Source organism: Mesoplodon densirostris, chromosome 7 (genome assembly GCF_025265405.1).
Source record: "Mesoplodon densirostris isolate mMesDen1 chromosome 7, mMesDen1 primary haplotype, whole genome shotgun sequence".
Lineage (NCBI taxonomy): Eukaryota > Metazoa > Chordata > Mammalia > Artiodactyla > Ziphiidae > Mesoplodon > Mesoplodon densirostris.
In genome coordinates, this window is record NC_082667.1 from 44,812,250 (window position 1) to 44,956,428 (window position 144,179).

At 36.8% G+C, this 144,179-nt stretch overlaps 1 protein-coding gene across 1 annotated transcript; it reads right to left on the minus strand.

Annotated features, from left to right (window-relative positions):
* Window positions 1-4,680: 4,680 nt before the first annotated feature.
* TYR (tyrosinase) lies at window positions 4,681-95,202 on the minus strand. The gene is made up of 5 exons (XM_060104217.1): window positions 94,384-95,202; window positions 82,633-82,849; window positions 44,201-44,348; window positions 13,670-13,851; window positions 4,681-4,907 (listed from the first exon to the last, which is right to left on the minus strand). Exons 1-5 carry the CDS (start codon window positions 95,200-95,202, stop codon window positions 4,681-4,683), a joined length of 1,593 nt encoding a protein of 530 aa, XP_059960200.1.
* Between the last annotated feature and the right edge of the window lie 48,977 nt (window positions 95,203-144,179).

Sequence of the window (144,179 nt, forward strand, 5' to 3'; positions counted from 1 at the left end):
ACCCATATCAGATTTCTGGTCTACTGAATTACAAGATAATGGTTTGTAGTGATTTAAACCACTGTGTTTGTAGTGATTTAAGCCACCGTGTTTATTGCAGTAGCAAGAGAAATTCTATATAGTCAGCAACAAAGTTCTCTCCAGTATCAGAGAGAAGAGAAAAAATTTCATTCTTTCTGTATTTTCTCACTGTCTCCCTTTCTCTCTCTCCACACACATACACACTCACACAGACACATCTACTGTTCATAATTCTTCTGGCAAGAGTATTTAAAAATGAGGTGGTCCAATAATGAAGACTGACCAAATCCCAGGCAGAATGCAGTACTTTCTCAAGAAGTACTAAAAATAAAGGGTGCAAACTTGTCTTGGGCTTGGTCTTCAGAGCCTTTCCAGCCTTCCCTACCCCTGTCTCATGATCTCCTGTCCATCCTAATAGCTGATACTGACTCTGCTTTGATTCAGACTATTTTGATGCCTTGTGCTTATTCTTCCAAGTGTGTATTTCTGGTTTTGCTGTTTTTATTCCTGTATGATTCTGAAAGCTACTCACACGCTTCTACCTAGACAAGATGTACACATATCTTATTTGAGAACCAAGTTACATGTGTGTTATTCCTTGTCTTTCTGAAACGGCTTCAGTCTGTATTTTCTTTTAATTTTAATGAGAGAAAATGCTCATTAAATAGATGTTATAATTTGAAAAAGATAGATTTATGAAAAGAAGCAATACGTGAAGTGGCAAGTAGGGTCTTCAGTTCCTCTCAAAGAGACTTGTAACTCCTCTTCCTTCTTCTAAATTCTTCACCTTTTCATTTTCTTCTTCATTCCTTTGATCTCTTATTGTTAGGCTCCATCTCTTTGCATTCTTTAATCTATGCAACCCTTTTCAAAAGCACCATGGCAGTTCATTACAAAAGCCATGAAATTCTTCATATGCTTTGACCAGAGATTCTACTCCTAGAAAATAATTTAAGTAAAGTCAGATGCCAAATGCACCAGGATTTTCATTACAGCATTAACCATAATTTAAAAAGTAGATGAAACCTGAATATTCAGTAACAGGAAATTGGTAAATTATGACATATCAACATAATTGAACAACAAACAATGAAATTTATAATCATGAAAAAGAACTGGATTCAAATCCCAGCTAAATTACCTAAACTACTGAACAGACATGTAAACAGGGAAGGTGCATCTTCTCTTTAAGCCACGGTCTCCTCATTTGAAAACATGAATAATACTTATTCTCATATTGATAACATGAAGATGAAATAAATTAACATATATGATGTGTTTAGCACAGTTCTTGGAACATCATAAGCATTCACTGCATTTAACATCTTTGTTATTTATTTTTAAATAAGAAATTAGAAATCACCATAATAATGCATACAAGACTTGGTAGATTAACATGAAGTTACAAGAATAATTTCTTACACTGCTATTAAGAAAAGAACTCATAAAACAATTAGATAAACATGGGCTATATAGAGTTTTAATAAGGCTGTTATTTAGAAGAACATACTTAAAACATTTCTATATGGTTTTAAATAGCTGAAGGATTTGAAAGCCCTTAAGGCCTCCAGTGGATGCCAAAGGCAATTTTATATTCATTATATTGTACAAACTGGCAAATGTTTTTGAAAATAAGCAACACAAAGTTAAAAAAAAAAAAAGCTCTTTTTACTTGCATTTTAGCAGCTTTCAGAAGGAGTCTAATCAGAAGGCGAGTGGACCTTTGTTCTATTGACATGCCCCCCAAATAACACAAGTTTACAATAGGTGACCCCAATGAGGTCTTTTTTTACGATGACAAAGAAAACTGTTCCTACAAATCAAAGCCCATATAAACAAGGAAACGCCTATTTAAAAACGTTCAAAATCAACGCCAGTTGTCAGCCTGCTAGAGACACTGGTTGAAATGACTTGTATCCATCATATTTATTTCTACAGATGGAGAATTATATATTTGACTTGTTGGAAAGGTTGGGTACTAAAAATACTCTTTTTTTTAAAAAAAAAGTAAAACACAGAAAGAGGAACAAAAAGAGTGGCAGCTGCTTATTTCTTTCTCTGTAACAAAACGTGACATATAAGGTAGCAATGGAAAAAGAGCAGAGCCCAAACGAAGCAATTCATAAAATGCACACTATAAAACAATGCCACAGAATATAATGTTGATTAGAATTTAATGAAACTTCTAGTATCTTGAAATATGTCATGTCATTTGGGTACCTTATTGAGAAAACCACAGAATGAATGCGGTGATGGTTTTATCACAGATGTTGCTGCTACTCAAGTAGATAACTTGAGCCTCTAGAGAAACAAAATGATATTCTATGTTGAAACTCGGTGATAAAGGAGGGAATTGCCTCATGATAAGGAAGAGAATGACTTTAAACAGATCCCTGTCAGTAACAATGAAAATTCCCTGGGCAGACTTTTATTCTAGATGCTTTGTAAAAAATGATTTAAATATCACCTGGTCTGAATTTTTGCCTTCAGATCAAACCTAGCTAAGTAATTATTTTGTGTTCTGAGGTCAGACTGAAGGCGACCACCATCACTATTACTGCTTCTCCAAATCTTCTTCAGGCCTTATCCAAATTTCTTTTCCTACTCCTTGCTCTCAGTTTTACTAGTTCCTATTCTCAACTAAATTGAATGCAGTTTTCAAATGTCATTGTTAATTTATTTTAAATCTTGTATTTCTGGTTATGTACCAAGTGGAGGATATAACCCCTAGTATTTGCTCTCTAATCCCACAGACCTCCTCTGTGTCAATAAATATGCTGCTCCCCATCCCTTGCCTGACTTTTCTCCTCTAGGCATCATAAATTAGATAAGCCATCAAATGTTGACTGACAACTAAAGAGAGTTAGAAAATGAAAGTTGCTCTATAACTGAATTTCTTACCTATTAGTAATCTCTGAGAGTTGATGGCATTACTTCAACAAGAATGGTAACTTTTTATTTGTTCTAGATGAAAATTATCCAAAATCATTTGACCAATGTTTATAAAAAGATGATTTTTGCTTTCCTCTTAATTTCTAAATGTATTCATAAACATTCTGAATCCTACACTGCAGGTCTTATACGAATTGTAAGATGTTTTAATAAAAAAGTACCATACAGGTCGGTGGGTCTCCTTTTAAATATCATCCCAGAGATGTAGAGGTTTAGGTGTCAGACCCAGGCAGGTTTCTGGGAGCTAGAATTGGACAAGTCTGTCTTAAAAGCATGGCCATCTTGAGAAAGTGAAAAGACAGTGTTTAGGGATGAGGCTGGGAATATAAGTCAAGTAGTCAAACTGAGATACATATTTGAAAATGTTGAGCAGATACATACAAACTAAACATAAGGGAACTAAAGAGACTGGGGATACCAGGACAGAGTGATAGAGTTTGGATGAGAGAGTGAAAGTTGTAATCTGGTGAAACATCCTGAAATACTGTGGCAGAATCACAGGAACTTTTCACAGAGCATGTTTGGCCTCGCTTCTGAATGGGGAGTTGTTATGAGACCTGAGCCAAGAATGACTATAGACTCAATACTTAAGTTCTCTTTATAGAATTCAAGTCAAATTAGCCATCCAACCTCTATGTGAAGAATTCTAGAGTCAAACACTTATTATTTTCCAAGAATGTCCAGTTTGGTTTTGGAAAGCTCTGAATATTGGACAGTTTTTCCTTTTATTACACCAAAATGGGTCCTCTATAAATTCCACCTACTGGTGCTAGTCTTTTATGCTCTACAGGGTGATACTACAAATGGAATATCAATTGCACTATTTTTAGAAATTCAACTGGACCTAAAATTTCAAGTAGCAAGATTATCTAGACTTTCTAATTTAAGGTCTTAATAGCCAGGAAAAATAGTAATAAGTTATTTTACTAGAACTGCAGACAGGCTGATATTCACATAATTGTTCTCTACCATGAAATGTTTTATAGCATTTTAAACATTCTCTAATAAGGTTCTTCTTAGAAGATAAAAAAAGCTCTATAATAAGATTATTATCATCTTCATCAACATAATTAATGAGCACATCTTGAGACAGGTACTTAGCCAGATTCTTTTCAGGCAAAGAGCCCTTGATTTCAGTGGCCTTAAAATGTACAGTCAGAACCAAGGCAAGAAAGAGTTGAAGACTGTTTCTACTTGAAGTCCATAACATATTTTGGAGCAGGAATGTAAAATATAAGGGAAACATTATGCTTTCTTAGGAAAATTAAAATGTATTTCTCGAGCTCAAAGGAGTCAATTAGTGTAAATTTGTTACTATTTTATTAAAATCAACGGGGATAATAAAAGAAACATGTCATTAAACAATCAGGAGGAAAATAATCACAATTGTTCTCATATTTTATAAGAGCACTTTCATTCAGATATGACTAGCAGACTAGTACCTCCATTACCAAATGGCATCTTTTCCTTGGAAATATGGGCTTGAGGAAAACTATTAAGGGAATGATCAAAATACAGCAAAGCAAGCACAGGAGGCTTCTACCTGAGTTGGAGGAGGGGTATACTTTGTATTAAGATAACAATTCTAATAATGATCTTCATAGACACATGCCAAGGATTTCTGCTAGGACCACCCCTAGGGACTTTAACATCATTTAATTTAGAGTGAGGTCAGGTTTTTTGGCCCAACTCTATTGCTTAAGCCTTTTATAAATGGCTCTGATACAACAAGCTGTGGTAGTCCTCCTTGTCCATAAGGAGTGGCTGCTGTTCTTCAGGAAGCTGCTTTCTCTTTTGATGACACAACAGGCTAATGAGTCCTCCCAGCACAGCAGTGAGTACAGACCCTACCAAGGCTGCCCCAATGAGCCATGGCCAGATCTGACTTGCTTGTTCTAAGTAGGGTTTAACGTAATCTTGAAAACTGTCTGGTCCTGAAATAGAAAGACATTCCAATGTTTTTACTATCATCATCATCATCATAATCATCATCATCATCATCATCATCATCCTTGCATAGTACTTTGGAGTCAGATGCTTGGGTTTGAATGCCAGCTCTGTTACTTACTAGCTATAAGATCTTGGGAAAGCTACACCTAATACTCCTAAGCTTCAGGTTCTTCATCAGGAAAATAGGAAAACAATACCACCTTGTTGGGATGTTTTAAACTTCATAGATATTATCTGATCTGTAAATTGTACAGTGCCTGCCCCCAAGTCAGCTACTGTTACTCTTTTAGTTATTTATTCTGTTATTTGACTCCATATTTCTAAATAATAGGCAAATATTACTACTTTTTAATTCATCAAGTTTATCTCTGGAGTTCCTCAGGTATAAACAATGATTTGAGCTCTTTTACAGTTTCCCTTTTCTTTCCTCCATATTTTCAGCATAATAATACCATGATCTGGGGTTAAATCCACATCTCGGATTTCCATTATTTTTAGTATTTAAATATTATTCACAATCGAATCAAATATTATTCTATGATTACATTTCCTTTCTTACATTATTTTCCACTTGGAGTTAATAATTTATTATATCTATTTGCTTGATTTTAAAGTTCCCATCACTATTTACAAGACACTCTAAAATACTTTATATCCATTTTGTGATACAAAGGAAAGAAGAGAGTGCATCTTGGGCTTACCTAGTAGCAAATTATGGCTTTGTGACTTAAGTCTTGAGCAAAAGTAATACATGTAACTTTGGGGCAGTTCCCTTAAAAGGAAAAGGTATGCCTTCTCCTTTTCCCTTTTCCCCTTTCAACTAATGCAGATAGTATGTTGGTGAGCCACCATAGATCATGTGATCAAGGGTAAACCCTAGGTCTTATAGAACTACAAGAAACAAGCAGCTCTGGTCCCTGAAATTATGCAGCTTGTATTTGACAACATACCAAGACTGCCATTTGAGCAATAAATAAATTAACTTATTTAGGCCATGGATATTTGAGCCTATATCTGCTCCCCATCCCTACCTTCCCCCTGTTGCTGATGTGGGAACTACAACATTTTTTTATGACTTATTTTCTTGGCTTCTGCTGATTAGTTCATAGTGAACCACTGACTCAAGTTGGGCCAGTCAGAATCATTACTCAGAATTCACTGTGCTGGAATTAAGAGCCAGATGACTCAGGAACTGATAACAGTCTTAGAGCTAGAGAGGGGGTAGGGAGGGGGGAAGAGAGAGAGGGGGAGAATGAATCTTTAGGGAGCTTAGTTTCCTGGTTCCTGCTGTTCCTCAGTCTCAGCTGCATTTTTGTCTTCCTTACATTTCAAATGTTCATTCCTTCCTTGGATTTTGTTAACCAATAAATTATCTTTTTATCTAATCTTGTTTATTTGGAGTTACTGCCTTTTGCTCTTCAAAAAGTCCTAATTATTTTTAAAGTTAGTTAGATTCCTACAACAATAAAAGATAAAGTACCTTAAGATATTCTGCAATTACAGTTATATGTAAGCTTCATATATCATAAAAATTAGATCAACAATATAAAAAGAAAATTAATATTTATTTAATAAAATATCTTGGAAAGAATGGGTAGCAACATGAAGTGAAATGTAAAGTGGGAGTCTCATTGATCACCATAAACTCAAGCATTCAAAATAGTTAAAGCAGGAGAATTTGTCAAAAATTAATTTTATATTAAATTACAATCTTCACTCAAAGAAGATAACAGTGGCGCTTCCCTGGCTTAAGTGGGGCTACAGGGCTCAAACCCCATTTCTCCTGTTACTTTCTCCTTTTTTGTCTTTGGTACCATCCTTTTGCCAGCTGTCACTAAGATACCTCTAAAATTCTTAGAATCCATTAAGCATCATTTGAAACAATAGAGCAGATTTGTGTTTCTCTTCATCAGGAAGGGACAATATGTTGCAAAGCACTAACATTATAAAATAAATTATAATAAAAAAGATTTAGAACTTTGGATTAATATTAATTTAAATCTAAGAAATGAAAGCTAACAAAGCTAAAATAAAGAAATTAAAATGTGAAAATTATTTTCATCAAACATAAAGGTTACCATTCTAACACATTTAAAAATTAATTTGAAAATGAAATTACAAATGCTTACTTTGCATTGCTATTAGTCACTTCAATATATAGTGCATTTTAAATGTCTCACAAAATGCAGATTACATAGAGGTTACATAATGTGTATGATTTCTTTATTGCTTAAGGCTCAGCTCAAATTCTTTCACAATTTTAAAACACTATTTCTTTGTCTGTCCTTCTGTTCTCCAGCTTCTCTTATTATTTCTCTACTTCAGTTCATTTCAAGTTGTCTTAAATTTTACTTTCACCAATGGACTGTCTTGTTTGAAACACTGTATTTCTCAATGGCTTCAACCTAAAATTTAGACTTGTCTTCCTCAGTTATTTGCTTTTGACCTTCAATAGTGTATCTTTAAATTATTTCTTAATATCAAAAGTTTTCTATTTTTTTACCTACTTAAAATTCCATTTTTCTTGTTACCCATTCTCTTCAGGATAATCATATAGTCTTCTATTTGTTTGGTGCTCTGTCATTTCCAAAGCACATTCATATGCCGATTTATCCACACAACAAACACACGAGGTAGTTAGGAATCATTATCCTAATTTAACCAATTCAAAATCTGTAACTTAGAAAGTTTGCCTGTAATATTTAAACTCTACAATGTATGTATAACCTTTGGAATGATGTCTTTCACATAAAAAGTAATTTATAACTGTTATCGACTCTTCTTACTCCATAGTAATTCCATCAATATTTCAACTGAACCAGCTTCCAGTAAGAGTTTTTCTCTCTCACACCTGCTTTGATCACTGAGTCTGCTCAGCTCTCTCTTCTGGATTCCCAGACTCTTTCTTTCATTGTTCCTTTGTGACACTTGGCACAATTGTCTACGTGTTGCAATTATTTATATGTATGTCTTACTTTTCAGGCTTCTTCATGAACCCTTGAGAGTAAGTAGTATGTCTTATTTATCTTTCATTCTTCTATTCATTCATTTATTCATTCATACAGCAATGTTTACTGAGACACAATAAATGTCAGGTGGTGGTCCAGGAACTGCATGTGAAAGGCTGAGTAAGCAGAGCTCCTGGCCTGAAGGAAATAATAACTGGAAGAGGAGACTGACAAGTAAACAAATTATTTTAAGAGCAATGCTGTACCAATGCAAATATATAAAAGCTAAAATGGGATAATGGGGAAAAGACCTCCTATAACTGCCTGGGGAGTCAGAGGAGGCATCCCAGGAGACTATCCCACTGAATAGAAGAATGAATTAGGACTTGAGTGTCGGACGCTGATGGCAAGCCATCCCAGGCAGAAGGAACAGTATGCAACTGTGTATACACATAGAAAAGCACTAGTGAACAAGTCCTCATCAAACACCATGTGCAGAATGAGACCCTCCAGTTACTGTGAACATGCCTCCTCCTCTCATTTTTAAAATCAAATGTCCAGGTCTTTTGGAATATATTGGAAGAAGGAAGCTCTTAACAAAGTAACACCAGACAGAAAGCAGGATTACATTTGCCAACAGCATCAAGGACTCAACCCTTCATTGCCAAAGGTTTTTGGTCTCACCTTTCAATCAGTTATGCATGCAACAAAATCACCTGCTACTCAATTTTGAAAAACATCACTAAATTCAATTATAAGAGAAAATGTTTGACTAAAGCAAGAAGACATCAGCTGCCTTTTACGGAAAATAATTAAGTAATTATAAACGTGAGTGCCTAAATGATGAATAATTAACTGCCTGAACTAAATTATATCAAGAAATTTTAAAGATTTTTTTAGTAAGCTTAAAGTTTAGCTTATTCTATTCTGGCATTGTGTCTCAGTATTATTGTGTCTCAGTAAACATTGCTGTATGAATGAATAAATGAATGAATAGAAGAACGAAAGATAAATTTTAAATTCCTTGAAAGTACAACAGAAGGAGCAAGAGATTAATTCATAAAATAGAAAATAAGCAATTGCTGTTGCTTATTTTAAAGCAAAACTTCTCTAAAATTAGTGGTGTAAGCTCACAGCTATATGAAAAGGACTCTAAATAGATAAAACATTTTGAATCAATTAAAAAAAATAACTATAAATAAATAATAAATACCTTTAATCCCCTAATGTGACTCTTTGAGCCTTCTTTTCCTTTTCTCCTCCAGGGGTTTTTGTTGCCTTTTCATTAAAAAGTACCCATTTGGGACACTAAGGAAGGGACAACGAGGTGGAACATATGTGTACAAGGCAAGTATAAAGAGAACCCTCTCTTCTGTGGAGTCATGGACAGAGAATTCATTTGGGATTCTATATTTGCCACTTACGAGCTTTGTGACTTAGAATTTGTCACTTTATCTTTCTGTTCTCAATCTACTTACCAATAAAACAGAATAAAATCACTACTACACAAGATCGTAAAGATTGGCAAAGATAACAATTTATATGCTGATGTCTCTTACATTAGTATCTGCAGGCAGAATCTTTTCTGAGGCTGAAGGCTATCCAACTGCCTCAGAGATATATTTACCCTGGTGTGCCATTCACCCCATTTCACTGTGTAACAGATACCACCATGAGATTCAGTCCATGTCTGGCCCTGCTCCTATTGTTTCTATCTCAGTGAATTCAATCACCATTCATCATTTGCACAGGCCAGAAAGCTTAAGGGCAACTCTAATATCTCCTTTCTCACCTATTACATGTAATCATTTTCCAAGTTCCATAAATTTTGTTTTCAAAATAATATCAAAATTTTTTGTCCTTTCGGCCTTGTCTCTTACCACCACTGCAATTCCAACTTCCTTCGCCTCTCCCCTGGATACTCGTAACAGCATTTTCACTGGCTTCCCCGAATGTGCTTTGCAACTGACACAAAACTTGCATCTTTCTGGATTTTATATGAATATAATCATCAGTATATATTCTATGATGTCTGATTTCTTTGGCTCAACATTATGTCTTTAACATAGAGGACAGACTTGTGGTTGCCAAGGGGGAAGGGGGGGAGGTGGGGGAGGGATGGATTGGGAGTTTGGGATAAGCAGACGCAAACTATTATATATAGAATGGATAAACAAGGTCCTGCTGTATAGCACAGGATATATTCAATATCCTGTGATAAACCATAATGGAAAAGAATATGAAAAAAATGTATATATATGTATAACTGAATCACTTTGCTGTACAGCAGAAATTAACACAATATTGTAAATCAACTATACTTCAATAAAATTAAATTAAAAAAAGAAACTTCCTACAAGCTGCAGCAACCGTAATCTTATGAAAACTCAAATTTGATCCTGATTTGTTTAAAATTCATTAATGGCTCTGTTATCCTAGCAATATGGCCAAAATTCATAATCAAGACCTCCTTTTCAACTAATTAATTCTTCCTGTTACTGATATTCTCTGAAATGTCACTTCATTGACCCCTAGAGTTATGCACATCTCTAAACAAACGAGTCATTAGGTAAGTAGTGGCTTAAGGTCTTTCTCTTTCACTAGGATGTAAGCACTGTGAAGGAGACTACATTGTTTACCACCGTATCCATAGTATCTAAAAGAATGACTTGAACAAGGTAGTTACTAAACATATGTATGCAGAAAGAATAAATAAACCAATAAAATCACCTAGAAAATATCTAGTGCAATAGAAGACTTGAAATACATTAAAAATATCTAAAAATGCAAATCAAAACTACAATGGGGTATCACCTCACACCAGTCACAATGGCCATCATCAAAAAATCTACAAACAATAAATGCTGGAGAGGGTATGGAGAAAAGGGAACCCTCTAGCACTGTTGGTGGGAATGTAAATTGATACAGCCACTATGGAGAACAATATGGAGGTTGCTTAAAAACCTAAAAATATAACTACCACATGACCCAGCAATCCCACTACTGGGCATATACCCTGAGAAAACCACAATTCAAAAAGAGTCATGTACCACACTGTTCATTGCAGCACTATTTACAATAACCAGGACATGGAAGCAACCTAAGTGTCCATTGACAGATGAAGGGATAAAGATGTGGCACATATATACAATGGAATATTACTCAGCCATAAAAAGAAACGAAATTGAGTTATTTGTAGTGAGGTGGATGGACCGAAAGACTGTCATACAGAGTGAAGTAAGTCAGAAAGAGAAAAATAAATACTGTATGATAACACATATATATGGAATCTTAAAAAAAAAAAAGGTTCTGAAGAACCTAGGGGCAGGACAAGAATAAAGACGCAGACATAGAGAATGGACTTGAGGACATGGGGTGGGGGAAGGGTAGGCTGGGATGAAGTTAGACAGTGGCATGGACTTATATATACTACCAAATGTAAAATAGATAGCTGGTGGGAAGCAGCCGCATAGCACAGGGAGGTCAGCTCCATGCTTTGTCACCACCCAGAGGGGTGGGATAGGGAGGGTGGGAGGGAGATGCAAGAGGGAGGAGATATGAGGATATATGTATATGTATAGCTGATTCACTTTGTTATAAAGCAGAAACTAACACACCATTGTAAAGCAATTATACTCCAATAAAGATGTTAAAATATTTTTTAAGAAAAAAATTTTTTTTAAAACCTGAGTATTAAGAAGTGTGACATTTTTCTAGCAAGCTTTACTTATATGTATTGGTTAAGAGACACCATCCTTCATGATAAATATCACTGGCATTCAAGTGAATTCATTGGTTTAGCCCCATACCAGATACCATTTGGAGAAGACTGGAGAAGCTTGCAAAGTATCAGTTTTGATTTTGTAGGGCTCACAGCCAAGGTAGAGAGGGGAAAGATTCATATGTAGAAAAATTATCATGTAACTCTAATAAAGGAGTGATTAAACATGACTATGTATATGTATACAATGATTTCATATCTGAGAGTGTGACAAATGGATATGGATCAGAATTTAGCCAGAGAGAATAGTGTAATAAAAGCATGAACCCGGGGCTTCCCTGGTGGCACAGTGGTTGAGAGCCCGCCTGCCGATGCAGGGGACACGGGTTCATGCCCTAGTCCCAAAGGGCAGGAAGAGGTTGATAAAATACAGTTTCTCCTGTTGGCCTTAAAATGTGGTTCTGCTATGCCACATACTAGCTAGATGGCCCAAGACAAGTTATTTATATTCTTTAAGCCTCTGTTTTCTCATCTATGATCAGGAAAAAGAAATAATAGTGCTTACTTCACAGGGTAATTATGAAAATTAAAGGAAATAATGCACACAGCATGCCCCGAAGAGTTCCTGGAACATGAAAAGATCCATAATATATTAGCTATTATGAAATAACTCAATTTATCTCCTCAGTATAATTTTTCATTTCTCATACTACTCAAATAGGAGAATTTAGCATCTCAGAAATACATGGTACACTTTACACCTCTATTTTTGTTATTCTATTAGTTTAGAATATTCCCTATCCTTTTCTATCTGCTACCTGCCTGCTCATCCTTCAAGGCCTTGTCATGTCTTTTTAGGTTGAACTACTCTGAAGTCATTGCTTTCTCCTCTGTGCTCTTATAAGATTCCGTTTATGACTCCTTTATTGCACTTAACACAGCTTGATGTTTCATACTTTTTTGCACAACTGTCTGACTTCCATACTGGATTTAACACTCCTTGAAGTCTGAAGGTATGTCATTCATTTATGTGTCACTAAAGTTTAACAAGAGGTAGGAAATTGGTAAATGTCATTCACTTGTTCATTTTATTTTACTAATCTGTTTGTTTCCATGAATTATCAATGAATATAATGAAACATCAGTGCTTGTCTAATACCTCGTATCCACAAACTCTGTGTTGTTTAACCGTTTTTTTAGCTGTTGACCATCTTGTGTTGCAGTGGAGAGGACCCTGTAGTGTTGAAATCTGGCTCTTCCACATACTGGTGTTTGCTATTGGGAAATTCATGTAAGTTATTTTAGCATCAGTGTCCTTACCTCATTCTAGAGATAATAATACTTCCCCTAATATATGGTTGATTAACAATGCATGTATGGTACGTAGCAGGCTCACAGGTAGGGGGAGACATTACTACCTGTCCCGTATTTATCAAAAAGATACTGACATACTACTACTAAGGAAGAGAATTTAAAGCCTAGATCTAATTACAATCCTAGACTTAATCATAGTCAGAGCAATTATTATTATAATAGCTATTATCATTATTATTATTAACTGTGTTTAACATCAAAATGTTCACAAATTTTCTTGGTAACCCTAGCATGATGTTCCCAAAGATGATTTCAAAACTGCTAGATGTTTAACTTGTGCTGACTGTCCTAGGATCTTAATGCATTTAATTATCAAATATCTCTTTGAGGTATTCTATTCTCAATATTTTAGGTTAAGAAACTGAGATTCAGGGAACTGAAGTCAAATTTCCCAAGGTCACACAAAAGTCAGTTTATAGTGTCACGTCTCACACCCATTTTTTGTTCTGATTTTAATTTTAGTGCTCTTCCCATGGTTGCCATATGCAAAATGCTCTATATTAAGCAGAAAGGACAGAAATTTAAAGATTCTTGCAACTTGGTCTATGTAATAATAAATCAGTGATGAGTTAAGGATCGTAATGCATTTTCCCAATTTAAATAATTTGGGGATAACATTGTAAAAACATAAGGTTTTGCACTCTCTCAAAAGAAATTGGTCACACCAGACTCAGCAATTCACATGAAAGAAACTGAGCTTTACCTGAATCTTGTAGGTAGCTATAGTCATAACCCAGATCTCTGGATGAAATAAAGAAATCACCATTTCTGTAGAGAGGTATAAAAGGAACCATGTAGGATTCCCGGTTGTGCCCAATGGGTGCATTGGCTTCTGGATAAACTTCTTGAAGAGGACGGTGCCTTCGAAGCCACTGTTCAAAAATACTGCAGAGGAAAGGATTATTCAATGTCAGAAACATATTGTTAGTAAAAGAAATATTTGGAATTCTTAAAGTAAAATAACAAGGCATATCTTAAAAACCTAAAGCTGTGGAAAGATGCCACATATAGTTTTCACGCTTTGAAAATATTTTGTAAGTCACCAGTTCATGCTGTCAGGTTCTGATGAAACTCATTCATTTGAGAGAAATATTAGAGGATAACTTTGAAAGAGAAATTTCTTAGAAGATAAATGAAAGTTACTTGACAAGTTTAGACCCTTCAGAATGCTGCAGAGCAAGTGTAATTATTGGTTGAGTGACAATTGAGACATAGTTGTAAATTAAATGTCTCTTATCTCAAAGAAAGTTCACCTAAAGAAAGAACATACAAAACTAAATTGGAATGAGGACTAGAATTTGGCCATTTTTTGGTCATGGTAGGGGACTTTCAATTATTTCAACCTCCTTGTTATGTCTGGTGCAGTGTATGCTTAATGAATCTTGGTGGGAGAAAGAGCTCACCTTCCATGATAGAGGCTAAAAATACTTACTTGGAAACTTGTGGTTTCCAAACTTCCCTGGAAGCTAGAGTATGACCACATGATCAATACTCAGCCAATCAGACATGCCCATCCAAGACTTTGAAACAGGAGACACTGACACAAAGAAGCAAGGACAATGGAAAACCAACATCCTGTTTTTAAGGGCAACGAGGCCAGAGGTATTAGTAAAGGTGTCCAGGGGTACCCTGTGTTCTAGAGCAGTGGTCCCCAAACTTTTTAGTACCGGGGATCGGTTTCATGAAAGACAATTTTTCTGTGGATGGGGTGGGGGGGAGAGGGGGGGAGGATGGATGGTTCAAGCAGTAATGTGAGCCATGGGGAGAAATGCAGAGCCCCGGATGAAGCTTCACTCGCTTGTCCACCTCTCACCTCCTGCTGTGTGGCCCAGTTCCAACTGGGGGTTGGGGACCCCTGTTCTAGAGCATGGTTTTGGCTGATGATTGACTGCTGCCCTCCTCCCTTGTTCCCATCTGTTTCTCAACCTGTTTCTCCATGATCTCCTCACCTATCCAATATCCTTTCAGCAAATTTGTTTCCTGTTGAATCAGCCAGAGTGAGTTTCTGCTGCATGTAATTAAAAACTCTAACTGGAACAAACGCTAAAAAACTATGGGATCAAAAAGGTCTAGTAAGAATGGAAGCAAAACTAAGCTACAGCAGAATTTATAGTGGATCATTAAAGGTGCGATAAAGAGAATGGCTTTGTGTTATCAGACCATATAACATAGAGGGAAGAACACTATATTTGGAGTCAGAACACTCCCCTTGAGTCCTAGATCTGTGGTTTAAGAGCTGTATAAGTTGTATAAGCTCGAAAGCAAATCACTGAATCACTTGAAGACTTAGCCTTCTCATCCTTAAAACGAAAGCAATAATATCTGTCCTATCTGTTTCCAAATTATCCAATGTGATAATTTTTACGAAAGTGCTAGATATATAAGCTACTGTTGTTTAGCTCTAGAATTGAAGCTCAGAGATAAAAGTTTAGTGTATGGTCAAGAGGATGGGTCTAAAAAAGAAAGTGATAATACTTCAAGCAAACAAATAATTTTTTTGAGAAAATGTTTTGAAGTACAATAAAGAAGAGAACAAGGAAGCCAGATGGCAGCAGTGGTGATCGCTTTTTCTGTGATGAAAAGCAATTGTATTTGCTTAGAGAATCTGGACTTCAAATACTAGTTGTGGCCAAAGTTGTTTTTAATTGTGAATTAACTGAGAGATCAGCAGGCTGCTGATAAACACTGCAAATCTGGTCCATGAATACCAAATGGTCCCTAAATAGCTCAATTATTAAATGTGTTTACGGAGTACTTACTATATGTTAAGTTTTGGAGAAACTTGAACCTGTGCAAAAACCTGAATTCTGTGGGTTGTGACAAAGGAAACTTGTAAAAGGACTTAACCTGAACCTGTTTAATTTTCCTTTTATTCATCTGCAAAATGGGAGTAGTATTTATGTCTTAAAGGTATTGTAAGGATTAATTAAGCAACCTGAATGTCCTTTGACAGATGAATAAAGAAGATATTGTATGTATATACAATGGAATATTATTTAGCCATAAAAGAACAAAATAATGCCATTTTCAGCAACATGGATGGACCTAGAGATTATCATATTAAGTGAAGTAACTCAGACAACAAATATAATATCACTTACATGTGGAATCTAAAATACAACACAAATGAACTTATTTATAAAACAGAAATAGACGCAGAGACATAGAAAAAACTTGTGGTTACAAAAGGGAAAGGGAGGGGAGGGATAAAATAGGAATTTGGGATTAACAGATATACACTACTATATATAAAAGAGATAAACAACAAGGACCTACTGTATAGCACAGGGGACTATATTTAATGTCTTGTAATAACCTATAATAGAAAAAATCTGAAAAAGAATATGTATATATGTATGTATATATGTATATATGTATAAGTGAATTGATTTACACTGGAAACATTGTAAGTAAAAAAATTAAAAACTGATTAATTAAAATAACATAAGTAAGATATATGGTTAAGTGTTGGACAGATGGTAAGCAGAAGCCATCCTCATCCCCATAGCATTTCTTCCTCTTCTTCCTTCTACTCATGATTCATGTTATACTGGAAGAACTCTACAACTGGTGAGAGACATGAGACATGCATAGGAATGCCAAAACCACGTATATTTGAGCTGGTTCTTTAAAAATGGTTATTATTCTTTAAGTAGAAATGGGGAAACAGAGGATTCAAGAAGATTGTTTTTTTCTGTGTGTACCTCTATTTTCTCAACTGAAGAAATTAGGAATTGGCTTAAGTCTATTCAAGTCCTATAATTTTATGAATTATTCTTTTTATTTTAACATCTACAGTTTTCTTCTTTTCATGAAAGCATTACTGGTTCATTATATACAATTCAGAAAATATAAACAAGCAAAAAGGAGAAAAGAAAAAAATCATATGTACTTGCTCCATATTTTTGTTGCAGTTTTTAAAATATACAAGTATAACATTAAATACATATTTTAATAAAAGAGAATTTTATTATAGACAATATTTTATAAGACATTTTATTTGTACTAAACAATGTTTAAATGATATTTAAACATGTTTAAACAATGTTCACCAGTTTTCAAGTGGTAAACCTATTTTGCGGTACGCGGGCCTCTCACTGTTGTGGCCTCTCCCATTGCAGAGAAGGAGACCCTCTGATAATTAATCTCTTCCCCATCCCTATTAAACTTTGACTGACTTAGAAATAGCCCAATATACAATGAGCTACTAGATAAGAGCTTGATGCAAACATTGTGCATTTTGTTAATTGAGAAAAATTACCCCTGTAGTTCAATTTATAAATAATCTTATTTCTGCTAAGAAGAAAAAATTCTTTATCTAGATAGGACAAGGACATCAATTCTCAGCACCAAAAGATGTAATGGATGAAACAATTAATGTGCTTACCCACCTTACCAACCTTTTAAAATGAAGGTATTAATCTTGCTTAAATTCTGCATCAGTGGGTCTCATCTTCAGTTAATTTCATCAAACCATGTCTAGAATGGCTCACATAGGAATACTAATGTTTAACTTGGATAATCACACTGACATTTTGGGAAGAAAGTTATCTTCTTACCAAAGATTCATTTAAACTGTATTTAGATGGTTTTCTAGAAGTCTGAGCAACAATGAAATGTACAACAGAGGATTTAGGAAAAAGTTAAGATAATCACAGATGGAAACAAGAAGGGATGTGTTTTATGTATGAAAGTAACATGGACGTCTGGTCACACCCATCCTTACAACAAGACAAAGCTGGACAAGTAGAAAATCAACAACTTTTCTTGGACCCGTGAGAGAACTGGGCAAACTGCTTCCCCCAAAACTGTAGAGATAAATGCAACCAGAGGAATTCAACTGAAATTTGCTAACCAAGAAGAGAAACAGCTGGATCCATAAACTTAAACACTTTGATGAATGGCTGGAGGTTGAGTACAGACAACTTGTAATGTGAGAAGTTCCTGGGAGCCATGGTCTTAGGGGGATATTCCCACACATTTGGGGGTTTTACCTCCAAGAATTCTGCCAGATTTTCATAATGAAGACCTGAGAAAGATCCTCTCCTGGCTCTGTAGGGGGAGGGAGAAAATGACCATTGTGAAATATGTCCAGAGTCTTCTCCACACCAAAGCCCTTTAATCCAGAGGAAGTAACTACCAGAGACTTATCCCGGTAGGAGAAAGGGAATTACTCTCAGCCCAGTCCCTTTCAGCCTTCCTCTCTCACCTAAGGGGAAATAAAACATAGGCCATGGGTCAGGGCTTCAAGGAAATAGATTGGGACAACTGAAAAAAGGAGTAGAGGACAGACAGGGAAAAGAAACCAAAAAGCTATACCATTGGAGAAACACTTATGAAGGTCACAGCCCCAAGACACTGGCCAACTAAAAGACTGAAATTTAATCAGAATATTGTAGAACACTTTCTTCCCCTATACTTTACCATGATACCAACAGAGCTCTAGTATAATTAGGTACACACACTGAGTACATAAAACAGCAATACACAACTCCCTACTCCTTTTGTGTCGGCTGTGCATAGTAACGCTCCTCCAAAGAGCACAATATGGATGGGTGGTAGACTCATTTAGGAGTTTGAGAAACCTGAGAAATATGACAACTGCCTAGGTTAACATCAACAATGGTAAGCCATGTTGATAGCACGTTCCCTTGATATTATGTGAAGAGAATAGTGCTTTACCTCTCTCGTCTTCCTCCCAAAAACATGTAATTTCAGTCTGCAAGAGAAAAACATCAGACAAATTCGAATAGAGGGGCATTCTATTAAATACCTGAGCAGCACTCCTCAAAACTGTCAAGGTCATCAAAAACAAGGAAAGTTTGAAAAATTGCCACAGCCAAGAAGGAGCTTAAGGAGACATGATAGCTAAATGTAATATGACATCCTGGATGGGATCTTGAAACACAAAAAGATATTAGATAGCAATGAAGTAATCTTAAAGTATAGATTGTGGTTAATAATAATGTATCAATATAGTTTCATTAATTGTGACAAACCTTCCATACTGAAGTAAATTGTTAAGAATAGGGGAAACGGCTTCCCTGGTGGCGCAGTGGTTGAGAGTCCGCCTGCCGATGCAGGGGACGCGGGTTCATGCCCTGGTCTGGGAAGATGCCACATGCCGCGGAGCAGCTGGGCCCGTGAGCCATGGCCACTGGGCCTGTGCGTCCGGAGCCTGTGCTCTGCAATGGGAGAGGCCACAGCAGTGAGAGGCCTGTGTACCGCAAAAAAAAAAAAAAAAAAGAATAGGGGAAACTGGATGTGGGGTGTATGCAAACTCTGAAACATTTATGTAAATAAAAAATTATTCTTAAAATTTCTTTTTAAAAACAGAACAACTAACAAAGAAGCCTAATGTAGTTGGATATTAGGGAACTGATTTGATTTAGTACATTCACTGCTACAGTAAAATATGCACAAATACTATAGAATTATTTTTCATTCATTTATTCAACCATGTCATAAATAGTTAAATACACATATTATGAGCACCTATAACAAACTGGTTCTCTGCCAGGTATTGATGTATTTCTCTGTCCTTGTGGTACTTAGATCTATTGATGGAGATAGATACTAACCAGTAATTTCAGAAATGCATCTGTAATTACAGACTGGCAAATACTATAGAAGGAAGCAACATGGTAATACAATTTAGTGAGGAGGGCTCATTGATTCTGCAGCCTTTGGGAAAGTCTTTGATGGTGTTGAAGGAGTATTTAGAGAAGTGGTATAACAGTGTTTCTGAAAAAAATAATAGAATTTGCAAGGGTCTTTGATGGGAGGTCAGATTCTCTCATCTGTCTCGCTACTCCCATAGCTTTACTTATTACCTACAGGCTGATGGCTTCTCAACTTATAGTTACAGAGTAAATCTTGCTCTGAAATCTCAGTCCAAATACCCAGCTGCCTAAGTGGCATCCCCATTGAAATGCCTCAAAAGAATCTTCAAGCACAGCACACAATATCTTCAAAAATCATGATATTAACATCCCTTCCTCATGCTACACTTCTCCACTGATCTATGTCTTTGGAATAAAAATATCTGTCCAGCCAGAAAATGTAAAAAAATGATGGATGTATCTATGGAGAGAACAGTTTGAGATGAAGCTAGAGAGGAAATGGGGGCCAAATCAAGAAGGGCAGGTGAGAACATGTGAGAAATATTTTTAATTTTTCCTAAGAGCAATAGGAAGTCACTGTTTATATCTGTGATCGCAAGAGATAACACGAACAGATAACTTTTTTAAAGAGTACACACATTGCACTATGGAGAAGGGACTGAGGACAGTCAGAATTGATGTGCAGGGAACAAGGGATGAAGACATCAGTGAGAAAATTGTATCCAGGTAAAAAGATGATGTGTGGCTATCCAAGTAGTACAGCTCAGTGGTGAGATGTCACAGAAGACTCCACATTTTCTGGTTAAAGTGGAATAATAATAATAATAACAGAAAAAAGGAAACAGTGAAAAAGTTGGTAAGATGCTTAAGGTAGATGAGGACCCAGATCTTCTGGCTGATGTACCTGGGCTTCTTCCTCTGACACTGCAGTTGTCCCTGCCTGTGATTCTGTTTTCTCCTTCCTTATTCTCCCTGAGTGGGTCCTGAATACTTCTGGTACTCTCTGACTAAGCCTTGTATCTGAGGGCAGCATTTGTCAACAGGGCTGGAAAGGTACAGAAAAATAGATGCTAGAATATCAATTAAACACTTCACTTACTTCAGAAATTATCTCACATCATCCTGTTTTCTTTCACTGTGGGAGGAACAAACCCAAACTGAGGCAGAGACATTGTTCACAAGTACATTGGAGAATATCAGTGCTACCAACTAGCTAAGAAACCACACCTTTTTTATCTTCCTTTTCTCTGTGCATAGCACATAGCTGCAATATTTACATGATAATTGGTGCTGCTCTTTTGAGTTAATAATCTAACCCAGGAGAATGTGTTCATAATAAAGCAATTTCTGTAACGCAACCTCTTGATATATCTTGCTTATTGATTTAAGTCTCAGCAAATCAAGGAGGTAACTATTTTATTGATCCCATTTTACAGAAGAGAATACTGAGTCAAAGAGCTGAAAGTTTGCCAATGCTCACTCAACTAGAATGCAGTAGAAAATCTGGCATTTCATGTCAGATTTCTGTGAGTTTTACCATTATACCCAGCTTGCAGAGCTAGGGCCAGAGCCCAGGTGTTCTATTCCAAGTTAAATACTCTTCCACTAATAAGCAAAACGTTAGCAATTAGTACTTAAAGCAAAAAGATGGACAAAGCATTAGTGTTTTTCTCCAAGCGTTTTAGAGCCATGCACATAAGTGGGAACTAGGCATCCTTTGTCATTTTACTTTACCTGAGAAATGAACATTTGATTATAAAGTCTCTCAAGTGCAGAGAAGAGGTAAATACAGAGTTGTGAAATATTAACATCGCTAGTCTAAAGACTTGTGATTTTTCTTTCTGGAACTGAAACCCTTTTTACTTCCCTCCAGAGGCTGTGAGGACCCACAGACCAGCACAAGCTTAGTAGGTAACAAGTGGCAACAGAGAAGGGGGCCAAACAGAATGCCCTCTACATGGGGTTCTGGGTCTAGGCCTTGACCTACACATGAGGACCAGCTTAGGATTCCTCCTGAGGGAGGCCAGTGAGCACCCATGAAGTGACTCTGAAAGTGCTGAGTCTTATCTAGGCAGCTGACATTCACAGCAGGCACGTGGGAGAGAGGAGCTGAGGGAAGAGGTACAGTACATGCTGTGAACATAGGACAGTCCTGCAGGATATGCAGACAAAAGGGCAAAATCCACCTTCAACCTGTTATAAGCAAAGGTTTAATAACGAGTCCTAATTTTTGCCCTGGGATTTGAGGGCACAGAAAGGATCCAGAAACATAAAACTTCTTCTTGAGAAACCTGGATAAATTTCTGGTATTGGTTTGTGAGGGGTGAGAGGATAATCCGTGTGAGCCTCAGTTTATTCATCTGCAAAATGTGGATAATAACAAACTTCAAAGTGCCATGAGATACAACTGAGATTAAGTGTACAATACACCCAGGATGATGCCAACACACAGAAAGCACCCAACAGTGGTGAACTGTTGCTGTTATTCTTGTACACATCAGAAACCATCATTTCTGCAGTTTAATACGAGGGGCCCACTTTAATTCCCTTAGAGCAGAGGTTTTAGATTTCTGCTCCTTGGGAATTCTGGTGTACCACAAGCAGGATGGAGTTGTCTTAACAAACAAATATGTCAATGAATTTTATTTCTCATTTTTTTAAGAAATTCTATAAACAGAGATTGAATAAATTGTAGAGGTTAGCTTCATAGATTCTGAAGTTAGATTGCTTGGATTCGAATTTTGGTTGTGATACTCAGTAGCTGTGCAAACTTGGGCAAACTACTTAACCTTTTTGTGCTTCAGTTTCCTTATCAGTAAAATGGCAATTATAATCTGGGTTGAATTATGTCCCCCCACCCCGCAAAGTTCATATGTTGAAGTTCTCAGAAATTGGTTTTGTATTCAGAGATAGGGTCTTTAAAGAGTTAATTAAGTTAAAATGAGATCCTTGAGGGTGAGTTCTAATCCAATATGACTGGTGTCCTTATAAGAAGAAGAAATTTGGACACAGGCTGGTACAGAGGGAAGACCCTGTAAAGACTTTTTACAGGGAGAAGAAGGTCATGAAGGAATCGTGGAGAGAGGCCTCAAAAGGCACCAACTCTGCCACACCCACCTTGATCTTGAATTTCGAGCCTTCAGGATTGCAAGAAAATTTCTATTGTTTAAGCCTCCGAGTCTCTGGTACTATGTCATGGTAGCCCTAGAAGACTAATACATAATAGTACTTATCTGAAGGGATTCTTGTAAGTATTAAGTGAATTAATTAAGTGAATTAATATATGTAAAACCATTTAGAATAATGTATAGAATAAATAATGTATAGAATAAAATACAGAATACTGTTATTAATATTGATATTAAAATGACACTTCCTTTGTTTTTGAGTTTTTCTCCCTTAGGATTTCCTTAAATTTTATTCTCTACTACATCTTTTTTGCTTCTTCAAGGCTTAGTTCAAATGCTACCTCCATGAAAACATCAATCAGATTTACTGTTTCTCTCCTTTGATCATTACATTTGTCATACTATATTGTAATTATTTGATTATGTGTCATTCTCCAACAGTATATGGGTTTAGCCACATGTAGCCACATATATTCTTCCTTCCAGCCCTTCTGAACCACTTGCAAGACCCCCAAAGCATACCTCTGTTTCTTCATGCTTCCTAGAACATTCCTGTTTTTTTCCTTCTATCACTTTGCCCATACTTCTGCTATTCGTTTTTTCAAAACTTAGGTTCAAGTGTCCCTTAAGGTGAAGGGCCTTACCTGATACCACCTGTGATGGTTAATTTTAACGTGTCGACTTGACTAGGTCATTGTACCCAGCCATTTGATCAAACATTATTCTAGATGTTTCCATGAAGGTACTTTTTAGATGATATTAACATTTAAATTGGTAGATTTTGAGTAAAGTAGATTATTCTCCATAATGTGGGTAGGATATAATATATATTATACGTATTCAATGAATAGTTATTGAGTATCTCCCTGTGCAGGCAAGTACAGGCAGTATATACGGTAAAATGGGAGATAAAAGGTTGCAAAAGGCAGAGCCCTTCCTATAGGCAATGTTTAGGGAGGAGTTATACCACTTATATATATTTTTTGTATCTTTACTTTAGCCAAGGCACTAGGACCTGTATCTGAAGTAGAAAGGCATTTTTAGGTACTTTAGAGTAAAAGTCATCATTCATGGTAATAACAGTAAGTTCAAGGTGGGCATAATTAGTATAAATACAACTTCACTGACCCAACAGTCCTATCATGAGCATCAGACAATACTCTGTGGTTTTCAACATCCTCTGTAAATTATGCTTTTAATACCATATCTTTTTGCCATAAGCATCACCTTTCAGTATGATGTTAGCAGCTTTACTGCTTTCCCCCAACCATGATAGGATTCCCCTGATTCTGACGGTTACAGTGGAAAGTCCTTCATACTTCTATTACCTGTACAGACGGAGAACTCCTTTATTTGGAATGATAACTCTTTCCTCTAGACAAAAGGATATTACTGCCATTTTGGCATATTGCCCTTCAGACACAGCTCCTACATTTTCAGCCTCTCAAGGAATTGGTATTGGTTCGATGGGAACTCAGAGAAGTTATGGAATTATTCCTTCACCTAACAGCTTACATCACAACCTAGAGATACCTGCATTCACAGTTACACAAAGGCTATAATTCCATTAATCAACTTTATTTCCCTTGCTGGCTCTAAGAGTCCCTGTTAATAGAAATCACTAAGAACCTCATTCTTCATCTTGGATCACTAATAGGACATTTGTCAATTTATCAATACCCATACCTGGCCTGCATATCTCCTGGTCTCTATCTCTTCTCCAGAACATATGATGAGAAAAATGAATAGGTTACTTTGGTACATATGGATTAAAAAAATGAGTAGTGAGGACAGTGAGCACACGGGAACAAAATAGCAAAAATCGATGGGTGTCAGCCTAAGGTGTTTGCATTTATTCCATATGTAATGAGAGTCTCTGTTGCCATTTGAGAAGGTGAATGGCAGGAAAAAAACCTTGTGCATAGAAGGACTTATATGAAAGTGTTGCACTTTTTTTAGTCGGAGAAATTAGAGGATTTTTTGTTGGAGAGTTTGGAGGCAAATGACTAACACATACTTATGGGTAGTTAAGTACCTAGAGCCTCTACTAAAAAGGTAAGAAAAATCAAAGGTAATGTCTGTAAGTGAAATAAGAGAGCAAAAAGGTCACAGATGTTTGAACGCCAGGGGTGCCATCTGGCAGAAGGAAAATTCAGTATGAGCTTAAATGCTTCTTTTCAATGAACAGCAAATATCCCATGCATGCCTAAGAATATTTATGATGTACAATTATAGAAACATATGGAACACCAATACATAAATAATTTATGAAGTAATAATACTAATATCATTAGACATTTAGATGAGAAAAAAATATAATGTGTTCAAGTCTAGCCTAATGAACAGAGAAGATAATGTAAAACATCCTTCAGAAAGCAAATTCATCTGGAGCTGACAACCTGACATCTTAATCACGCCAAATGATTCTGACTGTTGGAAGGAAAGAGCCCAGGAAAAGATGGTTCAAGGACTGAAAAAGAGATTATTTTCTGCATTACTTTCTCTAAAACAGTAGTCAAAGCCCAGGTGGTGAATGAAGACAGAGAGAGAAGCTGGAAGAGAATTTCAAGGAAGAGATAACAGTTTACACAAAGGTCCCCTGGAGTAGGGCACTACTATGTGATAGGGCACTACTATGTGATTATTCCACATAGGGATATCTTGATTCTCCATAATTGAGAGGTAGGTGCTTATACTTTGCCTTCAACTCTCAGTGCCTTGAGTTAAGGTATCTACTTTTCACTCTGTCCTCAAAGGTTGTATACTGCCCTTCTCTGCATTTAGAGGCCTGTAGGCAAATAAAAAAGAGCATCATGATTCATCATGACATACCAAAATCTCTGGGGTCTGTCAGTCTAAGAGGGAGTGAAAGACACTTTGAGAAATATTTTAATTGCCTCTCTCCATAGAAATAATTCTCAAGGGAGGAGTCTCTGAGGGAATTTATATTTGGGGGTGGAAACAATGCTATAGAATAATGGAATTTTATATTTAGAACCTGTGATTGTTATTAAGCTATTGCTTTACGGACCCAAATACAACCTACCATTATCAGTAATAAGGTGGACAAATCGATACATTCTATTGATATCATTCAGCCTCTTTCCCAAGCTGCAACAATGTTTGCTCAATAAATCCATGTACAAAGTAGCCATAGTGACAGAGATGGAGGCCTGGCATGGGCTCAACAATATAGCTTCTCTTTTCCCTAAGGCTGGCCTAGCTACCACCACTGAGTGCCAAATCTGCTAATACCAGAGATCAGCTATGAGGTTCTGATAAAGTAACATCCCTTTGAAGAAGAGGATAATTCACTCACCTGGTACATTGGTTACATTGTACTCCTATCATCATAAAGCATGGCACAATTGCTTTCACCAGAATAGATGAAAATCTGCATATGGATTTGCTTTCTGTGTACTTCTTCTGCCAGTACCACCATGCATGGACTCATGAAATGTTGCTTTATTGTCACATTCTCCACTCAACATTGCTTCTGACTACAGAACTCATCTCACAGCAAAAGCAGTGCAACACAGCTATTTCCTATGGAATTCACTAGTTTTACCATGCACTCCTACCTAACAGCAACTAGCCTAATAAAATAATGAATTGGCCACTGAAGATTCAGTTAGGATACCGATTAGGAGAAAATATCCTAAAGAGTTGAGGTCTTGCCTTACAAAGACAGTATATAGTTTGAAATACTGACCAATATTTCTCCCGTGTACATTCTCTACAGGTGTTAGAAATAAGAGTGGAAATGGGAATAGTTCTTTTCACAATAACATCTTATAACCCAAGTACAAAGTTTTTTCCTGTCACAATAGTTTTGAAATTGTCTGGTTTTTAGGTATTAACTTCCAAATAGAAGGACTGCTTTGAGATGGGTATACAGATATATTGCATTGAATTGGATATTTAATTGAAGAATATTTTAGATGCTTCATGCCACTGAGCATATATATATATGAAAGAGGGATACTCTCTTGGTTAATGATTCGGTGCTGAATGATACTGATTATCAAGGTGTATTTGGGTTTCTGCCACACTGTAGTGCAGGAAATACTATGTAAGAAATTCAGGGAATTCTCTGGAGAGTTTTTAGTGTTTCTATATTCAATAGTAAAATTTAATGGAAGACCTTAGCAACCAAAGAAAAGCAAAATAACTTAAAATTCAGATCCTCTAGGAATAAAAGTTTGATGCTAAATAGCCAATGGGTGGACTCTGCTAGTTACTAGTTGGTGTTTCTCAGTCCCAAAGATGTCTTACTCCACTTTGTGATACTCAGGCTGAGACTCTGTAAGCTGCACATCTCCTTTGCTAGCTGGATCTCTGACAGACACTAGCAGTAGACTGGAAGTAGACAAAGGGACTTGCTCCCTCTTGTTTATTTCAGCAACCTCTCATTACTTTCAGAAGGGCAGTAGAGTTCAGCCTCCAGCTTTCTGTATATAAATTCCCAGAATCATCATCATTCCCTCTAAGAAGTTGCAACATAGTTGGGCTATAACCACCCCCACGGAAGTCTGTCTGATACCCAGTTTTGTAAAATGCTGCTGAACATTGGAAGTTATCAGGATCAGCTGACTAGAGCCCCCCACTCAGAGGTTTGAATTCCTGCTCTATGAGGCCCCTCTTCCAATGTCAAAATACCATGAGGTACTTATACTAATGGAACATTATCTTCCCATCAGAAGTCTGAACCTGCTTCTGTGAAGGCCCTCCAAATGCCACTCATTTCTAACCATTCCTTATCTCTCCCCAGCCTTGGAGGGAGTACGGCTTCCTCCAGTTCCATCCCTGTATATATTCTTTCAGTTTATTTTTTCACTTTTTAATTTTCTAATCTATTTAGCCTATTATTTGCATTAAATTACTTCTGTTAAGATAACTGGCATTGTTTCCAATTTCTGTCACTGAATCTTGACAGCTGATGTGAAACACACATACACACACACAAATCCCTATCATTTTTGATAATAAAATACAGAAGGTAAAGTTCTTCTTGGCTAATTGGTTATAGATTAATTTTTTTTGTACAAAGTTAAGAAAAATCCAGTCAGTTATTATAGAGTATATTTTGAGGGCATAAGACATAGGACAGTACCAGAAACACTTGAGATGTATTAAGATATCATATATTTTACAGATGAAAACATATATTCACATACTCAAATTGTTCCAGACATACAAGTTTTTCAATAACCAATGCACACATCCATTTTTAAATTTAAATTAAAAATTACAACCCGAGTTGCACAAGCAAAATTTCGAGTGCTCAATAGCCACATATGCAGACTAGATCATTAGCTTTCTTACTCATATTAAACTATGATGATATAACAACCTATGAATATAAAATTGGAGCCCTGTGTGGCAGTTGCATGACGCTAAGGATCAGAATACAAATTCAATCTCACTATTCAATGATATTTCCATTTTTCATCTTTGTTCTGATTTTTCATGTGTCCACGAGACAGACTGAGGAGGGAAGCACAGCTCTCCCACGTCAATCCCACAGTAATAACAGTGCTCCACGAGAATTATTCTGGATTGAAAATGGGACCACAGCAGTACTTGAGGCTTTTTTTCTTTATTTATTTCTGAGCTCTGATACTTAACTCATGAACTTTGATTCCTAGCTTTACAGCACTCAGCTTCAGCAGTTCCTCTGACATCAATTCTGTCTCAGCATCTGAACAAACTTTTATGTCTTAGCTATTATTTGCTGCTCTCTCAGCATCCATTCCTCACTCCTTATTCTTTGCCCCAAGGTTTTTGCTTGATTACTTCCATCTTGACACTTAACATTGACACTAGTATTGCTTTCACTTTGTGACTGGGAAGAGAGGAGAAAATTAATACTTGTCAGCAATCAGTTCTGTTTCTGCTTAAGAGGTAAAAATGTTGCAAGAGAATGTCATTCCTAATTTAACAATAAGAAAAAGTCATAATTTTTAAAAAAGATATTTTTACCTCATCCAAGAGCTAGAGTCACAATGAAACCAGGCAAACTGATTCCAATGGGTGACAAAACATGTTGAGGAGGGACAGGATACGTGAACTCTTTCAACTTTGGCAAAATATGAGAGGAAAAGGTAAAAGCCATAAAACTGGGTAAGAAGGAAACCACTGAAATTGTAACAAATTGATTAAGCCACATGTGGGTTATGGAACAGTTTAGGATTCCTGAGAATCCAAGACACAGAGGAATATACAACCACTTCCCAGCTCTTTTCCCCAGACCTCTACTGGACACCCATGGAAAGACTGGGAGTCTTGCCTCAGTCTGAAGATGAAGGAGGTGTACCTGGAGAGGCCCATTGTTCTGAGCATAGGGTGTTAATTGGTTGCTGGTGAGAGAAAACCTGCTCAGACCGCAGGCGCAGATCTTTCTTTCACATGAAGAAAAGATGTCAGCTACTGGGAAATGGAAACTGTTGGTTCACAAACCACCATGGGAACTTCCCAGCTGTAATCTGAAACCAGCCCCCTTAGTAGAGAGCAGGGGGAGAGACAGAAGAAAGAGGCAGACCACTTCTGATTGGTAAGTGGCAAGTTTAATAAGCAAGGGAACTTACATTGGAGGCTTGTCTTGGGTGGCTGCAAGATGAGTAGATCTCTGCATCTGCCCACCAGTATCTTAAAATTTTATAGAGAGGCTTTTAAAAAACAATTTTTTTTATTACTGGGCTGGCCAAAAAGTTCCTTCTGTTTTTAAGTAAAAATAAAAGACACATTTTTCATTTTCACCAAGATCTTTATTGAACAATGTATTCACCATTTTTTCCCAGTACTTTTTGCCATTTTTCAGGCAACTTCATAATTCCTTCTTCCCAAAACTTTTTGTCTTTTTGAGCAAAGAACTGTTCCAGGTGCCTTTTACAGTCTTCCAGGGAATTGAAGTTTTTTTCCATTAAGAGAATTTTGTAAATGGAAATCCAAAGGTTCAATGTCTGGTGAATATGGTGGATGAATCAGAACTTCCCAGCCAAGCAGTAACAGTTTTTGCCTGGTCATCAAACATGAGGTCTTGCCTTATCCTGATGGAAGGTTGTGTGTTGTCTATTGACTAATTCTGCATGCTTTTCATCGAGTGCTGCTTTCAGTTGGTCTAACTGGGAGCAGTACTTGTTGGAATTAATTGTTTCTTTTTCTGGAAGGAGCTCATAATAGAGGACTCCCTTCCAATCCCACCATATGCACATCACCTTCTTTAGATGAAGACAGGCCTCTGGTGTTGTTGGTGGTGGTTCATTTCACTTGCCCCACAATCTCTTCTGTTCCACATGATTGTACAGTATCCACTTTTCATCATCTGTCACAATTTGTTTTAAAAACGGAACTTTTTTTTTACGTTTAAGTAGAGAATTGCAATCGGAAATACGGTCAAGAAGGTTTTTTTTCTCTTAACTTATGTGGAACCCAAACTTCAAAGCAATTAATATAATCAAGCTGGTGCAAATAATTTTCAGTGCTTGGTTTGGTTATTTTGAGTATGTCGGCTACCCCCAGCGTGGTATAATGTTGATTGTTCTCAATTAATGTCTCAATTTGATCTCTATCCACTTCAACTGGTCTACCTGACTGTGGAGCATCATCCAGCAAGAAATCTCCAGCACAAAACTTCACAAACCTCTTTTGATACATTTGATCAGTCACAGCACCTTCTCCGTACACTGCACAAATCTTTTTTGTTTGTTTGTTTCTGTTGTATTTCTTCCTTTCTTGAAATAATAAAGCGTAATAGGCCAAAAGTGTTGCTTTTTTTCTTCCATCTTCAGTATTAAAATGGTTACACAAAAATTCACCAATTTTGATGTTTTTTGTAAAATGCATGCTTATATGTCAGCTGTCACAATACAATCTAACAAAATTGGTTCGAATGACGTTAAAGACAACTAAGCTCTTCTAGAGCTATCTTATGGAAAAAACTGAACGAACATTTTGGACAACCCAATATTTTTATTGGAGTGCAGTTGATTTACAATGTTGTGTTACTTTCAGGTGTAGAGCAAAGTGAATCAGTTATTCATATACATACATCCACTTTTTTTTAGATTCCTTTCCCATATAGGCTATTGCAGTGTACTGAGTAGAGTTCCCTGTGCTATACAGTTGGTCCTTAGTAGTTATCTATTTTATATATAGTGTATATATATATATATATATATATATATATATATATATATATATATATAGTGTAACTGGATTCAGTCACATATGTTGTCCAGATGGTCTCAGTAGCACCTCACTCTCTCAAGGTTAGAGCTTTGGAATAATTCCCACTGTGGGAATGAATGGTAGGCAGACTGTAAGTTCCTAAGACAGGGGAGTAGGTTAGGAGCCTCTGATTGCCCGGGTTCAGCTCAAAGGTCAAACCACAGCAGTCATATCTTCTCGATGACCTTCATCAGGGGGAAACACTTCACCTCCACTGCCCCATCTCATCTCTGCCTTGTTGCTAGACAAAAATTAGCTGTCTCTGGGAGAGAGCGAAGAATTCTGCCACAAAACTCCATGCTGTACTGACACTAGCACAGCCCCACAATATGAATCTGGAAGCTTGTTCTGTTATCTTTTTTATCCCTGAAATTAAAGGGGCTTTGCTGCTTCTGCTCCTTTTTCTGAGGGAAAAGAACTTTTCTTAAAAAACTGTTTTTCTTTTGGTAACTATTTATCTTTCTTCTGATAGTTTGCTTTGTATAAAGACACAGCTACAGAAAACTATTTTCATTACGGTCCTTTGATGTCGTGAATATAGTAATGTGTCTTTCCTGAGATTCCAACAGATTCACATCCCCGTTGTTATTTCTAGATTATTGTGACATTTTGTACTTGACAATAGCTATCTTGGGCCTTGTTGATTCCAGGATGGAAATAGCATTTGTATTGTACACCCTTGGTTTTCTCTGTTCTCTGCTTTGCCAATCCTATATGCAGAAATTTTGTTTTGATATTTTCAGAAACCTTCATATTATCTAAATTACCTTAATAAAACAAAATCATATGATAAAAAGATATTTTATGAATGTTTTGACAAATGAGGTTCTGAATATAGCATTTCCTATGGATATTTTGTACATCAGTTATCATTCTTTAATTTTTCCTCTGGGGAAAATATGGGATAATTTCCCCTAGATAATGATCTTGTAGAATTGAAGCCATATATCTTTTTTCTTAGTTTACTTTTTAGAGCATTTCAATGTTCTTCACTTTTAATGCTTTTTTTTTCTCATTTCCTTAGCAATAATTCCCTTAAGTTATAAATTCAGGCATGTATCTCTTATTGTGAAAGGGGAAAAAAAGCCTCTCCACAAAGCTCTTTTTCTTAATTCTTCTCCTCAAACAATTTGCTGTCTTTTCTATTTTAGTTTGTCATCACATTTCTAAAACTTTGGTCTAATTTGACATTTTCAATTCCTATTCTGTTTTCATTCTACTACAGTTTGACTTTCATCCTCACCACTTGTTATAAGTTGAGTTATGCTCCTCCTACCCCAAATTCATATGCTGAAGTTCTAATCCACAAAACTTTAGAATGTAACTATTTGGAGACAGGGTCTTTGAAGAAGTAATTAAGTTAAAATAAGGTCATGAGAGTGGTCCTTTATCCAGTTTGACTGGTGTCTTTATAAAAAGAGGGAATTAGGACATGGACATGTACAGAGGGAAGACCACGTGAAAATACTGGGAGAAGAGAGCCGTATGCAAGCCAAGTAGAGAGAAGCTAATTCTACCGATATTGTGATCTCAAACTTCTAGCTTCCAGAAATGTGAGAAAATTAGAAAGTAAGTATCTTTTTTTTTTTTTTTTTTTTTTTTTTTTTTGCCTTACACGGGCCTCTCACTGTTGTGGCCTCTCCCGTTGCGGAGCACAGGCTCCGGACGTGAAGGCTCAGCGGCCACGGCTCACGGGCCCAGCCGCTCTGCGGCATGTGGAATCTTCCTGGACCGGGGCACGAGCCCATATCCCCTGCATCGGCAGGTGGACTCTCAACCACTGCGCCACCAGGGAAGCCCTGAAAGTAAGTATCTTAATGGCAAGGACATTTTCTGTTGTGTAACTGTGTGCTAAGAACTTTAATACATATTTATAAAAATATCATATTAATTATTAGAGCTACAACTTCAGGTAGGTACTAGTATTAGCAGAATTTTATGGCTGAGAAAAGGAAGGCTTAGGGGAGAATAAGCAGCTTGCCAGAGATCATTTAGCTAGATGCGGCAGCCTTGAGGTTCAAAATGAAGCATGCTAAAATCTGTGATTTTAATCACATGATTTACTGCCTCCTAGTCTCCCAATTTCTGGCCTTTTGATTAATTTTAAAATCCTGTTCATCCCTTGAATCTGATATTTGGTGCTATTTCAGCAGATCTGAACTCTGGATCTCTAAATGATGATGGTAAGGACTTTCCTACAGTCACACTGCTTCTGCCTTCCTTAGTTAAATATCCTCTGTCATGTTAAATATTCCAATCTGTCTCTGAAAGCTCCCACCTGTCCCACAAGGTCTTGAAACACTCTTCTCTCTACTTTGCAGAAAACTGTGTCCTTGGGTAGGTCACCCTTTCTGGGCCTCAATTTCCTTATTTGTTAAATGAGGGGTTAGATTATGATCTTAAAATTTTCTTTCAGATTTAAAGTTTCAGCAAAAATAATGACAACTCATGTTTCTTTATCCTCTTTCTTTTGGGATTTTTAAGTTATCAAGATTTTAATTTAAGCAATTTAATTTCCCTCGTACTAAGACATATTAATCCCACAAAAAGTTGGGAGATTCCCCACATTGTAGGAGGACTATTCTTTAGGTTATTAGTTATAGTACATGGCCTCTTCATCAATTAATCAAGTGCAGCAACACTTTAATCTAATAAGTGTTTAATGATGTCTCCTATGTGCCAGGGTCTTTGTTAGGTGCTTGGATCTGTGTTTAGGTGCTACAGACGATCAATACACAAACACAACCTTAAGGGAGCTCAAGATTGAGTGAGAGAGGCAGTCAAACCTACAAATACATCTAGCCAAAGCAGACTGGCATCAGAGCTAAATCCACTGATGACAACAACAAAATCAGCGGTGGATATATGGATAAGTACAACTCTAATGGTATAACTGCTACTTGTTCTAGGGAGTTAAGTCTAGGGAGCATTTTTAAAGCTGGTCAGAATCCAACAGTATGAAAAGAAACCAAGAAACAAAGGGGTCCTCCTCTGCCATCCTGTCTGATTCCCAGAGCAGACTTTAACACATTTCTCTGGTTTCTGAGTTCACCTCCTTCCCTAACCCTGGGACTTCTCTCTTTCTGAGCATGCCTCAGCCTTGCTATCACCAGCAGGCAGGCAATCTGCTGTTCATTCTTGAAGCTCCAGGGAGCTGCCTTCTGCCTGGACTATTTCTGAGCTGCCTAGTTAACAAGGCATTTAGTTTGCAGGCATGTGGGTCGGGGCAACCTTCTTAGCAGGATGGCCCAGGGGAGGCTTGGGGAATAGAATGGAAAGGAAGCCTCATCAGCAATGACAGCCAAGAAGTCACTCCAGGGCTTCCCTGGTGGCGCAGTGGTTGAGAGTCCGCCTGCCGATGCAGGGGATGCAGGTTCGTGCCCCAGTCCGGGAATATCCCACATGCCGTGGAGCGGCTGGGCCTGTGAGCCATGGCCACTGAGCCTGCGCGTCTGGAGCCAAAAAAAAGAGAAGTCACTCCAAAAGATGTAATTAACCTGTAGCTGAGGAGTGAGGCAGACCTGCCATCCATGGAATGTTTTGCTTCAGGTTTATACCTAGCTGGGATTCCCATGCACTCAAGAGACAGGTTACAGGGGAACCAAGGAAGTGTTGTTGATCCTGGAGGGCATTTGCAAATAGTGAGTACAGAACAAAAGTATCGCATATGCTTTATAAAAGCCTCTTATACTCTACTCTCTTTACAAGAAGCAGTTGTCATGTTATGAGTTATAAACTGAAAAGTCACATTCCTATGAGAAAAGTAGTAATATTACCTCCATTTTGTCAGTGAGGAAACTGAGGCTGGGAGGAATTCAGCAACCTTCCCAGGGTCATATAAGTATCTCAAAACAGAGCCAGGACGTGCTCACAGGCATTCTGCCCCCAGGTCTCATGGTTCTTCCACCAGAGGACTTCTTATTCACACTTGGAATCTAGGAACTAGACTATGAGCTTCTAGAGGTGTCCCTTCCTGCCTTCTCTACCTCAGCCTCACTTAGTTCCTGAGTCAGTGCCTGCTCAGCCAAGGTGAGCCCAGCCCACAGCAGAAGAGGGTTTAACATGAATGGATAAAGAAGATGTGAAATATATACAAATAATATATATATGTGTGTGTATATTCATGCAAATGACATCTTAGACGCATGGAATGCATAGAAACCTAGCATCAAAATATATTACATAGGACTTCCCTGGTGGCGCAGTGGTTGGGAGTCCGCCTGCCGATGCAGGGGAAGCGGGATCGTGCCCCGGTCTGGGAGGATCCCACATGCCACGGAGCAGCTGGGCCTGTGAGCCATGGCCACTGAGCCTGCACTTTCGGAGCCTGTGGTCTGCGACGGGAGAGGCCACAGTAGTGAGAGGCCCGCGTATCGCAAAAAAAAAAAAAAAAAAAAAAAAAAAAAAAATATATATATATATATATATATATATATATATATATATATATATATATATATATATTACATAATGATATGCCACAGGATATGTCCAAAGGATGTTTGAAGAATTTGGAAACGACATTGGAAACCTTTGCAAAGTTAAGGATCAGTTGTTCTATTTGGGGCAAGAACTAATGTGGTTGCAAACTTCTGTGTGTATATATATACACACACACAATGGGATATTACTCAGCCATAAAAGAATGAGATAATGCCATTTGCAGCATCATGGATGCAACTAGAGATTTTCATACTAAGTGAAGTAAGTCAGACAGAGAAAGATAAATATCATATGATATAGCTCATACGTGGAATCTAAAAAAAATTGATACAAATGAACTTATTGACAAAACAGAAATAAACTCACAGACAGAGAAACCCTATGGTTACCAAAGGGGAAAGGAGGGGAGGGATAAATTAGGAGTTTGGGATTAAAATATACACACTATAGGGCTTCCCTGGTGGCGCAGTGGTTGAGAGTCCGCCTGCCGATGCAGGGGACACGGGTTCATGCCCCGGTCTGGGAAGATCCCACATGCTGCGGAGCGGCTGGGCCCGTGAGCCATGGCCGTTGAGCCTGCGCATCCGGAGCCTGTGCTCCGCAACGTGAGAGGCCACAACAGTGAGAGGCCTGTGCACCACAAAAAAAAAAAAAAAAAAAAAAGTGTATATATATATATTTTACACACTATATAAAATAGATAAACAACAATGACCTACTCTAGAGTACAGGGAACTACACCTGTTTGCTTCCACTTGAAACTAACACAGTACTGTAAATCAACTATATTTCAATAAAAATTTAAAAATCAGTTAAAACTGCAGGCTTAAGCTTCTGGGCACTCTAAACTGTAACACTTACTCCAAATATTGGCCGAGTTTTTGTTCCCCTTCACATTCCCCACCCCTCACTGCCTAGCCCCTGCTTGCCCCCTGCACTCCTCCTCTCCTCTCCACATACCCCATCCAATTTGAGCTTGCTAAATTTTTCACCAACCTGTTCTGCTTGGTCAACTGGCCTCCTGTTGCAGTAACCATGCTGGTGACTACTGTTCAAAATAACCACCTTCCCTGTTAGCTCTTGTTCTTGTGTTGGGGTAAGAGTATATTCTCTGTATATATAGACATGCATTTCTTCTGCTCTCCAAACACTTATGAAGCAGCATATAGTACAGGTTAAAAGCATGGGTTCATATCCTGACAGGTTATTTAACCTCTCTGTGCTTTAGTCTATTTGTCCCTAAGATGGGGATGATAATGCCACTTAACTGGTCGGGTTGTTGTTAACTATTAAGTGGGTCAGTCCACTGATGCCCCTAGCTTTTGGTGCACAGTAAGCACTCAAACATTAGCTGTGCTTTCAGTATTTTAGTTGGGTTTTAATTATGGCCTATTTCCTGAAGTTTCTATTAACCTCACACATCTGAGGTTTTCTTGTTTTGTTCCACATGAACTGAATGTTGTTACTACCAAACTTCACGAGTCAATATCCTACTCATTCTTCATAAAGCCACTGGTCATAAGAGAATTCGAACACTGGAATCTAACAGCTATTCATTGAATATTCACTCTGTGCCAGGCAGGCTGCTAGGTGCTACAGATCCAGGGGATGAGGAGGACCATTCTTATGGTCCCTACTTCCTTGATGCTCTTTTCTTCACTCCCACATACTCTGACCTATTAAACCACTACTATTGCAGAAGTTACATTTTGTTTTATATTACTTTGTTTTTTACATATCTGGATCAGGAAGCTTTAGGTGGGGAGGAATAGTATTAGTGACTGCTGAATCCCCATGGCCTACTATAGCACACAAAGCATAGAGGGGACTTAATGTTTGTTGAATTAACAGCTGAATGAATGCATGCATGCAGAGATGTGCTTGCTTTTGTCCACGTGAGCCCTCCTTGAGCAATGAAGTATTAAGGAAAGGAAGTATTTCTAAAGCCCTCTTTCTGTTACTCCGACATTTATCCATAGTGTACCATCCAGCACCAATGCTCATCTTCCTTCCTAAGGAATTTATAAGCATAAAAGTTCCTGATTCCATGGCTAAAACATCAGCTTTGCTTGATGGGTGTTGTAGTGTTAAGTTGGTTTAAAGTTTCAAATGTCTCTGTCTTTAGCATGCCCCAAATCTGATCTTCTTGGAGAAAAAGAATAAACATTCCAACATATTCATTCTTTTAGGGTGCCTACTCTTCAATCCTCTCTTCTTGCCAGAAACTTTTTTACAAATCTGAGAAAAGCTTAGAGTCCTGTCAGACCTTAATCTGAATAGCAGAGAAAAATAATTTATACTATGAATTGGATTTATCTATATGTCAGTTACCTATTAATCATAACTAAAAGCATGATTAAGCTGTCACTAAGAAACCTGCTAAAGCCCTGTAATTGTACTAATGCATTCTACTGTCATTTCTTCAAAAACACATTATCCAGAGGATTGTAATGTCCAGAAGGAACCATGGAGCTTTAGATCAATCCACTCTTTTTACAGATGAGAATACTGAGGAACAAAGAGTTAAAGACTCTGAAGCTGTGAATAGAGATTGAATATAAAATATTACATAAAAGATCATATATTAATTTCTGAATACCAAGAAACATAACATAATATTTAAATGATGATTAATACTGCAGAAAATATTTGTAATGTTTATGACAAAAAAGGTCAACTAAAAATTTATGAGGAGCCTATACAATTCAATAATAAAAAAGACCAATTAACCTAATATAAAATAGCAAAGAATGTAAATAGACATTTTAGAAAAAAGTATAATTAATCTATAACATGCCTAGGAAACAGAAAAATACAAATAAATATTTTTCTACTTTTCAGAGTTAAAAAGATTAATAAATTTGATGTCATCTAGTGCAAATGAGGGTACAGGGTGGCAACACACTTTCATTCTCTATTTCTGGAAATGTAGCAAGCACAATCATTTTTGGAAGGCAGTTTGGAAATATCAACAAATTTTAAATGTATTTAACCTCTCACCTTTCAATTCCAATGTGAAAAATCTATTCTTTAGTTATACTCACATATGTTCACAATTATATATATATACATAATATAACACACACAAACATACGCATATATATATAGTTTAAAAAAGAAAAGATAGAAAAAAAAGAAACAATCAAAATGCCTGTTAATAAGTGACTAAGTGATTACTAAAGAATGGTGCATTCATACAATGGAATTCTTTTTCAAAAAAATATTAATTGACTCATTTAAAGATAAACAATGACTATCTTTATTAACCCTACATGTTAATAATATCTTAATGTTATAATGAAATTAGTGCTCATCTGGTGGAGCCCCTAAAATCTGTCTTAAAGTGCCAGTATGTTCCAGGATATGAAGGAGCCAATGAAGGATGAAATTTGGAAAGTGAATTTTATGTGACCTGGTTTATAATACCTAAGTTTGAAAAATAAGTTATAAATTTTGTTAAAAACCTTAAAATATTCTCAATTTTGATGGCCTTACTAACTTGGCTTACTTACTTACTGACTTTTTATTTATTTACTTACTTACTTACTGACTTATTGACTGATATATTGCTTATGGCCCTTGCCTACAATATAAAAGATATTTTTTTTTTACTTTTTAGATAGCAGATGTTTTCTGTCTAACTAGAATAATTTCCTGAGCTTTTTGTTGCCTGTATTATACTCTTGACTGTTTAAGAAAGAAAAAAAGAGCAAAGGTTTCTTTTTCCTCACTTATAAAAGAACTAAGGTTCTTTACAATCCTGTTACCTTCTTTTAACTTTAAAATGTTTTATTGACACTTTCATTACAAATATAATGAAATATTATTTCTCAGGCACTCATAATCCTACTTAATCGTGTCCAAGTTTCCTCTGACAACTTCTTTGATTTTGCCTTGCCCAAATCAGATCCTAAATATAAAAAAAGTGACATAAATCTTGTAGAATATCTTTGAAATTACCTTTGTGATTTCTGGGAAATTACAAAGGTTTGTTATTTCACCTTACAAAGACAGAGATGCTAGAAATACTTAGGTTCATTTATTAGTTACTATTGATAAGTAACATGGGAAGAGTACTCAAATAAGAAAAGCTACTCAGCCTTCCCTAGTTTAAATTTGTATAAGTAAATGTCGTTAATTTTTTTCTAAATTGTATGCTTTATGACAAGTTCTTAGAGATTCATCAATGCCCTCACTGTCCATATCACATTTCTACTTATCTGAGTCCTGATGGTGCACTATCTGATATTAGGCAACAACAGTATAGTGTTACCAGTCATAATTTCAATTATTTAAAAATGTTGAGTAGGGCCTCCCTGGTGGCGCAGTGGTTGAGAGTCCGCCTGCCGATGCAGGGGATACGGGTTCGTGCCCCGGTCTGGGAGGATCCCATATGCCGCGGAGCGGCTGGGCCCGTGAGCCATGGCCGCTGAGCCTGCGCATCCGGAGCCTGTGCTCCACAACGGGAGAGGCCACAACAGTGAGAGGCCCACGTACGGCAAAAAAAAAAAAAAAAAAATGTTGAGTAGGTCACAACCATACTTATTCTCTTTTTAAGACTTTTTAAAAAGAGATGTTTTAGGATTACAACAAAATTAAAGGAATATCCCCTTCCCCCCCCCCACATGCATAACCTCCCCCTTATCATCATCCCCCAGCAGAATGGTGCATTTGTTATAACTGATGAACCTACAATGTCATATCATAGTCACCTAAAATCCATAGGTTACCTTAGGGTTCACTGCCGGTGTTATACATTCTATGCGTTTGGACAAATGTATAATGACATATCCATCATTATGCTATCATACAGTTTTTTCACTGCCCTAAAAATTCTTTGTGTTCTGCCTATTCATTCCTCATGCCCTCAACCCTGACAACTGATCATTTTATAATCTCCACAGTTTTGCTTTTACCAGAATGTTATATAGTTGGAATCATGCAATATATAACATTTTCAGATTGGCTTCTCCTACTTAGTAATATATATTTAAGTTTTTTCCATGTTTTTTCATGGCTTGATAGCTCATTTCTTTTTAGTACTGAATAATATCCCATAAATAGATGTACCACCATTTATTTATCCATTTACATACTGAAGGACGTTTTGCTTGCCTCCAAGTTTTGGAAATTATAAAGTTGTTATATACATCCATGTGCAGGGTTTTGTGTGGACATAGGTTTTCAACTCCTTTGTGTAAATACCAAGGAGTGTGATTACTGGATCGTATGGTAAAAATATGTTTAGTTTTATAAGAAGCTGCCAAACTGTCTTCCAAATTGGTTGCACCATTTTGCATTTCCACCTGCAATGAATGAGAGTTCTTGTAGCTCCACATCTTCACCAGCATTTGATGTTGTCAGATGCTTCCAGTTTTGGCCATTCTTATATAATTTAAGCTCTTCCTTCTCTGGATTCGTATACCTCTTACACTTCTTTTATAGACAGTGCTACATTGCTATGTTGGTTTTTTTTTTCTTTTCTGTCTTTTTTGAAGGACTATAAGCATCTGCAGGTCATTCATACCAATAAATTAAAAAGGTATGGTACCTGACATGGGATGGAGAATATAGAAGAAACTTAAAATGTTTGATGAATGAATGAATTTTTAATGAAAATGATTTATCCTCAGTCTAAGAGCAGTCAGAAGGAAAACTCATCTTTGCATTTTCCAAGGAATTCTCCACAGTGGTTAAGAACATGACTCTGTAGTAAGACTGCATTGTTTAACTCTCAATTCCACCCTTTACTAGCTGTGTAATCTTGGGACAGTCACTGAACTTCTCCATCTCTCTTTTTTAATCTAGAACATTACAGACTTGTTGGTGTGGATTAAATGAAATAAAACTTGTAAAGAGTTTACAACAGTGCCTAGCACATTTAGTAAAAACTAAATACATATTATCTTTTAAAATCATTGTATTAGATCCATTCTCTGATTTTTCCTTTTTTTTACTTAAAAGTGGTAGAGATCATTGAAATTACTTTATGTCTTTATTTGCCCAACAATGGCACATTTTGGTGGTGAGCTAAATGGCCACTGGAATCATCACTTTCTCTGCATATGAGACTTGAGACATATTTCCTTATTTTGGACCCTAAGCTTCATTTTCTTCTTCAGTTCATATTTTGAGCTTGTGCTTGGTTTCAATGAGGTAAGAGATGTTCCCAATCCTTGAATATCCATTCTGTCTTGTAGGCCTGCTGCTCTTCAGGACTCAGTTCATATATCATCCTTTTTATGTAGCTTTCCAAGAATGTCTCCTATGACTATGTGTGAATTATAATGTACTATAGTTGTTTACTTGTTTGTATTTCCCACTAGACTAAGCTTTTTCAAGCCAGTGATCTCGTCTCATTATTCTGTTTAATCAGTGCCTAAAACAAGGTCTAATGGTCTAGACCTTGCTAAATCTAAAACATGCTAAATCTTAAAAAATGTTTATAGCATTGAATGATTTCTGTTTTACAAGACTTGAAAAAAGTTTTTTTTAGTTAAAATGATTTCTCTGCAGTTTCCTTTGTAGCTATGATAAATGTAATTTGCTAAGGTTGTTTTCAATCATTTATTCATTTGATAGAAATGTATTACACATCTACTAATTACAAGCTAAAGAAAACATTGTGAGAAAAGCAAATAGAATTCAAGGCGTGGGTCCCACCATTAAGTAGCTCAGAGATTAGTCATAGAGACAAAGCACAAATAATCAGTAAGGAAAGCACATAATCAATAAGAATGATATAAATGATGTGTCCAAAATAAGAAGCAGAGAGAGAAAGTGATGTGAGTTAACAGATGGGAACAGCGGTATGCCGGCCATTATTTTAACAACGAGCTGCCTCAGAGTGAAAGCCCTGATTTGTGGCACTTGCCAGTTTCCTGATGTAAACACTCCTACCAATACTGGTTTCAAGCTACAGCCTGAGGTCACTGAATGCAAAGTTGGGAAAACATGTACATAATTCAATCTTGCTAGCCAATTTGGGCTGGCTCCAACACACCCTTGGATGAGAGAAATGATTTTAGATAGGTATGGTCATTCTTCATGGAAGAGCTAAAATTGAAACTAGTCTTGAAGATTGTATGCAAATTAGATAAGTCACGGAAAATATGTTCCAGATTTGGAGACTGGTAAATGCAATGCATAGAAGCAACAATGAATGTGAAATATTCAGGCAAATGTACTCAGCACATAGTAGGTTCTCAATAAATATATATGTGAATAACTGAACAGCAGTGAAAAGATCATCTGATTGAAGAAATTCATCTCTATAAGAAGAGACTTGAGAGGAAAGCTCAGATGCCACAGTACTTTGGCAATCCGCAGGTCTCTATCCTTCTTTATAATGATGCTTTTTCCTCCCTCTCCATCCTCAGAATCTTTATCAGCTTGCCTACAAGGGCTGAATGAGAAACTACTTTGACATTTGATTATTATTTTTGAGTTACTCTAATAATCATGCAGGTATCTAATAGTAAGATAGGATTAACAGAGAATTGTAAGGAAGAGAAAATTTTAATTTTTAAAGGTGGGAGATTGGCTTCTAAAAGCTGTATATCTTCATAATAGCTTTATCTCTATTTAAAAAAATGCCTCCAGACATTGAATTAAATTATAGCATTTTCTATAAATATAGACATAGGTGGGCTAGATAAAGATCAACCTTTTTCTCTTACCTGGCATATAAATATGGAATTCTCTGGTTTGGCAGGGGTCAGGAAACTTTCTCTGTAAAGGGCCAGGAACGAAATATTTTCTATTTTGTGCACTATATGGTCTTGGTTCAACTTGGCCATTGTAGCATGAAAGCAGCCATAGACAATATGTAGATGAATGATTGTGGTTGTGTTCTAATAAAACTTTATTTACAAATAAGGTAGGAGACAGATTTGGCCTATAAGCCATAGTTTGCATATTCCTTGTCTGGGACATCAAGGTAACTAGGAAATCTAGCTTCTTTAAAGTTCATGGGATGGCACTAAAGATCAAAAAATGCCAAAAATTCACAAAGACAATATGATATAAAAATGACTCAGTAAACAGAGTTCAGCCTATCTGTTCTGGTATGATGTTTTCCCCCACAATCTTCCTCCCTCCTTGATGTATAGTTTTGGTGGTTTTGATGTTATATTGTTATCATAATTTTGGTGCTTATATACTTTCTTAAAAACTAATTTCTAAATAAAACTTGACGGGATATTATTTAATTCTTATAATATTAGTTTCCAAGAAGGCAATAAAAACCTGCCTAATAATCTTTCAGGCTAATAGTCACTTAGTTATTTGATATTATGTCCATGTTCCTGAAACATGAGTGAGGTGGAGATGGTGATAACTTCTTCAGCCATTCATCCATTGATGGACCCTTATGTTGTTTCCATATCTTGGTTATTGTAGATAATGCTCCTATGAAAATGGGGGTGTCCTTTACAACTTAGCAGTTTTGTTTCCTTTGGATATATTAGCAGAATTGGAATTGCCAGATCATTTGGCAGTTTTATTTTTAATTTTTTGAGAATCCTCCATGTTATTTTCCATAGTGGCTATACCAGTTTACAATTTCACCAATAGCGCACAAGGATTCCCTTTTCTGCACATCCAGGACAGCATTTATCTCTTGTTTTTTTGATGATGGCCATTCTAACAAGCATGAGGTGCTATCTCATTTTGGTTTTAATTTGTGCTTCCCTAATGACTAGTGATGGGTGTGCATATCTTTATGTGCCTGTTGGCTTTTTGTATATCTTCGTGCCATTCACTACATTTAAAACAAATAAGCATATAACTTATGAAGAAGTACCAACCAACCTGTCAACAAATGTATGATGAAGAAGGAAAATGGGATCGTTTGCAGATCCCGGTACTTGGGACATCGTTCCATTCATGTAGATGTGCAAGGCATTGTGCATACTGCTTTGTGAGGCATCTGCTATCCCAGTAAGTGGACTAGCAAATCCTGTTGGCAAAAAGAAAGTTGAAAAAAAATTAGTTTGTCTTAATGATTGAAAATCTAAATGATTTTCTCATTTGGTTTACAACTACAATTGAAAGCCTGATTCAAAGTAATAAAATCAACCATAAAATTCATTCTGTATTGGGATTCTGTACATTCTAGATGCCCAGTGAGTATTTAATAAATCTTTGTAGAGTTGAATGGTGTCAATCTGGTCACAACGGACTGACTAACCAATGGAATAGGCTGAGCCAGTCTGTGTTCCATTCTATTGCTTCTGCCTATTATTCCTCCTTTAGATCCTGAAAACTAGTAAAACCTTTTTATAATAATCAACACAGTCACTCTCACTTCAGTCTGTAACAGCACGTAGAAACAGATCTTTCTAGCCTTTATGTGTTCCCTTGCTTTCCAGTTCTGGTGGTTACTTTTAATTTTTTTTCTGGTTCCAGAGAAAACATGAAATTTGTGACTTTTGACATTACAATTCATCTTCAACTGTCTAGAAGACATCAGGTAATGTGTTTTATTTTGCAAAATATTTATTTCAAAGTTAAGCAGGACTCCATTAAATGGCTCCATTCATTGCAAAAGGAATAGTAATTATAATAAGAATTATTATTTTCTGAATGTTAATTGAGCTATTGCTTTTTGTGACATAAGTCCTTCAGCCTTTATAGCAACTCTGTTGATTAGAAACTACCCCCATTGAAAAAAAGAGAAAACTGAGGCTCAGACAAGTTCTGAGTTTCCCAAGCCTACACAGGTCGTGGTTGAGTTGGGATTTTAACCCGTATCAATTAGACTTCAACACCTGAGCTCTTGATATTTTGTGTTCTCCCCACATAATCCCAGGGAAGAGGTAGAGTATGATATCATTTCAGAGTCCATTCAGGGAAAACACAAAACATAAGTAGAACTCAGAGCCAGACAAAGAAGTAGGAGTAACAGAGTTAAACTGTAAGTAGGAGCCAAGTTGAGGGACTATGGCCAAGGACATGCTGAATTTCAAAATTCAGAAATATAAGAAAACAGAAACTATAAGATTTTAATTTTTTTAAAAAAGGTAGGATAGAAACAGTGCAGGCATTAGGGCTTGGGCAGAGGAAATCTAGCTTCATTTCATACAATTAGGATTATTTTGTTGTCAACTTCATTTGCAGCTCTTCACTTTTGCATTTGAAGCTTTGTGCTCTCCCACCATTGTGGCTCATAGTATTTCTGCCACCTCATCTGACGATTTTTTTTCCCTCCTTTTGAGTTTTATGTACTCATTCTCTGAAACCATACCAAGCCCCATTCCTTCTGGAACCATAGTCCAAGAACATACACTTATCTACCCTCTGAAATCTCTTGTCTATGAAAACTTTTATGATTGTATATACATGGCACTTACTATGTTCAGGAATTTTTCTAAAAGCTTAACATGATTAATTTCATGTAATCTTTGCAATGATTCTACAGCTTATCTTCATAATCTCCATTATACAGATTTGGATAAAGCAGTTTAGAGAGCTTAAGTAACTTGTCTAAGATTAAAAAGATTAAGATTAAAAATAAGAGAAGGCTGGAACACCAGTGTGTTTTATTCCAGAGCTTAAGTTCTTGAATGAACTGGTGTACTGTCTTTCTTATTAGCAATAAGTCATATCATGGAGGGAAAAGGTCTGTAGAACAATGGTCTTTAAGATTTTATTCTTGAGTAGCACCAAATGAAAGTTTTAAAACCAAGTTTTATGTATGCTCTCACATATTTTTAAGTAGATTCTAAGTTGCTTTAATCATAGTTGTATATAGTTTCAGAGGATAAAAGTTCAGGGATAGATGTTGCAAATAGTATAGGTTTTAAAATAAAAATTTATTATCACTTTATAAAAATATATGCACATTAAATTATTTGATATTTACCATCATCCATATCAAAAGTACCTAAACAAACTCTTCTATTATAGTCTAAAATTTTATAGGATTTCCTTTTTCACTTGATCTCATGTTTTTATTCTATTTTCTTACAAATTATACCTAAATATTATATGTTATTCTTGAAATGTTTTTTTAAAAAGCTCATCAACCTATCATACTTTTCTACAACAAAATAGGCATAAAAATTTTAATTACTTTTTAAAAATTTCATGGGACCAATATAATCTGGATTGTTATCATTATGTTTTTTAGTAATACACAATTTATTAGAATGACATAAACATTAAATATTTTACAAAATAAGCTATTAAATATAAAAGTAAAATTTTATTAAAAATTTATTTCTTAATAATATTTGTGAAAGATTGTTAATTAAAAATTATTGCATGTATCCATGGATGAATATTACTCATTGATAGAAAAGATAAGGCTCAGCATATTTTCTATTTCAAATTTTAAAAACTAAATCACAGTCCTGAGAAACTTTTTTCTCATAAAAAAACTAGATGGTAATGAAAAGATTTTTGTAGGAATTTCACTTAATTACTTGAACTCCTTTTTTAGTTATATATGCCAAAAATGACATAACTGATTCAGCATCAAAATAACCTGATCCATCAGTGACAACACAATCAAGAATTCTTTGATGAAAGCAATCTTATAATTTATGGATCTATTTACAAAGGACCCAAATTTCAAGACATTTGCTACCTAGTCATTAAAGTCATTCACTTCAGCGACAATGGCACCAATATTTTGAGTTCTCCACTGCTTTGGTACCTTGTAAGTTTTTACTCCTTCTGTGAGTGCATGGTGATGAGAACGGATCCAGTTCAGGTGAGAGGTATGACTTTCTTCTGAAAAGTCGAAGGGAGATTGTGAAAGGGGAGGTGGTAAAGAAGAACATTCAGGAGGCTTCTCATTCAGATTCATTTTAGAAAACAATAGATGGGAGGAAGATCTGGAAATAAATTTCTTTAAAACTCTTTGTGCCATGTACCCTTTAGAGAGTCTTAGTGAACCTATAGTAGTGTCTAACCCAATTTGAAGATACTGCTGTACAGAAAAGATTTTTAGAGCTAAGCAACCTGGGTTTAAATTCTGTGTTACTCAGTGAAAGTATTACCTTTGTCAAGTTATATTTTGTGAGCCTCAGTTTCTTCATTGGTAAGAGAGGGAATAATTAATGCCCATCTCTCATATTCTGATGAGGATTTTTTCATAACAGGTGTGATGCATCTAGTATAGAGTCTGGCACAAAATGAGTGCTTCCTGAGTAATAGCTATCATTTCTCTAAGCCTGTTGCATTTGATAAATAGGTGCCTATCATGAGAGCTGCTGCCAAGAAGATGGGACACTCCCACTGCAGAAAAGCCTCTTTTGCCACAAATCTCCACCACCAGGGTCCATCCTAGTACCAGACACTTCTCTCCTCCTGAACTCCATTTCTCTGCAGAAACCTGCCTGCTGCTTGCCCTCAGCCAACAATAGATGGTTGGGAGTGATTCTGGAAACTAGAATTGTTATTCTAAGAGTGTTTTCATCAGGGCTAGTGTTTCTTTACTCACTTCTTTTGCTAACTTTCCAGATGTTGCACCTAGGAAAGTTTCCAATGTTATTATGAAGGATATGTGAATAAGAAGCACATGGGGGAGAGACCTTCAGGATCACAGAGGATTGAGATGTGGAGATCGCCTTCCTCCCCACAGATACATAAGAAATACATCTACATGTGAAACAACACCTACAGAACACCTACTGAACGCTGGCAGAAGACCTCAGACCTCCCAAAAGGCAAGAAACTCCCCACGTACCTGGGTAGGGCAAAAGAAAAAGAAAAAACAGAGACAAAAAGATAAGGATGGGACCTGCACTAGTGGGAGGGAGCTGTGAAGGAGGAAAGGTTTCCACACACTAGGAAGCCCCCCTGGGTGGAGACTGCGGGTGGCGGAGGGGGGAAGCTTCGGAGCTGCAGAGGAGAGCATAGCAACAGGGGTGCAGAGGGCAAAGTGGAGAGATTCCCTCACAGAGGATCAGTGCTGACCCACACTCACCAGCCCGAGAGGCTTGTCTGCTCACTTGCCAGGGCGAGTCTGGTCTGGGAGCTGAGGCTCAGGCTTCGGAGGTCAGATTTCAGGGAGAGGACTGGAGTTGGCTGCATAAACACAGCCAGAAGGGAGCTAGTGTGTCACAACTAACCAGAAGGGAGTCCGGGAAAAAGTCTGGAGCTGCTGAAGAGGCAAGAGACCATCATTTTGGGGTGTGTGAGGAGAGGGGATTAAGGGTGCCACCTAAATGAGCTCCAGAGAAGGGCATGAGATGCTAAGGCTACCGCTGCAGCCACCAAGAAGCCTGTGTGCAAGCAGAGGTCACTATGCAAACCACCCCTCCTGGGATCCTGTGCAGCCTGCCACTGCCAGGGTCCTGTGACCCAGGGACAACTTCCCCGGGAGAACACACGGCATGCCTCAGGCTGGTACAATATCACGCCAGCCTCTAATGCTTCAGGCTCGCCCCACATTCTGTACCCCTCCCTCCCCCCAGCCTGAGTGAGCCAGAGCACCCTAATCTGCTGCTCCTTTAACCCGGTCCTGTCTGGGTGAAGAACAGACTCCCTCAGGCGACCTACACACAGAGGCAGGGTCAAATCCAAAGCTGAACTCCGGGAGCTGTGCGAACAAAGAAGAGAAATGGGAATCTCTCCCATCAGCCCCAGGAGTATCAGAATAAATCTTCACAATCAACTTGATGTACACTGCATCTGTGGAATACCCGAATAGACAACAAATCATCCCAAATTGAGGCAGTGGACTTTGGGAGCAACAATATACACTTTTTTATCCTTTTTCTCTTGTTGTGAGTGTGTATGTGTATGCTATGGATGATTTTGTCTGTATAGCTTTGGTTTTACCATATTTCCTACAGTTCTGTCTGTCCATTTTATTTTTATTTTTTAGGTATCGTTTTTAATGCTTATTATCATTCATGGATTTGTGTTTTGGATTGGTTGCTCTTTTCTTTCTTTCCTTCTTTTTTTTTCCTCTTTTTTAATTTTTTATTTTTAATAATTATTTTTTATTTTAATAACTTTATTTTATTTTATTTTTGCCTTTCTTTCTTTCTTTCTTTCTTTCTTTCTTTCTTTCTTTATTTATTTATTTCCTTCATTTTTCTCTCTTTTCTCCTGAGCCATGTGGCTGACAGGGCCGTGGTGCTTCAGCCGGGTGTCAGGCCTATGCCTCTGAGGTGGAAGAGCTGAGTTTAGGACATTGGTCAACCAGAGACCTCCCAACTCCACATAATATTAAACAGCCAAAGATTTCCCAGAGATCTCCATCTCAACGCTAAGACCCAGCTCCACCCAATGACAAGCAAGCTACAGTGCTAGACATCCTATGCCAAACAACTAGGAAGACAGGAACACAACCTCACCTATTAGCAGAGAGGCTGCCTAAAATCATAATAAGGTCACAGACACCCCAAAACACACCACAGGACGTGGTCCTGCCCACCAGAAAGACAAGATCCAGTGTCATCCTCCAGAACACAGGCACTAGTCCCCTCCACCAGGAAGCCTACACAACCCACTGAACAAACCTTATCCACTGGGGGTAGACACCAAAAACAATGGGAGCTACAAACCTGCAGCTTGCGTAAAGGAGAACCCAAATACAGTATGTTAAGTAAAATGAGAAGACAGAGAAATACACAGCAGATGAAAGAGCAAGGTAAAAACCCACCAGACCAAACAAATGAAGAGGAAATAGGCAATCTACCTGAAAAAGAATTCAGAGTAATGATAGTAAAGATGATCCAAAATCTTGAAAATAGAATGGAGAAAATACAAGGAATGTTTAACAAGGACTTAGAAGAAATAAAGAGCAAACAAGCAATGATGAACAACACAATAAATGAAATTTAAAATTCTCTAGAAGGAATCAATAGCAGAATAAATGACAGAGAAGAACAGATAAGTGACCCAGAAGATAAATTAGTGGAAATCACTACTGCAGAGCAGAATAAAGAAAAAAGAATGAAAAGAATTGAAGACAGTCTCAGACACCTCAGGGACAATATTAAATGCACCAACATTCAAATTATTGGGGTCCCAGGAGTAGAAGAGAAAAAGAAAGGGACTGAGAAAATATTTGAAGAGATTATAGATGAAAACTTCCCTAATATGGGAAAGGAAATAGTTAATCAAGTCCAGGAAGTGCAGAGAGTCCCATACAGGGTAAACTCAAGGAGAAACACACCAAAACACATATTAATCAAACTATCAGAAATTAAATACAAAGAAAAAATATTAAAAACAGTAAAGGAGAAACAACAAATAACATACAAGGGAATCCCCCTTAGATTAACAGCTGATCTTTCAGCAGAAACTCTGCAAGCCAGAAGGGACTGGCAGGACATATTTAAAGTGATGAAAGGGAAAAACCTACAACCAAGATTCCTCTACCCAGCATGGTTCTCATTCAGATTCGATGGAGAAATTGAAACATTTACAGACAAGCAAAAGCTAAGAGAATTCAGCAGCACCAAACCAGCTTTACAACAAATGTTAAAGGAACATCTCTAGGCAGGAAACACAGGAGAAGGAAAAGACCTACAATAACAGACTCAAAACAATTAAGAAACTGGTAATAGGAACATACATATCAATAATTACCTTAAATGTAAATGGATTAAATGCTCCAACCAAAAGAATAGACTGGCTAAATGGATACAAAAACAAGAGCCATATATATGCTGTCTAAAAGAGACCCACTTCAGACCTAGGGACACATACAGACTGAAAGTGAGGGGATGGAAAAAGATACTCCATGCAAATAGAAATCAAAAGAATGCTGCAGTAGCAATTCTCAGGCAAAATAGACTTCAAATTGACACTACAACAAGAGACAAATAAGGACACTACATAATATCAAGGGAGCAATCCAAGAAGAAGATATAACAATTGTAAATATTTATGCTCCCAACATAGGGACACCTCAATACATAAGGTAAATGCTAACAGCCATAAAAGGGGAAAATGACAATAACATAATCATAGTAGGGGACTTTAACACCCACTTTCACCAACGGACAGACCAACCAAATTGAAAATAATAAGGAAACACAAGCTTTAAATGATACATTAAACAAGATGGACTTAATTGATATTTATAGGACATTCCATCCAAAAACAACAGAATACACTTTCTTCTCAAGTGCTCATGGAACATTCTCCAGGATAGATTGTACCTTGGGTAACAAAACAAACCTTGGTAAATTTAAGAAAATTGAAATCATAACAAGTATCTTTCCTGACCACAATGCTATGAGACTAGATATCAATTACAGGAAAAAATGTGTAAAAAATACAGATACATGGAGGCCAAACAATACAATACTTAATAACCAAGATATCACTGAAGAAATCAAAGAGCTAACCAAAAAATACCTAAAAACAAATGACAATGAAAACACAATGACCCAAAACCTATGGGATACAGCAAAAGCCATTCTAAGAGGGAAGTTTATAGCAATACAATCCTACCTCAAGAAAGAAGAAATAAGAAACATCTCAAATAAAGAACCTAAACTTATGCCTAAAGCAATTAGAGAAAGAAGAACAAAAATACCCCAACGTTAGCAGAAGGAAAGAAAACATAATGATTAGATCAGAAATAAATGAAAAAGAAATGAAGGGAACAATAACAAAGATCAGTAAAACTAAAACCTGGTTCTTTGAGAAGATAAACAAAATTGATAAACCATTAGCCAGTCTCATCAAGAAAAAAAGGGAGGGCTTGCCTGGTGGCGCAGTGGTTGGGAGTCTGCCTGCCGATGCAGGGGACGCGGGTTCATGCCCCGGTCCGGGAGGATCTCGTGTGCCGCCTGTGCTCCGCAATGGGAGAGGCCTCGGTGGTGAGTGGCCCACGTACCGCAAAATTTAAAAAAAAAGAAAAAAAGGGAGAAGACTCAAATCAATAGAATTAGAAATGAAAAGGGAGAAGTAACAACTGACACTGCAGAAATACAAAGGATCATGAGAGATTACTACAAGCAACTATATGCCAATAAAGTGGACAACCTGGAAGAAATGGACAAATTCTTAGAAAAGCACAACCTTCCAACACTGAACCAGGAAGAAATAGAAAATATAAGCGGAGCAATCACAAGCCCTGAAATTAAGACTGTGATTAAATATCTTCCAACAAACAAAAGTGCAGGACCAGATGGCTTCACAGGTGAATCCTATCAAACATTTAGAGAAGCGCTAACACCTATCTTTCTCAAACTCTTCCAAAATATAGCAGATGGAGGAACATTCCCAAACTCTGCGAGGCCACCATCAGCCTGATACCAAAACCAGACAAAGGTGTCACAAAGAAAGAAAAATACAGGCCAATATCACTGATGAACATAGACGCAAAAATCCTGAACAAAATAATATCAAACAGGATCCAACAGCACATTAAAAGGATCATGCACCGTGATCAAGTGGGGTTTTTCCCAGGAATGCAAGGATTCTTCAATATATGCAAATCAATCAGTGTGATACACCATATTAACAAATTGAAGGATTAAAAACCATATGCTCATCTCAATAGATGCAGAAAAACTTTTGACAAAATTCAACATCCATTAATGATAAAAACCCTCTAGAAAGTAGGCATAGAGGGAACTTACCTCAACATAAAAAAGGCCATGTATGACAAACCCACAGCCAACATCATTTTCAATTGTGGAAAACTGAAACCATTTCCACTAAGATCAGGACAAGGCAAGGTTGCCCACTCTCACCACTATTATTTAACATAGTTTTGTAAATTTTAGCCACAGCAATCAGAGAAGAAAAAAAAATAAAAAGAATCCAAACCAGAAAAGAAGATGTAAAGATGTCACTGTTTGCAGATGACATGATACTATATAGAGAGAATCCTAAAGATGTTACCAGAAAAGTACTAGAGCTAATCAATGAATTTGGTAAAGTAGCAGGATACAAAATTAATGCACAGAAATCTCTTGCATTCCTATACACTAATGATGAAAAATCTGAAAGAGAAATTAAGGAAATGCTCCCATTTACCATTGCAACAAAAAGAATAAAATACCTAGGAATAAACCTACCTAAGGATACAAAAGACCTGTATGCAGAAAACTGTAAGGTACTAATGAAAGAAATTAAAGATGATTGGAACAGATGGAGAGATATACCATGTTCCTGTATTGGAAGAATCAACATTGTGAAAATGACTATACAACCCAAAGCAATCTACAGATTCAATGCAATCCCTATCAATCTACCAATGGCATTTTTCACAAAACTAGAATAAAAAATTTCACAATTTGTATGGAAACACAAAAGACCCTGAATAGCTAAAGCAATCTTGAGAAAAAAAACGGAGCTGGAGGAATCCAGCTCCTGGACTTCGGACTATATACTACAAACCTACAGGAATCAAGACAGTATGATACTGGCACAGAAACAGAAATATAGATCAACGGAACAGGATAGAAAGCCCAGAGAAAAACCCACACACATATGGTCACCTTGTTTTTGATAAAGGAGGCAAAGATATACAATGGAGAAAAGACAGCCTCTTCAATAAGTGGTGCTGGGAAAACTAGACAGTTACATGTAAAAGAATGAAATTAGAACACTGCCTAACATCATACACAAAAATAAACTCAAAATGGATTGAAGACCTAAATGTAAAGCCAGACACTATAAAACTCTTAGAGGAAAACATAGGCAGAACACTCTATGACATAAATCACAGCAAGATCCCTTTTGACCCATCTCCTAAAGAAATGGAAATAAAAACAAAAATAAACAAATGGGACTTAACAAAACTTAAAAGCTTTTGCACAGCACAGGAAACCATAAACAAGACAAAAAGACAACCCTCAGAATGGGAGGAAATATTTCCAAATGAAGCAACTGACAAAGGATTAATCTCCAAAATATATAAGAAGCGCATGCAGCTCAATATCAAAATAACAAACAACCCAATCCAAAAATGGGCAGAAGACCTAAATAGACATTTCTCCAAGGAAGATATACAGACTGCCAACAAACACGTGAAAGGATGCTCAACATCATTAATCATTAGAGAAATGCAAATCATAACCACAATGAGATATCACCTCACACCAGTCAGAATGGCCATCATTAAAATATCTACACACAATAAATGTTGGAGAGGGTATGGAGAAAAGGGAACCCTCTTGCACTGTTGGTGGGAATGTAAATTGATATAGCCACTATGGAGAACAGTATGGAGGTTCCTCAAAAAACTAAAAAGAGGGGCCTCCCTGGTGGCGCAAGTGGTTGAGAGTCCGCCTTCCGATGCAGGGGATACGGGTTCGTGCCCCGGTCTGGGAGGATCCCATATGCCGCGGAGCGGCTGGGCCCGTGAGCCATGGCCGCTGAGCCTGCGCGTCCGGAGCCTGCGCGTCCGGAGCCTGTGCTCCGCCACGGGGGAGGCCACAACAGTGAGAGGCCCGCATACCGCAAAAAAAAAAAAAAAAAAAAACTAAAAAGAGAACTACCATATGACCCAGCAATCCCACTACTGGGCATATACCCTGAGAAAACCACAATTCAAAAGGAGTCATGTACCAAAATGTTCATTGCAGCTCTATTTACAATAGCCAGGACATGGAAGCAACCTAAGTGTCCATTGACAGATGAATGCATAAAGAAGATGTGGCACATATATGTAATGGAATATTACTCATCCATAAAAAGAAACGAAATTGAGTTATTTGTAGTGAGGTGGATGGACCTAGAGTCTGTCATACAGAGTGATTAAGTCAGAAAGAGAAAAACAAATACCATATGCTAACAGATACATATGGAATCTTTAAAAAAATTTGGTTATGAAGAACCTAGGGGCAGGATAGGAATAAAGACGCAGATGTAGAGAATGGACTTGAGGACACGGAGAGGGCGTAGGGTAACCTTGGACGAAGTGAGAGAGTGGCATGGTAGTGTTGTGGTATATACACTACCAAATGTAGAATAGCTAGCTAGTGGGAAGCAGCCGCACAGCACAGGGAGATCAGCTCGGTGCTTTGGGACCACCTAGAGGGTGGGATATGGAGGGTGGGAGGGAGGGAGATGCAAGAGGGAGGAGATATGGAGATATATGTATATGTATAGCTGATTCACTTTGTTATAAAGCAGAAACTAACATACCATTGTAAAGCAATTATACTCCAATAAAGATGTTAAAAAAAAAAAGTGCATGGGGTTTGTCAGAACACATTGTGTTATGTGCTCAGAAATAGTTCAAAGGTACACATTAGACCAGTAGCTGACCTCTTTGTGATGTACCAGATTGTTAATATAGACAATCTGAGTATATTAACAATTTTTCATGAACTATGTATATCTTGTCTCTTAAAATAGACTGGAAATGCCTCAGAAGCAGAGACCAAAGACTTTGCTTTGATTTTCCATAGTCAAAAACAGAGCCTTGCATATCTTTGTAATCGAAAAGTAAATATAAAATACTTCTCGATGTGATATATATATATATATATATATATATATATATATATACACACACACACACACACATACATATAATGGAATACTATCCAGCCATAAAAAAGGAACGAAATTTTGCCATTTGCAACAACATGGATGTACTTGGAGGGCATAATGCTAAGTGAAATAAGTCAGACAGAGAAAGCCAAATACTGTATGATATCACTTATATGTGGAATCTAAAAAAAATACAAGCTAGTGAATATAACAAGGAAGAAGCAGACACAGATACAGAGAATAAACTAATGGTTACTAGTGGGGAGAGGGGAGGAGGGAGGGGCAACGTAGGGGTAGTGGAATAAGTGGTACAAACTATTAGGTATAAAATAAGCAACAAGGATATATTTTACAACATGGGGAATAAAGCCAATATTTTATAATAACTACAAATGGATGATTACCTTTAAAAGTTGTGAATCACTATATTGTACACTTGTAACTTATAAAATATGGTACAGAAAATATACTTCAATTTTTAAAAAAGGATTGAAAAAAATACTTCTTAATTCTTTACTAATACCATGCTATAAAGCTTGCGAGTAGGAAAGATAACATTTCTTTCTATAAAATCTACAAGGGACCTTTAAAGAGCTCTACTCTGCTGCTTGTTAAGTGACAAACTAAAGAAAATGTCATGGATGTGAATAATATAAAAATGTGAATAAATTATTTTCTATTTTACTTCTTCACACAATTCATTTTTTGGCTGGTAAATCACCTTGAAAAAATAGGAATGATTACACCAACATCAGTAGTTTCTTTTGCTGAGATTTTATTCCCTTTTGGAAGCACACATCAAAAAGGAAATTCTAGGCACAAATAATAATAATTTATACATCAAACTTTTCAAATGTCTTTCATGTACGTGATCTCGTTTGAATTCCAGGGCTACTTGTGATATGAATATTATCATTGTCCTAATTTTACAGTGAGAAGACTTAAGTTTATAGAAGTTAAAAAACACACCTAAATTCAAGATAGAAACTGAGGCAATCAAGGAGTTGACCATGGCTCTGATCGATTTCAAATCCCATACTCTTTTCTGTACACTAGAGTGGGGTAGTGTTTATACTAACTTGCTGACACATCTTGGAAACCTCCTTTTATTGTGCACTATGAAATGAATTTAGTGACTTGCTATTTTCATCCATTGAATATCAGCAAGGCACAGAATGCATTATTGGGTCTCTCTTGTCCAAGGATTCCCCACAGATGGAAAGTCTAATAAGCCAGCAGGGACCTTGTTAGCAGTCACAGATGCCAAAATGGCTCAGAGTTCTTTGTGAAGGGCAGTGACAGTTGCTCAAATTACCCTGTGTTATGCCTTCAAGTCTGTGTGCTACATTCCTATGGGAAATTAATAAACATAGTTTCAGGCTGATGATAAAAATAGGAAACTTCAACTTGTCTGTCCATTTCTTTTTCTCTTTCATTTCTTACCAATAGCACTTTGGAGACCTTTTGTATTTGTTTGTTTGTTTGTTTGTTTTTAATATTGATGCCTATCTCTGACCCCTGGAGATTCAGATTTAATTGGTAGAGAGTGGGGCTCAGGCACTTGGAATTTTAAAAACACCTCAGGTGATTCTAATGTGCAACCAGGGTTGAAATTCACTGATGTAGGCAAAACTGCTATCTCTAAACTTGAACTTGCACTTTAAAAACTTTACCTCTGAATATATTATTTCCTTCACCTGAAATGTTCTCCTCCTATATTGTGAGTCTAAAAATGCTTCTTTCTTTAAAATTCCACATCATGAACTTCTGCCTTGAAATATTTTCCTATTGATAACTGCTCCAGCGTGTACCCTTGAAAATGATGTTTAAAATTATTGAGCAACTACTACATGGCAGGCACTGGGTAGGCATTTTCACATATATCATCTTTTTAAATTCAGAATGCTCCTTTCTAGGAAACTGGGCTATATAGTTGTTGCACTTTATCATGCCTGTTGGAGTTTGAAATGTGAGAAAGTACATGGTTAAATCTTCAGAACAGAGTACATTTAATTTATTTGATTTAATTTTAAGTGCAACTCTAACTTATTTTAACATTTCATAGAGTTTCAGAGACATAATTGGAGAAAAGAAACCTAAAAGAAGATCGAAAAATGTACATTGATGCATCTAAAGATTGAAGAGAAGGGACTATTAGGCCCCCTGGCTATATTCCCTCTAATTCACTCTCTTAATGTGCAACTTTATTCTGGAACTATGAAGTGCATATCCTCACAAGGTTACACACAATGATTTTATGAGGTTGTATTTAATGGCTGAATACTTTTTAAAAGCCTGTAATTTAAGCTACTTGCAGCAAAAATATAATATTGCAGATCAAAAAAGATCCTTGGATCTAAGCAAGTCCCTAGGTGTAATGGAAGCCTTAACTTTCACTCCACCTTCAAGGTCTCTCAAATAAAGTGCTAGCTCTACAGCCACAGATGTAATTAATTAGCATTTATGTTTATTAGAAAATACTTTTAATTTGACTCAGGAAATTCCTTCAACTACTGGGAACAAAGCAATGACGAAAATACTGTGGTGGGTGAACATTTCTTATCATATAATTATTAGATGACATATAATCACAAATGCTCCACAAATTACATGGTTTTCAAAAGTGCAGTCCCAGGGCCTGTAAATTTGTTAGAAATGCAAATACTCTAACCCTACCAAAACCTACTGAATCAGAAAGTCACTGAGATTCATCATTTGTGTTAACAAGTCTTCCAGGTGATTCTAATGCACACTAAAGTGTGCATTAGAGAATCACTGCTCTAACTATTTTCATTGTTCGCCCAAAGACAATGGTGAATTAGTCAAAATTATAGTCATCTCCATAAACTCAATGAAAAAGAACAGAATTATTTCATGTGTTATCACTTGAAATTGTTTATTATTTTAAACTTCAGACTAATTTCTCCTCTTGGTAACATCAATATTTGTGTGTGTGTGTTTGTGTGTATAAAGAACATGATGTGTAATTACATGTTAAATACACAGTATATACCTGATTTACACCATCCAGTGATTTTTTCAACATTTCTTAAATCTAATTTCCAGTTTATAAATACATCTGTAAAGTGATCTTACACATTCAGAATAATGGTCCATGCTTCATTTAAAATTTGTCTGAGACTTGTTTTAAGGTAAAACTTTATAATGGCTTTCTATATTCTAAGATTAGATTTGTGCATTGGGGAAGAGTCAGGAGTCAAAGCAGAGTCATTTAGTTCACTAAATTGCACAGACTGAACCAAGCAAAGATCTTTAAAGACAAAATGTTATTCAAGCTATATTTACTTCCCTGCTCTTACTTATGACTGAATTGATAGTACTTGCTACAGTTGGTATATTTCACTAGGTGTGCTAAATCTTTGATAATATATTAATATTAATGCTAACTATTTTTGAAGCAAAAGTAGGGTCACCAACCATCTGAGTCCCTGTTTGCCCCAGACTGTTCTGATTTTAGCACTGAAAGCCATGGGTTCTAGGTAGAGCCAGCTTCATAAGCATGCAACTGAGTGTTCCCCACCCAGACCTGCCCATATGTGGTTTAGTGCTTTGCTGTTGTTATCTTGAAATTTTTAATAATTTTTGAACAAGCTGTTTCATGTTTTCATTTTGTGCTAGACGCTGAAAATTATATAGTTCATCCTAGTTCTGGGAAACTCCATAGTCCTGGGCAAACAATGTCTTAGTCAACCTGCAAAAATTCTATATAACATCCCTTCATTGGCTTGATCTGATAGGGCATTGCTATCATACACGTCTATTAAATCATTTAAATGTGTCCTACAAGCTCATTCATGTCTTTGCTTTTTAATTAGACAAGATCATTTAATGATATTTTCATATGCAAGTCACAGATTGTCTCTATATCCATACTTTTCCATAATAAATATTATAACATATTTGCATTACATGTTATATTTCACAAAGCACTTTCTGGCACATGTTTTCATTTGACATTCCCAGTAGTGTGCTAGCAAAATATTAACCAGATCTCAGAGGGAAAATGGGGTTGGTGGTGGAGAATATGTTGATTTGTAGCAACTGTCAATTTCCATAGTGTAAATATTCCCATGATTATTAATTTCAAAGTGCCAAGTCGTTGTCATTGAGTAAAGGGTTGGGAAAAGACACTGTCAACTCTCAGAGCAGATATGAGTCAGCACACCTTTGGATGTTCCTCACATAAAGGAGATAGAGTAAATATCAACATGCTTACACTACAAATAAAGATACTGAAATTGGGAATCCAGATGACATTAAAAGTCACATGTCTTCTGAGTGGCTAATTCCAAAACTGTATCAATCATCTCATTCCAAATCCCATGTCTTTCCCCTTTTGCCATTCTGTTTTTCTTATCTCTCATGTCTATAAATTTGTATATAGTGGTTATCGCAGTGAATGTATAAGAGTGCACATATGCATGGATTAAAAAAATTAACTCAAATAAAGTTAGCTACAGGGAAGCATAATTAATACAGATTCTACTTATATTAAATTAAGGGTAATTATTTTTTAAATGCTTGATTAAAATCACTTGAAAATATGTTTGAATTTTTCACAGGTGTGTTTGCATTCATCAATCTTCAATTTCAAATATGGTATTCCCTATGCTGACAGATTACAAAGCTTCAACTTCACAGTTTAATTATAAATGGAAATATGATTCATACGTTTCCTAATTTCGCTTTGTTACAACTTAATTATCACTTGGCAACAAAGATTACTGCTATTACTACACTCTCAACTCCTGCATAGTAGGCATTAGGCTGTTTTATTACATCCTTACAGAACTTAATCCTCATAGTAACTCTGTAAAGAGGATACAATTAAAGCAATTCTCAGCTGGTGAAACTAATGTTCAGAAAGGCTAGACGGTTTATCCAAGGTCATTCAACTGGTAGGTAGTGAAGCCAAGATTTGGGCTAATTATCTACCAATTTCTGCTCTCAATCATTCTGTTACACTCTCTTAGCTGGTGTAGAGCTATTAATTGTACTAAAATATAAAATCATTAAGATGAAAACAGATCTTCTTTTCTAACTACAACACCTTTGTTTCCCTTAATTGTTTTTATGAAAAGAGATGAAAAAATACTGAGGCATCTTATCCAGCCCAGCTTTCTATAATATATTCTTTCAGGGTAGAGAAGGCCCTTAATATTATGGACGTTCTCACTCTCCATCTTCTTTTGGATGAATACCTTATAAGCTTCTTATCACAGGACTTCAAATGCATGAAGTCAGCAGTATCAATCAGATTCCTGTCATAAAACACAGAGAAGGTTGAAATTCTTTGGTAATGCCACCAATATATAAGGTCAGAGGTTTACCCAATGTTTGTCTCTGTCAAATCCCCTTACTGAATGTCAAAAGTTTGTAGAATATAGATAGAACTGCATTTCAAAGTTTACTTTTATGAGTCTTCGAAGTAGAAAATACTATCCTTTTGTTACACTTTGGATATCAGCTCAATTTAGGACTAAGCCTTTTCTGAAATATTTTTATCCACTGGAGGTCTCAAATACTGGTCTACTCCATTATTTAGAATTTGGTTTCTATATGGAGCTAGAAAATTAGACTATACATTGATATGCAAGACAGTGACTTTATTATTTAATGAAAATTTTCCATTACAAAGATTGTTCTAAGTCATTTACAGATATCTGTAAAGATCATGTAATCTTTATAACAACACATGAGGTAGGTATTATGATTATGCTCACTTTGTAAATGAAGGATTTCAAGATAGGTTAAAGTGACCAAAAGTCATCCAGTTAGTAAGTGATAGTATCAGGATTTTAACCCAGGTAATCTGACTGTTAACCACTACTCTTTGTTTCCTCTGAAACTTTCTCTATTTGGAAGACTTGAGGACATGACGGACCCTGGTGATCTAATTTTTCTACCTATTAGCTGTGTGACCTTGTCAAGTTATTTAAATTCTCTGAATCTTAGTTCCTTCATCCATGGGTATAAGAATAAATATGTTATAAGATATTTGAAAGGAATAATTGTTTTAACATCTTTATTGGAGTATAAATGCTTTACTATGGTGTGTTAGTTTCTGCTGTGTAACAAAGTGAATCAGCTATACATATACATATATCCCCATATCCCCTCCCTCTTGCTTCTCCTTCCCACTCTCCCTATCCCACCCGTCTAGGTGGTCGCAAAGCACTGAGCTGATCTCCCTGTGCTATGCAGCTGCTTTCCACTAGCTAGCTATTTCACATTTAGTAATGTATATATGTCCATGCCACTCTCTCACTTCATCCCGGTTTACCCTTCCTCCTCCCCGTGTCCTCAAGTCCATTCTCTACATCTGTGTCTTTATTCCTGTCCTGTCCCTAGGTTCTTCAGAACCTGTTTTTTTTTTCTTAGATTCCATATATATCTGTTAGCATATGGTATTTGTTTTTCTCTTTCTGACTTACTTCACTCTGTATGACAGGCTCTAGGTCCATTCACCTCACTACAAATAACTCAATTTCCTTTCTTTTTATGGCTGAGTAATATTCCATTGTATATATGTGCCACATCTTCTTTATCCATTCATCTTGCGATGGACTCTTAGGTTGCTTCCACGTCCTGGCTATTGTAAATAGAACTACAATGAACATTGTGGTACATGACTCTTTTTGAATGGTGGTTTTCTCAGGGAATATGCCCAGGAGTGGTACTGCTGGGTCATATGGTAGTTCTCTTTTTAATTTTTTAAGGAACCACCATACTGCTCTCCATAGTGGCTATATCAATTTACATTCCCACCAACAGTGCAAGAGGGTTCCCTTTTCTCCATACCCTCTCCATTATTTATTGTTTGTAGATATTTTGATGATGGCCATTCTGACCGGTGTGAGGTAATACCACATTGTGGTTTTGATTTGCATTTCCCTAATGATTAGTGATGTTGAGCATCCTTTCACGTGTTTGTTGGCAGTCTGTATATCTTCTTTGGAGAAATGTCTATTTAGGTTTTCTGCCCATTTTTGGATTGGGATATATGACAAACCTACAGCCAACATCATGCTCAATGGTGAAAAACTGAAACCATTTCCTTTAAGAGCAGGAACAAGACAAGGTTGCGCACTCTCATCACTATTACTTAACATAGTTTTGGAAGTTTTAGCCACAGCAATCAGAGAAGAAAAAGAAATAAAAGCAATCCAAATCGGAAAAGAAGAAGTAAAACTGTCACTGTTTGCAGGTGACATGATACCATACATAGAGAATCCTGAAGATGCCACCAGAAAACTAGCTAGAGCTAATCAATGAATTTGGTAAAGTAGCAGGATACAACATTAATGCACAGAAATCTCTTGCATTCCTATACACTAATGATGAAAAATCTGAAAGAGAAATTAAGGAAACACTCCCATTTACCATGGCAACAAAAAGAATAAAATACCTAGGGATAAACCTACCTAAGGAGACAAAAGACCTGTATGCAGAAAACTATAAGACACTGATGAAAGAAATTAAAGTCAATATAAACAGATGGAGAGATATACCATGTTCTTGGATTGGAAGAATCAACATTGTGAAATGACTCTACTACCCAAAGCAATCTACATATTCAGTGCAATCCCTATCAATCTACCAATGGCATTTTTCACAGAACTAGAAAAAATTTCACAATTTGTTTGGAAACACAAAAGACCCCAAATAGCCAAAGCAATCTTGAGAAAGAAAAACAGAGCTGGAGGAATCAGGCTCCCAGGCTTCAGACTATACTACAAAGCTACAGGAATCAAGACAGTATGGTACTGGCACAAAAACAGAAATATAGATCAATGGAACAGGATAGAAATCCCAGAGATAAACCCACACACATATGGTCACCTTACTTTTGATAAAGGAGGCAAGAATATACAATGTAGAAAAGACAGCCTCTTCAATAAGTGTTGCTGGGAAAACTGGACAGCTACATGTAAAAGAATGAAATTAGAACACTCCCAACACCATACACAAAATAAACTCAAAATGGATTAAAGACCTAAATGTTAGGCCAGACACTATCAAACTCTTAGAGGAAAACATAGGCAGAACACTCTATAATATACAAGCAGCTCATGCAGCTCTATAACAAAAAGAGGAGTAATTAAGATTATAGATGTGGCAAGTTTTTAGGAACTGAAAAAGTAGGGCTATATTGATGTCAGCAGTTGTTTTTAATTACAGGGACTCTCTGGGAATTTGCAAGACTCTTTTATTCAGAAATTGGAAAGAATTTGTGCTTTTCCCCTTTTTCTTCTTTTGACTTTGCCTGACCTATTCCAACTAATTCATGCAGACATCAGATCCTCAGAGTTTCTCTGACAATAAACACTCGGTTAGGTCCCTTTATTTAATAACACTTATAATTCCCTCTTTTTAATCATTTATTTCCTTTAGATATTAATTACTTGTTCATGGTCCAGTTCTTAATTAGACTGTAAATTCCAAGAGATAAAGATCTGCATCATATTCACTAGTTATTCCTAGTATATTGCAAAGTGCCTGCACATGGTAGATGCTTTATAAAAGTTTGTTCAATAAATAATTATGGAATATTTATTTCTCTTTCTAAGACATGTAACTCCAGTTGCTAGCATAACTTTAAAATCAATTAAACAAAAAATTTTTGGAACATGTCCTTAATGTTCCAAGGTTTATGACCGAGTAAAATGGATCATGGCCCTGAATCTGGTTCTTGTGTTTTTATTTAATAGGTGATTCTCTCAATATTCTCCTGATGGAGTAATTAATTACATATAGAGAAAGCCCTGAACAGCTTGTATGAAAAATAGTTATGGTGTTGCTCAGAATAAATGAGATGATAATAGATGTTAGGAAAGAAGAGATAGGCAATTCTTCATTCAAACAAAGCATGTTAATGGAAATAATTATTCACACATAAATCAATATATTTTGGGAGGTGTCATTAGAAAGAAGAATATGGAATGGCTAAGGAAAACAGAATTTCTTTGCTTTTTTATACTTGGTAGAAAATGAGATAAACAGGGAAAATATTATAGGAAAGAAAACAATGGCAAGTGAGAGAAAATCAATAATTTTTCTTAGCCAAGATTAGAGGTTTCAATGTAAGTGAAGCAGCCTAGTCAAAAACTAAAACTCCCAGCAATCACTGGATCCTAGAGGGGAAAAAAAATTGAAAAGGCTCAAACAGAAAGACCTAACATACTTCCATTTAATATGTTCACAGAACCCATTTCCTCAAACTCCTTTATGCATAACCAAACTCATATTTAGATGTGGCCCTGTTAATGAATCGTAGACAGTGGAATGTGGGCAGAGGTAGATGGACCACCTCCAGGCTTGACCTGTATATTCCTCCTTAGGACCCTCCAAACACTCTCTTCTCTTGTCTCCCAGAAGATGCAGAAGATCCATCAGAGAGCAGGGGATAGTGGAGCCACTAAAACTACCATGTGAGAGGCCACTCACCAACAGTTAACATCCAAACTGGACTTGGTGTGAGCAAGAAATCAACCAATTTTTATTAGGTTAGGCCACTAGATTTGGGGGTTTGCTTATTACAGCATCTATATCTTGTCAGTATGGACTACTATAAAAAAGCACCATAGATTGAGTGGCTTATATACAACAGAAATCTACTTCTCACAGTTCTCAGGCTGGAAGTCTGAGAAAAGGGTGCTAACATGGTCAGATTCCAGTGAGGGTCTTCTTGCAGGTTGCAAACTGCTGAATTCTGGTTGTATCCTCACATGGTAGAGATCAGAGAAGGGGAGCGAGCTCTGTTGTAACTCTTACAATAGCACTAGTCCAATTCATGAGGGCTCCACCCTCGTGACCTCATCTAATCCTACCATCACATTGGGGAAGAGGTAGGTTTCAACATATGAATTTGGAGGGAACAGAAACATTTAGTCTATAACATCCTAGCATGTTACTCTGATACATTAATTTCTTGTTATGAAAAAAGTACTCATAAGTTTAATAACTTGAGAGGTCTGGAGTAAAAGAATATTTTGACACTTCATTTACCACTACAGAATTAATGTTATTTTATATGAAACATAGTAGACATAATACTGTGGTAAAGGTATATGATTTTAATTTTACACATTTCAATGAACACTAGGAAAAGGGATTGTGACAGAAACTGCTACTTTTCCCACCAATATTAATTCTCCTCTTTTTCCAAACAATGAATATACTAAATGTAGGGCACATGGCCACTAGATGGAGACCACATTTTCCAGTTTCCCTTTAGAGCTAAATGTGGCCATGTCTGTGTGACCATAGGAATAAAATAGAATTGATGAGAGACAAGTCCAACTTAGGTCTTTAAAGAGAAATGGGCATGTACTCCTTTCTCCATTTTGTGGTCTTCTTACTGATTAGGATGAAGGCATTAGAATGAAAATCTACAGATGGAAGTTGGGAGTTGAGGACCATAGAATTGTACCATCAGTTCTGGGTCATCTGCCTCTTCATTGTTTCATGAGAGCAAAATAAATATCTACTTTTTAAAAACCCCATTATTTGGGTTTTCTTTCTTACAATATTTTAACAGAAGGAGAAATAGACTAATTCAACAATGTCCTGTGAAACTAATGGCATGTGGAATCTCGGAAGGAATACTTAGAACCACAGTTTCTTTTGGTGTATATACAAGTGATGCTTCTTATCCTGATTAATTACCATATTTCAAGTATTTATTAAAACTGATCCCTTTTATTAATACACTCTCTTCTACTTATTAAGCACTAAAGTTATAATTCCAAGTTCGCAAGCTTTCAAAGTTTTCATTGTCAAGTCACCTACTGTGAGGTCACCGTCACAAGATTCTGAACTTACTCTAGGATGAAAAAGAAAAATAAATACAGTTTGGGGTAAAATTATTGACAAAAGATAACAAAATTCTAATACTTTGACTAAATCCTAAGAACTACTTTCTTCATTGTAATATAACAGCAGTTTCCCACTTTTAACAAACATTATCTTATTTGATACTCACATGAACACTAAGAGATAGTACAGAAATATTATCTCCATTTTATAGATGAAAAAGATGTGCTATGTGAAGTTAAATGACATACACAGGGTCTCAAGTCTTGAGTTCAAGAGAGCAGAGAGCGTGTAATAGGGGCAGGGTGGCCACCTGTGAGGTAGCTACCTTGGCTTGTAAAATCTCCCAGACAGCAGTGCCCTCAGTGACAGCTGGTGGGCAGCTCCGATGGGGAACAGTGGCCTGTGGGCTACTGTGAGGAGAGATGACGATGGCGGAGGTGACCTCAGGCCTCACCCCACACCAGCCATCCAGCAGGTGTGACATGAGCCTGGTCTAACATCCAAGGGATGCTCTGTGAGCCCCTTCTCTGGCTGTTAACTTTTATGAGCATTACACTTTTAGATAAAAATTTGCAGAACAGAGAATAATATTTGTTTTGTTGGAGGTTTACAGGAAGATCATACCCTGACCGTGACCTGACCTACGTGGACAGCTGCAAGAATAAAGGATCCAACACCAAGAAGTTTTCAACAACTAACAATGGTCCCCCCCTCACCTTGCCTTTAAAAGGGCTTTCCTGAAAGCCTTTGGGGAGTTCGGGGTTATTTTAAGGCATGAGCCACCCATCTCCTGCAATAAACCTCTCTCTGCTCCAAAGTCCGACGTTTCGGTATCGTTTGGCTTCACTGTGCATCGGGCATATGGACTTGGCAGTTGGTAACAGTCGCTCTTCAAGAATCTAAGTACCCTTATCATATTTCTAAGCATTTCCTGATGAGATTATGAGCTCAGAATTTGGTATTGATTTTGGATTCCAGCTTTTATGACCTATGTTTGGATTTCAGCTCTTATGATCTATGTGCTGTAAGCAGCTGACTTTGCCTTTTGACATATTTTTTTCATCTATAAAATGGGGGTAATAAATAGAACTCACCACATAGGGTAAGGTTGATACAAGGTAGATAAATTGGATACTGAAATAACTAACATTTAGTAATCTCTCAATAAATGTTAGCTATTAGGGTTTTTTTGTTGTTGTTTTTTGTTTTAAGAAGATGTTGGGGGTAGGAGTTTATTAATTAATTAATTTATTTTTTTGCTGTGTTGGGTCTTTGTTTCTGTGCGAGGGCTTCCCCTAGTTGTGGCAAGCGGGGACCACTCTTCATCGTGGTGTGCGGGCCCCTCACTATCGCGGCCTCTCTTGTTGCGGAGCACAGGATCCAGACGCACAGGCTCAGTAGTTGTGGCTCATGGGCCTAGTTGCTCCGTGGCATGTGGGATCTTCCCAGATGAGGGCTTGAACCCGTGTCCCCTGCATTGGCAGGCAGATTCTCAACCACTACGCCACCAGAGAAGCCCAGGTTTTTTTAAGTTTTAATTTTTTTTTTTTTTTTTTTTTTTTTTTTTTTTTGCGGTATGCGGGCCTCTCACTGTTGTGGCCTCCCCCGTCGCGGAGCACAGGCTCCGGACGCGCAGGCTCCGGACGCGCAGGCTCAGCGGCCATGGCTCACGGGCCCAGCCGCTCCGCGGCATATGGGATCCTCCCAGACCGGGGCACGAACCCGTATCCCCTGCATCGGCAGGCGGACTCTCAACCACTTGCGCCACCAGGGAGGCCCTAAGTTTTAATTTTTAAGAGAGAATAGATTTATAGTACAGTAAAAAACACACCCCTAGGGAGTACCATTTACATTATATTTTATAACTTCATTCCCTAGAGCACAATACAATAAAATTTGGATGGTGTCCCTAGAGTTGTACATTGCAGTAAACTTAATGATTTTTTTTAACAATGGAATGGCTTTTATCTTGAAGAAAGTGGTATCTCAACACATACTCAAGCTTCTATTTCACATGTATTCCCTTGGATCCAGCTAAAGCTGTAACAGAAATTTCTGCTGAAACTGATACCTACATAAATAAAGAATCACTTTGATCCTCCTAAATTTAACTGTAAAGAAGGAAAGGATAATTATTCATAGTCTCTGGCATGAAATTGATTGGCTCTAAAAAGATGGAGACTAGAGTTAACCGCTGGTATTTGCAACTGTGATCTTTTAAGAGCAGATTTTCCTAAGTAAGTTTCTTGAGATTTATAAATCAAAAGTTTATTTTATTTTTTAAAATTCATTGAGTTAATATTGGTTTATAATGTTATATAACTTTCATATGAACAACATTATATTGAACTTCTGTAGACACTATAGCAAAAGTTTAGTACCATCCATCACCATAAGTTGACCCCATTTACCCATTCTGCCCTCCTCCAACCCCTTCCCCTCTGGTAACCAATACTCTGTTCTATCTACCTGTTTGTTTTCCTTTGGTTTTGTTTGTTCATTTATTTTGTTTTTTGTTTGTTTTTTTTAGTATAAAATCATAGAGTATTTGTCTTTCTCTGTCTGACTTATTTCATTTAGCATAATATCCTCAAGGTCCTTCCATGTTTTTGTAGATGGCAAAATTTTATATTTTTTATGGCTGAGTAGTATACCATTTTGTGTGTATGTGTGTGTGTGCATGTGTGTGTATGTGTGTTTATCTCATCTTTATTCCTCAACCACTGATGGACACTTAGGTTGTTTCCATATCTTGCAAATAATGCTACAATGAACATATGAACATAGGGGTGCATATATCTTTTCAATTTAATGTTTTCATATTCTTCAGATAAATACACAGAAATGGAATAGCTGGTTCATACAGTAGTTCTATCCTTAATTTTTGAGGAATTTCCATACTGTTTTCCATAGTGGCTGCACCAATTTACATTCTCACCAGCAGCTGTAGAGGGTTCTCTTTTCTCCCCATCTTCTCCAATGCTTTTATTTTTTTGCTTTTTTGATAACAGCCATTATAACGGGTGTGAGGTGATATCTCACTGTGGTTTTGATTTGTATTTTACTAATAATTACTGATGTTGAACATCTTTTCATGTGCTGTAGATCATCTTTGAAAAAGTGTCTATTCAGCTCCTCTGTCCATTTTAAAATTAGATTCTCTGTTTTTTGGTGTTTTTTAGTTGTATGAGTTTTTGTATATTTTGGACATTAACCCCTTATCAGATATATGATTTGCAAATATCTTCTCCCATTCAGTAGGTTCTCTTTTCATTTTGTTGACTGTTTATTTTTTTGCTGTGCAGAAGCTTTTTAGCTTGAGATAGTCTCATTTTTTATTTTTGCTTTTGTTTCCTTTAAGTGAAGCAACATTATCCAGAAAGATCTTGCTAAGACTGATGCCAAAAAGCAGAGAGGAATAAGGAAAAGTATATCTAACCTACTTTCCAAGAAGTGGAAAACTGTGTACATTTATTAGTATATTGACTATGATTCTTCTGCTTTTGGGACATCTAAAACATCCATTGTTTTCACACAAATATTACTTCTAAGATTCCCACATAGAGTGATTAGTGCTGGGCATTATAACAGATGCAGGATTGGAAGTGTATCAGAGACCTAAGTTCTGCTCTGCCAACCGAAGGAAGCCAGAATGGGACACAAAAACATAATATTTCTGCTGCATTTTGAAGTATGATGGTTACTTAAAGAAAAATCACTTGTGTTTGTGTTGAGAGCTGAAATAACCATACTTTTCTTGGAATGCCATTTTTACCTGAATGCACAATTGAGAGGTAAACTATTGTTATTCAGATTTAAGCATTTGGCAGACAATTTCTTGAAAGTAAGTATGTCACTTAAAATAAAACAACTGATGATATTTTCGCCTATAGAAAATTTGAGCTTTCAAGCAAAAATTAGAATTCTGGAAAATTTTATTCAATCACTGTAAGTTTGCCAGGTTCTCAGTGTTTAAAGACATTTCTGATGAGATTGTTGGTGATATGATATTAATAAATGTGACTTTTTAATATTGTATAATGAGATATTACAGCATTTGAAGGATCTGCATATCTCAGTGAACCAGTATTTTGTAAATGATCCATGCTTGGTATTACAAAATTATAGGAAAAAAAATATTCATAATGTAGATAGATCAGTGAAATTTAATGTAACAAATACAAAAAGTTAATTGATATGCTTGCAGCTTTGACAGTTCAACTAAACATTTAAGAAATTACCACTAGGTTGTTTGGCCTGAGGTGACCCAGGAGTGGAGCCTACAGATTCTTTGGTGGAGCTAATGGTGGACTCCGGGAAGGCTCACGCAAAGTAGTACTTCTGAGAACTTCTGCTGCCAGTGTCCTTGTCTCCATGGTGAGACAAAGCCACCCCCCACCTCTGCAGGAGACCCTCCAACACTAGCAGGTATTTGAAAAGAGGATGTATCTTCTCTTGAAGGACACAAACTAGACTCATTACTGATGCATATTAAGAAGATATTTCAAATAAAATATTAAAGTTAGAGAGGTCAGACAGCAGAAGCAAGAAGAACTACAATCCTGCAGCCTGTGGAAAAGAACCACATTCACAGAGAGATAGACAAGAAGAAAAGGCAGAGGGCTATGTACCAGATGAAGGAACAAGATAAAACCCCAGAAAAACAACTAAATGAACTGGAAACAGGCAACCTTCCAGAAAATGAATTCAGAATAATGATAGTGAAGATGATCCAGGACCTCAGAAAAAGAATGGAGACAAAGATCGAGAAGATGCAAGAAATGTTTAACAAAGACCTAGAAGAATTAAATAACAAGTAAACAGAGGTGAACAATACAATAGCTGAAATGAAACTACACTAGAAGGAATTAATAGCAGAATAACTGAGGCAGAAGAATGGATAAGTGACCTGGAAGACAGAATGGTGGAGTTCACTGCTATGGAACAGAATAAAGAAAAAAGAATGAAAAGAAATGAAGACAGACTAAGGGATCTCTGGGACAACATTAAAGACACCCACATTCACATTATAGGGGTCCCAGAAGGAGAAGAGAGAGAGAAAGGACCGGAGAAAATATTTGAAGAGATTATAGTCGAAAACTTCCCTAATATCGGAAAGGAAATAGCCAGCCAATCCAGGAAGTGCAGAGTTCCAGGCAGGATAAACACAAGGAGAAACACGCCAAGACACATAGTAATCAAATTGACAAAAATTAAAGACAAAGAAAAATTATTGAAATCAACAAGGGGAAAATGCCACCTTCCAATTTTCTTAATCTCAGACTCTGAAAATTCCTCTCATGCTGCTTATGAAACAGTTACTATCCTGAATGAAAGTGTTTTGCAAATCTTGTAAAGTATAAGCTGTCTTAATGCACAATTTACTTGGATTAGTAGTAACTTGCCCACATGCTTGTCTGTGTTTTGGATGCATATATTTATAAACTGCCTGATATAGAATAAGTCATGGTATTTGCTGTTTTGTGTGCTATTGCCAAGACACGACTTGTAAACACTAGCAGAATTTCTGATGCAAATGACAGTGTCATTTGGAAAGACTTCCCAGTTGATATCTTTGCAGTTTTATAGATAAAGTTATATATACATATTGTATATGTAATATGTTTAATATATAGACATATGTATACATATATATAACATGTATATGTTTAATATATGTATACCTTATTTTAAATTATTTAATTATTACTTTAAATTAATTGCACATATATACATGCATATACATGCAATTAAAAACTTTTGCTCTGTGAAGGACTCTGTTAGGAGAATGAAAAGACAAGCTACAGACTGGAAGAAAATATTTATAAATCATATATCTGACCAAAGAATTTGTATCTAAAATATGTAAAGAACTCTCAAAACTCAACAGTAAAAAAAACTAAATCCAATTAGAAAATGGGCAAAAGATATGAAGAGGCATTTCATCAAATAAGATATACAGATAGCATCGCAACTAAGCAAATGAAAAGATGTTTAACATCACTAGCTATTAGGGAAAATCAGATTAAGTCCATCGTGAGATATCACTGTATACCTATTAGAATAGCTAAAATACAAAGTAGTGAGAATACCAAATGCTGCTGAAGATGCTGAGGAACTGGGTTTCTCGTACATTGTTGATAGGAATGTAAGATTGTACAGCCACTCTGGGAAATAGTTTAGCAGTTTCTTAAAAAACTAAATATATACTTACCATACAAGCCAGCCATCACTCTTCTGGACTCTTCTGGATAAAAACTTGTGTCCACACAAAAATCTGTACATGATTGTTTGTAGCTGCTTTATTTGTAATAGCCCCAAACTGGAAACAACCATAAAGTCCTTCAATAGCTGATAGTTAAACAAACTGTGGTATATCAAATATGGAATACTACTAGGCAATAGAAAGGAGTAGACTGTTGACACAGGCAACAACTGGGATAGGTCTCAAGGGCATTATGTCCCTGAAAAAAGCCAGTCTCCTAAGGTCCTATACTCTATGATTCTGTTTAACATTTTCAAAATGATAGAATTATAGAGATAGATAATAGTGCTTGCTAGGGGTTAGGGATGGTAGGAGAATGGGGGCAGATGTGACTCTAAAGAAGTAGCACAAGGGAAATCTTCCTGGTGATGGAATAGTTCTGTGTCATGATTGTCGTGATGGTTACCTGAATCTACAGATGTGATAAAATGACATAGAATTTGGAACTTCCCTGGCAGTCTGGTGAGTAAGAGTCCACGCTCCCAATGCAGGAGGCCCAGGTTCAATCCCTGGTGGGGGAACTAGATCCCTCATGCTGCAATTAAGAGTCTGCATGCCATAACTAAAGATCCTGTGTACTGCAACTGAGACCCGGTGCAGCCAAAAATAAATAAATAAATGAAAGAAAGGGGGAGAAAGCAAAACAAACAAACAAAAAAACTCACAAGTTAAAAAAAACAATGACATAGAATTTCCAGACATATGTATCAATAGTAACTTCCTGGTTTTGATATTGTACTATAATCATGTAAAATGTACCCATTGGAGGAAACTGGGTGAAGGGTACCTAGGAAGTTTTTGTACTTCTGCAACTACCTGTATAATTATTTTAACACAAAAAGTATTTTTAAAATCCTCCCAGAGTTATGTAGAATCTATAGATTATATACTAGCTATTATTAACCAGGTGAAAAACATTGTTTTAATGAACTTATACCCTAAAATGCATGTTAAGAGCCTGGGTTCTGGTGTCAAGTAGCCTTGAAACTCAGCTCTTTATTTAGCAGCCATAGGTCATGAAAAATAACTTATTGTCTCCAAGTCTCAAATTCCTTTCCTGTTAAAATATAATCATGGCAATAATAATAATACTACCTTGTGGCATCTTTACAAAGATTAGAATGAATAATATATGTATTGCTCTTAGCACAGTGTCTGACATCTAAATATACCTCGATAAATGGGAGTTGAAATTAAAAAAAAAAAAGAAACTACCACTAGTTAAGTTTTGGTAGAGAAAGAAAAAGAAGATCCAGAATTATCAGAAGATATTTTTAAAACTACTGCTCCTATTCCAATTTTATATGTGTGAAGATGTATTTTCTTCAAGTTCTTCAATCAAACACCATATCATAATATGTTGAGTATAGAAGCGGACATAGAATCCAGATCTCTTCTTTTTGCAAATATACAAATCAGTGCCATGCCATTTACTATTTTTTGAAAATATATTGTAATTATGTTATCTATACTAGCATGTAATGATTAATATTTATAATTTTAACGAATCAATAAATATTTTCAAATCTTCTCAGATTTAGTTTTAAAAATGCTAAGTAGCCATCAATATAACTCACATAAACAAAAGCTTTGTAGAGTTCTCCATATATTCTAAGAGTTGTAAATAGATACTGAAACCAAAATATCTTATTGAACAGATCAATTGCTGTAGAAGATTATAAAGCAGTCCTACGTATACATGAGACATAGCCAATTTGTCTTTGGTTCCTGAAGTCTCTCAACTCATATTTGTTAAGTGAATAAATGCATAAAATAGAATTCTGCTTTTCCTTTGCAGTGTTTATTGCTAATGAGTGGTGGCATTTTCACCAAGATTTGTCCCAACGAAGTGAAATCTCCAAAGACTAAATGCCTGACTCTATATTTAGAAGAGGTACATTATTAATTTGCTCCTTAAAGATCTTCTAGGACCTTAAGTTGAATTATTGGAAAATGATATTATCCTTTAGCAAACAGCCATTTTCCACATCAGTGAATTCAAATGATGAAAAAGTGAATGAAAGCTGTCTATTATGAGTAAATACATATCATGAAGACTAGTAATCTATGTATGCCAAATTATAAGGGAAGTTGGGATGACTATTGAAGATTGCAGAGAAGACAGGAGTGGGGAAAAGGGAAACATATTTTGCATATATAGTAGGAGCTAGGTATGCATACATCCTCACAATAGCCTAGATGTGTAATTATTAAATACATTTTTTAAATGAGGGAGAAGATACTCATAATGTTAGAATTGATGCTCAAATATATTGCTATATGCCTTCAAAATTACTATTTCAATCCACTTTAAAGGGCCCTGTCCCAATATGGGATGTTTTTCCTCTCTCTTTCTCTAGTGTTGCTTTCTAAAGTGGTGTTTGCCCGTACATAATACCAGCACCTTTTAATTCATAATGCAGCTGACATGTGTCTTAAATAAATTACTTTACTTTCTCAACATTCACATTTGGCAAGAACAATTTGCATGTCAGTACAACTGGTAGAAGCGGGAAGAATTGGAAGAGTCGTTTAAAATGTATAAATACATGGGGACTGACCTTTTTTTTTTTTTTTTACAGAGAGAGCTCCAGGGTATATTACTAACACATTTGTTGCTAAAAGTTTACTGAGTATCAAGCAATAATATCCTCAAACTTTAAACTACTTATTCTGTTTTTAAGGGTTTTTTTTTCTGAAAAAAATATACAACTGTGAGTTTCTACCACACAGATGTCTGAACAATGTCAATGGGTCTAAAAAAATTGTTTCTGCAAAAAATTAAAATGCTCCCTAATGCTCAAACAGTCATAGCTTCTAGCAGGCTCTCACTGCACCCTGACTAGAGAGCTTCTAATGGACAGATAAAATGAATATATTCTGGTCTTGCCACCCTTCAGCTTTGGGAAGCAAAGTACTGATTAAGAATTTAAAAAGCATTTGTGTATATAGGAATTAAGCTTGACTTGTGTTTTGTGAACCTAAAACATAAATATTAACTCATCCCTGAGAGCAGCTTCTTCCCTAGAAATCTTAAAAACATGCTTGAATATCCACAAAGCCTTCTCCATAATATAGCACTCCATATTATTTTAGGCTTTTAAAAAATGTAACATTATCTCCTAATAAAAGAATCACAATTCAAAGCAAGCCCAATTGGAAAATAATATGCAGGACACTTGTTCGAATTTCCTACATGCAATAGGAAGGGTCCTATTTGCCCTAAGAACTTGGAGTAAAGAGAAAAAAATGTTATTCTTCAAGTCAAATGAGTTGAATCAGTTCATTCAACTAGAAGAAGACAGGTTGTCTCCTAAATTCATTAGAATAACTACTTCACTGAAGATGGTACATCAGCTTAATCAGTGAATATTAAATATCTCAAGACTGTTGTGAGGATTAAGTAATAAAACACGTGGGAAATGAGAATGTCTAGCACATAGAGGGTTTTATTGTTATTATTATGATCAGGATCATTGCCTGTTCAGAATATCAACAAGGTTGGCAAGGTGATCATTCTGGGGAGTTAAGTAATCCAGGCTCAGAAAGGTTCTCCTGATCTGGATAAACTCTTTCTCAAAACCCTCCACCTCATTCTGAGTCAGTGTACACCAAACTATACCAAGCTACGCAGCTTTCTGATTCTCTTAGAATTGGTCAAGAAGGTGTGTAGGGGAGGGCTTGAGCCTTCCCATCACTAGAATGTCTCACCTCATGTAAACTATCTCCTTAGCATTCTGGTTTATACAACAGTTGTCAATGTAATTTATCTTTGAGTTTGCGTGACCATTTCTGGATATGCTAAGAAAGTCCATTTCTTAGGCAGGAAGACTGGAGACTAGATCATCCTTTGAGACGTCATTGTGTCTGGCCACTGGCCTTTCTCTTCAAGTCTGCATACTGTTACCTTAAGATTTCATTCAAAATTTCAAAAACCCAATTAACTTTCATGAAAGCCCAGAGTTTATTTACCCATTTCCTGGACTGCTCCTCAAGAAATTCCAGCAAATGAAGAGGTAAGATACTTCCCAGGTAGTCACAATAAAATAGAAAGGGTGAAAGGGCTGCATGAAAACACGTTCTAGAGAATCATAATAGACGGATTTTTTTAGAAGAGCTGTTACATAAACTAGATTTTTTTACTGGTGTATACTTAAAAGGACAAAACAAGGACCAATTATTAGAAGTCAGTGGCAGACATTTCATAATCCTCCTCAATGTGATGCTTACATTTCTACCTCCTATTTAGTCATCAAGAGTTTCTGATACTCCATACCTTAGAGTTTAGAAGAGTTTCTATACTCTAACCAACTCATCTTCCTCTCATTCTCCCTGCCTTGGATAAAGCCTTCACCATTCATCATCCTCCCACAGCTCATTAATTAGTCTTTCTGCATTCTGCTAAGGGCACTAGATTCACATCTTTCTGAAACATAGATAGAATCATATCAAGTTCCTGCTTAAAAACCCCTCTTGACTCCCATTGTCTATAGCAGTGTTTCACACAAGGTATTTAGACATGTTCTTGAAGATATGAACATTATATCATGACTTTTAAACTTTGGGTTTTCAAACATATCTCTTCTACAGGGAAGATATGAATGGTATTTACAAAGAATAAATGTTAGTTTCTTAATTCCCTAGGGATCTGTGGACATATTCTTAGGAGCCTATTTTTTTCCCTCTCTGGAGAAGATTTAGAAACATGGGTATTCACGGCATATTCTAAACTTTCTATACCTCTTTGTTATTTCCCACTACAAACTTAATATTCTAGCCATATACATTTTCTCATTTTGTTGTATCTAATCTTATGCTTTCAATACTTCTATTCTACTGCATATGTTGTTCCCACAGCTAGAAGTGCCTTTCCTTCTCTGCTCTTCTTGGTGAGAAATTATTGATATTTCAAGATCCGGTTCCAATTTCTCCAGGTTGGGAGATGTTTCTGGTTTAGTTCTGGGTTCCTACCTCATTTTATATTGAGCATCATATTGTGTTTTCCTTATGGGTTTGTGTGATGTTTTCTCACTAGCTGGTGAGCTCCTCAAGGTCAGAAACTGTGTAATAGTCATCTTTTCATGTCTTTGGACTTTTATAATTTCACAGAGTACCAGGTTCATGGAGGACTCTTTAAGTTGAATGCAATTAGATTTTGTCTTAACCTAAAGAACATCCTGTTCTTCCTTATGAGGTAGGTTGATCTCTGTTCTTGAAAGACCACATAGAGATACTATTATAGTGGGCATCTCAGCAAAATGAGAGATGTTGAACTGAATACATTGAGAAATGTCTTCCAACTATATGTTCCATGGTTCTAAGTTGCACTGTGCTTGGGCCTGAGAACATACTATTAAATTAGAGTTGTTCCTTGTTCCTGCACCTTCTTCTATTTTAGGTAACAGGAGCTGCCTTTGCTCTTGACTCCTTGCTTCTGGGAATTCACTCTGAAAAGCAGTAGCTTTTACCTTCAGAAATGTTCCCTCCCTGGATCTGTCTCAAGAAAGTTTCTCTTCTATCTTTCCTCTTCCCTATTTTTTTCTCTGCACCTAGCACATCATGATTTATTTTCTCAGGATACAGTCTATACTTAGTTTGTAAGCTAATTGTCAGAAAAATTAATGATTGATAACTGAGTTGTCAAAAACTAATTCCAGTTTAACATAATAATAGCTGCCATTTTTTGAAGAAATGTTATATGTTCTTTACATATATTATATTATTTAATCTTTACATGAACCCTCTAAGTTATTATTCTTATCTACATTTTCCAGGTGATGAAATTAAGGCCCTGAGAGTTAAATAGCTTACTGAAGGTAACAGATCTAGGAAGTGGTAGAGTTTAGAGCAAATCCCAGTCAGTTTGATTGCCTTTAACCACTTTCCTAAACTGCCATCCCACCCCACTCCCCAATACCCACAGCAGTACAATTTTTGCATTATCATTATTATAAAGTGTGAAATACAGGACACCATGGGTAGTCAGAGATTTGCACATGAGAAGATTCTTCTTTGAATTGAATAGCCCATACTCCACAGGGACCACCTAATCAGAAGACTACCTTTTATAATGCATATTAATTCTTCTTTGCTTTATGTGTTTATTTTATACAATTCATAAATCACACATTTTCAATCTTCACTTCAGCATTTAAATCCAAGAGGACAGCTGAGGTTACATAAATAACTTCAGTAGACAAAAATGCAACAGTTCCTCCATCCCAGGACTGGCTGTGGGAATTTGTTGTATGGGAAATACATCACATACTTCTCATGAGACCCAAAAGAAAAAAGGGCAGCAATAACTGTGAGGTTCAATTAAAACTGACAGTTCAATTCCACCTGCATTTATTGAGAGAGAAGAGTGCAGTGTTTGCCAGTGCTCCTGCTTCTCCAGAGTCCTGCTTTCGTGGCAGCTGTACTCACTTGAGCCCTCCTCGTAGACCAGACATCCCACATCCCCACCTCCCATCCTGGTTTTGAGATCAAATGTGTCTCTCAAGTGAGCAAAATATTCTCTCGATCTTTGTCTTTGTCCTTCCCCACTGAAAGGAACGAATGTTTCTTGGATATATGGCTGATTCCAGGCTTTGGGCAGTGTAGGTACAAGGTGACTCTAGAATATTTTGTTGTACCAGAAAAAAAGAAAGAGCTAAAAAGATGATAGGGTCATGAAACAGAGACATAAGAATTGGCTTGAAGGTGTGCCCAATGGTGAGATCTGGCACCATTTTTGTACAGTGGGGAATCTGGTCCACACATAAAACAGGTGATCAAATTAGCATCACCAAAGTGAGACAGAGGGTCATCGTGTGCCTTCAGATGTTATATGCTCTTAGAAAGACACGAAACCACTTCTGTAAAATTCTGGCTAAGAATACATTACTTGGATCCATTCTACTAAAAATTCTATTAAAAACAGGAGCATTCTGTTAAAAATGGGGGGACTGTATTCTCCAAAAATGTGAATCTCATCAGAAAAAAAAAAAAGGCTGTGGAAATATTTCACATTAAAAGAAGGCTAAAGAGAAATGGCAACTAAATGCCATCTGACCCTAGACTGGACTCTTTTACAGAGAAAAATGTTGTAAAGGATATTATTAGTATATTGAAAAAAATGCAATATATACAGTAAATTAGATTAAAGAATTACACCTATATAGAATTTACTGAAGTTGATAACTGTTCTGTGGTTATGTAAGAGAATATTCTTGTTCTTGGGAAAAAAACACTGAAATATCCAAGGGTAAAGCATTCTGATCTATGCAATTTACCCTCAGATGGTTCAGAATGAGAGAGAGAGAAAGAAAAAAAAACAAGTGTAAATGGTAAGTGAATCTCGGTAGAAGGTATATGTGTAGTTTTGTACAGTTTTTATTGTTGTAATTTTTCTGTAAACTTAAAATTATTTCTAAAGAAGAGAGTAAATAAATGTGTCACTGAACAGGAAAAGCTCTTGTTGGTGGCTCAGATCAATGTTTTCTAACATTTTGCTACCAGTAAATAGGCTTCATACAACAGGTATAGACAAACTAAGTGATGGGTTAGGTGCAACTGGAAGAGCCCTAGATATTATTTATGTTTTCATGTATCAAACACATATTGAACACCTATTATGTGCCAGATAATGTGCTATAATGTCTTTTCTCTCTTTCTCAAGAAAGCATACTAGACTATGAGTAAATAAGAATAGCTTATTGGAAAAAAAAATAATTCACAGATATAACTTATTAGTATTCACAAATTATTGACAATAAATGTGATGTCCTCTACTGACTCTGCGCATTAGAAACTCATTTGAAAGCCACTGGCTGAGCTGACATGGCTCAAGCCAGTTTTATTCTTTAACTTGAGGCCCAGAGAAGTGAGGCTCCCCTACCTTCTTTCTATGATAAGCCCATGTTCCTTAATAACAGAGATTATGCTTTCTCACTGTTAGAAAATCTGCCTGAATAACCTATAATGTACTATAATTCCCTTAAGGAGGGAGCCCCACTTTATAATGTCATTAAGTCAACATCTGGAATCCTGCTATTAACCCCTGCACAGTCCAATAGGACGCCCAATGCACCCATGTGGTGAACACCAAATTGTCTGTGTGCCTTCGTCTTAGTCTGTAGGCTCAGAGACTCCTGGGCACCAGGCATTGCCTTCTCGTGTTATATTATTGAAGGACTAGCTTGATATTTTCAACTTTCAAGAAACGCTCAACTCACTCAGGGTCATCAGAGTACAATGGAAAGGACTCTTGGATTTTGGCACTTGCCAAATCTAGGAACAGATTTAGCTCTGCCACTTACTTAATGGGTGGTGGCCAAATTACTGATATCTCTGATCCTGTTTCCTCTCTTTAAATTGGAAATAATGATGCTATCTTCCTCAGAGGATGGTTGTAAGAATTAAGTGAGATGGTACTATACAGAATCTTTGGCACGGTGCCTTGCACATAGAGATTACTTGGAAAACGTTAATTACTAATATTATTTAAGGAAAATAAACACAATTTTTATTCTAATAGCTGTGCCAAGGTTCCTCTTTAGAGTGACACTCTCCTTGTTTAAATTGCTTCTGAGGTAGAGCAAGGCCCTAAGACCTTCTGGATTAGAAAAATATAAGGAAATGAAAGAGACAGAGACACTATCCTGCACAGCTGAGCAACAGAAATTAGAGGACAAAGCAACAATCACAATGACAAGAAACAAACAAAAAACATTAAGGAGGAAGAAATAGGGAAAGAGAAATTTTTGTCTCCATGGTCAGGTGCCAAAGAGTTTTTAGGAGGTGGAATGTCTAGTGTTAAATTTTGAGTTATCTGCCTTGCCAGAATTGGTCCCCTATGTCCCCCCAGAACTCAGATTAAATCTGTAACTTGAGTGAATATTCCTATTTTTTGTTTGTTTGTAGGTTTGTTTCCATAATGAAAATTGAGATGGCAGAGATGGGTTTCATGACTCGGTCAGCACTGAGCAGAGAAGCATGAACAGATGCTGAAGGGAAGATGCAAGCAAAGTTGAGAGCTTTTCAGGAGAAGTAGGTAGGCCTTAGAAGAGACTATGATAAGGAATCTCTGATGAAACACAGAAATCTTGAGGGATAACGGGATGGGGCCTTAACCTTACATGGGGATTTTACCCTTATTATAGTTAAAAGAACAGACTTGTCTCAAACAGGCTAGCATTCAGAATATTTTATTTTTTCTTTTATTTATGTTTTTTTTTTTACTAGCTCACCTGTTTACTGTAAAAGGATATAACTCAGGAACAGCCAGATGGAAGAGATGCAGAGGGCAAGGTGCAAGCTACAGAATATTTTAAACTAGATAAAAATACTAAAAGTTAGAAAAATATTATAGGTCCACAGTCCTATATCTATAATTCCAAAATACAAAAAGGTCAAAAAATGTATTATTTTGTTTGGCACCAATAGTTTTTTAGCGTAAAACCTGAGTTTATTCTCCATTAGGCTGCCTCTTGTCTCAATTTGACCTGGTGCGTACCTTCATACATTCTGCTGAAGAGTTATTCAGTTTCAGATTATGTGTGCCCCTCATACTCTCCTAGGGTTATTGGCCATATATGTACACATGCCACATGCCCTTACTCAACTCAGAAAATTCTGAATTCTCAAACACTTCTGGACCCAGGATTTTGAATAAGAGATTATAAATATGAATTCAGAAAAAAAAAATTTAAATGAGTGGAGAAAAGGGGATTACCTTCCAGTGTATTTCTAAAGCTGAAGTTGGCAGCTTTATCCATGGAACCCGATTCATACTGGGTCAAACTCAGGCAAAATTCCACATCAGCAGAGGAGGGGAGCCTTGGGGTCCTGGCTTTGTCGTGGTTTCCAGGATTGCGCAGTATTGGTCCTTCGGACGTCCCGTTGCATAAAGCGTGACGGCTGTTGTACTCTTCCAATTGGCTGCAGACGACCTGCACAAAACGCCTTTATGTTAAAGGGGTGTTGTATCCACCTCTAAGTCAAAGGGGAAAGGTAGGGTGGTTGAGGTACCTGATTATCATATTTGGATTTCTAATTATCAGGAGATTAATGTTTTAAAGTAAATTGTTGAAGGAAACAGCTTTCTGAGGGTGGCAGAATAACCCATGAATGTTAAAATTCAGAACAGAGTTCTAGTCTTGAATCTACCACTTGAGAAAATAAATTAAATACCATAGGTCTCCCCTGTGTCGGACGGCAGGGAAGATGGCGGAAGAGTAAGACGTGGAGATCACCTTCCTCCCCACAGATACATCAGAAATACATTTACACATGGAACAACTCCTACAGAACACCTACTGAACGTTGGCAGAAGACTTCAGACCTCCCAAAAGGCAAGAAATTCCCCACGTACCTGGGTAGGGCAAAAGAAAAAAGAATAAAGAGAGAAAAAGAACAGAGACGGGGGGCTTCCCTGGTGACGCAGTGGTTGGGAGTCCGCCTTCCGATGCAGGGCATGCGGGTTTGTGCCCCCCCCGCCCCAGTCCGGGAGGATCCCACGTGCCGCGGAGCAGCTGGGCCCGTGAGCCATGGCCGCTGAGCCTGCGCATCCGGAGCCTGCGCTCCGCGGCACGGGAGGCCACAGCGGAGAGAGGCCCGTGTACCGCAAAGAAAAAAATAATAATAATAAGGACGGGACCTGCACCAGTGGGAGGGAGCTGGGAAGGAGGAAAGGTTTCCACACACTAGAAGCCCCTTCATGGGCAGAGACTGCGGGGGGTGGAGGGGGGAAGCTTCGGAGCCACGGAAGAGAGCACAGCAACAGGGGTGCGGAGGGCAAAGCAGAGAGATTCCCGCACAGAAGATCAGTGCCGACCAGCACTCACCAGCTCGAGAGGCTTGTCTGCTCGCCTGCCAGGGCAGGCGGGGCTGGGAGCTGAGGCTCTGGCTTCGGTCAGAACGCAGGGAGGACTGGCAGCGTGAACACAGCCTGAGGGGGGCTAGAAGCCGGGAGGGAGTCCGGAGAAATGTCTGGACCTGCCGAAGAGGCAAGAGACTTTTTCTTCCCTCTTTGTTTCCTGGTGCACGAGGAGAGGGGATTAAGAGCGCTGCTTAAAGGAGCTCCACAGACGGGCGAGAGCCGCGGCTAAAAAAGCGTGAACCCCAGAGACGGGCATGAGATGCTAAGGCTGCTGCTGCCGCCACCAAGAAGCCTGTGTGTGAGCACAGGTCACTCTCCACACCTCCCTTCTGGGGAGCCTGTGTAGCCCGCCATTGCCAGGGTCCCGGATCCAGGGACAACTTACCAGGGAGAACTCACGTCTCGCCTCCGGCTGGTGCAACATCACACCAGCCTCTGCCGCCACAGGCTTGCCCCGCATTGTGCCCCTCCCTCCCCCGGGGCTGAGTGAGCCAGAGCCCCCGAATCAGCGGCTCCTTAAACCCGGTCCTGTCTGAGTGAGGAACAGATGCCCACCGGCGACCTACACGCAGAGGCGGGGCCAAATTCAAAGCTGAGCCCCGGGAGCTGTGCAAACAAAGAAGAGAAAGGGAAATCCCTCCCAGCAGCCTCGGGAGCAGCGGATTAAATCTCCACAATCAACTTGATGTACCCTGCATCTGTGGAATACATGAATAGACAACGAATCATCCCAAATTGAGGAGGTGGGCTTTGAGAGCAAGATTTATGATTTTTCCCCTTTTCCTCTTTTTGTGAGTCTGTATGTGTATGCTTCTGTGGGAGATTTTGTCTGTATAGCTCTGCTTTCACCATTTGTCCTAGGGTTCTATCCATTCGTTTTTTGTTGTTTGTTTGTTTTTTACTTAAAAATTTTTTTCTTAATAATTATTTTTAATAACTTTATTTTATTTTATCTTACTTTATTTTATTTTCTTTTATCTTCTTTCTTTCTTTCTTTCTACTTTTTATCCCTTTTATTCTGAGCCGGGTAGATGAAAGGCTCTTGGTGCTACAGCCAGGAGTCAGTGCTGTGCCTCTGAGGTGGGAGGGCCAACTTCAGGACACTGGTCCACAAGAGACCTCCCAGCTCCACATAATATCAAATGGCAAAAATATCCCAGGGATCTCCATCTCAACACCAATACCCAGCTTCACTCACCGAACAGCAAGCTACACTGCTGGACACCCTATGCCAAATAACTAGCAAGACAGGAACACAACCCCACCCATTAGCAGAGAGGTGGCCTAAAATCATAATAAGTCCACAGACACCACAAAACACACCACCAGACGTGGACCTGCCCACCAGAAAGACAAGATCCAGCCTCACACACCAGAACAGGCACTAGTCCTCTCCACCAAGAAGCCTACACAACCCACTGAACCATCTTTAGCCACTGGGGACAGACACTAAAAACAACGTGAACTATGAACGTGCAGCCTGCAAAAAGGAGACCCCAAACACAGTAAGATAAGCAAAATGAGAATACAGAAAAACAAACAGCAGATGAAGGAGCAAGATAAAAATCCACCAGACCTAACAAATGAAGAGGAAGTAGGTAGTCTACCTGAAAAAAATTCAGAATAATGATAGTAAAGATGATCCAAAATCTTGGAAACAGAATAGAGAAAATGCAAGAAACATTTAACAAGGACCTAGAAGAACTAAAGATGAAACAAGCAATGATGAACAACACAATAAATGAAATTAAAAATACTCTAGAAGGGATCAATAGCAGAATAACTGAGGCAGAAGAATGGATAAGTGACCTGGAAGATAAAATAGTGGAAATAACTGCTGCAGAGCAGAATAAAGAAAAAAGAATGAAAAGAACTGAGGACAGTCTCAGAGACCTCTGGGACAACATTAAACTGACCAACATTCGAATCATAGGGGTTCCAGAAGAAGAGGAGAAAAAGAAAGGGACTGAGAAAATATTTGAAGAGATTATAGTTGAAAACTTCCCTAATATGGGAAAGGAAATAGTTAATCAAGTCTAGGAAGCACAGAGAGTCCCATACAGGGTAAATCCAAGGAGAAACATGCCAAGACACATATTAATCAAACTGTCAAAAATTAAATACAAGGAAAACATATTAAAAGCAGCAAGGGAAAAACAACAAATAACACACAAAGGAATCCCCATAAGGTTAACAGCTGATCTTTCAGCAGAAACTCTGCAAGCCAGAAGGGACTGGCAGGACATATTTAAAGTGATGAAGGAGAAAAATCTACAACTAAGATTACTCTACCCAGCAAGGATCTCATCCAGATTTGATGGAGAAATTAAAACCTTTACAGGCAAGCAAAAGCTGAGAGAGATCAGCACCACCAAACCAGCTTTACAACAAATGCTAAAGGAACTTCTCCAGGCAAGAAACACAACAGAAGGAAAAGACCTACAATAACAAACCCAAAACAATTAAGAAATTGGGAATACGAACATACATATCGATAATTACCTTAAATGTAAATGGATTAAATGCTCCCACCAAAAGACACAGACTGGCTGAATGCATACAAAAACAAGACCCATATATATGCTGTCTACAAGAGACCCACTTCAGACCTAGAGACACATACAGACTGAAAGTGAGGGGATGGAAAAAGATATTCCATGCAAATGGAAACCAAAAGAAAGCTGGAGTAGCAATTCTCATATCAGACAAAATAGACTTTAAAATACAGACTACTAGAAGAGACAAAGAAGGACACTACATAATGATCAAGGGATCGATCCAAGGAGAACATATAACAATTGTAAATATTTATGCACCCAACATAGGAGCACCTCAATACATAAGGGAAATACTAACAGCTATAAAAGGGGAAATCGACAGTAACACATTCATAGTAAGGGACTTTAACACCCCACTTTCACCAATGGACAGATCATCCAAAATGAAAATAAATAAGGAAACACAAGCTTTAAATGATACATTAAACAAGATGGACTTAACTGATATTTATAGGACATTCCATCCAAAAAGAATAGAATACACATTTTTCTCAAGTGCTCATGGAACATTCTCCAGGATAGATCATATCTTGGGTCACAAATCAAGCCTTGGTAAATTTAAGAAAATTGAAATCATATCAAGTATCTTTTCCGACCACAATGCTATGAGCCTAGATATCAATTACAGGAAAAGATCTGTAAAAAATACAAACACATGGAAGCTAAACAATGCACTACTTAATAACGAAGTGATCACTGAAGAAATCAAAGAGGAAATAAAAAAATACCTAGAAACAAATGACAATGGAGACACGACGACCCAAAACCTATGGGATGCAGCAAAAGCAGGTCTAAGAGAGAAGTTTATAACAATACAATCCTACCTTAAGAAACAGGAAACATCTCGAATAAACAACCTAACCTTGCACCTAAAACAATGAGAGAAAGAACAAAAGAACCCCAACGTTAGCAGAAAGAAAGAAATCATAAAGATCAGATCAGAAATAAATGAAAAAGAAATGAAGGAAACGATAGCAAAGATCAATAAAACTAAAAGCTGGTTCTTTGAGAAGATAAACAAAATTGATAAACCATTAACCAGACTCATAAAGAAAAAAAGGGAGAAGACTCAAATCAATAGAGTTAGAAATGAAAAAGGAGAAGTAACAACTGACACTGCAAAAATACAAAAGATCATGAGAGATTACTACAAGCAACTCTATGCCAATAAAAGGGACAATCTGGAAGAAATGGACTCATTCTTAAAAAAGCACAACCTGCCAAGACTGAATCAGGAAGGAATAGAAAATATGAACAGACCAATCACAAGCACTGAAATTAAAACTGTGATTAAAAATCTTCCAACAAAAAAAAGCCCAGGACTAGATGGCTTCACAGGAGAATTCTATCAAACATTTAGAGAAGAGCTAACACCTATCCTTCTCAAACTCTTCCAAAATATAGCAGAGGGAGGAACACTCCCAAACTCATTCTATGAGGCCACCATCACACTGATACCAAAACCAGACAAGGATGTCACAAAGAAAGAAAACAACAGGCCAATATCACTGATGAACATAGACCTATTTTAATGATGAGGAAACTGAGTGTGGAAGAGTATAAAAGGCTAGTAGGATCTAAAACCCTGTATTATGATTAATAATTTTATGGGCTACAGTCAAGGCACATGGAACAATATTTTAAAAGTGAAGTCTTCTTGGTCAGCTGCTTGCACCACAGTTAGGAATAATCAAAACAATCCTATCAGTCTCCAGCTCCAGTGAGTTGGCAATCTATAAGAATGTAAAAGCAATTTAAATTACCATCAGATGGAACTGAATGAGGCTTGCTCCCCCGGGAATGGCTGCTACTGTGTTATACAACAGACACTTAGAGAAGCTTTTAACTTCTGGACACTAAGATATCATTTATGAATTGAAGGATTGTGTGTTGGAAAAGAACTAGTTTCCAAATTCATGTTGGTATGGGCTTCAACTCTGGCTCAGCTACTTACTAGCAATGGGGCAATGAGTATGTTATTTAGGCTTGCTGAGTCTCAATTTCTTCAACTGTAATATGAAATAATAAATATTACATATTAATGTATAATTTATTATATTTATTATTATTATATTAATAAAATAGTAAAATGCAGTTTCTGGCTCAACAGATGTCAGTTTCTAGTTTTCTTCATACTTCATGACATTCCTCAATCCTTTTTTTTTTTTTTTTGTGGTTTGCGGGCCTCTCACAATTGTGGCCTCTCCCGATGTGGAGCACAGGCTCCGGACGCGCAGGCTCAGCGGCCACGGCTCATGGGCCCAGCCGCTCTGCGGCATGTGGGGTCTTCCCAGACCAGGGCACGAACCCGCATCCCCTGCATCGGCAGGTGGACTCTCAACCACTGCGCCACCAGGGAAGCCCTCCTCAATCCTTTTATCCATGCATAATTGAGAACTTGAATTGTTGGGTGACTTGTCTAAGGTCATATGATGTTCAGAGCCAGGACTAGAACATTAATCCACAGTCCTCCTGATTCCAAATCTATATCCAATAGATTTATGACTGCCTGTAAATGGCTTAGGGATGGTTCAATAAAGCTAACTTAACTTTTGCATTGAGTGTAATATATTGGATTCCTTTAAAATATCGATTAACTAGACATCACAGCGGGTATACAGATGAAATCATTTTCATTCTTGTTTGAATAATAAACCATATCATGATATTTTCAAAAGATCCTACTGCCTAAAAGACTCCTACAGCAGACTCAGTTAAATTAGAGAGGTTTGAATGAAACTATTTTTGCTGAAATGCCAACAGCCAAGTGGCTAAATGTTCAGATGACAATGTATAAGGAAAAAGGAAGAAATCTACTCCATTTCCTGAAATAATTTGAAAAACTTAATCTCAAATTATTGTTTTTATACTTGATACAGAAGGAGAGGCAGGGTAGGAGAAAGTGTTATCACTATCGTTATCATCATGCAGATTGCAGTCAGACATGGTTTCCAAATTGAGTAAATTACTTAAGCTCTCTGAATATCAAGGTTTTTCATCTGTAAATGGGGACTATAACAACTTTTTATGAAGGATCAAATAATTTATCTAAGTAAAGCATTTAGTATATAGTGCCAAGTACAGAGTGTTTAATAATGGCAGCTATTATATTATTATTGAATACAAGACCATTAGGCAGGCCACCAAATTGTTAACCCTGACTCTGTAACACTGGATGAATAGTCATTATTATAATAACTATCATCAATATATCATATAATGATATATTATGATAATTTCCATACATTGGAACTCAAAGAATATGTCAGATACTAAACTAGTCATTTTACATTAACAGATTTCATTGAATCCCTTTACTATAATGCTTTAAGATATGTTATTCTAATTTTAAAGAAAACAAGGTCTCAGAATAATTAAATAACTTGTTCAGGATTTTGTAGCTAAGTAAGTTACAAAAGTCATGTTTTTATGACTCAAAAGACTATACCCTTTCCACTGCATTATTCTACTTTCCATTCCATTTAGTATTTTCATCAACAACAGAAAACACACATATATGATAATAGCACCCCATTTTTTTCTGTTGAGAAAAAAAAAAAAACAAAGGTCAAAGATTCCAAATAACTTGTCCAATAACGTCTGGTAAGTAGCAGAGGTAGAATCTGGTAAATGGCAGAAGTCTTCTGATGAGGAATTTGTTCTTTTTCTGTTTCAACACAGGTGACTTATAACATATGATTTGGGGGAAACACATCAAGCTGTCCCAAGTCAAATGAAAAAAGGGAGATACAGAAAGAAGAAACAGGTGTATTAATGGAGAAAGTGAACTTAGCGTTCTCTTAAACATAAAGAAATAGCAACAAACAACCAGTTATTAAAAGCTTTAGGAGCAAAAATTCTATCATGACATTAGAGGTTTATCTAAATAAAAATGTAAACCCTATGACATTCCACAGAATCTTTTTCATAAAGAAAAAAGAGAAGCTGTTAATTCACTGAGCTGTTGCCATGGTTACCTAAACCCATGACTCTCTGCTGAAATGTAACTATTTTTTTCTTCCTACTATTTGCTTCCATGTGATATGCTTTTCACCTGATGAGTGAATTCCCTGGTCACACTTCACTCATGTCTATCATCTTGGAAAAGTTTTTTCTCTTCATTTTGATCCATCACGACAGCTACCCTTTCCTTCTTACGGCTAGCTTATCTGCTGCTTGCATAACATTAGATCTAACTGTGTTGATCATAGGTATTTGTACTTTAATGTTCACCCCCCACCTCCAAAAATAATGGACTGCTTTAATTGACGACAAACATGCTTCTAGTTTAAAAGCTCTTGGCATTAAACAAACCAAAAAATAAGGAAAAAATACACAAAAAAGCATGTGAATTCTGAATATAGGCTTTCTATGAAAACTAACATTAAGTTCATAATTTTTAATATATTATGTTATTGAATTAAAAACCTTATCAGTAAATATTATTAATCTCACTTAAGTAACACTCGGGTTGTAACTTGCCTGATCTTCTCTATGTGTGCTTTCATTTTTTGCATACACACACACACACACACTCACACACACACACACATAAGCCTAGAGAGAGCTACACAAAATGTTTTATTCCAGACAATAAGTTACTGCTTATTTTGGTATAATTGTGTCCTTGGCCTTGGGGATCCAGTGCTATAAATTATGGCTTAATGTTCTAGAAATCTAGCTATGTCTATGCAGAGTTTAATTTTTTATGTGTGTTAGCACTGGAGCTAACATTTCTATTATTTTCAATTTTGTTCAATTCAACATATATTGACAAAGCCCATTCCATATATATATTATTTTCCTGACTCTGTGGACATAAAGATAAATTAGAAATGGTTTCTACATTGGAGCAGATGGCAATCTGTTAGACAAAGATAGGTTTGAAAACAATTACATGTATTGAAGAATTATAGGTACTATGATACAAATCTGTACAAAATATAATGATAGTGCAAAAGGGTGAAGGTCAATTCTACCTGAGTAAGGGATGTGGATAAATAAACGTCTAATGGAATAATTTCACTCTAACATGAATGAAAAGGACTACATCAGAATATCTGCCCCAGTTGTCTGTGCAACTGAATTTTAAGGGAGTTAAAGTGACTACAAGTCAAAATTTACATCCATAAATTAGTGGCTTGTTTTATCCCTTCCAAGCCTAAATGGCTCCTTAAAAATCGGAAACAACATGGTTAACTTGAAATAGCATTGGAGTCAAAGGCACTGGGTTTTAGTCCTCAGCTGTGTGACCTTAGACAAATCATCCTAGCTTTCGAGGTCTCACTATCTTCTTTTACAAAATGTAGGCAGTACACTACACACCACTGAAGGTCTCTTAGCTCAGAGTTAATAAATCCTATGAGTTAATAAATCTAAAAACTCTATTTTTGTGTGTGTCAAGTAAAAGATATCTGAAACCAAGAAAAAACAGGAGGCTTTGTACCAAAGGGTCTGAGTCTAAATAATTAAGAAGATATTAATGAACTCACCAAGTCTGGAAGATATTTGGTCTCATCATCTCACACAAAACAGTCTAGTTCTTGATTTGAGTGTTCAATTCAGGCAAAAGCATTTAAACTAGTGGTGTGTTTATTATAGAACCTGAGTTTGTAAAGTGGAAGAGATACCAAAACAATTTCCATATTAATTAAATCAGTGATTCTTAGTGCTGGCTGTGCATTAGAATTACAGTAGAAGTTTTTAAAAATACAGATGCTTGGACTTCACAGTGGACACCCTGACTATGATTTTCTGGCAGAAGGTAGATGGGTGGAGCACATGCAATTTTTTAAGCTCCGAAGTGATTTAGAAGACACTGAGAACTGCTGAATTAAGTCAATATAAATAACTGATCTTCATCTTTAAAGGACTATAACCAGAGATGCTCTGCAAAGGAATGGAAACAGCCAACTAGAATTGGGTTTGACTGTCATCTCACACAATGACACCACTCACGGTAGGTGAACGTAAGTATTCACTCATTTCACCTTCCTTATTTAAATCGTCATTTGCTCATTTTTCTTCAATGGTCTTTGTCCTCTGTATTTCCTAATCTTATTTTTAACACCAGTTACTACACAGTAGTTTAATCATAGAACAATATCGAATCCAATGTTGTAACAATTTCAACTTAGTGTTTACCTACTAGACCCAAAAAGTTTTATTTAGAAGTAAAACTGGACACAATTGTAAAGGAGAAAAAAACAGAAAAAATTTCCACTCAATAATCAACAAATGAATAGAAAAAATTAGAAACATAATTTAGGTACTTCCAAGAAGCCTACATCTAATGTAATTAATATCAATTAGTATTTGCCTATTAAGCTTTAGTGTGGATGTTGTAACTTTTTGGTAATTTAGATAATCCTCCAGTTTTTCTGGGTCAAGAAAAGCAGTTAAGGAAAGCACTATAACTGACTGAAAATCCCACATCCAAGCTTAACCGTATTTTAAGCAGTAACGGAGGATGTGAGAGTTAGATGAGAGTTTTGCACTTTATAGATTAAGGTAGGAGGTCTGAATCCTTATTGAAATAGATTTTTTTTTTTGAAGCACAATTTTTGCAGCCTTTCCTGCACAAATACACTCCTTTCCCTTGGTAAATAGCTGACATTAGTGACACAAGACATTACAGTGATCATTTTCAATGAGCTTCAATAGGCTCCATTTGGAAGGTGTGTGAACTTAGTGCAGGGGGGCGGATGGGAAGCCATCCACATTTCAAAATTGCAGAGCACCGGGTAAGAATGCAAGATTCTTCCCATCTCATTTAAATATTGGGGTTTAGTTCCATAAAGCACTGCTAGTCAAAAGTGCTGTATTAGAAATGTTTGGAATACAGGCAGAAAAACATTCCTTCCACCTATGGTTTTAAAATGATAAATAATTAAAAGCATATTTCTTTGACTAACTTTTGCACCTAATCCAGAGTGAAAAAAATCAGAATAGGAGAAACAGAAATTAAACTTCAAAATAACAATCCCTTATCTTGCACCTCAAAAGTTTGCACTTATTTTGGAAAAAATTATAATTTCTTCTGCATCTTATTGAAAAAAGTGAGGTAGGATGGCCAGATCCATTAGACATCATAGCAGACATGTCCTTGGAAATATTGGGTTGGCAAAAAAGTTTGTTCAGGTTGTTCCATAAGATGTTACAGAAAAACCCGAATGAACTTTTTGACCAACCCAATATTATAGGGTTGTCATGCAGCCAGGCTATCTGAGAACAAATCTTGTCTCTGCTACTTACTAGTTCTGCGATCTTGTACAAGTTACCTAATATCTTTATACCTCAGGTTGATTTTTTAAAATCTTTGAGATGGGGAATGATTAGTAAGGATATTAAATGAATTAAGGCACATAAACACAACAGGGGCTCTCATACATGCTAGTTGATCAATGAATATTAGCTATTTTCATTATTTACCTGTTTGAGCCTCAGGGTCTTCATATATTTTTTTAAAAGAAAATTTAATCTAAGTAATATTCTCCAAATTTTGCTGATGGTGATAATCACCGTAGACATTTAGTAAATGAGGTCTTCCCAGGACCCTCCTTTGAAGATTCTTATCAATGGGATTCCTGGGATAAAGACAGGAATTTGTAATTTTAATTTGTGCAATGTATAAATTTTATTGTGAAGAAAATTTCAGAAACATTGACCTAAATCACTTATTTACCTAATCATCTAAGTATTCATTCATCCATTGGTTCAACAGATACTTCATGAGCTCTTACCATTTGCCAGGCACCATCCCAGGTGCTAGGAGATACAGTGATGAACCAAGTACTTTTTATTCATTAGATTTTAGGAACCAAGTAGAGGATATTAGACAAATAACCACACAAATCTCTTTGGAGCTACAATTGTGAAGTATGCTATAAAGGGAAAATACAAGGTATGTTGAGAGCTCTTGACAGGGAAAATTTTCTAGGCTTGGCAGGAGATAGAGAGATGGGAAAGGTGTTTATGAAGACCTTCCAGAAGAAGTGATTGCTACCGTTCTTTTATGCTCTGATATTGTATGTCCAGCACATCTTACCTGCCAAGAGGAGAAGAAGGATGCTGGGCTGAGTAGATTAGGGTTTGCAGGGTTGCGCCCTCCCATGTACTCATCTGTGCAAATGTCACAATTTTCTGCATCTCGCCAATCCCAGTATGGAATAGTGAAGTTCTCATCCCCTGTCAGCTTCTGGATTTCTTTTTCCCACAGCAGCAAGAAGAGTCTATGCCAAGGCAGAAAACCTGGTGCTTCATGAGCAAAATCAATGTCTCTCCAGATTTCAGAGCCCCCAAGTAGTGCGTCCCTTGACACATAATAATGCATCCAGACAAAGAGGTCATAAACGTTGATGTCATTAAACAGAGGTGTTGATCCATTATTCATTTGGCCATAGGTGCCTGTGGGGATGACATAGTCTGGGCTGGTAGTATGTTTCGCTAAAGTGAGGTAGGCAAGAAATTTGTTCTTCTCTGGGACACTCAAATCAAAGATGTTTCTTCTCACCAAAAGTCGCCTCTCTGTGCAGGTGGGTCCCGAAAAGCCAAACTTACAATTTCCACAATTGAATCCCATGAAGTTGCCAAAGCACTGGCAGGTCCGATTATAAAAGACGGAGGGCCAAGACTCCCGGTCGTCCACCCCTGCGAAGGGGAACTGAGGTCCAGGTGGTGCCTTGGACAGAATGACGTCCCGACAGGAACCCCTGCCTGAAAGCTGTCCACAGGGACTCCCGTCACCCTCCCATGGTGGGCAGCATTCCTTCTCCATCAGGTTCTTAGAGGAGGCACAAGCTCGAGGGAAATGGCCAGCAGAGGTCTGGAAAGTCCACAGCAGGCAGTACAAAGCAGCCAGGAGCATTCTTCCTCTAGTTCTCACAAGGTCTGCCTGAGCTGGTTAACTGAGCCACACACTTCTCTTTCCAGCTACCCCTTCAGTGACTATCACATGTTTTGGCTAAGACCTATATAATACCACTCCCACCTCCAGCATCAAACACTCTCAGTCTTTATCTTAAGCTTTCATCTTCTGAAAACCACAAGACTAACTTTTCCTTGGAGTTGGCATATATCCCACCAGTGGGATAGGCCTACGTTAAAGTGAGAAACACTATTAACCATTAATAGTTTAATTCTTATGTTTAGAATAATAATAATAATAATACCACCTGATCTAAATAAACCCAGTTAATTGACTATAAAATCAGTGATGATTTAAATTTGCAAATGAGAAGCCATGTCAGGAATAGAGCTTCTTTTATTAAGAAAAGTCAGGCAGTGTTAGAGATTTTGGGTACAAGATGGTTTGTTTCTCAAAGACCATAAATAGACCGCAGCATTGGTAGAATTCGTCTTTGTAGAAAGAGACACTTTTCAGAGCCTAGAGATTATTTCTTATATCTGAAGGTTATTTATTTTATACAAAGTACCAGAAGAAAAATTTTTTTCTGATACACTTCCTAAGTATCTTGATGCTAGCTGCTTGCTTGCTGTCTAATCGCTGATTTTCTGACTATTATTAATGAGAGGTCACTTTGATAGCTGGGTGGTCTGCTTTATTTTGGAAACCTTTACTAGTGAATATTCCAAAGGAAACTCTTTTTTTTCAATTGAAGTATAGTTGATTGTCAATATTATATTAGTTTCAGGTGTACAACATAGTGATTCAATATTTTTATAGATTATACTCTGCGTAAAGTTATTATAAAATATTGGCTATATTACCTGTGCTGTACAATATATCTTTCTGGTTTATTTATTTTATATATAGTAGTTTGTATTTTTCTTATTTTAATGCTATAATGATCTTGTTTAGCCCATAAGTTCTGGAAACCAGGAATTCATTTGAAATTTTGTTTGCAATATGATCTTGCAAAGGAGTTCTCAATATAGTGAGTGAGTGAATAAGGGCTGATATATTTATTCAACAAATATTTATTGATCACGCCAATTTTTTCAAGATTTTTTTCTCTGTGTGTATAGTGAGCTAGATAAATTGAAATGCATGGATAAAAATATTATTTTACCACTACACTAGTTTTCAAATGAGTAGTGTAGAAAATAAGAACATCAGACTTTTAATGGAGGGACATATTTGTGAACTGAGGATACTGGAAAGGATTGCACAGTTTTGGATAATAGTATGCAAATTTTATTATGGGAGTACCCCTTGAACCAAACTTTGAAGGATAGACATAAGTTGGAAAGACAAATGATAATGGAGACAACACTTCAGGCAGGAGAAACTGTAGACAGGTGAGAGCTGTACTTCATCTGCTGAGTTGGAGAATCAGCTTCAGATACATCCCCATGCTATAGGGAATTAAACCTGGGCCCAATCCTTGGAGGGGCTTAAAAATCAAGTGGTTTGTACTAAGGTGAGTTGAAGAGTTACAGGATGAGAGTAGTCAAGTCAAAGTTGCCCCTGTGAGACTTCCTTCCTTATCCTGCTCCATACTTAAAGCTGGTGGTCCCCTGAACTTGAGGAACAAGTGAGAGAAAGTGAAAGCTCTGAGGAAAGTAGCAGTGTCTGGCGTCTTAGCTGTGGGGATCCAGGGAAGGTCATCACTACATGTGATGCTGGAATGTCAGCCTTTCTGCTCTCTACCCATTCTGCTGGAATGTTTCTTATTATTTAGAAGAAACATTAAGTCTCCTCCCTACAACTCTCTTGAGACTCAAAGCAGCCTTTTTAAGTAGAAGAAACAGTGTGTGTGAGAAGAAGAAGAAGAGAAGTTTCCATGGAAATGCCGCCTCTGGCTGGGATCAGGAAGTCATCACATGATCTCCACAAGGAGGCTTAATCTTTTTTCTTCCTTCTTTCAGAGCCACAGAGAGATTAACACAAGGCTTCTTGTCCCTGGGGAGTCTTAGTTCTGTGTTACTTATAACCACATGTGGCCTTTTATAATTCTGTTGCATCTACTTGCAGACAGAATTTAACTTCTCATGTTCAGTTTAATTAAGAAGTTTGCTTTATATGTGCCCCCCATCAGGCTTCCCTGTGAATAACTTAGAAAGCTTCCATCACACCACTAGGCTTCTGTGTCTACTCTCCCAAGTCTCTTTTTCATAATCTTCAGAGAATGCTTAAAGGAATGGCTAAAATGTACTTTGTCCTCTTAGTTGCCTTCACAAAGTTGATATCCTGACATTGACAGATCTCCTTATTACTCTCAAATATAGGACACTATCTCCTCTGGCCTATTTGTAAAACTGTCTTATTGTTAATACAAACTTCTTTAGAGAAATGTCTATTGGTACAGCCACTATGGAGAACAGCATGTAGGTTGCTTAAAAAACTGAAAATAGAGCTACCATATGATCCAGCAATTCCACTCCTGGGCATATATTTGGAGAAAGCCGTAATTCAAAAAATACATGCACCCCATTGTTCATTGCAGCACTACTTACAATAGTCAAGACATGGAAGCAACTTAAATGTCCATCAACAGATGAATGGATAAAGAAGATGTGGTATACACACACACACACACACACACACACACACACACACACACACACACACACTGGAGTATTACTCAGCCATAAAAAAGAATGAAATAATGCCTTTTGCAGCAACATGGATGGACCTAGAGATTATCATACTAAGTGAACTAAGTCGGACAAAGACAAATATTATATGATATCAATTATATGTGGAATCTAAAAATAAAAAAAAATGATACAAAGGAACTTATATACAAAACAGAAATAAACCCACAGGCATAGAAAACAAACTAATGGTTATCAAAGGGGAAAGGGGGGGAGGGATAAATTAGGAGCTTGGGATTAACTTATACATACTACTATATCTAAAATAGGTAAACAACAAGGACCTGCTGTATAGCACAGAGAACTATATTCAATAATTTGTAATAACCTATAAGGGAAAAGGATCTGAAAAATTATATATTATATTTTATAATAACCTATAAGGAAAAAGAATCTGAAGAATTATCTATCTATCTATATCGAATCACTTTGCTGTACACCTGAAACTAACAAAATGTTATAAATAAACTCTATTTCAGTTAAAAAAACAAAGCACAAACTTTTAAAATGTCAAACCGCATTTAGATTGCTTCCTCCCTGAACTCTAGACGTACATTCACTAGTTGCCTCTAGTTTTCAGAATTTGAAGGTGTTCTGTCCTATCTGTCCTATTGTATGAGTTAACACGTGAGCTAATGTGAGACTCTATTAACCAGAATTAGGGCCTCTGTAAATATTCTGCAATTATTTGTGGAGCATCAATTATCAAGCATACAACGACAGGTAGGGATGCTATGGTAAGCACAACACAGAGGTTTCTACTCTCATGCAACATATAGCCTATTAAAATAATGTCTAAATTTTAGTAATTTTAATAATATTTATAACTATGCATATTTTAAATAACTTTTTTTTTTCGGTATGCGGGCCTCTCACTGCTGTGCCCTCTCCTGTTGCAGAGCCCAGGCTCCGGACACGCAGGCTCAGCAGCCATGGCTCATGGGCCCAGCCGCTCTGAGGCGTGTGGGATCTTCCCGGACCAGGGCACGAACCTGTGTCCCCTGCATCGGCAGGCAGACTCTCAACCACTGTGCCACCAGGGGAGCCCTGCCTTTGCTTTTTTATTTGATGATGGTTTGAACCTTTTTCTCCAGCTTTTTTAGCCCCCCATTCTCTCAATTTTAACAGTAGCTACCATTTATTGAGTATAAGTAACATAATTAGCTCAGTTTGAGTAGCTACCATTTTTTAATAAATGTAACTATACAAAAATGTAAAATAAATAGCTAGTGGGAAGCAGCTGCATAGCACAGGGAGATCAACTCAGTGCTTTGTGACCACCTAGAGGGGTAGGATAGGGAGTGGGGGAGGGGGACGCAAGAGGGAGGAGATATGGGGATATATGTATATGTATAGCTGATTCACTTTGTTATAAAGCAGAAACTAACACACCATTGTAAAGCAATTATACTCCAATAAAGACGTTAAAAATAAAAAGAGTTAAATATACTCAAACTAGGAAAAATAATATAAGGAATTAACATGTACACATCATCAAGCTTCTTCAGCCATCATCTTTTTCTAGGCACTGTTTCTTCAGTCCCACCCATAAAAAAAAGCAAAAAATTATTTAGTGTTTTAAAACAAATCTCAGAAAACATATCTTGTCTGTAATATCTCTTGTAAATTGTTAACAATTAAGCACGTAAAAATACAACCACAGTAGCAGTACAACACCTCAGACAAAAAGAGAGAAAAATAATTCCTTTATATCATCGATTTCAAGTTTATGCTCAATTTAATTATCTTAAAAGTGTTTGTTTTTCAAGATCCAAACAAGGTCTATACATTGCTTTTGGTTCATATATTTCTGAGGTTTGTTTTTTTAAAATTAATGTTTCTCTTCTTGTTTTTTTTTTAATGTAATATACTTAAGGAACAAACCAGATTGTGTACTACAGAATTCCCCATGTTTTAGGATTGACTAATTTTATCCTTGTGGCATAATTTAGTTTGCTTCTTTATCCTATATTTCCTATCACTTCATGAATATTCTATAATCATCTCATATTTTCTATAATTAGGGAATTAAATATAGGAGATGATTAGATTCAGGTCAATTTTGCTTTTGTTTTTGTTAAGAATGACTTCAGGGCCTCCCTGGTGGCGCAAGTGGTTGAGAGTCCGCCTGCCGATGCAGGGGATACGGGTTCGTGCCCCGGTCTGGGAGGATCCCATATGCCGCGGAGCGGCTGGGCCCGTGAGCCATGGCCGCTGAGCCTGCGCGTCCGGAGCCTGCGCGTCCGGAGCCTGTGCTCCGCAGCGGGGGAGGCCACAACAGTGAGAGGCCCGCATACCGCAAAAAAAAAAAAAAAAAAAAAAAAAAAAAAAAAAGAATGACTTCACAGTTGTTTCTGTGTACTACTTATTCAAAGACATCAGAGGAACATATTGTCTGGTTTTTGCACTATTCGTTTTTAAATTGATCAGTGGTTTGAGGTAATGTCAGACCATCTTGTCTATTATATAGTTCTCTAACAAACTTTTACCTCATGGTTTTATCATTCACTGATAATTGTTTCTTACATCCAGCATTTCAATGAAAGATTACAAGAATAGTGAATTTTATAATTCTATCATTCTATTTGCATTTATCAACTGTGATTCTTTCGTAAAGAATAACTTTTCCTCATCAACTATTTGGCTACTCTGAAATACATTCTGTACAAGAAAGGTGGGATAAATGTTCAGTTCTTACCCTTTATTTATCAATTTTCAAAATGACGATTTGATGCCCTATCAATCTCTAAACAGAACCTATGTATATATTTTAACTATCATGAAGACTTCTGGAGTTTTATGTATTTGGTGTGTTTCTTTTAGAGGTTAAAATTAATGCAGTAGTCAGCTGATTAGTGACCGTTAGCCAAGCTACATTATGATATGATGAGCAATGATTATTATGATATGTTGAGCAATGATTATTATAATTGTGTTTAAGTGTGTGCTCGTGTGGAGTTGAAGGCAGAAAAATGTAGCCACTGACTCTCTATAGTTTAAGTTTAAACTCATTAAAGTTATTCAGTAAATATTGAGCATCTACCATGCACAAGACCTTGCACTAAATACCTGAAGGATGCAAAGTTGTATAAGCCACAGGCCTTAACTGCCCATGGATTTGATGCCCTGGAGTCAGAATCTAAATTTTTATCTAAGGTCTATGAATTATTAGTTCTTAGGCCTCACAGTAAGAGAAAAGGGGGAAAAGAATAAGCATATACTTAGAACTTGTTCAGTAATTCCACTTATCACAGCTTCTGTGTACTCAGTCATACCACATAGGGCTCTTGAGTTTTAAATTATATAATACATGTTAAACACTCAGTACAAGCTCTGACACCTATTAAGTACTCAATAAATTTTGAAACGGTTATTATTAAAGACCACAAATTGGGTATGGATTATGTTCATTGCTATAGGTCTTACTTCTATGTCTTTTCAGTGTAAAGAGCTAGAAAATAGCTATTTTATTAGATATAATTAAATATCATTATTATAAATTGGCCCGTTCTTCTCTACCCAGTAACCTCACTTGCTCTTTTCCTCCAATTAAAACCTTATGTTCTAAGATACTGAACTTTTGCCATTATACTGAGATGTCATGCTTCCTTAGGATTCTGAGCTTAGCACATGCTCTTTCCCCTACTAAGAATGCTTCCTTTTTTAATTCACTTCCATAATCTAGTTACACTATAAGATTCAGCTCAGCTGTTCAGGAAGCCTTTGCTGATGTACAGGCCTCTTTCAATGGTAAGTTGGGGAACTTTCCTCTATTCTCTCCTTTTACCATGGGTTCACCTTTGTCATTGTACTCATCACACTCAACACTGGATTAGAAGGTTCATCCTGGTAAAGTGGAAAGCACTGGGCCACAGATTAGTTCAAATTAATTATGGTGCTGCCAAGTTCTGTGTGACTTTGGGCAAAGCACTTAACCTCTCTGATTTTAACCTTCCACAATTGAAAGTGATAGTGCCTGCCTATCTACTTCCAAAGGTTTTTAATATGCTGTTGCTTCTGTATAGCTTTAGATAACAAAAACTCAATGTCATTGTCTCTTAAACTATTTCACCCAAAATCTGAGCCCTCATCACAGTCATAATTTCTGATTGGCCATTTTAAACCCATTGTCTTTTGCTGAGCAGCTCCTGGGTATCCCCTGATCCCTGTGATAAATAAAGAATGTAATTCCCAACATTAGTCTTACCCCACCAAATTAATATAATTAGCATATCTTTTATGATAAAGAGAAAAAAGTAAACTAGTGATTATGCTTCAAGTGATATCTTTCCAAATAGATACAGCAGACTAATGTTCTATGCAAGATAATGGTTGAAAAAATGTTTACCTAAATGACCTATAGAATGCTTTCCTTCTCAATTTACTTTTCTCCAAATAGTTGCATAGATTACTAAACTAAGTATGGGTTTATGAACATATTCACCTAATCTCAAAGTTTGTGCCCTCTCTTTAGAGTTCAATGAGTCCTGACTATCCTTTTTTGTAAAATAAATAAATTTATTTATTTATTTGTTTTTATGTTTGGCTGTGTTGGGTCTTTGTTGCTGTGTGCAGGCTTCTCATTGAGGTGACTTCTCTTGTTGCAGAGCACGGGCTCTAGGTGCACAGGCTTCAGTAGTTGTAGCACACGGACTCAGTAGTTGTGGCTCACGGGCTCTAGAGCACAAGCTCAGTAGCTGCAACGTATGGGCTTCGTTGTTCCACAACATGTGGGATCTTCCCGGACCAGAGGTCGAACCCATGTCCCCTGCATTGGCAAGCGGATTCTTAACCATTGTGCCACCAGGGAAACCCCTGACTATCCTTTTAAACTAATTTTATATGACACTTAACCTGATAGCCCTTTGACTGCTCCCAAGATTAATTTGCCCAGGAACATTCCTTTTAATCATCATATGCTCTTATTTCTGGACAAACTCACATTCATTGCAGCAAACATTTACTTATATTACGCAGTGTGAAGCTTTGTACTCAGAAGAATAACGGGCAGTGCCTACTTTTAAGGGGTCAGAATGACATGCATTCCTTACTTTTTTCATTTAATCAACCAACAAACATTTATTAAGTGTTTATATTTTGCCAAGCAATGTATGTGACAATGGAGGATAACAGTGACAAATGAGCCACAGTCCCTGCTCTGAAGTAGTTCACAGTTTGGCAAGGGATTCAAAGAAATCAAGAGACAATTACAGAACAGTTTGTTAAGTGCATATTGTTAATAATATTGAATGTGGTGTCTGTCAGGGCCCTGGCAGGAAACAGCTGACACACTCAAGTTGACTCAAGTTGACTTTTTGAGGAGGGTTTAATAAAGGAACTATTTACAATGTTGGCAGCAGGGTTAAAGGAAATGAACATAAGATAATGCAGTACCCTGGGCATCAAGGGCAAAGGGAGGGAACAATTTCTGGAAGACAGAGAAAGTCACTGAATTGACTGAGCCAGCTGGCGGGAGCTGCGGCCTTGTAGAAAGATGCAGGCAACCCCTGGCTACGTGGCAAAGAAGAATTGGGAGATTAAATACCCTCACCCCTGACTCCACTTGCCTTCTGCCTTCTGATCTTTCTCTCTGTGCACTCTGTGGATGAAGCCAAGCTCAAGCCAGAGGAGCAAGGAGCCCATTAATACAGATCTTATAAATCACCTACTTGGGGCCCAGAACAGGGTAGAGAAGGCAAAGAATGGGCCTGGGAGGCCAAAGGAATGATATTCAGCACAGATTCCTATTCTGTACTTTTCACATAATGTCATTCATTTTTACAACAAACCTGCATTAAGTGGTTGTTCTAATCCTGCAGATAAAAAAAATGAGGTTCAGAAATTATAGAGGACATATCCAAGGGCATGAAACTAATAACTGATAGATCCAGGGCTTGAACACACTTGTGTGCTTACACTATCTCTGTTCTTTTTACCAGGTCTATATGTTGGTATTTATGTTCAGGGAATCATGGGAATACAGTGGAAACACATAACCCATACTATCTTGTGAAAAGGCCTGTGGAGACAAGATTGTCAGGAAAGGCTTCCTAGGGAAAGATGGTGCCTGAACTGAGCTTTAAAGGAAGACTGGTATAAGTAAACAGAAGAAGGGAAGAAAGTGCAGTGCAGGTAGAAGTAGCAGCAAAATGCAGAGATGACAGATGCAATTAATTGATTATGGTTGAAACAGACAAAGCAGAAATAATGAGAAAATATGACTTCTATACAAGCAGTGTGAAAAATTGATAGGATTTAGGGTCTTTTAGGTGAGTTAAAGACTGGATGCTATTACTTCTTTGTGTATAGACAGTGGGGTTCATATGGACAGATGAACAGGATTATTTTCCATGAAAATAAAAGAAAAGGAGATATATAGAAAGATCATCACAAATAATGACACAGCATGCTTCCTCATTACTGAAACCCAGTTCTTTCATCATTCCTCAATTCATCACCCTCAAGGACAAGGCCATCATTTTCTAGAAGCTTCATCATTTATAATTCTTATTAATGCCCAGAGTATAATAATTTGTGCTATTAATGTGGCTGACAGACATAAACTCATTAAAATATTACATATGTGAAAAAAATCAATCAATAATGCTAGGTCTATAAGGAGATTAATAAGACTTCTGGTTCCAAAGTTCTATAATAGCACATTTGTTATAGCTTGGTCCCCATACCACTTAGATATAAACTCTATGATTTTTGTCAAACATTTCCCTTTTATCCAGTGGCCAATGATATAGCCTTCTATATAGAGTCAATCATGAAATATAGCAAAATCCAACATAAAAACAAAAATAGGCTTTGAAACAAGTGAGTCTATCATACAAGACCAAAATTTTGTCTTATACAAGCCATTGACGTCATTTTGAGCCCTGGTTTGTTTGTTTCTTTGTTTGTGGTAAAAGAAGGGTAATAAAATCAGTCCACAGGATTACTGTGAGAACCAAATTAGACAATGTTTTTCTTTTCTTTTCTTTTCTTTATTTATTTTTAACATCTTTATGGAGTATAATTGCTTTACTAGACAATGTCTTTAAAACAGAAGTCTTCCATCCCTCAGCCCCTCAAAATTTCCATAACTTTTCCCTTTGTATTTTATCCATTTCTTTTCTGGAGGACATGCCATTACTTGACTTAAAAAAGACAGATAAATGTTTTAAAATATAGAATTTGTATACATTCAATTTTTTCCTCTTATTAAGCAATTCTAAAAGATTGTTAGGCAAAGAATATGAAAGAATTACACAGAATTTTGAATTATCAACTTATCTCTCATCTCACATTATCTGAATTTATTAATAACTGAGCTTAGTGATAAATATGTCTTTATGCTACTAAGATTATACATTACATTATTTCTATTTTATTTGCTAGGAATCAGACAGTCTAAAGGATTAAGAAACTTTTTTCTGGTCTTCTGTGTATTTCATAGTTGTAACTAAATTCCCAGGCATAGAATCCTCCATTCTTTCTGCTCACTTTACTCCCCAAGGATCTGATATTTGTAAAGCCCTTTGATAGCATCAGATGAAAATCACTACTTTACACAAAGGCATATTTATGTCATATGATCAGAAGAGTGAAACACGGAGAAAACACTCTTCATGCCAAAGGCAAGCAATTCTGATGCAGCCTCAACTTTTTGGCCTGGAAGAAGCTGTAGATGAAGCAAATGCCTCACATCCAATTCATGTTATGAACTAGTTCAGAGGAAAGAGAAACTGGGAAAATCTGCTAGTTTTCCATAGAAGCAGGAACCTCCACCTACACCATGTTCTACACACTTCAATGCAAGTGTGTCTTCCCAATGGCTTGACTGTAAAACCAACCCACTTCCTTTCTTTCATCCTGTCAAGAGATGATAGTTTGTTGTAAACTAGGAACATATAGACAGTTTTCAGACAGACTTTCATGCCAACTCTAAGACTGAGTTTCACTTCATTGAGTAATAATGATTAAATGCAAAGCCAAAAGAAGGCCATCCTCTGCAAATTATGAGTGAAGGACATCAGGGCTATGTCAGAATGACTGAAGAAAGAGCAATTTTCCTTTGATTTGACAGCCTAAGCCCTACCTCAGAGTAAGGCTACCTTGTCTACTGCACTATTTAGTGACTTAGAATCTTTCCAGCCAAGAGCTGGCCTAACAGACTTATCTTCCTAGTGCAAGTTATGTGATTTTCAGTATAAAAGAAATAAGAGAATGTCAGACATAAGCTTTTTGTTATTAGACTCCTTGGGATACATGTAGTTATTACCTTCCTTTTTTCTTCCAGATTATACATGTATATTTATAGAAACATGAAGTAAAAACCTGATGCAGACCCTCAGCTTACTTTAAAATAAATTTAAATTTTGAAAAAAATGTTTAAAAATACATTAAATGGTAGAAGTAGAAAGAAAGAAAGAAAGAAAGAAAGAAAGTAAAGAGAAGAGAAGAAAATAGAAAAGAAGGTAGAGGGAGGGAAGGAGGAAGGAAAGATGGAAGGAAGGAAGAAGGAAGGGAGGAAAGAAGGGTGGAAGGGAGGAGGGAAGAAGAAAAAGAAAGAAAGAAATGAATGTAGGATAGGAAAACCTTTCCCTTTTTCCTTTCTAGTTTCTTAGGCTGAATTAGATTGATGTGAGACAGATTAACAGGAGAAAAAAAAATTTAATGTTGTACATACAGAAGTTCATAAAGATATGAGACTCAAAGAAGTGGCCAAAGCAGGCAGCTTTTATACATTTTAGAGAAAGAACCAATTATTTGTGAAGATTTGAAAAAACAAAGGGATTTAGGCTTGGAGTAGCAAATTAATTATGAAGTAAAAAAGTTTGTTTATACAACATTCTTGGCCTTGAATTTCCTATCTCTACTGATAAGGTATAGTTAGAATACCTTCATATGGGAGATTTATTTCATGCTTTCAGGGGACAGAGGAAGGTCAGAGTGTCCTTCCTGCATTGGCTATTTCTTAAATAACTTTAATTCAAAATAACATGTCAAAGTGGCATATTTTTGGGTGGTACATTTTGCTCCCCCTCAGAAAGAAAGAAAGTAAAGGAGGAAAGAAGGATAGATGGAGAGAAGGCAGAAAGGGAAATACTTGGTTCCAGAAATGAATAGAGAATTAAAAGCCAGTGTGGTAATCTATGAATCTGATGCACTTAGTGCCCATGAGGACAATAATACAGATATGGACTTAAAGCTAGGAGGTAAGGTTTTAACACCCAAGAAGGACAGGAAATTTGGCCTTTGGCTTATAAAAGAAGAGATGAAATGAAAAACCTTGCAACAAAGTTGGCAATGTGGAAAGGCTGCCCCTCAGGGAGAGGTTGGATGGGACATCACACCTACCAGCACAGGGAAGTTGCAAAGATGACTAACAATTACAAATGACTGAAACTTTTACAGAATTATAGAACAACGTGAGTCCTCAACTTAAGAAGAACATTGAACTGCAAGCAGAATAAATAAAATAAACTTCTAAAAATATTATAGTAAAGTAAAAGAAAATCAAAGCAAAACACAAATCCTGAAAAAGAACTTTATAAAAAAAAGACAAATTACTTTTAACAATAGAATACTTAGGCAATTATAAAGTACAGAAAATAATAAAAGGATATATCCAAAGTACTAAAATAACATAATCCAAAACATAGAATTTCATAGTTTAATTTATTATAAGAATAAAATCAAATAAAGCCATTTTGGCGGAAAGGCTGAGAATATTTACCAACAGAGCTTTTCAGTGAAAAAAATGAGTAAACAATGACTGTATGTCACTTACAGGGAAAAACCCAGAAAGATGCAGTGGTGGCCACCTGGGTAAAAGATATGGGGAATTATAAATGCACTGACCATAAAATTAATCACAATACTGAATAATTTGTGTGGTTTAAAAATGAGGTAGAACTACATGAACTTTAAGCTAAAAGCTTTATTAAGGATAGTCATTTCTTAAAGATGGAAGAGTCAATTCATTTACCAGAAAGCTAAAAATTTTCTCAATTTAAATACACCTATTTATTGCTCAAACCAAAATCCCAAAAGTGAAGTTACCAAAAGGTTGAAATACAAAGAAAAGAAGAAAACCAGGGAATTATTAACCAAAATAAATCTGTTGTAACTTTATTATTATCAGATAACATCGAGTTTAAGCCAAAAAGATTTATTAAGGATAAAGAAAGCTATTGTTGACAATAAAAGGAACAATTTCTTACCATATAAATTCAGGATTATTATTTATATTTAGTAGCATCTTATTGTATAATATAAATTTTAATTGTAGTGTTTTTGTTGTATAATTTTAAATATTTTATAGTTTTGTACCAGCAACACACAAATTCTCTGTACTTTTATACTCCCCAAAATTTATAGAGTGAGCACTGACCAAATTGAACATTGATATTGAAATGTCCAAAAATCATAGCAAGGATCTCTCAGAAACAATGACACTAAAGTTCACCATTCTAGTAAAATATGAAGCATTTTAATAATTGACCATCAACCAGGCCCAAAATTAAATCTCAACAAATATTGAGTAAACAAAATCATACAGAAGTCTTCTCTGACCATATTGCAATAAAAGTCGTTAGATAGAAAAAGCCAAAACTACATAACATATATTTATAAATGTGCAAATTATAGAAGAAATCAAAATAGACCTTATCTTATATTTAGAATTGAACACACAAGCTTTATGTAACAAAATCTAGAGGATGCAGGAAAAAATGTTTCTTAGAAATTTATAGTTCAAAATGCATATATTACAGTACAGGTAACACTGGGAATTCATGACTTAAGTGTTCAGTTGAAGAAGTTAGTTAGAGGAAAAAAAAGAAGAAGAAGAAAGTAGAACAAAATAAATAAGATTAAATTAGTGATTTTGAAGACAATGAAACAATAAAGAGGTTCCTTTTTGTTTGTTTGAGAACTAGTAAGGTAGTGAAATTTCTAAGATTGATAAGAAACTTAAACACAAATAAATGATAAAAGGGATTCTTAAATGAATAAATTCACAAGGACATGACTAAAAGAAGAGACAGTGACACATCTGGGAAGGAGGGATGTAAAGGATGAATGGTAAAGGTAGCAGACCCACCAAGTTGAATCTAAGCCAGAAGAAAGGAAATCAACAAAGCTATGGAATATGGACTGTAGAAGTTCTGAAAGTTTCAAGAATTGACAACACAATGCATCCCTGGAAGTGAGTGTGGAGGGTAACCTGAAAACAGCGTGATTATGTGAAAGTCTTTTGAAGATGCAGTTTAATTCCAAGATCTCTAACCCCAGTTCTGAGAGACTTGTCTCCTCTGTGCTCCACTGTGGTACCAACAGAAGCCAGATGATTCTTCTCTGAGAAGGGAGTCAAGCAGCTTCTGCATTGAGGCAGGAAGTGCACAGTTGAGAGTGGAGTATTATATTGAAAACAGAAGAAATGGGAAAAGCCCAGCTACTTATTGGAAGACGAGCCCCCAAATGTCAACCCTCATTCTCTCCTTGGCTCATAGATTTTGAACAGCTTGTTTTTTTTCTTTTAAAGAGATTCGATATATTCTCTGAAAAATCTGACCAGCCCTAGAAAACAACTCAGCCTTTCCAAATGAAAATCTCCTTCAGACTCCCTGTGATTAATCTTACAGGCTACAAGCCCCTCCCAGGGGCTCATGTTTTCCAATTGCTTTTTTTTTTAATTCAAGTTGAAGTGTGAGCAAAGATCACACAATACCCAAAGAAATCTTTAATGTGAAAGAGACAAAAACAAAGAAGTGACAGTAACTGTGAACCTAAACTATCTGACACAAGATTCTATCTTCCAGAAACTCTCAATGTCAGAAGATTTCCCCATCAGAATATAAAGATGAATATCCATGAACTTCAGACATTAGCTTTTACAGAGAAATGTGAGGCCAACCTCATTTTTATTTCTTTACAGATAATTTATTTTATCTGTTTGGAGTCTTACAAGATTCTTTTTATCTTCATAGGAAGGATCAGAATTTTATAAATACTTTATAGAGGAAAAAAAGAAATATCATTAAGTATTTGCTAAAAGGTCTTCCAGGAAATTTTTGGTAAAGGTTATTATGAAGTCTTGCAATGTAATTTTCCTTTTGCTGCCTCTTTAAAATACTTCAATAAAGATATATAATTTTTTGAGATTTTGACATCAATGCTTAGTTCTTTTTTATGGAATACTATGTCTCTAAGACTGTTCACAAAGTGTCCCAGTTATATCTGGGTAACAGGTGCAAGTAAGTGCCAATAATTTTTTTAATGTTTCCTTGGAATTGTTACATCTTTATGGATATTTTCATATTTGGGGGCATGGAGAGTGGAATGGTAATCTTGCATGTCATATATAGCCTCCAGCAAGAGACAGTGGCTCATTGTCCTCTCTGACAAAAACCTGGGGCTCTAAATACGAGAATTTTAAATCAACAGGAGAGAGAAATTACCTCCCTAGCTTCTTCATATGGATAGGACTACCTACTTCAAGAGGTGATTCAGGAACAGGACACAATGATATTAGTTTGTATATTGGTTTATCTTACCCAACTCTATCAGTCTTACAACTAGTGGAAATTCTTAGCTCTTAAACTGTCAGAGCCCATTAAATGATGGTATGAATATTTGTCTTTGTCCATGTCCCTATAAGTACTTTGGTGGTAAGTTTAAGTGGCTATGTCTGGAGCTTGCTAGTCTAGTGCCACTTTAAAGGAGAAGTCTAAATCATTGTTTAATAGAATTGGCAGTTCAAATTAAACATTCTAAATTAAACATTTATCTTCCTTACTAGAACTCTCTAACTCTTCAGTGGAAGGAAATGATTTGAAGTATTCATCCATATAACATATTTATTTTTTATCACTATGTTTCAGACTCTGTGTTTGGCCTTAGGGAAATAATTATTAATATGGTGTACGTCACATCCCAAAGGGATAACAATCTAATGTGAAGACAGCCATGGAATAGATTAAATCCAATACGAATGGAAGGAGCTATAATAGTGGTCAGCACAGAGTAGCCTCACATACCCCAACCTAGGGAATCAGAGAGGATTTCTTGAAAAGAATAACCAGGGCCAAGCATGGATAAAGGGTTCTGAGTAGGACAAAAGGCTCCCAAATACTTCTTTCTTTTCTTTTTTTTTTTTTTTTAGTGTGATGAAAATATGTTTCCCCATAATTTTAACACCTTTATTGAGATATAATTCATATACCATACAAGTCACCTAAAGTGTACAATGTATTGGTTTTTAATATATTCAAAGACATGTGTAACCATCAGCACAGTCAATTTTAGAACATTTTCATCACTTCAAAAAGAAACCCCATACTCTTTAGCCATTAATCCCCTGTACTCTCCCCTCCACTTTCAGCCTTATGCAATCATTAATATACTTTCTGTCTATAGATTTCCTTGTTTTGTACTTTCAAATGAGTGAAATCATATAGTATGTAGTCTTTGTGACTGGCTTCTTCCACTTAGCATAATGTTTCCATTAAACATAGAGTTACCATATGACCCAGCAATTTTAATCCTAGGTATATACCCAAGAGAAATGAAAACATATGTTCCAAGCAAAATGTGTACATGAATGTTCATAGCAGCATTATTCAAAACAGCCAGAAAAGTGGAAACAAACCAAATATCTATTATCTCCCCTCACCAACTCTGTGTCCTTCTTTGTCTCTCTGTATTCCCTCTCTCTCTTTCTCTCTCTCTCCCTTTCTCTCTCTCTCAGAAATGTTTATACTTATTGAGGTTAACAGAATTCCTTAAGATTTTGGTGTCCATTTTCTAAAGTTTAGTGACACATTTCTTATTCACTTGAATCTCAGTTTCATGTACCTCACATTTGGTATAAATACCAAAAATTTTTGAAGCACAGATTTTCTTTGGAACAGTAAAGGATCTTAAAGATGATTTAGTTCCATTCACTCACATAGAGCAGGAAAATAAGGACAAAAGAGGTGTAATAAAATAACCAAAATTACAGTCAGATAGGAGCAGAGCAAGCAATAGAACCCAGTCTTCTTGACCCTATTTAATGCTCTTTAAACTCTTTATCTCCCGTTTGTTGTGAGAAACGTGTAAGAATTCAAGATATGAAGGCTTCAAAAATTGCCTGTCTGGGCTTCCCTAGTGACGCAGTGGTTGAGAGTCCGCCTGCCGATGCAGGGGACACGGGTTCGTGCCCCGGTCCGGGAAGATCCCACATGCCACACAGCGGCTAGGTCCCTGAGCCATGACTGCTGAGCCTGCGCATCTGGAGCCTGTGCTCCACAACGGGAGAGGCCGCAACAGTGAGAGGCCCGCGTACCGTAAAAAACAGAAACAAAAACAAAAACAAAAACAAAAATTGCCTGTCTCCCATATCTATAAACCAACAGAAAATTTCCCATGTATATTTTCTTATGAGGCACCTCCAGAGCCCATTCCATTGTGAGATTTTTCTCCCACACTCATTTATTCCTCCCTCTAACTCATTAATGATGATTAACTCAGTGTCACTGCTATGCATGCAGTCTTTTACTTCTTCCCAGAGACCTCTCTGCTCACCACCAGATGTTGGTCTGGCAACAATCTGATTCCATGTGCAGTGGCTATCGCATCGCCACTCCCAACGAGTTTGTGAGACTCTAGGTTCAATCCAAAGAATTATTTTAGAGTGATAAAAAATAGAGCACTATTGAAAACCAGGACCTTCCAAATACCCTCTTCCTTCTTAGTTCCTACCCTTTCACTGGTGCTTACTGTGAAAACATTCTGTTCAAGTCAACATTTATTTATTGGATAAAAGTATCTGCTAAATAATTATTCAAGAGGTACTTGATACGAAGAAAGAGGGAGTAAAAGCCTCTTTTCAAACTAATACAAAAAATAACCCCACTTTAGTTCAGTGATGTACAACACTTGTACCTGAATGCAGACATGACTGCAGAAGAATCACCTGCAAATTATGGCAAAATGAAGATTCCCAGGCTCCATTTTTAAAGGTTCCATTCAGGAGAACCAGGGAGAAGTCAGGAAACTATGTTTGAAAAATTTCCCAGATGATGCTGATATGAAGCCAGATTTGATTTCTCTCAACAATATTTTACAGTTTTGGGCATACTAATTTTGCACATCCTTCTTGCACATATTCTGTAAGATTTATCCATAAGAAGTTCATACATTTTGATACAGTTGTAAATGGTACTGTTTATTTAATTTCATTTTTTTCAAATGCTCATTGCTATTGTATAAATATTAAACAAATATTTTTCGTGCATCTTTGAGATTTTCTGTATATTTAATCATGTCATTTGTGGAAAAAACAGCTGATTTTATGCCTTCCTTTCCAATCCTTATGTTTTTATCTCTTTCACTTGCTGTACAATTAAACCTTATATTCCTGGGATAAACTCCACTTGATGTATTTTACTATTTATAAGTTACTGTACTTGATATGCTTATATTTTCCTAGGAATTTTTGCATCCCTGTCATATAAATGATAGTAGGGTTCATAGGTTAAATGTTATAGAGTAAGAAAACTATTAAGTTCTAGGCTAAATTCTGGCTAAGAATATGAGATATGGTTCATTCTAAGCCATCACTGCTCATCTTAACAATATTAATATAAATCCCTTGTGCTTTTATCATCCATTTACACTTTAAAATTTCTTTCATAAGCATTATTTCATAAGATTGTCACAGTAACTCTGTGGAGAAATATTCTTTTTCTCATTTTTCAGATAAAACAACTGAAATTTGAGAAGATGGATTTATCTGCTCAAGTTCTCACAGTTTATTGATTTTATTAGTAATTAGTGGATTGCACTTTATTATAGCTATTATTTTTGGAATATATCATTTCTAACTTTGAGTCAGTGTTTTTAACATCTTACCTTCTTACAAACACTTTGGCTTATAAGTTTAACCAGCTATGTCAGTGTAAATTGTTTATTATTATGCTCCTGGCCACTGTACTCTGTACCTTTCTCTTTTTTCCTACCCACGTTCAGTCCTGAAAACCTAGCTATTTAGGGTATCCATAATCTATTTATCAAATCCTCCTCACACATCACAACACATCACAACTGTCTCAACTATTAAAGCCTTCATTCATAGCTCCTTAAAAGTTATATTTCATTGAATCTAAGACACTACTGGTTATCATATGCCTTATCAGTAGCACCACTATTTTATGTACTACTATGAGAGGAATTTATTATTGCAAATTACACTATGAAATGATGCCTCTTTATCACATTCATTATGATCCCAAGAGTAGAAATTTTATAATATTCAAAGGGCTACTTCAGTTATTTATTGCTGTGTAATGATCCACTCCCAAATTTAGTGACTTAATATAAAAATTCATTAGTAGATTTTATGGTTCTGTACATTGATTGGACTCAGCTGAGGCATCCTCTCTTGAATTTTCTCAAACAATTGCATTCAAATGAGACTTAAAACTATACTAATTCAAGGGCATCCCTGGGATGGATATCCCAGCTGCCACACTCAAATGGATGGCAGATGATCCTGACTGTTGCATGAGATATTAGCTGGGACTATGGAATAGACTACCTACACATAACCTCTCCACATGGCATGTGCTTCTCACAGACTAGAAACTGGGTTCATAGAGAGAGCTTTCTGAAGTGTGTCCCAAAAAGAGAAAGTAGAAGTTGCCAGTCTAATAAAGGGCTGAGCCTATAACTAGAATAGCATTATTTGACTTATAATCTATTTGCAAAAGAAGTCATAAGGCCTTGCTGATTCAAGTGAAGAGAGAAATAGACTATCTTGATGGAAGATCAGCAACTGTGAATATTGTGTTGGCCAAAAGGTTTGTAAGATGGCTCTAGTAGCACTTAGTTGTCTTTAACTTCATTCAAAACAATTTTGTTAGATCATATGTGACAGCTGTCACATCAGTGTGTGTTTAAACAAAGACTTATCAGGGCTTCCCTGGTGGCACAGTGGTTAAGAATCTGCCTGCTAATGCAGGGGACAGGGGTTCAAGCCCTGGTCCAGGAAGCTCCTACATGCTGCGGAGCAACTAAGCCCATGCACCGAAACTACTGAGCCTGCACTCTAGAGCCCATGAGCCACAACTACTGAGCCCGTGTGCTACAACTACTGAAGCCCGGGCTCCTAGAGCCTGTGCTCTGCAACAAAGAGAAGCCACCACAATGAGAAGCCCGCACACCAAAACAAAGAGTAGCCCCCGCTCCCCCCACCCACGTGCAGCAACAAAGACCCAAAGCAGCCAAAAAAATAATAAAGACATCAAAATTGGTGAATTTTTGTGTAGGCATTTTAATATTAAAGATGGAAGAAAAAAAGCAACATTTTCAGCATATTATGCTTTATTATTTCAAGAAAGGTAAAAATGCAACCAAAATGCAAAAAGATGATTTGTGCAGTATATGGAGAACATTTCAAAAGTGGTTTGCAAAGTTTCGTGCTGGAGATTTCTCACTGGATGATGCTCCACGGTCTTGGGTAGACCAGTTGAAGTTGACAGAGATCAAATCGAGACATCAATTGAGAACAGTCAACATTATACCACGCAGGCGATAGCCAACATGCTCAAAATGTCCAAATCAAGCGCTGAAAATCATTTGCATCAGCTTGGTTATGTTCATCACTTTGATATTTGGGTTCCACATTAAGTTAAGCGAAAAAGCCCTTATTAATCATATTTCTACAAGCGATTCTCTACTTAAACGTAACAAAAACATTCCTTTTTTGGAACAAATTGTGATGGGTGATGAAAAGACAATACTGTACAATAATGTGGAATGGAAGAGATTGTGGGACAAGTGAAATGAACTACCACCAACCACACCAAAAGTCGGTCTTCATCCAAAGAAGGTGATGTTGTGTATATGGTGGGATTGGAAGGGAGTCCTCTATTATGAGCTCCTTCCAGAAAACCAAACGATTAATTCCAACAAGCACTGCTCCCAGTTAGACCAACTGAAAGCAGCACTCGATGAAAAGCATCCAGAATTAGTCAACAGAAAAAACATAATCTTCCGTCAAGATAATGTAAGACCGCATGTTTCTTTGATGACCAGGCAAAAACTGTTACAGCTTGGCTGGGAAGTTCTGATTCGTCTGCCGTATTTACCAGGTATTGCACCTTCGGATTTCCATTTATTTTGGTGTTTACCAAATTCTCTTAATGGAAAAAACTTCAATTCCCTGGAATACTGTAAAAGGCACCTGGAACAGTTCTTTGCTCAAAAAGGTAAAGAGTTTGGGGAAGATAGAATTATGAAGTTGCCTGAAAAACGGCAGAAGGTAGTAGAACAAAAGAGTGAAGAATATGTTGTTCAATAAAGTTCTTGGTGAAAATGAAAAATGTGTCTTTTATTTTTATTTAAAAACTGAAGGCACTTTTTGGCTGACCCAATACATTACATATATAAATATACCTCTATGAGTTCAAGAAAAATTTGAGAACATACACTGAGTTTGTTAATTGTGACTGTGGCTGGGTATAGTGTATTAGAAGGGATCACCTTAACCTCTTTATAGAACTAAAATTTGAATGTTGGAATTATAACAGATTTTCACCTTTTGTGTTTTCTCCATGTTTTCCAAATACATTTTAAAGAGTATTAAAGAAACATGTTCTGAATCAATGCTAACTGCCCTATCCCAATTTTTCCATGACTCTTCAAGGGATAGAAGTGAATATCACTACTGGAACTATAGTTTATCTGGATATTCCTAAGTTCTTTCTGTTTTTTTTAAAAAAAAATGCTTTAGAACACCACTGTTGCATTGTTAACCCTCACCCTTCCACAGGAATCAACCCATCAAAGAAGTAAAACATAGTTCTTTGTTCTTCAAAGCCCAGTGCCTACATTTTTGGTAAAAGAGTAAGTCTTGGAAAAATGAGTTAGGGTTACAAATCTTTGCTCTTGGGCTTCCCTGGTGGTGCAGTGGTTAAGAACCCACCTGCCAATGCAGGGGACACAGGTCCAAGCCTGTGTCACAGGATCTTCCCAGAGGAAGAGCCCTCATACCGTGGAGCAACTAAGCCCGTGCGCCACAGTTACTGAGCTTGTGCTCTAGAGCCCGCGAGCCACAACTACTGAAGCCCGCGTGCCTAGATCCCGTGCTCCACAACAAGAGAAGCCACCACAATGAGAAGCTCGCACACCACAATAAAGAATAGCCCCCGCTCGCCGCAACTAGAGAAAGCCCACATGCAGCAGCAAAGACCCAACACAGCCAAAAGTAAATAAAATAAATAAATTTAAAAAACAAATCTTTGCTCTTAATCCTTTGCATTATATGGATTTCCATCATAATGAGAAGATGAAAGAATTGGAGAGGGGGGATCCTGGTGGTATTATTTAGCTATTTCAATAAATCCACTCTTTCTCAATTAGGCTTGGTCTAGGCAAGGCCATTTATCAAGAAAAATTCCTAAGATCTGCCAGGAAAATGACTTCTATTTCTTTCTAGATTATTTTTCCATCTCAGAATGTCCCCTTCCCTTCAAAAAGGCTGTATCTACTAAAAAGGGAAGGGCTGGAGTGGTTACTTGTAACAGAAACACACTTGGTTCCTAGTTAGTGGAAAAAACAAGTGATTAATTCTGCAACCACTATAGGCTCACTATAGGCATTAATATTATTATTAAATCAACTTTAATTCTTCATCTTATTTTTAGTAAAACCTCATCAGATGAAAGAACTGAGCATTAGAATGGAGGCTTCTGAAGATTTCACAATGAAATCTCTGAGAGTTTAAAGATTGATATGCCCCAAATCTGTCATAGAGACCCCTGTGTTTTTTTGGTTTTTTGTTTTTTTCATTTACTATGATGCTCTTGGCCACACTACTTTCTGAACTTCTTTCAAGCATACTACAGCAGTAGACACTGGAGCAACAAAAAATAAATTTTGCAATATTTATAGTTAACTCTCCCTTTCCTGATTTTCTCCCTCCCTTACCATGAAACTTCAAGAGCACCCACTTATCTTCTGCAGATAAGATTGACACTGAGTAAGGTGTATTCAGAGTTTGAGGCTGAACCTATTATGACAGAAAATAAATCACTCGAAATTCTTACTGTGTTTGAGGAGGTGTTAAGATCACTTTTATAGCAAGTTGATGACAGGGATTATTTTTCCCTCAGACAGCAGGAGCTTTCACACTCACACCAATTTTAGAATGGTTACTGAACGAAAGATCCATTCCCCATCAAATACTTATGATATTTCTTGTCCTCTGATTTGTGGTCATGAAGAAGGTGGACTGCTGAAAGTACTGATATTGGGTTTTTTTCAATATCTTTTAATATACAGAGAAAGCATTCTTATTAATCTCCTAAGTACTTCCTCCCTATCCTTTTCTACTCAAAATCCAGTGAGATTCATTAATAATATTTCTCTCTTAGATTCCCAGAGTGATACCACTAGGGAAAAAAATCCACAGGCCTGTGACCCTCTAGTCAAATACAAGTTAAATTTGTTCAGCTGGACCTTCAGTATTCTTATTCATTTTTCCTACAAATACTCCAAACCTTTTTTTTTTTAATGCTTCCTCTTGGCAGAGGACTTGATCTTTTACTTTAGCTAGAAAAGTCCTCTTTTTTTCCAGAGGAAGAAGACTTTGTACCCTTCTTCCCATTCCTTCTTGCAACTTGCACTTTTGCTCTTTTGTACCTCCTCCCAAGCCCTGCCCCCATTCCCATATTGTACCCTAAGGCAGTCTTTGCATTCCACCCTGAAACTCATCAAATCTTTCTTTCTTCAGTTGTAGGAGAAACTGATGAGCTTCAAAGAAACACTTTCTCTTGACTCTCTCAGGATGACTTTTCCTTGTCTTCATTTCACAGCTCACTTTCCTTCATCCTCTAATTTGACTATAGTTTCCTTCAAGGTAGTAAACACAGCTCTCACAGGTCAGCGGTAGATCCCTAGTAGCTATAACAATGAGTTTCTTCTCATTCTTTGACGTCTCTCTTCACACTGATCTGTTATCTTCCTCCTCTCTATTGAAAATCTCCCCACTTTGGTTTTCCGTAGTTTCTTCCCTCTCTGATCATTCCACTCACTCGTTCACTTGCTTTTCTTCCTCTTATCGTCACTTATGGGGAGGTTTCTCAGGGTTCTAATCTCAGCTTTTTCCTTTAATCTACTTATTTTCTCTCCCTGGGAGGATATCTAAACTTTTATAGTTTTAAGCACTTATTCTTTTTTTTTTTTTTTTTTTTTTTTGCGGTATGCGGGCCTCTCACTGTTGTGGCCTCCCCCGTCGCGGAGCACAGGCTCCGGACGCGCAGGCTCCGGACGCGCAGGCTCAACGGCCATGGCTCACGGGCCCAGCCGCTCCGCGGCATATGGGATCCTCCCAGACCGGGGCACGAACCCGCATCCCCTGCATCGGCAGGCGGACTCTCAACCACTTGCGCCACCAGGGAGGCCCTAAGCACTTATTCTTTACAAGATATTTCCAAATCTATGTATCCTAAATTGTTTCTCTTGTATGTTAGCTTCCTAAGCAAAAAAATCTAGAAGCAAGTTGTAAAACTTTCCACTCTCTCATTCTTTCCACTTAGAACAATAAACATTGAAGGGGAGCAGAAATTGCCACCCCAAAATATGTCTCTGTGCATAAAGATTATCTTAAACTGGCTATTTTTTTGGAAACAGCAGACACAGAAAAGCTCTGAAAACCAAGTAGAATTTATCTTTTTGTAAAGGAAACTTACATTAAAAGGGAAATCTCCATGTGTAAGAGTAACTGCCTCTGTAATGGGAAGAGGAGGATGACAAATTCTCTAGAAACTCTTATCGTTAACGAAGGCTAGGACTTAAACCTATGGAATAACCATGCCCTTGTTAACTGGATTTTCCTAATAGCCCTCCAAACTGGCTCTTCCCACTCCTCAATATCTTCTTTTATCTTTAACTGGAGATTGTATTTAAGGTGGTGGCTTGGGCCATTTCAGTTACTCAGTTTTCCTGGTTATCTCTCATGTATACAGGAGGTATACATGTTAATAAACTGCTGCTCGTTTTTCTCCTGTAAGTCTGTCTGTTTTTGTTTTTTTTTTAACATCTTTATTGGAGCATAATTGATTTACAATTGTGTGTTAGTTTCTGCTTTATAACAAAGTGAATCAGTTATACATATTTTTAAATTAATTAATTTATTTATTTGTCTGCGTTGGGTTTTCGTTGCTGCACATAGGCTTCCTCTAGTTGTGGTGAGCGAGGCCTACTCTTCATTATGGTGTGCAGGCTTCTCTTGTTGCAGAGCATAGGCTCTAGCCACATAGGCTCAGTAGTTGTGGCTCACGGGCTCTAGAGCAGGGGCTCAGTAGTTGTGGTGCATGGACTTAGCTGCTCTGTGGCATGTGGGATCTTCCTGTACCAGGGCTCGAACCCATGTCCCCTGCATTGGTAGGTGGATTCTTAACCATTACACCACGAGGGGAGTCCCAGTCTGTCTTTTTATTATGGGGGAGAGAGGGTCTTAGCCAAGAATCTAGAAAGGGGGGGTTATTTTTCCTCCCCTACAACATCTAATCAAGACTCTAGCTCAAAAATACTCCTCCTGGGCTTCCCTGGTGGCGCAGTGGTTGAGAGTCCGCCTGCCAATGCAGGAGACATGGGTTTGTGCCCCGGTCCGGGAAGATCCCACATGCCGCGGAGTGGCTGGGCCCGTGAGCCATGGCCGCTGAGCCTGCACGTCCGGAGCCTGTGCTCCGCAACGGGAGAGTCCACAATAGTGAGAGGCCCGCGTACCGCACACACACACACAAAAAAACAAACTAAAAATAGAATTACCATATGACCCAGACCCAGCAATCCCACTACTGGGCATATACCCAGAGAAAACTATAATTCAAAAAGACACACGCTTACAGATGCCAAAAAGTGATGGATACAGGGGACTTCTGCCAGTGTGTGGAAACTTCCACAAGGCTCTGTCTGGTCCCATCAAGCCCAGGTCCCTTCCTCCCTCCTACCCCTCTGGCTGAATCCCCTTCAGAGATTTTTAAAGCTGCAATTCTGGATGTGATCAGCAAAGGGGCATGTGTCTCCATTTTGCTTTTGTTTTCTTTTCTTTAATATTAAACCCCCAATATTTGAAATGAGAAAACAGATGTTATTCTTTGGAATAAATCATGAAAGAGTAAAAAAAAAAAGACATGCACCCCAATGTTCATTGCAGCACTATTTACAATAGCCAGGTCATGGGAGCAGTTTAAATGCCCATCGACAGATGAATGGATAAAGAAGATATGGTACATATATACAATGGAATATTACTCAGCCAAAAAAAGGAACGAAATTGGATGGATCTAGAGACTGTCATACAGAGTGAAATAAGTCAGAAAGAGAAAAACAAATATCGTATATTAACACATATATGTGGAAGCTAGAAAAATGGTACAGATGAACCGGTTTGCAGGGCAGAAATAAGAGACACATGTAGAGAACAAACGTATGGACACCAAGGGGGGCAAAGTGGCCAGGGGTGGTGGTGTTGGGATGAATTGGGCGATTGGGATTGACATATATACACTAATATGTGTAAAATAGATAACTAATAAGAATCTGCTGTATAAAAAAATAAGTAAAAAAAAAAAGTCATAATCTCTTGTCTGGACATGTGAAAGAGTCACCTAACTGTTCTCCACACCTTTACTTTCTCATCCCTGCATCTGTTTCTCTAATAGATGCTTTGCTAGAGTAGTCTTTCTAAAAATATGTTTAAACCTGTCTTTCATTTGCTTGTAGAGCTTTTTGCAGTGGCTCTTCAAAGCGTGTTCCACTAAACAAATGTAAGATATATTTCTCTTTCAAATTATTATTATCATGTGATAAATGAATGCCTGTTTATTTTGTCATTTCTCCAATCGGAAAAATGAAACTTGAGAGATATAAGCCTGCGTTTGCTCTCAGATCTGAAAATAGATAAGAAAATATGATTATAATCCAGATTTCATTGTTTTTTGTTTAACATGCTGATTAGTTACACTTATTCAAACTTGGACTGCTTCTAAATAAGTAAATAAACAAACAAAAAATAAGTAAATCCCATTGGCATCTGTCCTGATACATGGGTACTCATTAAATAAGCAGTCATAGGGGCCTCCCTGGTGGCGCAAGTGGTTGAGAGTCCGCCTGCCGATGCAGGGGATACAGGTTCGTGCCCCGGTCTGGGAGGATCCCATATGCCGCGGAGCGGCTGGGCCCGTGAGCCATGGCCGCTGAGCCTGCGCGTCCGGAGCCTGCGCGTCCGGAGCCTGTGCTCCGCAACGGGGGAGGCCACAACAGTGAGAGGCCCGCATACCGCAAAAAAAAAAAAAAAAAAAAAAAAAAAAAATAAGCAGTCATAATTCAAAACAGTTGCTGTCCATCTGGCTGGATATTAAAATCACCTAGGGAGTTTGTTTGTTTTTTTAATGTTATCCATAAGCTTCATCAGAATCTCCAGAGGTGGGTCTCTCTCTTTCTCTCTCTCTCTCTCTCTCTCTCACACACACACACACACACACACACACACACACACACATTTTTTTAAGATTCCCAGTTGATTCTAATCACATGCAAGGTTGAGAATTCAGCAGTCTCCCTTGCTAGTTAAAGTGTGATTCTCTCACAAGTAGTAATGTTACCCAATGCAAGTGAGGCCAGACAAACCAAAATGTCAGAGTTTGGAGCAGAGAAAGGTTTATTGCTGGGCCAAGCAAGGAGAATGTGTGACGTGACTTGTACTAAAAAAACTCAGACTCCCCAATAGTTTTTAGGGAGAGATTTTTATAGGTAAAATTTGGGGTGAGGGCTGCAGGGTGTGTGACTTTTTTTCTGATTAGTTGGTGGTGAGGTAACAGGGTGGTGCTCCAAGAATCTTGTGCTCAGCCTGAACTTACCATCCTCCACCTGCATGGAGCCCTTTGTTCTGCAGAAAAACTCAAAGATATTGCTATGTATATTTTGTCAGGAAGAACCAGGACCTTGCCCCATTGCTGCACTTGACTGCTCCTCTTTTGTGTCTGCATTCCCTCAATTCCTTGATTAGAGACTATTGGAATCTGCCCTTTGGAACTCAGGGAATGTCTAGGAGGCTGAATGAAGCCTATTTCCTACAAACAAGAAATTGGGACATGGATAGGATTTGTACCCAGGAGAGCCCTATAGGGTCCTGCTTGGTTTCTGTAACAGTATTACTCTCAGAGCTAGTTAGAATTGCAAAATCTGGAACGTGGTCTGTGATTCTGTATTTCTGAAGCAATTTCTGAAAATAGTCCAAGGGATGTTACAGAGAAATATATTTAAGGAGTATTGAATTATACAAAGTTAAACAGAACTGTTTAGTGCTTTTAATATGCAGATGTATGAAATGGCTCTCTAAACACTGGTATGGTATTCAGAACTGAACAAATTCATCACAGATTACTATTATTTTGTTTTTTGAATTGTTGGTTTGTTTTTCATAGAGTTTCCTCAGACTAAAATGTTCCACAGAATATACTTTAGCAAATATTGACATAGCAATGTTTCTCACAGAGAACTTTTGGTATTTTGGGTGGTATAGTTATAATGGCAGTTATTATTAAAGGCCTGTCCCACACTTTTCAGGAAGTTTTGCCTCCCTGATCCTTGTTCACTAAAAGTCAACAGCACTCCTTAGTGATTGTGGTAATTTAAAATACCCTGATAAATTACTAAACACTCTCAGGGAGGTGGTATCACCCCAGGTTGAGAGCTATCTTATAGTTAGTTGGTCATTAGGCACAAAGAATAGGAGAGATTAAGTTTACCAGTTGGGAATAATTCTCACTGCAAATCTCTGGTCTTGTTATCATTGGTCTATATCTTTCTTGTTGTCTTTGTTTACCCATTATGTAAAATATTGATCCCTGCTAGTGCCTTATATAGATTTGTTGAGCCCTCCTTCAGAGCATTTCCAAGAGCTATAGAGGCTCAAACTTCTCAGAGGGGTTTTTGCCCTGTGAAAAGATCACAAATCTTCATAGTTGATGGGGAGCATTGCACCAATGATGCAGATGGGATTACCTGGGCCAGGTCACAATTTAGTTGCGATCATATCAACTTTAGCCTTCCATCCTCAACTTCCACATGTCCACCAGAGAGATTTTTTTCCTAAATCACTAATCAGATTGTGTCATTCCTCTACTAAAAAATACTTTATTGGTTTCCCTTTGCTAACGATTAAAATCGAGATCCTTAGTGTGACATTTAAAAAAGAACAATAATATGTGAAAAATTTGCCTTTTTCACACACATTCATACACTCACACACACATACTCTCCATTTCCCTGTCAATTCCAGTAACATGAGCCTTTTCTGACTGAATTTTTACTATTTGTCAACTGACATATACTCTATATCTCTAAGTTTTTGCTCTTGTGACTTGGAATGTCTTTTTCAACTTGACTGCCTAATAAAATTCCTACTTAACTTTCAAAACATCTTACAAATGTCAAGTGTCACCTCCTCTGCAAAAAATTCCCCAACATTGCTACCTATCAGTCACTTCTTTCTGCTCATGGCTTCAGACTCATACCACTCATGGCAGCAATCCGCTTGGAATTATAATGAATGGTGGGTATGGTAGTGGTGTCCGAAGGAGGACCCCTTCCAGGGCCCAAGAGTGGACTCTTGTCTAACACTCAGAAATGAATTGTCTGAGGAGACACATGTGCTTACAAAGCAAAAGACTTTATTGGGAAGGGGCACTCGAGCAGAGAGCAGCAGGGTAAGGGAACCCAGGAGAACTGCTCTGCTTCGTGGCTCAAAGTCAGGTTTTATGGTCATGGGGTTAGTTTCCAAGTTGGCTCTGGCCAATCATCTTGCTAGTGCCCATATCTGGTCTGACTCAGGGTCCTTCCTAGTGGTGTGTGCATCTCTCAGCCAAGATGGATTCTGGCGTGAGGGTTTCTGAGAGGTTGGCAGGACATATTAATGGCTGGTGTCTCCTCCTTCCTTTTGGCCCCTCCAGAATTCTCTGGGTTTGTTTTTGGCAGTAGCACTGTGTTCCTTATCGGGACCTCCTGTTGTGAGACAACTCATCCAAGCAGTTATTATCCTGGCTGGCTGAGGTGGGTGGTTTAGGTCATCAGTTCCTTAACAGTAGGAGATATTTGTTTTCCCTTCCCCACATTCTCATCTGGGCTCTTAGAGGAGAGTACTTCTGTAGACTGGGTGTCCTCCAGCATCATGCTGAGAAGGCAGCATCCATCAACTGTGAATGGCTCTACTTGTCCCAACTCAGAAGAGAAAGAGTAGTTAATCTAATTTGTGAGACTCTGGCATGTAATGAGCAACACTGCTCTACTAGCACTTAGGATGACTTTGCCTAATTAGAAAAGACACTATTCATTTTTCTCATCTCTTCATAGACAAGAAGGAAGATCAGTGGAAGAACTTTCCTCTGTTTCCTCCATGTGGTAAGAATCTTGGGTCAACATCCTAAAACTGCCTTCCAAAAGTAGTAATCTCAACCTCTCTTTGTCTCTGTCTCTCTTTCTCTTTCTCTACCTCTGTGTGTGTGTGTGTGTGTGTGTGTGTGTGTGTGTGATTCTCTTTGCCTCCTCTTCCTCCTTGCCTGTTTGTGTATTCTCTGTCTCTACATCTGCCTCCCTCCTTTCCCTGTGAGTAACTGGTAAGTGTGGAAGGCCTGAATTATTTGCAGCTGGTGAAGTCAATGCCTCCCATGGGTTCCAGGCTGTAAATATGGGTGGGTTATAAAAGGACTCTATTTGACTTATACCTAAGCCACCATCTTCAGTATAATTTTACCTTGAGAAACTGGCCGTAGCCCTATTTTGGTTATATTGATTCTGATTCTTTGGAAATGCAGAATAAATAAGAAAGCTTAGGTCTTCAGAAGGCAACTATTATAAAGGAAACCATGTTCTATTTAAATAACACCTGCCTTGGATGAGACTAGGAAAACTAAGATATTGATGTTGGAAGACATTTTGGCTTGATGGAGGAAGACACCATGGGGCAGACTCAGTAAGATCTGGTGTCTAAATATGACACTATTGCAAATTTTTGTTTTGAAAGAATACAAGAGCCTTTGAGATTCTGCATATGGCTTTCCTTTTTAATTCCCATCTCCCCATATATCACCTATATATCTTTGCTATTTTTTTTGTAATGACAGTCTGAACTGTTCCTAGTCCTAGTTGCTAGAAGCAAAATTTTGCTCAGCATAATTTTTTTAAGTACTATATTGTTTTTGCAATTTTTTAGAGAGAAAATACATGTCTAGTGGTAGAGCTGATTATGGATATTCTTTGAGTCCTACTGGCTTTTTAGACTCTTTATAAAAGTGGAACTTACAAGTCTTAGAGTAGGATTAATATAATTCTGAAGATGCTGAAGGATTTATAGCGATGCTGAGGAGCCCAGATATTATTTGAGAGAAATTCTTTGAGTTGAAACTGAACATATTAAGATATTAAGTTGTTGAAAAGCTCTGATTTGAATTTTTTTAAGCCAGAAAGAGTGGGCAATTTCATATTTTGGACTTCAACTTTCTTACTGAGAGGAGAGAATTAATAATGTTTAAACATAAATTTTTTATGTTGTAAAAACTGTGTTATTTTGAATAATCTTATGCTGCCTCACAGCAGTCACTGTCCTACATGCCCTGTGAGACCCACTTGACTACATGACAAGGAAAATTTTGATTGAAAATTAAATTGGAATAAAATGTAATTAATACCTTTTTCTCACCCATTTTAGATTCATCTGAATATAAACACTGAACTACAGGCAACTCGATCTACGAGAGTAGAGACTAGGGAACAACATGATGAAGGTGAGTGCAGACCAAGCATGATTCATTGCTGGTCTTTTTCCTTGATGGGCTTACGAATACTCCTGGTTGACCATAGATGTCACTATTGACTATTAAGAAGAAAGAACAAAATCTGAAAAATGTGAAAGGAAACGTTTTTTCTGATATTCTCACTTCAGCCCCTCTGGAGAAGTGCTTTTGGGAAACTTCTGTCTTATAACCCCACTTTTCCTTCTCACTCATTCTTACCTGTATAAATAAGAACAAGTAATTGACTGGTGAGAATTTGTCGTTCATTCGGTAAGCTGTATTCTCCTCTACAAGTTGGTGTTCTGTATCCAAACTCACTGCTCATGTAAGCGATGGTCTCTTACTTGGATTATATTTGTTCTCAAGCACAGTGGGTACTCATATTCTCTTTTCTTCTCAAATATGCATTTTTTCCATACAATAAACATACCATCAGACAAGGACAGAGCCATCTTCTGACTTTACTATCTCCCCCTTAGAATTTGGCCAGCCATTCTTGAACTCTCCATTTGGCACTAAATTTGGCACAAGAGCAGATACCTGACAAAGTGGATAAAGCTTGTGCTACAGATACCTGATCCGCATCACTGTGCGCCAAGGTTTAGATTCAAAGAGGGAGTTAGCTGGCCCACTATAATACCAATTTAAATCCATACACTCTGATCCAGTATTCCAGAAATCCTGCATTTGAGGATAACTGAGCATTAACTTCTCTGTTAATAAATTTATTCTTTGATATCCATTTAGACTGCCTCTGTGTGTATTGTTTCTATTATTTGCAACTTGGATAAGAGGAGGGCTGAAGACAGGCTTTTGTTCCCTCTGTCTGAAGTGCTTGTGTCCTAGATATTACTTGGCTTACTCTTGTCTTCATTCTATTCTCTGTTCAAATGTCCTTTTTTCAGAATATCTTCATCTGACAATTCTCTCCAAATTCATGTGTTTGTCTTGCTTTGGCCTCTTCTTTTGGTCTAATTTTCTAGCCTTGATTAATTGGTCAATTCTGTATAGCCATGCTGTGACATTTTAAAAATATTTGTTGTGCACTTAATTCTATTAAAACTTTATATATATAAAATTATATTAAAAATATATAATTATGTAATATATAATACCTGAAAAGAAATTATGATATACATACATACACATATGTAAACACAAACACACATATGCACATTTACTCAATTAGGTTTGAGTTGAGAATATATACAAAGACCTTAAATAGATCATGCTTAGGGTTTAAATTGTTAGTAATTACTGACAGCAGTATCTCTAACTTGCAGGCTCTCTCTCTCTCATTCTCTCTCTCTCTCACTCTCTCTCTCTCTCTCTATATATATATATATATAATTAATATATCAGATTATCAGATTATAGTTTGGGAAATGGTTTACACTGTAAGTCATACCCTATTTAAGGTCTTTATGCATAGCTCTCAACTCAAACCTAATTGATAAAGAGAGAGTGTGTGTGTGTGTGTGTGTGTGTGTGTGTGTGTGTGTGTGTGTATGTACATATATATTACATTTTTCTTTTCAGGTATTATATACAGATAATGTAGTATACTATATTTCTTATCTTATTACATGATAATTTATTATGAAACATATGTAATCATATAGTATACCTTAATAAATCAACCTTCATCATAAGAGTACTTTTTTTTTTCAGGAATAGTGTTGAATATTTTAAAAGTTTATGTTATTCTCATCAACTTTCACTATTTATTTATCTTCTCACTCTGAGTCTTCAGTTGGAGTCTTTTTTATTGGTTTACTTTAATCATTGGTTTTATGAAAGAATTATGGAATTTCAGAGCTGGAAGGCCTTGCTGAACATCAAAGGACTAGAGCCGCTTGTCTTTGAAGCAGTCAGATATTCTCTGACTTGGCCACAGGCTCTATCCACCCAGCCTGGGTTGTCTGACCTAATCACAGGGAAGGTTTTAATTCATTTTTCTGCCCCACTGCCCTCAGAGAACTGTTACTTTCTCTATATTCTGCATTAAGAAAACAGAAAGAAAAGGACGAGAAATAGAATTCAGACTCCCATGTGTTTAGCTGTGATGCCAAGCACTCATATTACCCCTACCAACTTGTCTTTGCTTTGATAAATTTTACCAGGTCATTCCTAGCAGCAGCTCAGAATTCCCATACAGCTTGGTCTTTGGATCAGCAATACAATGGAAGGATGGACAAAGGTGGTCTTAAATCTGCATGTGCATAGAATGCACACAGTTTTTATTTAGATTATTTAATACGAATACACAAAAAAAGGAAAGTACACTTTCTAAAAATGGCTTTTTTCAGTTTTTACATAAAGTTGAGAAAATGTCCATTGTCTATATAAATTAGTATTTGGTGTTGTGATTTGGATGTTCTTGGAGATTAGATTATTTAGGCGTGGGTTCTAAGGCCCTCCACAAACTATTTTTTGGCACTATCACTAACCAAACAATTTGACTTATTTATTCAAAAACATTGTAAGTTTTAATGACCAATTTCTTGCAGTATCAACTATCAAGTCTTGAAAGATAAGGGTAGTCAGGATTCGTTTTTTTTTAAGGAAATATTTGTTAATGGGAAAGCCATCCATTATACCAATAATTCATAGCCTGAGATCCAAGTGCAGATGGACAGACTTCAGGTCATCCAGGGATACCTAAAATTTGAGCAAAATTCATATGGATATGTACTTTTCTGTAGAGAGGATCTATAACTCCATAGACCATGCTGGATTATACTGGTTCATAGGATATATATAAAGTTAAGTATGAGAGAAAACCAACACTTTGAAATCTTAACATGATGGAAATTTATCTCTTCCTCACTTGAAATTCCAGGCTAATATGGTGACCTTTCATCCTGAAATGGTCACAGACACAGGATCCTTTCATCTTTTATTCCACCATTCTATGATATTTATTTCCAGACAGTTCATAAATAGATCAGTGTTTCAGCCAATAAAGAGACCCCTTCCCTTTAAAGGCAAACATGAAAATTATACCATGCTTTCAATGAACACCCTATTAATTAAAACTTAAAGTCTTCATTCTGGGTTACCATGTATCTATCCAACTATCAAGTGTTCTATTACCTTACAGGAAGAAAAAAATGGATAATTAGGGAGAATCAATAGTCTCTGCCACAAATATACATTGTAAAGTGCTTAGAACAATACTCGGTACATAATAAATGTATAATAAATAAATATTAGCTCTTTTAACCATGGATTCTTTTAAAGAGATCTATCTTATAAAGGCTGGAAGGAAAGTGGTAGAAGCAGAGGAACCAAGATAATATGATCTATAAATTACTCCACAAGGAATTGCCTTCTCTGTCTCATATATAATTTGTTTCAATTCTGCCTTGATAAGAATCATCTAATGGAGTGGGATCCATAGCTGTTTCTCCCACAGTGCTAGGGCTGCAATAAAGGACTTGCTAGTTGACACAATTCCAGAGTGCTAACTTTAGTCTGTGATCACTGAAAAGCACTCTGCCTGGTGTGAGACTTCAGCCCTAGATATTATTTTTTCTCTACTACATGGGAACAGATATTCTAGATTTGGGCTAAAGAAATCATTGTTCTTCAGTGATTATTTTTATGCTACCCACATTGTTCTATTTAATGCAAGAAGCAGGGTTCTTAACATTTTTAAAAAAATTCTCAGACCAAAGAAATACAGCTTTGTATATCTCAAAGTAGAGATATGGGGTACTATATGTCACTATTTCTAAACTCTCTTAGGAAATTATTTTTATATAAGTATTATTATTACCATTATCATTATTGATATTGTTTCTTCATGAGGAAGAAATTAGCCATCGAATCGAGAAGATGGCACATCTTTGAAGATTCTGAATGTCATAAAATCTATTTCTAAACCCCATGAGAAATCAGATCCATTACTTTACAAACATACCACATGTTTGGCATCAAATAGCATTACTATTTCCCTTATTTAGTATACTTAGAATTAAATATGATTTATTATTCCCAATCACTATGAAAAACATTATAATAAACACAGCACATTAATTTGGTATTTGTTAGAGATTTTATCAAAAGCATTTAAGTGTTATATTGGGAATTAGAATGGGTGAGTTCTATTGCTCCTTTCAGCTCCAAAAGCTCATTAATTTGTTATTTTATCAATTACAAGTCCTAGATTCTAATTCTAATTCCACTCCTAACTGTGTGATCATGGATAAATCATCCAAATTTCCAATTCTGTAAGGCCAAATGATCCACCTCTAAAATCTAAAATTTATAATCTACATTTAACCATTAGAAGTATTAATTTGAAGGGAAAATTTTTTAAAGAATGTATTGATGAAACCTTTGAAATTTTAGTTGCAAGTAACAGAAACACAGTTTTAAATAAATTAATAAAATAGATGGAAGAGGGATTTCTTGGAAGGCAATGGAGACACTTATCTTTGAACACTTTCATGACCAGATGAATCATATTGACTAGGTTCAGGGGATAATGCGATTGCTAAGCCTTGGGCACAGGTCCAGCTTTGTGCTTGCAGTAGAGTCTTGGTCTATAACCAGAGAAGAAGGAAAAGTATTAGATGCCTTGGCTTGTCGATGGCCATCTTCATATTCACATGGAATTCTCTCTGTATTCATGTTTGTGTCCCAATTTTTCCTTTTTATAACACCAGTTATATAGGATAAAGTTTCAACCAAATGATCTAATTCTAACTTGATTACCTCTGTAAAGATCCAATCTCCAAAAAAGGCACTGAGGTATTGGGGGTTAAGGCTTCAACATATGACTTTTTGAGGGACACAATTCAACCCATAACAACTAGAATAGGTCCACATTTAAACTTTAGTTACAGATATATAAACTTTACATCTTTTTAGTAATTCACTTTTCTCTCTACCTTTCCTATGTTAGTAGAAAAACATACTATTTCTTTTAGCCTAGATTCCTCCCTTAAGTTGCATAGTTTAAGAATCCCACAGTTTATTCAGTGCCAGGGGCCAGTCTGCTGGAGAATACTCAGAACAAGAAACTCAATGATTTTGATCAGTCTAGTAGGTGGCCTTTTTTCCCTGCTGACATTTGTTCTTTCACTGGCACACAATGTCACTGCTGTAAGGAGACCCGGGAGAGTAAGGATGTTCTCATCACCCACTACTACAGTGGCTCCTCCACTTGTCAGACAGGAGTTTCTAAAGTTATAAGATGGGAAAGAAAATGTTTCTACAAAGTATTATGCTTGGCAGTCGTGGCCATATGGACAGTTTGGGCTCTCAAGCTGACTGTCCTTGAACAACCCATGTGAATGTAGATCCCTGCACAGTCTGTAGTGACTCTTAGTTGGAGAATAGCCAGAAGCACTCTGCCTTTGGGTCTCCAGAATTACTGTTTTTTATTTGGCTTTATATGCTGTGTGACTATTCCCAGAGTACTCCCTCTGGACCAAAGTAATTGGGGTGTCAGGGGTGGGAGTAGAAGGTTTTCAGCCTTATCCACACATTTTTTTTTTTCTTTGTGACACTCCTTTTCTCCATCAACATTCAGTTTTGGAACTGAGCCTGATTCACTTGCCTGGACAATTCCAAGTGAGTAGCCTTTGGATGACCTTAATTTCCTTTCTGCCAGCATTCCTCACCTGGTTGATTTCAAGCCATGGGACCAGAAAGGTTTTAATAAAATTGAGCCTAAGAAGGAGAGAGATTGAATATAGGCTCTAGCTTATGTTTTTCTCTCTGAGGCTCCTTGCCTCTATGTAGATATTTTTTGACCCACTTACCAGTGATATGAAATAGACAGATGTTAACAGTTAACCACCTCAACTTACCAATAATGGTTTAGTCCACTTTTTTTTGCTAGAGTGATTTTTGAAAGGGCCCCCTTTTCTTTTGTGACCTTGGCTGGAGGAAAGCATTCAAGAAATTATTCCTAGAACAACAATGACATCAAAAAGGTCCACTCTGTCAAAATAAAATATTTTAAATGTTAAAAAATGGTGATTCTTGTACAAATATATATCAAACACATTTCAAAAATTTAATTCTTTGAGGGAGCCAACAGGGTGGTTAAGCCGGTTCAAAGAACGTTTGTTCTTTAAATCTCATAGATACAGAGAACAGACTGGTTGTTGCCAGAGGCAAGGGGTGCAGGGTGAGCAAAATGGGTGAAGGGGATCAAAATGTACAAACTCCCAGTTATAAAAAATCTAAGTCATAGCGATATAACCTACAGCATGGTGACTGACTATAGTTAATAATACTGTATTGCATATTTGAATGTTGCTAAGAGAATAGTTCTTAAAAGTTCTCATCACAAGAAAAAAAATTGTAACTATGTATGGTGATGGATACATTACTGTGGTGATCATTTCACAATATATACAAATACTGAATCATTATGTTGTACATATGAAACTAATATAATGTTATATGTCAGTTATACATCAATAAAAAGGATTCATACAATAATAAACAAACTATGGCTATATACATAACTTGGGTGAATCTCACAAATTTAATGTTGAATTAAAGCAGTCAGATAGGAAAAAGCACATCCTCTAAGACTATATATATAATAATAATATATAATACATATGATATAGACAAGTTTTACATTAAATATTATTTGTACTTTATTTATATATATACACATTCATTATATACATATGTATGCGTATGTATATATAAATGTATATGTATATCTATATATACTATATATATAATGCAAAACTAATCTACATGACTAGAAGTCAGGTAGTGGTTATCCTTTTGGGTCAAAGCTGTGAATGGAAAGGCTTCTAGGATATTTGCCATGGTCTGCATCCTGATTTGAGTGCTGGCTACATTGGATGAGTTCAATTTTTGAAAATTCATTGAACTGACACTTATTCTTAAAACACCTTCCCCCAAAAAACCAAAAAACATTTATAGAACATATTTATTTATTCAGCTAGAAGAGAAATGTGTTAATATATTTGCTAAGTTAGATATAAAACTGGCTAATATCCTACATGTCAATAGTACTATAACCTTTGGGGTTATCTTTTCTACTGGACAACAATTATTTTATCTTTTATGAGCAAAAAATATTTTCAATTTAGGAAATTTCTGATAGTTTAAAAAGTTTACAACTGTATTTTACAGAATCTATGAATAGGGCCCTAATCAATAGTAAATAGTAAGTCAAATATACATTCACCTAGGAAATAAGATAATCCTGGGTTTTGTGTCTAATTTAGCAAACTTATTTTTGCATTCTTTTCCTTACTGACTATATGTCTTTATTTCTGAAATACTCTTTGAATTCTTGGATGGGTCTGTTAGTGCCTGAGTATGACATTTAAAAATATGAAATAACCTTTTTGTGTTATTTCCACATTTTGAATAATTTTATCTTAATTACTCTAAAGTCATATGCTGCATAAATAATAGCCTTTGGAAGGAAATCAATCTTTAAAATAGTAAATTCTCTCACTTAAAAATAATTTTTAAAAATTTTACATCACCATTCACCCAGCTATATGCTAATTATTATAAACAACCAAGGCCTTAAACTTTCTCCGTATCTACATATATTATCACTTCTCTTTCAACAGGTTAATGAACAACAAAAAATTAAAACTTAGTTTCCTCTAAAACATTTGTTGAACATCAAAAATATGCCTATTTATCATGATAGAAGATTAATCCTCATGACAATTTGACAAGGTTGGTATTAATGTGTCACTAATTCACCAAAATATTTAAGTAATTAGTCCAAGATCACTTGACCTATAAGTAGTGGATTGGGACCATAAGCCCTCAGTTTTTTCCCAATATCACCCCAGAGATGACTTCTCACAATTTGCAAGGGGGCTTGTTGGAAGAGTGAAATTTAATGAGGTGATTTTCAAGAGCTTAGTCTAAAACGTCTAATAGGATGAAAGCAATTTTGTTTGAAATGGCTAAGTGAGCGTTAAAGAATGCCAACTATTCTAATTCCACATAATGGAAAACCAATGTCTGCTTCTTTTCTGTCTCACACTACATGTCAGATATGATATATGTGGAAAAAGAAGGGCAGAAGTTGACGTCATTAGAGTTAGGGTTACAATCATTGCTACTGGCTTGAATTGATGATCTTTAAAAGCCTAGGAAGAGACTGTTAATGAAAGGAATGTAGCATGAACAAGTGGACTAAGTCTGGAGCCCAAGATTCTAATCGTACTCTACCACCAAATCTGTATGGTCTGATCATGTTAATGGTCCTCTCTGGGCTTCATTTCCTTATTGTGCAAATTAAAATAGTTGAGCTAGGTGGTCCCTAAGGTCCATTTCAGCTTTAATATACCTTGAACCCATTAAGGAGTTAATAATAAAATAATAATAATATTAAAAAATATTAAAAATAAAATAATAAAAGACAAGCAATATATACACAGTAACATTATTTTCTTGCTTAAAATCTTTCAATGACTCCCCATTGCAGTATAGCATTGTAGTTAAGAAATTAATTTCTCTGTGTCCCAGTTTTCTTACATGGGTTGTTGTGAGGATTTAAGTAAGATCAAGTATGTAAAAAATACCACAGTGTTTAGAAAATGGTAAACATTCAGTACTTACTGGCTATTACTGTTGACTACAGAATTAAGTTAATTTTTCACCTGACTCACCTAACAGCCTTTAATCTGGATTTTATCTACCTCATTAACATTGTCTCTCACCATTCTCTGCCTTATACATAATGCCAAAATATACAAGAGTCTTTATTTATCACTCTTTTTTTTTTTTTTTTTGCGTTACACGGGCCTCTCACTGTTTTGGCCTCTCCCGTTGCGGAGCACAGGCTCTGGACGCGCAGGCTCAGCGGCCACGGCCCACGGGCCCAGCCGCTCCACAGCACGCGGGATCCTCCCGGACCAGGTCACAAACCCGTGTCCCCTGCATCAGCAGGCGGACCCCCAACCACTGCGCCACCAGGGAAGCCCTTTCACTCATTTTTGAAGGATCATTTTCCAGAGTAAGGAGTTCTACATCAATAGTTTTTGTCTCTCAACACTTTATTCACTCTACTCTCTTCTCACATGCCTGGTTTCTGAGGAGAAGTTGGATGTAATTGTCTTTTTCCTCTGGCTTCTTTCAGAATTTTTTCTTTATGTGTGGTTTTCTCCAGTTTAAATATGATATGCCTAGGTGAAAGTTTTGGGATTTTATCCTGTTTGATGCTGTTCTCTGAATTCTTGGATCTGTGATTTGATGTCCGACATTAAATTGGGGAAATTCTCAGTCATTATTGCCTAGGTGAAAGTTTTGGGGTTTTATCCTGTTTGATGCTGTTCTCTGAATTCTTGGATCTGTGATTTGATGTCCTACATTAAGTTGGGGAAATTCTCAGTCATTATTGCTTCAAATATTTTTAATATTCCTTTTTCGTTTTCTTCTCCTTCTGATATTCCCACTACAAGTATGTTGCAACTTTTATAATTGTCCCACAGTTTTTGGATATTCTGGGTTTTTTTTTTCAGTCTCTTTTTCTCTTTGCTTTTCAATTTTGTCAATTTTTATTTAGATGTTCTCAAACTCAGAGATTCTTTCCTCAGGGGTCCACTCTATTAATAAGCCCATTAAAGATATTCTTCAGCTTTTTAAAAATCTCTAGCATGTCTCTTTTATTATTTCTTAGAATTTCCATCTCTCAGCTTACATTACCCCATCTATTCTTGCTCACTGTCTACTTTATCAATTAGAGTTCTTAACATATTAATCATAGTTGTTTTAAATTCACAGTCTGATAATTCTAACATGCCAGCTGTATCAGAGTCTGGTTGTGTTGCTTGCTCTGTCCCTTAAAACTGTAAAATTTTTTTGCCCTTTTTTATGTTTTGTAATTTTTTCTTGGTACCTGGTCACAATATATTGGGTTAAGGAACTCCTATAAATAGGCTTTTAGTAATGCGGTAGTGAGGTAACAGGGGCTGGGATACATTCTAGGGTCCTATGATTAGGTCTTGATCTTTTAATGAGTCTGTGTCTCTGGACTGTGTACTTCACAAGTGCTTCTCAGTTCCCCCTGACCTCAGGTGGGAAAGGATGGCTCGAATGGGCTGGAGGTGGGTATTTCCTGTCTCGCATGTAGAAGGCGAGAAGGGTATAGAGGTAGGTATTTCCCTTCCTTCCTGTGGAAGCTAGAGCTGGGTGGAGCTGGGTATTTCCCTTTTCTCAGGTCAGTTAGGCTCTAATAAAAACCCCAGCACATTAGCCTCTGGTTAAATAGGTTCTCCTGAGGCAGAATGTCAAGAAAAACAGCGTGCTCTTTCATCTTTCAAAACGGTAACTTTTCCCCTTCCTCTCCAGAAAGCGGGAGGGATTTTTTCTCCCATATTTACTGTGAAAACCTGGTTGAGCTTCTGAGTTAAAAGTTATAAAAGTGTAGGGCCCTCTCTTCTCCACTGGGGCCCCTGGAGTTTTCTACTCAAACTTATCCACACTGAGACTCCAGTAATTCATCAATTACAATTTAGTTTTTCCTATCCCAGTGCTTGTTCCCTCAGAGGTTTCTGCTCATGCGTTTCTGCTCTGGTAAATTTTGATTCTCTGTATCTGCCTGTCTGTCTCTCCAGGTTTGGGGACAACAGTTTTCCCTGGGACCTCAGTTTTCTGATGGAGGTAAAAGGAGTTGTTGGCTTTTCAGTTTGTTCAGCTTTTTCTATGTTGTTAGGATGAAATGACAATTTCTAAGCTCCTTACATGCCAGACCAGAAACTGGAAGTTTCCTTAGTGAAATTTGATGGTTTTGCTTTGTACACAAGTGAAGCTATCCATCAAACAACTAAAAGTAGATAGCTCACAAAAATGTGAAGCCTAAAGATATCAATTTGGAAGATGGGATAGAAGTAATATTAAGTGGATAAGCTTTCATCCTCTCTGTTTTAAAGGTTTGATCCTGAAGTCGTTTAGAATACTGGCTGTGTAAGCATGAATGTGGCTATATGTGGCAATTGCACATGTCATTTTAAGACACCATTTACATGGAAAATCAACAACTCTCAGATAATAATTTCACCACAAATGACTTAGAAATCTTGATTTCATTGACACTTTAATTATCAAGTGACATGTCTAGTCCTAAAGAAGCAAGTCTGCATAAGCACTCATTTGGCGTCATGTGCTTTTACTAATCTTCAATCTGTATGCAACAATTTGAAAATCTGTCCTATGCCATGTAGGGAACTCAGACAAGAAGATTAATATACTTATCATTTAACAATTTGACTAATTCTTTTCCAGTGGATTCAAAACCTAGAGCAATTTTGTCTTATGAGAAAGTTTTTTTATACAGTGACGTTGGCCTTTAGGTGTGTTGACTTTGTCGTGTCAGAATAATCAATTTGCTTAATTTTACCTTTCATGGTCCATTTAATTTTCTTTTGGAAGATTTCTTTCCTTAATCTGCTACCATTCCACTCCTCTCAGTGATTATTGTTAAAAAAGGAATATTTTCCTATTTCCAGTTAGCATACACATGTACATTTATTTATTTGGTTGGTGGTTTCATATCCCATGCCCCCTGCTCCCCACCCCTCCAAAAGTGTTTGATATAGCCTCTGAGGTAATCTGTTTATATACAATACATCTAGTCTTGGAAAGAGCAAATATTTTTTCCTGACACTGAATATCAAAAAGAATTTAATGCATGGGTTCTTAGACACTGAACAACAAAATAGAAAATACCTAACACCTTATCTAAACAACCTATATTTCTTCCATGACACTTGTGAGGCCAACCATTTGGAAAGGAAACGCCACAGCCTAGATTATCTTTGCTGCTTAATATCTTGCTAAATTGACCACTCCCTTTATGCTTGCTACAACTGAAGAAGCAATTGCATCACCTATCAAAGAATAAATGAGCAAAAGTCATTTTGAGTCACGTGTCCAGATTTTCAGACCCTTTACATCTGTACAACCCAAAAGAGAAAATCTGTGGGGTCACCACTCCAAATTTTATTTCAGCATCAAAGCACTAGTCCTGAATTTTATGTGTTAGAAATCCTTGCTGGATAAAGGCTGAACTGCTGAGAGCTATGCAATGATGTTGAGAAGAGAAAAGTATACAGGAGACACTTAAAGACTGAGAAGGCCACTTCACTTGAGAAAAGAATTCCTTCCATGGTTAACTGGTTTTACTGTAAAGTAATTAAATTACAGGATTGCTATATTTTAGTATCTCAGTGACTCACCTGGAAAAGAAAAGAAAGAAAACAAGTAAAATGTTAAATTTTGGATATAATTTTATAGCAGTAAAGACATTTTCATAGGTCAGTGAAAAAAAGGTAAAATCTTTTGTATATGAGGCATAAAATCATGTGTTAATGTAAATTGAAAGAATGTGTGGTACTGGAACAAGAATAGAGAGGACTGTGAAATAGAATAAAATTAAAAGTAGAACCTGAAAAATGTGGAACCCTAGTACATGATAAAAGTGGCATCTCAAACCACTGCTTCAAAAACGGGCTTTTTAAAAAGTTATTAATTAATTAATTAATTTTCGGATGCATTGGGTCTTCGTTGCTGCACCCGGGCTTTCTTTAGTTGAGGCGGGTGGGAGCTGCTCTTCATTGTGGTGCACTGGCTTCTTATTGCAGTGGCTTCTCTTGCTGCAGAGCACAGGCTGTAGGTGCGCAGGCTCAGTAGTTGTGGCTCACGGGCTCTAGAGCGCAGGTTTAGTAGTTGTGGCGTACAGGTGTAGTTGCTCTGCGGCATGTGGGATCTTCCCGGACCAGGGCTTGAACTCGTGTCCCCGGCATTGGCAGGCAGATTCTTAGCCACTGCACCACTAGGAAAGTCCCAAAGTGGGTTTTTTAATAAATGGTGCTAGAACAATTGGTTAACCATTTGAAAAAAATTATAAACTTCAATCAATCCTTCACCCTATACACAAAAATGTCTAAATGAATTAGCAGTATAATAGCAAACATCAAAGAAAGCAAGTATTAGAAGAATAAATCCTTTTTAAATGTTTTATTCACCCTTAATTTAAAATTTTAAAATTTAAAATGCATTCCTCTTTAACCTAGGTGCAGAGAAGTGCATTATAACTATGAATCAAATCCGAATACAAAAAAGTAGATAAATTTGACTGCACACAATTAAAAAATATTGTTCATGACCAAAAAATACATCATAAACAAAGTTAAAAGTCTGTTTATAAAACAAAGTGGGAGAAAATGTTTGCAACACATAATAAAGATACTTGCTTCGTACCACTTGCAAAAATTAAGTCAAAATGGATTATAGACCTAAAATTTAAGAGCTAAAAACTAATAGCTAGAAGAAAACTAGAAGATCTTGGATTCAGCAAAGATATTTTAATAGGACAAAAGGAAACATGAGATATCAAAGAATAAATTCGACTTTATCAAAATTTAGAAGTTTAACTATTTAGAAGACTCATTGACAAAAGGTAAAAAAAATAAACCATGGGCTGGGAGAAAATATTTGCAAAACATGCATTTGACAAAGAAATTTACATCTAGAATATAAAAAGAACACTTCAATTAATAATAAACAAGCCAATTTTAAAATAGGCAAAAGATTTGAACAGACACGCCATAAAAGATGTACTGATGGAAAGTAAATGCATAAAAAGACACTTAATATCAATCATCAGGAAAATGCAAATTAAGACCACAATGAGTTAACACTACACAGCTGCTCACATGCTTACAACTTTAAAGATGAGCTATGTGAAGTGTGGGTGAACAACCACAACTCTAAGACACTGCTGATAGAAATGTAAATGGAACAACCATTTATTTATTATTTCCTTTCCCCTGATTATTATGGATTTAATTTGCTCAACCTTTCCAAATGTCTTAAGGTGAAAGTTGAAGTCATTATCTGAGACCTTCCTTCTTATCTAACACAGGCTTTTATGCTCTAATTTTACCCCAATTACTGCTTTAGTTGCATCCACAAATTTTAATATATCATGTTTTCACTTCTATTCAGTTTAAAATGCTTTCTAATTTCTATTTTGATGTCTTTGAACCATGATCATTTTTAAGTGTGGTATTTAGTTTGAAAATATTTGGTGATTTTCTAGATATCTTTCCATTGCTCATTTTTACTGAAATTTTTATCATAGTCAAAACACATATTTATAAGACTTATTTTATAGACCAGAATATGGTCTATCTTAGTAATGTTTCATGTGCATTTATAAAATATGTGTATACTGATTCTGTTGAGTGGAATGTTATATAAATGTCAAACAGGTCATGTTAGTTGATAATGAAGTGAAAGTCTCCCATGTCTCTACTGATTTCCTGTCTCCTTGTTCTATAAAATATTGAGAGACATTTGTGGACTTGTTTCTCTTTACTTGTATAAGTTTATGCTTCAAGTGTTTTGAAGTTCTATTATTCAGTGCAGAAGCATTTAAAACTGTTATATCTTTGTGGTAAATTAACTCCTTTATCATTATAAAATGATCCTTTTATTCATGGTTATAATCTTTACTCTGAAATATACTTTTTCTGATATTTAGTTTGCCATTCTACCTTCCTTTTGATAGTGTTAACATGACATACCTTTTTCCATCCTTTCATCTGATTTGTGTCCTTACAATTAAAGTGAATTTTCTTTTAGTCAGCATAGAGCTGGGCCTCTTTATAAAATTTAATATGGCTTTTATACTTTTTGATTGCTTGTTTACATCATTTACATTCAACACGATTGTTGATATGGATTGGTTTAAATCTCTCATCTTGTTATTTGTTTCAATTGGTCCTCTTTTTGTTTATCACAATTTCCCTCAGTTTCTTCCTCATTTCGGATTAACTGAATATTTTTGTCATAATTTCACTTTATCTTCTTGGTTAACATATTCGTTTTACCTATTTATTTGTATATTCTGTTGTTCTTTTAGGGTTGATATTATGCATCTTTAGCTTTCTTGAACTATTTTAATCGTGTAAGTATGTAAAGTGATAACACCAAAGAACTCCACTTCGCCTCTTGGTTTCATTTTTTATTGTTTTTTTTCTATGCATCAAGTCACTAATATTTTCCCCCAGAGTGTATATTCTTCTCTTAACCCAATCTAATATAGTTTTCATCTCAGACAATATGTTTTTTGTCTCTAGAAATTCAGTTTTGCATATTTCTGTTTTCTGTGTCTCTCTTTAACATGGTCATGGTTTTGCCTACTTTCTTGAACATACTCTTTGTTATATCCTTGTTTACTTATGCTATTATCTGTGCCTTTTTCATTTCTATCAATCAATTTTTCTTCATATTAGTGGTCATATTTTCCTGCTTCTTTCATATTTTTATTAGATGGCAGACATAGTGGATTTTATCTCTTTGAATACTAGAAAATAGATTCTTTAAATATTTCTGACTTTTATTCTGTGGTGCAGTTAATTTTCTTAGGATCAGTTTCAACCTTTGAGGCTTGCTTTTTAGCTTTGTGAAGCTGGTCTAGAACAAGGCCAACTTTTTCCATACTATTCAGTTAATACCCTCCTGAGTCCTCTACCTGATGCCTCATAAAGTACAATGTTTCTCATTCTGGCTAGTGGGAAGACAAACTATTTCTGGCCATTTGTGATCACCACAGATTCTTCCACCTGCTCCTGTATGGCAGCCCTTTCCCTGGCCCTGAATAATTCCTCACACTCATGCACAGCTTTGTACTCAGCTGAAGATTCTGAGGAAACTCTCTGCAGAGGATTTTTTTAGCTCTGTATGTAGTTTTTTCCACTTCGGGCAGCTTTCTTTGCTCTGGTACCTTCCCCCAAAATTGCATCTTCAAGTGTAAAATGAAGGTAAGGGGTGTCATTACCTTCCTGGGTTTTTGTGATGATCAAATGAGATTGACCATGATATAGATAAGGTATGATGTCCCTACCTACCAAGGGTTTACCAAATGCTAGTTCCTGTCCTCTATGCTTTCTCCTTACTCAAGAATAAATGAAGATAGATTGAGTATGCATTTTAGCCTGTAGGGTAACATTATTTTTAGAAGGAAGAACTAGAGGACAATTCACCTGCTTAAAAGCTCTGTCTTAAAAGTATTGCAGCAAGACATCCTTTCCAAAATGCTTTGCTGGATTAGACTCACAGCTTCCACCCTTCTCCCCACATTTCATAGAAATTAAACAGAATGAAAGTGGTTACTTGCTTATCCATGCTCTATACATCACACGTAAGTGGGCTGCCTTCACACATAAAGGTATTGAAAGCAGTCTATGACTATGTAGCAGCCAGCCTCTAAGATGGACCTCAAGGATCCTCCCTCCTTATACTCAGAACCTTGTTTATCTGTCTCCAATGATATATCTGGTTTGGTAGTATGCCCAATAGAATAAAGCAGAAATAAAGAAATGACAACCTCTGACTCCGGAGACCATAGGTCATAAAAGACACTAAAGCTTCCTGCTTGCTTATTCTTTCTCTCTCTCTTTCTCAAATCATTCACTCTAGGGGAAAGCCAGCTGCAATTGTTTGAGAAGTCATGTAGAGAGGTCCATGTCACAAGGAACTGAGGTGTCCTGCCAACAGCCATATGAGTGACTTGGAAGTGGATCCTTCTGCCCCAGTCAAGCTTCCAGATGACTGCAACTTCAGCATACACTTGACTGCAACTTCACAAGTGTTCCTAAACTAGAGACACCCAGGTAGTCTTCTCCTAGAGTCCTGATCTTCAGAAACTGTGTTAGATACTTAATGTTTGATGTTTTAAATCAACAAATTTTGGAGTAATTTTTTATTCAGACTTCATAACTAATGCTGATTTTGGTATTTGGATGTGGGAGTGCTGTAACAAATATCTAAAATATTGGGAGTGGCTCTGGAACCAGGCAGTGGGTAGAAGCTAGAATGATATTAAGAAGATTATTAGTGAGAAAACTGTCTACCAAACATGATGGACTTTGAGAAGCCTTCTTGTGATGGCATAAAGGGATGTGAGGATAATACTGGAAAACAGGAATGAAGATTCCAGTTATGCGGTAGCTAAAATTTTAGCAAAATTTTTGTCTACAGTAATGTGGAAAGTAGAAAATATGTTTGTTGAACTGAATGACCCAGTTAGGGAGATTCCTGGACAAAATGATTTTCTCCCTGTTGCTTATAGTAAATGAGAAAGAAAACAAAAGCAAAGACTGTTATACATGAAAAAGTTGGGATTTGACTGTTTTGAAATTTTTAAGCCTCTGAAGATAGGAAAGGATGTTAAAATTAATAAAATGATTTCTTAATTTTAAAAATTAAGCAATCCAGGGCACTTCCAGGAAAGCCAAAGATACAATAAATATGGTAACTGAAAAATATTCTGATAAGGTTTCAGAAAGATTGAAGGTGGTGTCACCATGTACATTTAAGTCAGGCAGAAGACCCTCCAGAGAGATTGGGGATTCTAGGAAAATTGAGGGAGTTGTCCCTCAGCATTACCCAGCATTGTACAGGGACC

Coding starts and splice junctions, on each gene's coding strand:
- TYR (XM_060104217.1), bottom strand. CDS start 95,202: ATGCTCCTGGCTGCTTTGTACTGCCTGCTGTGGACTTTCCAGACCTCT. Junction 44,349..82,632: donor CTTTAGAAATACACTGGAAG/GTAATCCCCTTT, acceptor TTTTGCCAACAG/GATTTGCTAGTCCACTTACT. Junction 13,852..44,200: donor CATCATACATTTGTTGACAG/GTTGGTTGGTAC, acceptor TTTCCTCTGCAG/TATTTTTGAACAGTGGCTTC.